Consider the following 121896-nt stretch of genomic DNA (forward strand, 5'->3'; position numbering starts at 1 on the left):
ACACACACAAACTCACTATCCTTGAGTCAGCATGGATTCACCAAGGGCAAGTCATGCCTGACTAATCTAATTGCCTTCTATGATGAGATAACTGGCTCTGTGGATGAGGAGAAAGTGGTGGATGTGTTGTTCCTTGACTTTAGCAAAGCTTTTGACATGGTCTCCCACAGTATTCTTGCCAGCAAGTGAAAGAAGTATGGGCTGGATGAATGGACTATAAGGTGGATAGAAAGTTGGCTAGATTGTCGGGCTCAACGGGTGGTGATCAATGGCTCCATGTCTAGTTGGCAGCCAGTATCAAGTGGAGTGCCCCAAGGGTCAGTCCTGGGGCTGGTTTTGTTCAATATCTTCATAAATGATCTGGAGGATGGTGTGGATTGCACTCTCAGCAAGTTTGCAGATGACACTAAACTGGGAGGAGTGGTAGATACGCTGGAGGGTAGGGATAGGATACAGAGGGCCATAGACAAATTACAGGATTGGGCCAAAAGAAATCTGATGAGGTTCAACAAGGACAAGTGCAGAGTCCTGCACTTAGGATGGAAGAACCCCATGGACCGCTACAGACTAGGGACCGAATGGCTCGGCAGCAGTTCTGCAGAAAACGAGCTAGGGGTTACAGTGGATGAGAAGCTGGATATGAGTCAACAGTGTGCCCTTGTTGCCAAGAAGGCCAATGGTATTTTGGGATGTGTACGTAGGGGCATTGCCAGCAGATTGAGGGACATGATTGTTCCCCTCTATTTGACATTGGCGAGGCCTCATCTGGAGTAGTGTGTCCAGTTTTGGGTCCCACACTACAAGAAGGATGTGGAAAAATTGGTAAACGTCCAGCGGAGGGCAACAAAAATGATTAGGGGACTGGAACACATGACTTATGAGGAGAGGCTGAGGGAACTGGGATTGTTTAGTCTGCAGAAGAGAAGAATGAGGGGGGGTTTGATAGCTGCTTTCAACTACCTGAAAGGGGGTTCCAAAGAGGATGGATCTAGACTGTTCTCAATGGTAGCTCATGACAGAACAAGGAGTAATGGTCTCAAGTTGCAGTGTGGGAGGTTTAGGTTGGATATTAGGAAAAAACTTTTTCACTAGGAGGGTGGTGAAATACTGGAATGCATTACCTAGGGAAGTGGTGGAATCTCCTTCCTTAGATATTTTTAAGGTCAGGCTTGACAAAGCCCTGGCTGGGATGATTTAGTTGGGGATTGCTCCTGCTTTGAGCAGGGGGCTGGACTAGATGACCTCCTGAGGGCCCTTCCAACCCTGATATTCTATTATTCTATTATTGTTGTTTCAAATTCATGCATTCTTTATTAATTCATCACAGAAATGGGGGGATAACTGCCAAGGTAAGCCGGGAGGGGTGGGGGAGGAGGGAAGCACCGGGTGGTGTAGGGGAAGAGGGGAGGAGGGAAGGACAAGGCCACACTGCACTTCAAAACTTATTGAATGCCAGCCTTCTGTTGCTTGGGCAGTCCTCTGGGGTGGACTCATTGGGTACTTGGTGCTTGGGCATCTGGGTGAGGAGGCTATGGAACTTGGGGAGGAGGGTGGTTGGTTACACGGGGCTGCCATGGCGGTCTGTGCTCCTGCTGCCTTTCCTGCATCTCAACCATACACCGAAGCATATGAGTTTGATCTTCCAGTAGCCTCAGCATTGCATCCTGCCTCGTCTCATCATGCTGATGCCAGCTCTCCTCTCACTCATCCCTCCTGTCCTCGCGTTCATTTTGTGCTTTCCTGAACTCTGACATTGTCTCCCTCAACGCATTGTGCTGGGCTCTTTCAGCATGGGAGGCCTGTATGAGCTCAGAGAACATTTCATCACGAGTGCGTTTTTTTTGGCTTCTAATCTTTGACAGCCTCTGGGATGGAGATGATACGTGCAGCGATGAAACATTTGCAGCTGCGGGAGAGAAAAAAGGGAGATTAGTCTTTAAAAAGAAACATTTTAGAGAACAATGGGTAGACTCTTTCATGGTGAACCAAGCTGTTAACATTACATAGCACATGTGCTCTCTTTACAAGGTCACATTTTGCCTTTTATATTGAGGACCTGCTGGTATGGTGTGAGAGATCACACACGCAGGGCCGGCGGGCAACAGAGTTCGGCTTGCAGGCAGACATGGTAAGCCAGTCTTTTGGCTTCATTAACCTTCCTAACATGTGGGAATGGTTTCAAACAGCAGTGCCCTCATTTCCCATACCAAACACCTGTTGGGTTGGCCCTTTAAAAGGAGGGGCTGCAGTTTTCAGGTTAACATGCAGCACAAACCCAACTAATATCACTCTCCTGATGTCACTCTCCTGAGGATAACAGAGAGATAAAGAACGGATGTTGCTTGAATACCAGCAAACACTGGGACCATACGCTGCCATGCTTTGTTATGCAATGATTCCAGACTGTGTGCTGCTGGCCTGCCATGGTAAAGTGTCTTACCATGAAGGACGGAATAAGGCTGCCCTCCCCAGAAACCTTTTGCAAAGGCTTTGGGAGTACATCCAGGAGAGCTTCGTTGACATGTCCCTGGAGGATTTCCGCTCCATCCCCAGTCACATTTACAGACTTTTCCAGTAGCTGTACTGGCCGCGAATGCATCCCAAGTCTTCAGGGCAAATTAATCATTAAACACGCTTGCTTTTAAACCGTGTATTATATTTACAAAGGTGCATTCACCAGAGGTCCCTTCTCCGCCTTCTAGGTCTGGGAGCCCGCCTTCGGTGGGTTGGGAGGGTACTAGATCCAGGGTGAGAAACAGTTCTTGGCTATCAGAGAAAAAGGTTTCTCCGCTTGCTTGCTGTGCTTCAACCTCCTCCTCATCATCATCTTCCTCATCCCCAAAATCCGCATCCCTGTTGGGTGAGAGTCCATTGATGGAGTCCATGCACAGGGCTGGGGCAGTGGTAAGGGCACCCCCTTGAATGGTACACAGCTCATCATAGAAGCAGCATGTCTGGGGCTCTGACCCAGAGCGGCCATTTGCCTCTCTAGTTTTTTGGTAGGCTTGCCTGAGCTTCTTAAGTTTCACGCGACACTGCTGCGGGTCCCTGTTATAGCCTCTGTTCTTCATGCCCTTGGAGATTTTTTCAAATATTTTGGCATTTTGTCTTTTGGAACGGAGTTCTGATAGCACGGATTCATCTTCCCATACAGCGATCAGATCCAGTACCTCCCGTTCAGTCCATGCTGGAGCTCTTTTGCGATTCTGGGACTGCATGGTCACCTGTGCTGAAGAGCTCTGCATGATCACCTGTGCTGATCAGCTCGCCACGCTCACCAAACAGGAAATGAAATTCAAAAGATCGCGGGGCTTTTCCTGTTTACCTGGCCAGTGCATCTGAGTTGAGAGCGTTGTCCAGAGCGGTCACAGTGGAGCACTCTGGGATAGCTCCCAGAGGCCAATACCGTCAAATTGCATCCACACTATCCCAAATTGAACCCAGCAAGATCAATTTCAGTGCTAATCCACTAGTCGGGGAGGAGTACAGAAACCGGTTTTAAGAGCCCTTAAAGTCGGAAAAAATGGCTTTGTAGTGTGGATGGGTACAAGGCTAAACCGATCTAACATTGCTAAATCCAACCTAAACTTGTAGTGTAGACCAGGGCTAAGACAGGAGCAGTGACAAGGGCGTTTTTCAACTCTGAAAATGCTACATCACACTGTGCTGACCACTGAAATAGTTTCCCTTTGTCACCCCACCTATGCAGAGGTTTTGCAATACTGATAAACCCACAAATGAACCTTCTGTAACAGGAGCAGAGCCCTATTAAACTTAGCCCATCTGGGAGTGTCTGGGGAGTTTGCCAACTCCATGCAGCCTTGATTTCCGTTTTGTCATGGACATTTCCCCCCTCGCTAATTGTGTGCCCAAGCAGATTATCTCTTTTTTTGAAACAAGGCACATCTTTTTGGGTTGAGTTTCAGATTGGCAGCCTTAACTGGAACACAGACCACTTGGAAATGTACCGATTCCAGGTCACATTATTTTAGTGTGCACCAGAATATGATCTAGGTATAACAAAGAGGCTGAGAGGGTCATGCGTTACCTAGGGAGGTGGTAGAATCTCCTTCCTTAGAGGTTTTTAAGGTCAGGCTTGACAAAGCCCTGGCTGGGATGATTTAACTGGGAATTGGTCCTGCTTCGAGCAGGGGGTTGGACTAGATGACCTTCTGGGGTCCCTTCCAACCCTGATATTCTATGATTCTATGCCTTGTAATACCCTCTCCATTAGCCTCTCAAAGGTGGCCAGTGCATTACACCAGTGGTCCTCAACCTTTCCAGACTACTGTACCCCTTTCAGGAGTCTGATTTGTCTTGTGTACCCCCAAGTTACATCTCACTTAAGAACTACTTGCTTACAAAATCAGACATAAAAATACAAAAGTGTCACAGCACACTATTACTGACAAATTGCTGACTCTCTTTTTTATCACATAATTATAAAATAAATACATTGGAATATCAATATTGTACGGACATTTCAGAGTATGGTGTATAGAGCAGTATAAACCAGTCATTGTCTGTACGAAATTTTAGTTTGTACTGACTTTGCTAGTGCTTTTTATGTAGCCTGTTGTAAAACTAGGTAAATATCTAGATGAGTTGATGTACCCTCAAAAGACCTCTGTGTACCCCCAGGGGTACATGAATCCCTCCTTGAGAACCACTGCCTTACATGAGCCAAAAGCCATCACTTTAAATTGCCACAGGCCTTGTCCTGCTGAGAAAGCAGTTTTATCCCTCTGATTTGGATCCATTTCCAGTTGCCAATACCCACTTTTAAGTGCCAGTGTGGAAAGCCAGATTGAACCTGCTACAGCACCCAGGGTATCACCTATTTGTGGTAATGAACACAAATCTTTTAAAGTGACTTCATTTAGTTTTCTATAGTCCACATGGAGTTTGGTGATGCCATCTTTTTTGGATCTCCCATGCCCCAACCCCCAGCTCCTCACCCCCCGCACCCAAACTCCCTCCTAGAGCCCACGCCCTGCACCCCCTCCCACTCCCTAACCCCCAGCTCCACACACACATACCCACCCACCCACCCTGGACCCAAATTCCCGCCCTCTTAATTAACTGGCATTTTTCACTTACTGGCACTCCCCCATTTCTCCCAACAGGCTGGATAAAACAGCTTTTACTATAATTATAAAATAAATCTACTGGGATATAAATATTGTACTTACATTTCAATGTATATACTCTGAATATATACTCATACGGCAGTATAGACAAGTCATTGCATGGAATTTTAGTTTGTACTGACTTCACTAGTGCTTTTTATGTAGCCTGTTGTAAAACTAGGCTAATATCTAGATGAGCTGATGTACCCCCTGGAAGATCTGTGTACCCCCAGGGGTACGTGTACCCCGGGTTGAGAACCACAGCTCTACAGTGTGTGTAGCTGTTTGCATAGGCACTTCCCAGCCAACTTGTCTCCTGTCCAGTGGAATGCAGAAAGTAGACCAGATGAGTCGCTGAGACATTGTGCTCCCCCCCTCACAGAAGCACATGGGAGCTTCTGGGGCCAGATTTGTTTTGAACAGTGCCCCTTCCACTGAAGCTCTCTGGTCTGGGAATCTGGTGGGAGCAGCCTTTTCTTAGAGTCCCTGCAGCTGCACCTGTTTAACTGAGATAGGAGTCCGGAGAAAACAGCTTCCCCCAGCTCCCATTTCCAGGGCAGAGACAAGCCAACAGGGAACAAAGACATCAGTGCACTTTAATTTGACAGGTCTGAGATCGGGAAGGAAGTCCCATGCATGGATTTTGAGACCAGAGTGCCTATTTTAAGGGTAAAAGGGACAAAAAGGATGGTCAAGCAGTTAGGGCACTAGTACAATACTGGTTCAATTCCCTCCTCTGTCATAGGTTTCCCATGTGGCCTTGGGCAAGTCTCTTACTCTCAGTTCTCCATCTGTCTATCACAGGGACGCCAGCTCTTCCCTGACACACACAAGGGAGCTGTGTGACACATTCAAGATTCTGAGCTGCTCCGATGCTGTGATAATGGGGGGCATATACCTCTCTTCGATAGACTGGGATCGCCTAGGCCATCCGTAGCATTTCACCCAGTAATTCCTGCATCATGCTGGTTCTTCTTGTGTCCCTCTCTAGGTCTCTCCCTACAGTGAGGAAATGCATAAAACACATTCTACCATTGCTGCCCTGATTCAGCTCCCCTGGTGTGAGCAGTAGCATAATCCACCTGGATGGGTCATGCATTATAGCTCCCAGAAGTGCTCACACGGACACAGCTGACCCAGTGGTACCAATGGGGGAAATGGTTGTAAAATGTCGCCAGCGTAGATAAAGTCACTGAGGTTTGTGGTTAGTTCTATTTCTGTCACATTTTGGCTCTTTTTCTCTTGATTTGTGAACCAATTTCTGGCCATTGCAGGTCCTTGCACATTGGTGCACTTTGGTCCCTCCTGTTCTCTGCCTGTGGCACACAATAGGCAAATCTCCTGAGGGCTGTGATACTTTGGTTTAGTTCAGGTTGCTGAGCATGTTGTCAGGGTGGCTGGGTGTTAATTACTGGGCTATGATATACATGTCAAACCAGATGATCTGGTGGTCCCTTCTGGCCTTAAATTCTATGTAACCCTTTCATTGACAGCATCTGTGAACCTGTGCGGAAAGAGCCAGCTAAAGTGCCTGGGTGGCAGAAGTAAAAACAATGGGCATGGAAGAGACTGAAAGTTGTTACCATCTGATGGGCTAGTCACTATTCCTCCCCTTCCCCCTTCAGACAAATTAGTGGGTCTGATTTATACAAGTGTAAATCCAGAGTAGCTCCATTTACCTTAAAGAAGTTACTCTGGATTTACATCAGCATAACTCAGAACAGAATCTGCCCTAATGTCACACAAGAAGAAAGGAAAAATAAAGGGAGAGAAAAGTGTGCAAGGCTTCATTCCAGTGACTGGAAGGGACCTCAAGAGGTCATCTCTTCCAGTCCCCTGCACTCATGTTCCCTCTAAGCTGTGCGCATGCGCGCGCACAGATCCTAAACCCCCCCGACACGGCGAAACCCTGCGCGCACAACAATTTGCACAGAAGAAATTTTTTGCGCACGTGGCCTGTCAAAAATTAGAGGGAACATCGCTCATGGTTTGTGCAACCCGCTCTTAAAAATCTCCAACGATGGAGATTCCACAACCTCCCTCGGCAATTTCTTCCAGTGCTGAACCACCCTGACAGGTAGGAAGTTTTTCCTAATGTCCAACCTAAACCGCCCTGGCTGCAATTTAAGCCCATTGCTTCTTGTCCTGTCCTCAGAGGTTAACAAGAACAATTTTCCTCCCTCCTCCTTGTAACAACCTTTTATGTACTTGAAAACTGTTATGTCCCCTCTCAGTCTTCTCTTCTCCAGCCTAAACAAAGCCAATTTTCTTTCAATCTTCCCTCATAGGTCATGTTTTCTAGACCTTTAATCATTTTTGTTGCTCTTCTCTAGACTTTCTCCAATTTGTCCACATCCGTCCTGAATTGTGGCGCCCAGAACTGGACACAATACTCCACTTGAGGCCTAATCAGCGCAGAGTAGAGCGGAAGAATGACTTCTCATGTCTTGCTTACAACACTCCTGCTAACACATCCCGGAACGATGTATATTATAGCAAGGAGAGCTTGTCTGAGGGCTTTGGCTATCAATGGATTTGTGGCTGCAAGAAACTTGTAAATAAAGCCCCCTACAAAGTTTTCTTCCAGTCCGTCTCCCACATTTGAAAATGTGTGTGTGCAAGAGCCTTGATGTATGTGCATGCCTGCCTTCTGTGAATGCATGTGTCCATGTGTGTGCGTGGCTGTGTGTGCCCATTCACATGTCCATACACGTGTGTGGTTATGCAGATTCCTGCAGCTGCACAACAATGAAATTAATCCCTGGAATGTGCAAAGCCCCTTTCAAAGTGCATGGGTGCCAGTGTGCCATTTTTAAATGTGTGCTGGAACCACTGTGATGGGTGGAGCTGCTGGTTTGAAGCTGTGGGGCGGGTGATTAAATTCTCTCTGACAAAAAGTGACAGTATGTTAATTATCTCTTCACCCACTCCACCCCCAAATAGAGGACCATTTGCTGTTAATTAGCATTAATTAGTGCTAGTTAATATTTGCAAAGTGCTGGGAAGATGAAGAGCACCAATGTACTGAGGCTTTGTACATCTAATGGCACTGTTCAATGGGAGCAGAAGATGCTCAGTGCCTTTGAAAATCAGATTGCTGGTATCACAAAGTGGGACCCGAAAACGGGAAGCATCGAAGATGAGCAGCCACTTTTGAGACTGTCGATTTGCAGGCAGCGTTGCCAGCTACCGCACTACTATCATGACTCTTGCAGTATTTGGTGTTTCTCTTAAAAGCCTCAGCTCCTGGAGTCATGGAATTAGGTGAGAATCTCAGCTTTCATTTTTTTAAAGAATAAGCTGGAAACCATGACCCTACAAAGGCTAATGCACTCTCTGGATGAGTAAAGAAGTGATCATCGGGAGGCACGGGGCAGCGATATTACCTCTGTATTTGGCACTGCTGATGTGACCACTACTGGAGTTTGTGCCCAGTTCTGGCATCCACAATTCAAGAAGGATATAGAAAAAATGGAGAGGAGTCAGAGAATAGTCAAGAGAATGATTAAAAGATTGCAAAAAAATCAGTGCTTAATTTGTGCTAGGGCTGTGCCCCGGCACCTCTAGGCTTGGCAGTTCACAGCCCCAGCACCTCTGGGCTTGCCACGTCAGTTATGAAAGTAAAAAGATTGCTTGAGCCCCGCCTCATTGCTGGAGCCCCACCACCTTATTCATTACAAATTAAGCACTGAAAAAAATGCCTTATAATAATTGACTCAAAGAACTCAATCCATTTAGATTATCAAAGAGACTGTAAAGGAGTGTGTTATGGGTTCCCCCTGGGATGCCACCTGGAACTGGCGTACCACTGAGCCCTCTGACTTACCAGCCTGGGTTTCCTTTTACATTGTGTTGCTGTGACAAGATGTAGACAACTCCCAGTCTTACACTCCCACCCGCATTCGCGCAGGAAGGGACACACCCAGCTGCAGTTGCATGCAGGCTGATGAGCAACTGCATGCACCAAAAATATAGAGGCCACAGCCAAAATAACCCCCAGTTCTCCAGCCTAGGACCCCAGAGGACCTAGGACCTTTCTGCCCTGATGAAACCCCAACCAGTATGAATTTATTATCCAGTTCACCTCTCCCTCAATGTGGAGAGGAATATGCAACAAACTTGTGTTAACCAAGCCGAGATTTTCCCCAGACACTTCACTTAATGGCACGCTGGTTTAGATAAAGCAAAAAACAAGTTTATTAAATACAAAAGGTAGATTTTAAGTCATAGCAAACAGATCAAAGCAGATTATCTAGCAAATAAAAAAATACCACAAACTAAGCCTAAAATACTAGAAAGATTGGGTATGAATTAGCAATCGCTCGCCCTGGCTGACAATACAAGCAGTCCACCAGGTTTCTATACACAGGCTAAAAATCCCTTTAGCCTGGGACCAGCACTTCTCCCAGTTCAGTCTTTATTCCTCAAGTGTTTCCAGTAGTTCTCCCTCGTGTGGGGAGTGAGGCCCTTAGATGATGGCACACCCCACCTTACATAGTTTTAACATATGACAAGAACCCTTTCTTTCAAAAACAGTTCCCATCCAGTTTGTGAAAAAATACAGGTATCAAAATGGGGTTCAGTGTCATGTGATCTGGTCACATGCCCTTGCTGAGTCATAGCACCCATTACTTACAGGCTGTCTGGAGCATTCTCAGAAAGGCTCACCAGGTGGGAGATAAGCTTCTCCTAAGGCCTATTGTTTTTCTTAATGGCCCATTACCCTGAACAGGCCCTTCACAATCAGCTGTCTAGACTGGAAGCTTTTTGCCTAGTGGGTGCTACCCAGGTGTAACCACATTTGAAATACAGATACGTAGTCAGTATTCAGTTGGGGTTGATTTAGTTGGGGTTGGTTCTGCTTTGAGCAGCGGGTTGGACTAGATGACCTCCTGAGGTCCCTTCCAACCCTAATCTTCTATGATTCATAACTTCAGATACAAAAATGATACATGCACACAAATAAGAATCATATTTAGCAAATCTTAACTTTGCCACAGACACCTGACAAGACATATCTTGTACAAAACACATCATAATTATGTCATAATTATATCATAATCATATAACTAGGAATAATATGAGGGTGCAATGTCACAGGGTGACTTGATCTCAGCCTACAAGTACCTATATGGGGAATAGACATTTGATAATAAGGAGTTCTTCAACCTAGCAGACAAAAGTATAACAAGAGCCAATGGCTGGAAGTTGAACAACTGGAGAAATTGTTACATTCATTTTATAAAACAAGAGGAGTTGGTGATAATGCAAAAATTAAGGGACGCGGTTCAGTTAATATGAAAAAAATGGTGAGAAAAGAAAGTTTGTCTTGACTTGCCTTAAAATTCATAACAAAGCACCACAGGTATCTAATTAAAATCCCTCACCCAATTTAGGAAACCGGGATACCAAGCTGAAGGGGCAAAGCTTGGAGGCACAAGGATCAGTTTTGGTTTAGATCTTGGCAGTTAAACAACAATAATGGGAGTTTGGCTTTTGAATGTGTAATAAGAGTTGCAAAATGCACAGGAACAGCGAACGCTGGCTCAAACACAACCATTACTAGACCAGACAAGACTATTGTAAGGGAATAGGTAATCTAAAACTGAACCACCTAATTGGACAATGACTGGGGAACAAGCACCTATCAAAAAATGGGGAAAACTGGCTTTGAAAATTGAGCAAGAGTCTGGATGGCCAAGATCATGGATGAGCTAATTATGAGTTTGGATTTAATTATGGCTAATAAGCGTGTAATCAGTGCGAGGAAAGGTGTCTTACAAATTCAGTCTGTGGAAATTCCCTTTAAAGATGTGGCCCAGGAGAAACAAATGATTTGTAGGCAACTGGTTTGCAATAAGCAAGTTATTCTACCTCTATGTCTGATTAAAATATGACCATATAGATCATTGTTGCAACCACTGTTATATATTTGCAACAAATCTTGTACCAAGGTTATCAAGTAAGGTGTCTATGAAAAGGTTAAGATTTGCTGAATATGATTGTGCTATTGGTATGCATGTATCATTTTTGTATTTGAAGTTATGAGTATAGAGCCAATACTGGATTTCAAATGTTTGCTCTTGGGGTAACACCCACAAGGCATTATCCAGCACATCTTGGAGGAACTATTCAAATTAAGTGGCTCATCAAGGAACATTTAACTCACAATGGAAGATACCCACCTACAATGAATGGACTTTCCTGTGTAGGATGTGCTGTTTGGGGTATAGGTAATGACTTCCACTATGACTAGGTGAAATCATACATGGATATGTGACTTGCCCATGTGACTCCAAACCCCATCTGGTCACCTGTGATCTTCCACTAGCTGTGCTGAGGGCTTTGTTTGAAACTATGGGTTTCCCTCCATATGGCAGAAGCTATAGAAGGCACTGGAAACACCTCCACCTCTATTCTGCTCCTGCCTCTTTCCTGCTCCAGCCTCTGGACTATGGACTTACACTAACTGGAGCATTCTAACCGAGGGACTGAGGTCCTTCCAATGACTGGAAGCAACCAGAGACTTGACTTAAGCTAGCATTTTATTCCATAACTGCTACAAACCTGAACCAAGAACTTTGCAATTATTGTATGTATTTAATTTTTAACCAATTTTAACTCTCATCTTTCTTTTTTTAAAAAAACCTTTAGATTTTAGATACTAAAGAATTGGCAACAGTGTGTTTTTGGTTAAGATCTGAGTTATATATTGACTTGGGTGTGTGGCTAGTCCTCTGGGATCAGAAGAATCTTTTGTTTGATGAGGAACCACTCATCTTTAAATTCAGTGTTTTTGGTGGTGATACAAGGACTAGAATATCAAAGGAAATTGCTTACCTGACTTCTTGTTAGCTAGTGTGGTGAAACAGAAGTTTACTTTTGTTGCTGGTTTGCTATATCTCATGGGAGAACAACAACTAGTTTGGGGAGTGTCTGCCCAAATTCAGGACAAACTGCTGAGAAATAGCTATTCTCAGTTGTGACCAACAAAGGCATAGTTACAATGGGTTTGAAAATTGACCCTCTGGAATTTGAGCAAGAGTCTGGATGGCCAAGATCATGGATAAGCTAACTGTGAGTTTGGCTTTCATTATCGCTAATAACCATGTAATCAATGCCAGGAAAGGTGTTTTACAAAATCAGTCTGCAGAAATTCCCTTTAAAGATGTGGCCCAGGAGAAACAAATGATTTGTAGGTGCCAAGGTTCCTTCCCCACTCTGAACTCTAGGGTACAGATGTGGGGACGTGCATGAAAACCTCCTAAGCTTACTTCTACCGGCTTAGGTTAAAACTTCCCCAAGGTACAAATTAATTTTACCCTTTGCCTTTGGATTTCCACTGCCACCACCAAACTTTATCTGGGTTTACTGGGAAACATAGTTTGGACACATCTTTCCCCCCCAAAATCCTCCCAACCCTTGCACCCCAGTTCCTGGGGAAGGGTTGGTAAAAATCCTCACTAATTTGCATAGGTGACCACAGACCCAAACCCTTGGATCTTAGGACAGTGCCAGATCCAGGGGGTGCTCACTTTGGGCAGCTCCCCACAAGCAGCGACCTGTCCCGGCTGCTCCTAGGTGGAGGCATAGCAGGTGGCTCCATGCGCTGCCCCCGCCCTAAGTGCTAGCTCTGCAGCTTCCATTGGCTGGGAACCGCAGCATTCAAAAATAAAAAAATCTAAAAGTTTAGAGCCTGCAAGTCCACTCAGTCTTACTTCTTGTTCAGCCAATTGCTCAGACAAGTTTGTTTACATTTGCGGGACATAATGCTGCTCGCTTCTTATTTACAATGTCACCTGAAAGTGAGAACAGGCATTCACATAGCATTGTTGTAGCCGGCATCGCAAGATATTTACGTGCCAGATGCACTAAAGATTCATATTTCCCTTCATGCTTCAACCATCATTTCAGGGGACATGCATCCATGCTGATGATGGGTTCTGCTTGCTAAGAATCCAAAGCATTGTGAACCAATGCATGTTCATTTTCATCATCTGAATCAGATGCCACAAGCAGAAGCTTGATTTTCTTTTTTGGTGGTTTGGGTTCTGTACTTTCTGCATTGGAGTGTTCCCCTTTTAAGACTTCTGAAAGCATGCTCCACACCTCATCCCTCTCAGATTTTGGAAGACACTTCAGATTCTTAAACCTTGGGTCAAGTGCGGTAGGTAACTTTAGAAATGTCACATTGGTACCTTCTTTGCTTTTTGTCAAATCTGCAGTGAAAGTGTTCTTAAAATGAACAACATGCTAGGTCATCATCCAAGACTGCTATAACATGAAATATATGGCAGAATGTGTGTAAAATAGAGCAGGGGACATACAATTCTCCCAAGGAGTTTAGCCACAAATTTAATTAGTGCATTATTTTTTAATGAGCGTCATCAGCATGGAATGGTGTCAGAAGCGTGAAGAGGCATACAAATGTTTAGCATATCTGGCATGTAAATACTTTGCAATGCTGGCTATAAAAGTGCCATGCAAACGCCTGTTCTCGCCTTCTGGTGACATTGTAAATAAGAAGAGGGCAGCATTACCTACCTTAAATATAAACAAACTTGTTTGTCTTAGTGATTGGCTGAACAAGAAGTAGGACTGAGTGGACTTGAAGGCTCTGAAGATTTATATTTTGTTTTTGAGTGCAGTTATATAACAAAAAAAATCTACATTTGTAAGTTGCACTTTCACAACAAAGATCGCACTATGTACTTGTATGGGGTGAATTGAAATACTATTTCTTTTGTTAATTTTTACAGTGCAAATATTTGTAATAAAAATATACAATTTGATTTCAATTACAACACAGAATTACTATATAAAAAGAAACATCCAAAATATTTAATAAACTTCAATTGGTATTCTATTGTTTAACAGTGTGATTAAAACTGCGATTAATTTTTTAAGCGTGATTAATTTGAGTTAATCACATGAGTTAACTGTGATTGACAGACCTAGTTCATGAATGTCTAAAGCCAGCATTTTTGTCACTATTCATTTTGCCTTGTTCCAGCCCCTCTGGAGGGATCCCATTGAATCCTGCGGCTATGCTAGGTAGTGTTGGCCAGCGTGAGCTCAAAGTGAGTTAGTAGGGCTGGGGTGGCACTTAGCATCAGCAAAGCAGAGGGATCTTGCAAGTTTTAGTCCCACTTCCCCGCCCCACAAAACAAACACAAGAAAATGGAGAAATTAAATGTGAAAGTGACATTAATGCATTTTTAAGGTTGACAGACACTTAGAGGTATAGCAAACCCTGAACAGACAGGCAGAGATCTTAAGGTTTAATACTGCTGCCCATCACCAGGTACCTTCCATGTAAAATCAACAGCAATAGCGAAGTCCCTAGAGGACATATGGAGTCTCTGACATCTCTCCCTTCTCCCATTCCAAACCAAGCACTGAAAAGGCAGGAAATGCCTAAAGCTAAGGTTTCTACCATAACATTAACTCAGCCATGTCACACATTAGCAGCATTTTCTATTACTGTTTTCCTTGTTAAATATAAACCTTAATGCCTTACTGCTTCTTATTTAATCTGTGCCATCAAATATTCAGGATGTGCAACAGGACTGAGATAAAAGCACAAGACATGATTTGCAAAGCTCCCACTGCTCAGACTGCAATCAATGGAGATTCGGCACAACTGAAAATCAGGCAGTTTAATTTTTCAGTATCCTACCAATTGAGCACTTGATTTCTAACCCTTACTATTACATCAACACTAACATTTTTGCATTGCATTGTTTGTTGATTGCCCAGAGCTCAGTGCTGTAGGTTTATGTAACAAATGATACACTTAGACAGGAAGAAATGTAATAGTTCTGTGGAAATCATCCTTCTGAATATTCTGACTTGTGCAATTAAAGTCTAATCCTTAAGGTTTCATTAATACATTTTTAAATGATTTTTTTTCGCACATGTAAAATTAAAATCATAGGATTTTACAAACTGATTGTTGCGCTGGAGAACTACTCCTAGTCCACTGCTGAAGGCAGACCAGGTATGTGTAGCATTAAGAATAGAACTTGCAACTTTCCTCAAAAAGCAAATACAGATTTCTGCTACTTGAGCCAAAGGAGCAGCTCTGTCTAAAAGTATTTTATTTTCCTCACAGGCCTCTGGCCACTAAAATAATGCAAACCCTTGATCAGTTCTGATCCCTCACATACTGTCACATGCATATATAACTTGCCTCTTGGGTTGTCAGCAGCACTTGAACCTGGGAACTTGGTTGCTAAATGTATGCACCTCTTCCTCTTGAGATGAACAAGTAGCTGGCAGCTGTAGTAGGTTGTTATCCTCAGCTGTGAATCAACCACTTGAGAGGCACAAAGCCCCCCATATTGTGCCAGGGTGGGTTACACTTGTGCTTGGCTAGTATAATGAATAGAGCTCAGCAAATAACAGATTTTTCAAATTGGTGGTCAAACCAAAAAAAAATTAGTTTTGGGTTCAGCTAAACAAAAATTGTTCAGTTTTTCTTGACAAATGAAAATCTGAAAAGAAAATGATCTGGGGTCAAACAATATGATTGGGGGGGTTATTTTGTGTTTGGGGGGATTTTAAGCATTTTTAGTGTTTTTTTTTTAATGAAATTTAAGTAAATTCCAAAATGAAACATCTTTCCAAAATGAAAAAATCAAAACATTTCATTTCAGAAATGCTGAAGTGAAACATGTAGACAGTTTCAGTCAAAAATAAATTTAATTTTTTTTCTGAACTATTAGCCAAGTTGGACCTGAATTCACAAATAGTTTCGATCATTCGATCAACCTGAACCTGCATATGTTGGCGAAATCACTCTTTGCACAAAGAATTTCACCCAACTCTAATATGAAGTTCTGCTTTTGCTCTGCTCTGGCTGTTATCTCCCATATTCCTCCTTTTAGTCACAGCTGATGAGACCCTGGCAGCCCCTCAACACCAACTGGCAGAGGGCCCCACTATATTGTCACTCACATCAGGCTTGATGCACTCGTTGCCACAACTGTTATCATAATATACCCCTCAGAGGTGTTATGTAAGGTATCATATGTAAATTGGTGACACACTGATCCCAAAAATCATTATGTGATGTATGTACAGACTGTGTAAAAAAGGTTATACGTATGTGCTGAAAATATGTGCTTGAAACATGTTTGGAAGGCAGAGCATAAAACCAGATTGCCCTAGCAAAGGAAAAGAAATTTTTATCTGTCTGACTGGCTTGGTTACAGGGCCGAGAACACTAAGAACATAAGACTGGCCATACTGGGTCAGACCAATGGTTCATGTAGCCCAGTATCCTGTCTTTTGGCAGTGGCTAGTGCCAGGTGCTTCAGAGAGAATAAACGGGGAAATTGAGTGATCCATCCCCTTTTGTCCAGCCCCAGCTTCTGGGTGTAGGTCAGCAGTTTAGGGACACCCAGAGCATCTCGACTAATAGCCATTCATGGATCTATCCTCCATGAACGTAGCTAATTCTTTTTTAACCCAGTTATACTTTTGGCCTTCACAACATCCTCTGGCAATGAGTTCCACAGGTTGATTGTGGTCTATGTGAAAGTACATTTACATATAAGGTAAACAAAGCCATCAAACTAAATGAGCAAGGGAGAAGACCATTTAACAATCATACTGGGAGGACAGAATCTGCACCCAGGACCAGTGTTCCTGGTTCTCAAGGCAGAGATGATGAACTTTAGTAATATAAAGTAAGCAAAAAGGACATTTTAGTTATCCATCATTGAGCCCATGAAAGCTGGCTTCTCTTGGCCTGTAAGGCAAGAGATGTTGGTAACTTAATGTAAGTAAGAAACCTGCTTATGCAAAGATGGGAAGATGGTACAATTAAGTTTTAGTCACTAGAAAGCATGTTCTGTTGTGTTTGTAACCAGACCTGTCTCTTTTATTCTTGCTTTGTGTCACTGAGATCTCTGTGCTTTGGTAAAAACATTATTCTTGTTTTATTACAAGTGCTTAATTACAAGTGTTTAATTCCCGGTGGAGGGTGAGTCCACAGCCAGTCTAACAGGCTGGTGTGTACACTGTCATAGGGCTGGGGACAATAAAAATGATGTTTTAAAAAGTAGATCAGGTACAAAGGAAATCCTAGCAATCATACAGGACTGTTACCAGGTAGAAAAGGTAAAACTGTCAATAACAAGGCATAAGAGGCAGAAGCGTTCAATAAATATTTCTAAGCTGTACTTGGAAAGAAACTAGATGATGTATTCATAGTTTACAGTGATAATGACATAAGTTCTATTCTAACAATAACTAGTTAGGATGTTAAACAGCCACTGCTAAAGTTAAACATTTTAAAATCAGCAGTGCCAGAGAACTTGCACTCAGAACTGGCTAAGGAGTATTCCTTGAGCCATTGATGTTGATATTTAACAAATCTGGGGAAGGTCCAGAGGATTAGAAAAAAGCTAATGTTGTGTCAATATTTAAGAAGGGTAAATAGGATGGCCCAATCACTATAGGCCAGTTAGCATGACATTGATCCACAGCAAAATCATGGAAAGGCTGATATGGGACATAATCAGTAAAGAATTTAAGGATGGAAGCATAATTAATACCAATCAACATGGTTTTATGGAAATAGTAACAAGTTTGACAAGATCTGTTTTCTTTTGTTTTTTTCAGATTACAAGTTTGGTCGACAAAGAAATCCTCTGACATAATATATTTAGACTTCTGTAAGACTTAACTTTGTCCCACATTCTGATGAAAAAATTAGCAAAACCAATGCAGCACAGATTAAATTGATTGATTAGAAATGGGCTAAATGATAGATCTCAAAAATACCTGTAAATGGAAAATGGACGTGTTGTTCCTTGACTTTAGCAAAGCTTTTGACACTGTCTCCCACAGTATTCTTGCCAGCAAGTTAAAGAAGTATGGGCTGGATGAATGGATGATAAGGTGGATAAGGTGGCCAGCACTGTTTGTGATTTGGGGTGTGTGATAAATGAAGGGTAGGGGGGTAGCTCCCTTTTATGGACCCAGCCAGCCAGTTAGCTATAAAATCTCTCTTAGTAGCTGTTCTCTAATTGCTCTACCTGTAAAGGGTTAAAAGTCTCACTGCTATGGATAGGTAAAAGGAAGTGAGTGGGCACCTAGCCAAAAGAGCCAATGGGAAGGCTAGAACTTTTATTGAAACAAGACTCCCTTTTTGTCTGTCTGTGGTTGTTCTCCCGAAGAGAGGAAACAGGGTAGCAACTATGCTGTAAAAAACTACTCATTTAAAACCCCAGATATGTAAGTAGATCAGGAAATGTCTAGGAAGACGCAATTAGGTTTATCTCTTTTTATTTTTTTGGCTTGTGGACTTCTCTGTGCTAACCGCAGGGGCTTTTGTTTTGCTTGCAACCTTTAAACTGAACCTCCAGAAAGTTATTCTTGGTGCTTAATCCTTGTAGATTCTCTTTTTTTAAATCTAGCAATAGCCTGAGTTTCCAGATGTATTTTCTTTTTGTTTTAATAACTTTTACCTTTTTAAAGAACAGGATTGGATTTTTCTGTCCTAAGAGGTTTGTGCATATGTTGTTTAATTAGCTGGTAGCAACAGCTGATTTCCTTTGTTTTTTCTTTCTCAGCTCTTTGCTGGAGGAGGGGTGAAAAGGCTTGAGGGTATCCCACAGGAAGGAATTCCCAAGTGCGCCTTCCTGGGTTCTCAAGGGGGTTTTGCACTTGGGTGGTGGCAGCATCTACCCATCCAAGGTCAGAGAAAAGCTGTAACCTTGGGAGTTTACTATAAACCAGGGGTGGCCAGTATTAATTTTTTGAATCCTTGCAGGCTCCCACCTTCTGCACTCGAAGTGCCAGAGTGGGGATTTAGCTTTTAACAGACTCCAATCAGGTGACTCCCAAGCCTTACTTAGGCGGTGGGTGTGACACTCTGTGCCTTCGGGGAACACGTTACACCCCCATGTTCATCCTTTTAATATGATTGTGTGGTATCCAATGCAAAGTTTGTCATGTTGGGTGTTTTCAGAAGGCTCATGATGCACTGAGCATTGTTGTTATAGTGAAGTTATAGGTTGTAATTTCATATATATGGTCATGAGGCTGAAACTGTGTCCTCATGGTGTAAACCAACCCAGCCAAAACTCTCCAGGAGCAGAGGGGCAGTTCACACTTCATCAAGGCAGGTATGTGACAAACCCAGCCCAGCCTCACAGGAAAAATGGACACTGGCCTAGAAAGCAAGAAAGGGTCTGGTGGACTCTCGAGTGAGTCATCCCCCTTCCCTTGGTCAGTTTGGGACTACGATGAGGTAATGGTCACCTGACTTTGAAGGTGGGGGGCGGGAAAGCTAAGAGGGAAGAAAGAATATGATACAAAAGAGACATTTGCCATGTCCACTCTCTCCCATTTCCATCTACAGACACCACCACCAAGCAGCTGACACGCTGATCAAAGGGGACAGCCTGGCTGAAGGGCAACCAGCCAGCCTGTGGTGAGAGGCATCTAAGTTTGTAAGGGCACTGAAAGCGTTAAGATCAACTTAGAATGCATTTTGCTTTCTTTCATTTGACCGAATCTGACTTGTTGTGCTTAGATTTTAAGTGATTATAAGTCAATCTTTTGTAGTTAATAAATTTATTTTACCTGAAGCAGTGCATTTGGTTTGAAGCATGTCAGAGACTCCCCTTGGGATAACAAGCCTGGGGGATATCAATTTCTTTGTTAAACTGATGAACTCATAAGCTTGCAGCGTCCAGTGGGCATAACTGGACACTGCAAGAGGGAGGTTCCTAGGGTTGTGTCTGAGACCAGAGATATTGGCTAGTGTCATTTGGTTGCACAATCCAAGGAGCAGCTTACACGCCAGAGGCTGTGTGTGAACAGCCCAGGAGTGGGGGTTCTCACACCAGAGCATGGTAAGGCTGGCTCTGAGAGTCGAGGATTGGAGTGATCTAGCAGATCACCAGTACAGATAACACCATGGGAACGTCACAGTGGGATTGGAGTGAAGGAAACGCTGATTGTAGCACTGCTTTGCCAAAAGCCGCATCATCTCTGGTGTGCCAGACAACGGCGCAGTGAGAGGTGAAGGTATGCACTGAGGACCAAGTTGCTGCCCTGCAGATTTCTTGGATCGAGACCTGGGCCAAGAATGCTGCTGACGAGGCCTGGGGCCTCAGAGTGTGCTGTAAGAGCCAGGGCTGGTACTTTGGGCAGCTCATAGCACATGCAGATGCATGACGTGATCTAGGAGGCTATTCTTTGAGGTGAGACCGGGACCCCTGCCACCACTATGAACAGCTGGTTCGACTTCCTGAATGGCTTAGTGCACTCGATGTAGAAAGCTAGTGCTCACTGAACATTGAGAGAGTGCAGCTGCAGCTCCTGGTTACTGGCATGAGGCTTAGGGTAAAAGACGGGTTGGAAAATGTCCTGGCTGGTGTGGAAATGCGACACCACCTTAAGGAGAAAGGCCGGGTGCAGCCTGAGTTGCACCTTATCCCTGTGGAAAACTGTGTAAGGCGGTTCCAAGGTGAGGGCCTTTAGCTCAGACACCATCCTCGCTGAAGTAATGGCGACCCAGAAAGCTGTCTTCCGTGACAGATACAGAAGGGAGAAAGTCGCCAGTGGCTCAAGTCGCCAGGGGGCCCCATGAGCCTGGAGAGGACCAGGTTAAGGTCCCACTCAGGGACAGGCTGCCTGATCTGGGGATATAGGCAGTCCAGACCTTTGAGGAAGCGACCAAGCATAGGGTTAGTGAAGACAGATCAACCTGAAACTCCTGGATGGAAGATCGAGATAGCAGCAAGGTGCCACCCTTATGGAGGATGCCACCAGGCCTTGCTGTTTCAGACAAAGGAGGTACTCTAAGATGAGAGGTACCAGCGCCTGGAGCAGGGGGGTGACGCTGGTCACACCAACTCGAGAATCTCTTCCACTTTGCCAGATACGTGGCTCTAGTAGAGGGCTTCCTGCTGCCGAGGAGGGCCTCCCTTACTTGTTCTGAGCACAGAAGTTGCATGGGGTTCACCCATGAAGCTTCCAGGCCATGAGGTGGAGGGACCACAGGTTGGGGTGACAGAGTAAGGTCCTGAGAGGCAATGTGACGGGTGTGTCCACCAACAGCTCCAGTAGCGGGGTGTACCAGTGTTGCCAAAGCCACGTTGGGGCCACCAGAATTATCTCTGCCCCTTCCCTGCAGGCCTTGAGCAGGACCTTGTGCACAAGAGGGAACAGGGGAAAGGCATAGAGCAGGTGACTTCTCCAGGGTAGCAGGAATGCATCTATGAGAGAGCCTGGGCTGTGACCCTGGAAAGAGCAGAACATTGGGCACTTCCTGTTGTGGTGGGTGGCAAACAGGTCAACCTGGGGAAACCCCCACCTTTGGGAAATGAGAGGTATGACATCTGGCCGGATGGACCACTCGTGAGTGTGGAAGGACCTGCTTAGACGGTTTGCCAGTGTGTTCTGAACTCCTGGTAGAAAGGATGCTTCCAGGTTAATGGAGTGGGCTATGCAGAACTCCCACAGCCGAAGGGCCTCCTGGCATAGGGGAAGAGGAATGGGCTCCACCCTGCTTGTTGATATAAAACATGGTGGTGGTGTTGTCTGTTAGAACTGCCATGCACTGGCCTTGCAGTCGGGTGTGGAAGGCCTGTCAAGCAAGGCACACTGCCCTCAGCTCCCTGATGTTGATATGGAGGGAGAGCTCATCTGTGACCTGTGTCTGGAAGTCTCCCAGATACGCCCCCCATCCCACAGCGGATGCGTCTGTAACCAGGGACAGGGAAGGCTGAGGGTTGTGGAAGGGGACTCTTTCACACACCGCTTGAGGGTTGAGCCATCAGTGGAGGGATGTGAGGACCTGCCATGGCACCGTGACCACTGAATTCAAGCTGTCGCACCCTGGGTGGTAGACCGAGGTGAGCCATGCCTGCAGCGGTCTGAGCCGCAGCCTGGCATGTTGGGTCACATAAGTGCAAGTGTGGCTCAAGAGACTCAGGCCCCTCCTTGCTGTTGTGGTTGGGAATTACTGTAGGCTTTGAATTATGTCCATGATGGCTCAGAATCAGGTCTCTGTCAGAAGAGCTCATGCCTAAACTGAGTCTAACACTGCCCCCATGAATTCTATTTTTTGGGTTGGTTCCAAGATCGACTTCCCCAAGTTGAGGAGGAGACTCCGTCGCTCGAACGTGCACCTGACCAAATGGATTTGGGACTGCACCTGCCCCCTGATGCAGCCCCTGAGCAGCCAGTCGTCGAGGTAGGGGTATACCTGCACCGGTCTCTGATGGAGAAAAGCAGCCATGACTGACATGTACTCGGTGAACACTTGAGGGTCTGTTGAGAAGCTGAATGGTAGGACCGTGAATTGGTAATGCTTGTGGTTGAACACGAAAGCGTAGGAAGCGCTGGTGTGCGGGACAAATCGCTATGTGGAAGTACACGTCCTTCATGTTGAGGGCGGCGAACCAGTCTCCCAGACCCAGGGAGGGGATAATGCTCCCAGGGAGACCTCTTCTCTTTAAGACCTCACATAGTTCCAAGCTTCTTCCAGTCAGAGCTGCTATGTTCCAATGGCCGTATCTCAGCTTAGTCCATTCACTAGCTCCTTCAACTGTCGTGGTCCTTGCCCTGTTACAACTGTCAGATAAGGCTTTTGTGCATCACTTGCAGGGAATCAGTTCACACGAGCATATCTATTGGGCGAGCTTTACGGATCAGCTGTACAGGCCTGATTCCAATTTCAAACCAAGGGTGTTTCTCTTCTCCAATGTGAGCTGCTTACTGAGGCTACCAAACCCCATCTGGCAGTTTGTATTTGCCTTGATATCCCCCTCATAGGGCCTCAGTAGCATTTTAGAGAGGTAACTGTGCCATCAGCTACCCTCACACCCTGCTGAGAGATGCTCTTCAGCTGCTTATTGGATATTTGCAGCTATCTTGCATCTGCAAGACATTCCCCATCTACCACCCAGGGATGTGCCTGTTGAGAGTTGGTCACTCCTTCTCAGGCTTATGTCAACTTGAAAAAAATCGGTAGCATTCTATTCCAGTTCTGCCCACAATCCCAAGCTTCATCCACCAGCACTGAGGAGCCAGGTGTTTTTTGCTAAAAAGCTCGGGGATAAAATAATTAATAGTGCTGACATTTATATTGTCACCATAAGGCTTCAGAGTCAACACACACCTCATATGAGCATAGAAAGGACTGCAATGGGTGCTACAGAGAAATTTAAAATCGATTAGATTAGGTAGGGAAATGAGCAGTTTACACCTCTTAGAGCTATTGACTGTCCATCTAGCTGCAGATTCTGATAGTGCTGCCCTGGGGCTCCTTCATCAGGTTTTCTTCGCATAGGTGCAATGTTTGCATGGGAGGCAGCACATCCAGCTAAAGAACTGGCTTGGGAATCAGGAACCAGGGCTAGGTTACTGACCTGCCGTGTGATCTTGGAGGAGTCATTTTCCCTCTGCTTCCCCTCCCACGCTGGGTCTGTCTTGTCTGGCAGTGAGGCCTGAGTCTTGTTTGGGGCCCATCTGTTCTAGTGCCATATAAATATTAATCAAATAGAGGTTTTGGTTCTGTCTAATATTCTATGATTCTATGTCTTGGTCTACACTAGGACTTTAGGTCAAATTTAGCAGCGTTAAATCGATGTAAACCCATCCACAGGATGAAGCCCTTTTTTTCCGACTTAAAGGGCTCTTAAAATCGATTTCCTTACTCCACCCCTGACAAGTGGATTAGCGCTTAAATCGGCCTTGCCGGGTCGAATTTGGGGTACTGTGGACACAATTCGACGGTATTGGCCTCCGGGAGCTATCCCAGAGTGCTCCACTGTGACCGCTCTGGACAGCGCTCAACTCAGACGCACTGGCCAGGTAGACAGGAAAAGAACCGCAAACCTTTGAATCTCATTTCCTGTTTGGTGTTTAATGTGCTTTAATGTGCTCCTAATTGCCAAAGTGAGCTGAGCGGCCTCCATGCTTGCCTTGGTATGGCGTCTGCACAGAAAAAAGGCGCAGAATGATTGTCTGCTGCTGCTTTCATAGAGGGAGGGAACGGGGGCCTGACGATATGTACCCAGAACCACCCGCGACAATGTTTTAGCCCCATCAGGCATTGGGCTGTCACCCCAGAATTCCAATGGGCAGCGGAGACTGCGGGAACTGTGGGATAGCTACCCACAGTGCAACACTCCAGAAGTCGACGCTTGCCTCGGTTCTGTGGAAGCACTCCGCCGAGTTAATGCACTTAGAGCATTTTCTGTGGGGACAAACACACTCGAATATATAAAAATGATTTCTAAAAAACCGACTTGGGATGATTTAACTGGGAATTGGTCCTGCTTCGAGCAGGGGGTTGGACTAGATGACCTTCTGGGGTCCCTTCCAACCCTGATATTCTATGATTCTATGATTCTATAAATTCGACCTAATTTTATAGTGTAGACATACCCTATGACTTGGCTGCAGGAAAGGCAATATAGCCTGTGGGCTATGGGCAGAGGGGTCTGTGACCACCAGCACCTGCCCCGAGAGAGTGAGAAAATCTTGTCTGTACCAGCAGCTCCCTGAAGCCCCCAGCCTCTGGCAGCACCAGCCCTACCTTCCAGGCCTACACAGGTCTCGCTCTCTCTGTGCAGGCCGTGACAGATGCACAGCAGCCCCGACTGCCCCACAGCGTCCAACCCCTTAGCCGCAGACGCTCCCAGAACCACCAGGCCGCTGTTCCCAAAGAAGCGGAACACCCAGCTTGTGAGATTCAGCTCAGGTCCAGCACTTTGCTTAACGCTGTGACCCAGGCTTTCAGAGCCCAGAGTAGGGGCAACTCAAGGGTCTCACCACAAGCAGTGCCAGGAATAAATCATGGGAACACAGCGCTTCCGGCTGATGAAAGATAAAAGCCGTGCTTACTTGCATTATCTAAAACCATCAGTTTATTAGATTTAAGCACACTTAAACATAAGCAATTGGTTTAGAACATCCCAAATCATTACCTAGAATTTGAGATGGTGTTGAGTAGTTCACAGCAGTTCACAGTAGCTCTGCGATGGCCGGTCACTTCCCTGCTGGGGAGTATGGGGTCAGAAAAGTCTCTCAGGATCACTTCAGAAAACTGCTCCAAGTACACTCTATTGTCTAGTCCAGGGGTGGCCAACCTGAGCCTGAGAAGGAGCCAGAAGTTACCAATGTACATGGCCAAAGAGCCACAGTAATACATCAGCAGCCCTCGCATCAGCTCCCTCCCCACTCACTCCCAGCACCTCCCACCCACCGGCAGCACTCCCCACACCTCCCGATCAGCTGTTTCGTGGCATGCAGGAGGCTCTGGGGAACGGCAGGCCCAGGGGAGGGGGCAGGAAGTGTGGAGTGAGGGCAGGGCCTGTGGCAGAGCCAGGTGTTGAGCAGTGAGCACCTGCCAGCACATTGGAAAGTTGGCGCTGGTAGCTCCAGCCCCAGAGCCAGTGCCTAGTCAAGGAGCCGCATATTAACTTCTGAAGAGCTGCATGGGGCTCCGGAGCCACTGGTTGGCCACCCCGTCTAGTCTTTTTATAACTAACTTTTACAAAACATACAGCTCATAGTGACTCCTACTGGGTCATCACCTCTTCTCACTTCAATAAACTACTTATCAACAAACATTCCTAACAGTCTTAGTCATAAGAAGCTTCTAAATCAAAGGAGCTCGAACTCAACCTCTCTATCCACTTATTTTCTTTTAGTCTCAATTTATTGACTCTTTTCTCCCTTCCTCCAATTCGGATTAGCAGAAACTGCAAACCTGCAGCTAGCATTTGATCTTGCCTCAGAAGCCCTGTTTGTTCAAGTTAACCCTTAACTAGGTGGTGTTCTATTTTATTAATTTATGGCAGCTGAATACACACAATGTGGTTGCAATTAGCTTGATGAAAATCTGGGCTAACAACACCCCTCCATTCTGGGGCAACAAACACCACAGTACTGAGACATATTTGTTGTGAAAATAAGGATATGTTAATTACCACAGAACAGACATTCAGGTAACAGTGAGTAAGAATATTGGAAACAAATGGTTCCATATGAAAGAAAATCATAACTCGTTAGTTACGTTTAGTCTAGAAAGTGTGTTATCCTCTTGTCTAAAGAGTGTTCTCAGCCAAGCCTGGTTGAGATCCCACTTTCAGGAGGCAAATTTGCTGTCCATTTACTGCCTAGGTGAGGGATGCCAGGGTGTCATCTTTATCCCCCAAAATAGTAGAGCAAACCTGTGATGTGCACCTCATCTCCACCACCACCATTTGCTTCTTCTTGTTACTTTTCTCTCTTTGAAGTTTTTCTACAATCTTTCATTAGCATTAGGTTCAGACTGGTGAGAGGAGACACCCTGTGAAACACACAATACTTAATTTAAATGTAAACAGCCAGATAGATAAGCATCTCTTGTCTGAGACAAATTTTTTTTTTCCCACTTTGCAGGTGACCAGGCCCAAGGTACAGACTTTAAGAACACAATTTTCAGTGTATATATGTAACTCCTCACACAACATTTGTATGTGTGTTTTGCAATGATACTGATGACCAGTGGGATACCAGCTTTCACCTGAGATCTCACAGGACACCCTTTGGCAAACTAGAATGTACATGCCAGACTCAGAAGTTCCCTGTAACCCCCAGCACCCATCTGTGCCCATTGCCAGTTGGCACTAAGAGGCTCTTAAGTCACAGGTCCACTGGTGGGAGTGAAAGAGCATCCTCCACACAGGCCATGGCACTGGCAAAGATGTACTTTAATGGAATAGTTCATTCCAATAGGCATGAACATGGAGTGAAGCAGCAATAGAATTAACATCGCTGGACCCACTGGACACGTAATCTATCGCACTCCAGCTCATCAGTGGTGACTCTTAAAACTGCTGGTCACATGTTCCCCCAAAAGAGTCTCTCCGGCTGACTTTCCTTTTTACTGAATGTTGGCATCTCACTATATCCTAATTTATCTATCCACCTGTCCCCTCTCCTTGCAGTCTGTTAGCTAATGCAATCTTTCTATATTCAGTATTGTGTCCAATCTGTCTCTCTCTCAACAAGGTCTTCCTATCTGATTTACCATATTCCAGAGTCTTTCACTCTGTCTCTGTAGTATCTGACCCAAAGTTTTAATGTGCCTATCACCCAGGTGTGTGGGCACTAGCCAAGATAAATGCTGAGACACTCAGCCTAAGGGACTGCAGTCCATGCTGCTCATCGTAATTCATCATCAGTATGTGAAGACCTGGGAGCCAAGGCTCTGATCTAAGGCCTAAATAGCCTGGACACACATCATGCTCCTTTGCTGCTGGCAGGCAGCGAGGAGGATCCCCGAACAAGGGGAGACCAGGAAATAAGGCCCATTGGCAAACAGTCCAACCTCCTCAGATTGACACCTCTGGCTGACAGTGGCCCAGCCACTTCCAGCCCATTCTCCTTGGCAGGGACTCTGCCACTGCATGCCTTTAAATGGCAAGATGTCTGAGGGCTCCACAATGTCTGAGGCCAGCTGCTCTGCCTGGCTCTGCTCTGCGAGAGGGAAAACTCAACTCCTAGTTCCAGCAGTGTCTCAGGCAACCGTCCTCCTCTCTGACGGGGCACTCAGCCTTGCCGGGAGAGGGGCAGTAGGACAGACCATAGGCAGGTTTCAGACACACCTCAGGGACCATGGGGCCACAAACTCTCAGTCACTCAACAACCCTGAAAATCATACACCTTGTGATTAAGCGAAGAGGAGCAGATACAATCTGAGGTGCATCCCCAGGACACCACCACAGCCACTGGCAGGCAGCGTTAGGAACATCGAAGACACCATCTGGGATTGGAGTGGTGGGTCTCTGACGCTGGCCAGTGCTGGCTGCTTCACAGGAAGGTGCAAGAAGGCCAGTAATGGAGTTTTACTGAACAGCATCGTGGAGGAGAGGGTTCTGCCTGACTCTCAGATGGATGCTGGGTTTATCTAACAGGAAAAGAAGCATGGCCCAGTGGTGAGGACACGAGCTTAGGACCTGGGAGAGGCAGCTTCTTGTGTGACTGTAGGCAAGTCACTTACTCTGTGCCTCAGTTTCCTGTCTGTAGAATAGATATTAGACTAGGTTTGATGGGGTCACATGACCAAAGCCCACAGGTAAGTCAAAAACATGGAGACCTGGGTGAAGGGTCAGAATCTGGGGGGAGCATGGGCTGTTATAACAGAAATAAGGGAGAGACAAGACAGAACTGAGAGTGGGGGGAAATTAAATCAGTATCAGAGATCTGTATACTAATGCGAGAAGTATGTGGAATAAACAGGAAGAACTCGAAATGCTAGTAAATAAACACAACTATGACATAGTTGGTATCACGGAGACTTGGTGGGATAATACTCATGACTGGAATATTGGTAGAGAAGGGTACAACTTGCTCAGGAAGGACAGGCAGGGGAAAAAGGGAGGAAGTGTTGCCTTATATATTAAAAATGTATACACTTGGACTGAGCTTGAGATAGAAATAAGAGACAGACTTGCTGAAAGCCTCTGGGTCAGGATAAAAGGGGTTTAAAAGGGTGGGGGGTGATGTCCTAGTCGGGGTCTACTACAGACCAGCTAAGCAGGAACAAGAAGTGGATGAGACTTTTTTTAAACAACTAACAAAATCATCCAAAGCACAGGACTTGGTGGTGATAGGGGACTTCGACTCCCCTGACATTTGTTGGGAAAATAACCCAGCAGGACACAGATTATCCAACAAATTCTTGGAATGTATCAGAGACAATTTTCTATTTCAGAAGGTGGAGAAAGCTACTAGGGGGGAGGCTGGTTCATGATTCTAAGGAAGGGTAGGAGGGAGAACAGCACATTAAAGACAATGGGTTTCAAGAGGCAGACTTTAGCAAACTCAGGGAGTTGGTAGGTAAAATCCCCTGGGAAGCAAATCTAAGGGGAAAAACAATTGAAGGCAGTTTTTCAAAGAGACATTATTAAGGGTACAAGAGCCAATTATCCCTCTGTGTATGAAAGATAGGAAGTATGACAAGAGACCACCCAAACTTAACTAGGAGATCTTCAATGATCTAAAACTCAAAAAAGAGTCCTACAAAAGGTGGAAACTTGGTCAAATTCCAAAGGATGAATATAAACAAACAACACAAGTATGTAGGGACAAAATTAGAAAGGTCAAGACACAAAATGAGATTAAACTAGCTAGGGACATAAAAGGGTAACAAGAAAACATTCTACAAATACATTAGAAGCAACAGGAAAACCAAGGACATAGAATATCAGGGTTGGAAGGGACCTCAGGAGCTTATCTAGTCCAATCCCCTGCTCAAAGTAGGACCAACCGCAACTAAATTATCCCAGACAGGGCTTTGTTAAGCCTGACCTTAAAAATCTCTAAGGAAAGAGATTCCACCACCTCCCTAGATAATCCATTCCAGTGCTTCACCACCCTCCTAGTGAAAAAGTTTTTCCTAATATCCAACCTAAACCTCTCCCACTGCAATTTGAGACCATTACTCCTTGTTCTGTTCTCAGTGGTAGCTGATGACAATCTAGATCCATCCTCTTTGGAACCGCCTTTCAAGTAGTTGAAAGCAGCTATCAAATCCCCCCTCATTCTTCTCTTCCGCAGACTAAACAATCCCAGTTCCCTCAGCCTCTCCTCATAAATCATGTGCTCCAGCCCCCTAATTATAAGTGCCCTGCACTTAGGATAGAATAATCCCATGCACTGCTACAGACTAGGGACCGAATGGCTAGGCAGCAGTTCTGCAGAAAAGGACCTAGGGGTACAGTGGATGAGAATCTGGGTATGAGTCAGTGTGCCCTTGTTGCCAAGAAGGCTAACAGCATTTTGGGCTGTATAAGTAGGAGCATTGCCAGCAGATCAAGGGACGTGATCATTCCCCTCTATTCTACATTGGTGAGGCCTCATCTGGAGTACTGTGTCCAGTTTTGGGCTCCACACTACTAGAAGGATGTGGGAAAAATTGGAAAGAGTCCAGCGAAGGACAACAAAAAAGATCATGGGGCTGGAGCACATGACAGAGTAGGCCCATTACTCAATGAGGGGGGAAGACAATAACAGAAAATGTGGAAATGGCAGTGGTGCTTAATGACTTCTTTGTTTCATTTTTCACCGGGAAGGTTGGTGGCGATTGGACATCTAACATAATGAATGCTAGTGAAAATGAGGTAGGATCAGAGTCTAAAATAGGGAAAGAACAAGTCAAAAATTACTTAGACAAGTCTCGAAATCACCAGGGCCTAATGAAAATGTATCCTAGAATACTCAAGGAGCTGACTGAGATATCTCAGCCATGAGTGATTATCTTTGAAAAGTCATGGAAGACGGGAGTGTGACGGGTTCGGTCACAGAGACACCCCCACTTGGGACTGTCACCTGATGTGCTGACAGGTTTCAGAGTAACAGCCGTGTTAGTCTGTATTCACAAAAAGAAAAGGAGTACTTGTGGCACCTTAGAGACTAACCAATTTATTTGAGCATGAGCTTTCGTGAGCTACAGCTCACTTCATCAGATGATGCTGATGTGCTGAATTTGCCTCCGAGTCCATTTTCCCTGTCAGCTTGAGGCTCCACAACCCTGCCTTGTTGAGTCAGACATGCTAGCCAGCTGCAAACACAGACCTAGGTCCGGTCCATGCCCCCAAAGCTGCAGATTTTAACCAAAAGCTGCTCAGCAGGTCCCCCTATCTTCAGCACCCAGTTCCCAATGGGATCCAAACCTCAAATAAATTTGTTTTACTCTGTATAAAGCTTATACAGGGTAAACTCATAAATTGTCCACTTTCTATAACACAGAGATATGCACAGCTGTTTGCTCCCCCAGGTATCAATCACTTACTCTGGGTTAATTAATAAACAAAAGTGATTTTATTAAGTATAAAAAGTAGGATTTAAGTGGTTGCAAGTAATAACAGACAGAACAAATAAGTTACCAAGCAAAATAAAACAAAAATACGCCAGTCTAAGCCTAATATATTAAGAAACTGAGTGCAAGTAAATCTCACCCTCATAGATGTTCCAATAAGCTTCTTTCACAGACTAGACTCCTTCCTAGTCTGAGCCCAATCCTTTCCCCTGATACAGACCTTGTTAGTTCCAGCAGGCATCTTAGGTGGAAAGCAGAGGATTCCATATGACTGGGACCCTTTGCTCTGTTCCACCCCCTTTTATAGTTTGGCAGAAGGCGGGAATCCTTTGTCTCTTTCTGGGTTCCCACACCTCCTTCTAAATGGAAAAGCACCAGGTTAAAGATGGATTCCAGTTCAGGTGACATGATCACATGTCCTGTGAGCCCCCTCCATTCCTCGAGGACTGGCCCACATGTATACAGTGGAGACTTGCAGGTAAACAGAGACATCTACAGTCAATTGTCCCAGACAATTTTCAGAGCAGCAGCCGTGTTAGTCTGTATTCACAAAAAGAAAAGTAGTACTTGTGGCACCTTAGAGACTAACCAATTTATTTGAGCATAAGCTTTCGTGAGCTACAGCTGAATGCATCCAAATGAAGTGAGCTGTAGCTCACGAAAGCTTATGCTCAAATAAATTGGTTAGTCTCTAAGGTGCCACAAGTACGCCTTTTCTTTTTGTCCCAGACAATGGGAGTCATCAAGATTCTAAGCCACCATTAATGGCCCACACTTTGCATAATTACAATAGGAACTCAGAGTTATACTTCTGATTTCTAGTTTTAGATGATAAATGATACATACATACAAATAAGATGAACACACCCAGTAGATCAGAAGCTTTGTAAGGATACCTTATAAGAGAATTTTTGCATAAAGCATGTTCCAGTTACATCATATCCACACTTATAAACAAACATATGTAGTGCAATGTCAAAGGGAGACATTCCAGAAGACTGGAAAAGGGCAAATCTAGTGCCATCTATAAAAAGGGAAATAAGGACAACCCGGGGAATTACAGACTAGTCATCTTAACTTCTGTACACAGTAAAATAATGGAGCAAATTAAGAAATCAATTGGCAAACATCTAGAAGATAATGAGGTGATCAGTAACAGTCAGCATGGATTTGTCAAGAACAAATCGTATCAAACCAACCTGATAGCTTTCTTTGACAGGATAACAAGCCTTGTGGATCAGTGGGAAGCAGTAGATATGGTATATTTTCACTTTAGTAAGGCTTTTGATACTGTCTCGCATGACCTTCTCATAAACAAATGAGGGAAATACAACCTAGATGGAGTAACTATAAGGTGGGTGCATAACTGGTTGGAAACTATGCACTGTGCATAACTACCCAGAGAGTAGTTATCAGTGGTTCACAGTCATGCTGGAAGGGCATAACGAATGGGGTTCTGCAGGAATCAGTTCTGGGTCCAGCTCTGTTCAATGTCTTCATCAATGATTTAGATAATGGCATAGAGAGAGTACACTTATGAAGTTTGTGGATGATACCAAGCTGGGAGGGGTTGCACGTGCTTTGGAGGATAGGATTAAAATTCAAAATGTTCTGGACAAACTGGAGAAATAGTCTGAAGTAAATAGGATGAAATTCATTAAGGACAAATGAAAAGTACTCCATGTAGGAAGGAACAATCAGTTGCACACATACAAAATGGACAATGACTGCCTAGGAAAGAGTACTACAGAAAGGGATCTGGGGGTCATAGTGGATCACAAGCTAAATATGAGTCAGTGTAACACTGTTGCAAAAAAAAAAGCAAACATCATTCTGGGATGTGTTAGCAGGAGTGTTGTAAGCAAGACACGAGAAGTAATTCTTAGTCATAGAATATCAGGGTTGGAAGGGACCTCAAGAGGTCATCTAGTCCAACCTCGGGCTCAAAGCAGGACTAATCCCCAACTAAATCATCCTAGCCATGGCTTTGTCAAGCCTGACCTTAAAAACTTCTAAGGAAGGAGATTCCACCACCTCCCTAGGTAACACATTCCAGTGTTTCACCACCCTCCTAGTAAAAAAGATTTTCTTAACATCCAACCTAAGCCTCCACACTGCAACTTGAGACCATTACTCCTTGTTCTGTCATCAGTTACCACTGAGAACAGTCTAGATCCATCCTCTTTGGAACCCCCTTTCAGGTAGTTGAAAGCAACTATCAAATCCCCCCTCATTTTTCTCTTCTGCAGACTAAACAATCCTAGTTCCCTCAGCCTCTCCTCAGAACTCATGTGTTCCAGTCCCCTAATCCGGTCTACTCTGCGCTGATTAGGCCTCAAGTGGAGTATTGTGTCCAGTTCTGGATGCCACATTTCACGAAAGATGTGGACATATTGGAGAAAGACTAGAGAAGAGCAACAAAAATGATTAAAGGTCTAGAAAACATGACCAATGAGGGAAGATTGAAAAAATTGGGTTTGTTTAGCCTGGAGAAGAGAAGACTGAGAGGGGACATGATTACAGTTGTCAAGTATGTAAAAGGCTGTTACAAGGAGGAGGGAGAAAAATTGTTCTTCTTAACTTCTGAGGATAGGACAACAAGCAATGGGCTTAAATTACAGCAAGGATGGTTTAGGTTGGACATTAGGAAAAACTTAAGTGTCAGGGTGGTTAAACACTGGGTCCACGGGGCAGGGGCCTGATCAAAAGGTCCGGAGGGCCTGGGGTGGGGAGTGGGCAGGGCACACCCTCTCTTAGGACCCGGTCGAGGTAAACCTGAGCAGCAGGTGGCAAGGTGGCCCTCACCTCCTGAAGTACACGCCGGGGAGTACGAGGCCTGGAGAGCCCCATGCGCTGATCGAACATTAGGGGATCCAGCCAGTCTCCCCGGTCGTAGTCCAGGAAGTCTCCAACTCTGGTGACTTCTGCCAGGACCAACCTCTGGCACACCAAGGGGGACTCTGCCACCTGCACACGGAGCTGGGGGTTGTGTAGCAGGGGCTCCGCAAGGAGATCTGCCCCCCATGGTGGCTGCCATGGACCTGGTCGCTGTGAACAGTTTCCAGGTCTGGAGGAGGTCCAGTTTCCAGGTCCGGAGGTAGAAGACCGGCAGCCCAGAGAGGTCTCGCAGAAGACCTCTCGGATAGAGATAAAGGAGCTGCTGGTCATAGCAGAGCCCTCAGAAGCGGTGCAGGAAGACATGTGCCAGTATGCTCCACGCCGGACTACCTGCACCAAAAAGGAGCCTCTGCAGGGCCTGGAGGCGGAAGATATGGACCTGAGTGTGCAGACACTTCAGGCCCTGCCCTCCCTCCTCCAGGGGTAGATGGAGAACCCCTGCAGGGACCCAGTGCAGTCAGGACCAAAAGAACTCCAGAATCGATGTCTGGAGGTTGGCCAGGAAACCCGGGGCCAGGACTTTCCCTGAGACGGTTGAGCCGGTACCAGAGCATGGACAGGACTAGTTGATTAAGCACACCAGCGCTCTCCCTCAAAGGGAGAGGCACCGGAGTAGTCCTGTCCATTTCTGGAGCCGCTCTACGACCCTGCCCTCTAAATCGTGTGGAGGAGGCTGCTGAATAGATGGCCTGGCAAGCCTCCACCCGCGCCAAGTCAGCTGGGTCCTGGACCATGAGGAGCAAGTCGTCGGCATATGCCAACAGGACCAGCCGCAGCTCCGGCTCCCGCAGCACCAACCCCATCAACCTCCTATGGAGGAGACAGAGGAAAGACTCAATTGCCAGAGCATACAGTTGGCCTGAGAGGGGGCACCCCTGCCGTACTCCTCACCCGAAGCTGACTGGTTCGGTCAGGGTCTAGTTGAGCCTGACCAGACACTCTGCGGAGGCGTACAGCACCCAGAAAAAACCCACAAACTGGGGTCCAAAGCCAAATGCTCGCAGAGTGCTCAGGAGATACCCATGGTCCACCCTGTCGAATGCCTTCTCCTGATCCAAGGACAGGAGGGTGAACAACAGACCATCCTTACACCAGAGTTCCAAGAGGTCCCGGACCTGAGGCCCGGGGCGGTGTAGGTCTGGTCTGCGTGGACCATGTCCACCAGCACGGACCCTAGCCACAGCAAGATGGCTTTTGCTATGACTTTGTAGTCCGTGCTGAGGAGCAATAGGGGACGCCAATTTCATAAATCGCAGAGGTCCCCCTTCTTTGGCAATAAGGTGAGCACGGCTTGCCTGCACGAAAGAGAGAGGACCCTGCTCTGCAAAGACTCAGCCCAGACGGTGACTAGGTCTAGGCTGAGGACGTCCAGAACACGTGGTAGAACTCCACGGTCAGCCCGTCCATGCCCGGAGATTTATTGGTGGGCATGCGACGGAGGGCTTCTGAGAACTTGGCCCGAGTGAGAGGCAGCTCTAGCTGGTCTCGGTCACCCGCGCTGACCATAGGAAACTCCTCCCAGAGCACTCTGCAAGTGTTAGGATCAGTCGGATCTGGGGAGAAAAGGCTTGCGTAGAAGGTTCTCGCCCTCCCGCACATCTCCACCAGATCCATGAGAGGGGTTCCGTCCTCTGCCAGAAGGCAGGTTATGTGCTTCTTGGCCCCCCTCCTTTTCTCCAGGGCATAGAAGAAGCGGCAGCCATGATCCATCTCCCGAAGGAGACTGATGCAGGATTGAACAAAGGCGCCCCGGGCCCGATGATCTTTGAGGGCCTGGAGCTCCTCCCGCTTCTCCCGGTGTGCTCCGCAGAGGGGCGGATCCTCAGGGCTGGTGGCCAGACACCTCTCCAGCTTTAAGACCTCCTGTTCCAACTGCTCTATCGCTGCATCCCTCCGTCGGCTGGTGCCCCGGGTGTAGTCACGGCAGAAGAGCCGGGCGCGCACCTTCCCCAGGTCCCACCACCGCCGTGCCAAGGGAAAGGCATGTCACTGCCCTCGCCAGGCCAGCCACAACTCCCGGAAGGATGCCCCATCCTCCAACAAGCTGTTGTTGAAATGCCAATAAGCCGGCCCCGGCCTCTCTGAGCAGAGAGAGGCAATCATGGTGGCTAAATGATGGTCAGAGAATGGGGACAGCCGGATGCTGGAGGAGTGGGCTTGTGAAAGGTGGAAGCGTGCTAAATAAATGCAGTCCAACTGGGAGTGGCGCGACTGATGGGCTTCCACCCGGACAAAGGTGAACGTCAAGATGTTGTCCGGGTGGTCACGCCAGACATCCACCAGGGAGTGATGGTCGACTATCTCCCGGAGGATGTCTGCGGCAGCCGGGCACTGCTTGGTCCCCGAGTGGTCCCGCTCCTCGAGGATCATATTAAAATCCCCGCCCAGGACCAGGCACTTGTGAGGATCCAAACTGCCGAGGAAGGCGGATGCCTGCTGAAAGAAATGCAGCCGCTCCGGGACCGATGTTGGGGCATAGACATTGACAAGATTGACCATGAGCCCCTCCAAACGGACCCAAAGGTACAGCAGGCGGCCCGGCACAGCCTCGGCGACCCCCAGCACCTCGGGCTGTAGGTCGGGGGAGAACAGGGTCGCCACTCCAGCCGTACGAACTGTGAGATGGCTAAAGTAGACACTGTCCCCCCATTCCAGCCACCAGCTGTCTTTGGCAGCTGGATCTGTATGGGTCTCCTGCAGGAAAACCACAGAGTACCCCCTGCCCCAAAGGAAGGAGAGCACCTGACACCTGCGGAGACCCATCCTACAGCCCCAGGTGTTCAATGTTTCGATGATGAGTGGTACCATGAGGAGGGCTGGGCGGGGGTGGGGGGAGATCCTCGCCAGCAGGGACACTCGTGGCCCCCATTGGGCCACGCAACAATCCATGACCTACCCTGTAGGTGAGTAAGGAGTCATGGAAGAAGTGGACCCGCTGGTAGGCCCGAGCGGCCTGCTTCCCAGTCCTTTTACCCTCCCCCATGAGGGCCTTCGCGGCCCGGAGGATTTGATGGAAGTCCCCCCATTGCTGGAGAGTGAGCTGCACCTTGTTACAGGAGCCACGGACGTCTTCAAGGAACTCCCGCAGCTCCTCTTGCAGCTTATAGGGGGCCAGGGTCACTAGCACCCGACTTTCCTCCAGGGGGACCACGGACACAGCCCCATGGCCCACTGAGATGGGCAGGCAAGGGGCGGACCCCCGACGTGGCGCCTGATGGGCTGGTGCCACATGGCCCCCCTCAAACCCCGGCTCAACTGGGGGCGGCAGAGGGAAGATAGCAGCCCCTGGTGAGTCAGGACAGGGAAATACAGAGGCTGCTCCCTGGGGGTTATCATCTGGGAGTGATGAGATGACAGCCCCAGGGGTGGCAATGGCATCACAGGAGGTGGAGGGGATAGGGATGGGGTTGGAATCAGGGGCAGGGCAGGGATCTAGAGTAGGAGCAGGGCAGGGGTCGGGAGCAGAATCAGGGAGAGGGGCAGAGGCAGGATCCTGGGCCCCAGTAGCCAGGCCACTGGGAAATGGCCCCTCTTGGTCACGCTCAGGAATCTGGGGGGTGGGAAGGGGGCCCTCTGTGATGCCGGGCTCTGGCTCCATAGCCGGGGTAGTAGCCATGGCATCGAAAGGTGGACAGCCTTCAGTAGGGACCCCGCCCGGGAAGGTCGGTTGCCCCACGCCCATGAGGGACAGGCCGTGGGGCTCAGGTACCAGCCGCACGGCACCGGCAGTCGCCTCAGTGGGCTCGGCGGCCGACAGCAGGGTGCCACCCGCGGCCGGGCAGATGGAGGAGCCCAGGGAACCCTCAGAGGCAGGAGCAGAAGCAGCGGTTCGGGGGAGGGAGCATGGAGAAGGGGGGGCCGGGGTGAGGTCTCTCAGATCCAGGCCTGCTGGCAGAGGGTCGTCCTCCCCCTGGGTGACCAGGGTCAGACCCAGGGCCTCAATCTTCTCGTAGACGGAAGGGAGCTCTCCTTCCACCACCCCAGAGTTCTCCCCGCGAGTGCCCGAAGCGACGCTCGCCTTGGGGCTCACAGGGGTCCAGATGTGAACGGGGCAGGAGGGGCTCCATCGGGGGGTCTTGGAGGGAAGGGACTCCAGTGGAGGTGTGGTACTGCCCTCCTGTGCTGCCACGTCTTCCTCAGCCGGTACCGGGGGATGGAACGCACCCGTGGGCAAGGCAGAAGGCTCGGCATCGGTGCCCCTCTTTCTGGTCTTCCGGGGGCTTCCGCATTGGTGGAAAGGAGCGGAGCTCGAGCCTTCTGCTTGCCCCGCTTCCCCTGGACTAGGGCCCAGCCCTCCATGGCATCATCTGGGGGCTGGCTAACAGAGGTTGGGTTCGGGGGCAGGTGCGATGGCTCAGGGACCGTGGGAGGCAGCGGTGGGGTGGCATGAGGGAGGGAAGATTCCCCCTGGGGCAGGGGCTCTCCCACGCTCGGCAGTATCCCTGCCGCATGCTCCTCTAGGGGCCCCGCCGGATTGCAGGCAGCAGAGGCGGGGCTCTCCCGCTCGTCTGGGCACACTGGGGGAAGCAACGTCTGGGCCCGAGCGGGAGCACTGGTGGACTGAGGAGGAGGAGAGGTGGCTCTGGGCGCCGGGCAGCTAGGGGCGCCAGCTATGACGGGGCCAGTGCCCTGCCAGGACTCTGAGGTCCCGGATGCCCCTCCTTGCCGGGCCAAGGGGCAGTCCCTCCGGACGTGCCCCATCGCCGGCAGAGGTAGCACCGGGCCTCCCCCGTGGAGTAGTGCACCCGGTAATGGGCCCCCTGGTAGGGGACCAAGAAGGACCCCTCGAGCGCCTCTCCCTCACGCGCCGCCAGCGGCAGTTGAAGCTGCACTTGCCGGCGGAACGAGAGGACATGACGGAGGGGGGGGTCTTTGCAGCCCAACGGGAGAGGGCCGATAATGGAGATGGGTTTCCCCAGGGTGGAGAGGGCGGGTAACAGGGCGGCATTGGGAAGAAAGGGAGGGACGGAGGTCAGGACCAGGAGGGCGCCCAGGTCCTCTAGTGGCTCCAGGGGGACGAACACGCCCCCCACTGCTAGGCCCTTCTCCACTGCCTCCTGGGCGGCGGCCTCCGCTGCTAAGAAGAAGACGACCTTGCCATACATTTTGGAGGCCACCACAATGGCCGTGGGCCCCACCACCCTCGCCAACGCCCGCACGTAGGTCTCCACGTGGGGCGAGACGGGCACCAGGAGGCAACGGACGCCGTGCTTGCTGGTCATGATGGGGAAGGGTCCCTGGCCGCTATAGATGGTAGCGGAGGCGGTGGGCGGGAGAGATGACGGAGCGGCAGGCGGGGGGGCTGCTGCCACCTGGGCGTAGGCCCTGGGGGCCGGGGGAGGGACACCCGCAGAGCTGGTGGAGGGAACAGCGGGTCATGGGGGTAGTCCCTGCCATGGAGGGCCTGGTCTTTTTAGCGGGGCCCTTCCCCTTCTTCTTACCCTGGCCCTTCCTGCCGGCTGGGGGGGCTCCCCCAAAATCTGAGGGGGGGAGGGACGTGGCAGCAGGAAGGTCACCCCGGTGCCCACCGCGGCGGGCGCCCCAGCGGGAGCAGTGGCAGGTTGTTTGGCAGCGGCGGTTGAGGTAGAGGCTTGGGGGGGGGGTGATAGAGGGGCAGGCGGGGGAGGGGCAGCCGGGGCTGCTGGAGGGGCCCCACCCGCCCTGTCCCCTGCCATAATGAGTGGGGAGGGAGAGGAAAACACCAGAGAGAGGAGGGGAAAGGAGAGGCAGGTCAACCACTCCTCCCCGATAGGCTGCAGGGAGAGGAGGAGGGCGTCAAAAGGGGTGGGCTGGACAGGGGGGCTATCAAGGGCTTCTGGGGGGCAGTCACCGACTCAGGATAGAAATCCGGCTCCTCTAGCTGCACTAGGGGAGGGGGGTCATGACAACATTAGGGGGGTGCAGTGAGATAGGGGCAAACTGAAACAGCGGAAGGGCATAAGCGTATGGGAGGGGGCATGGGCGCACTAAGTTAGGGGCCAATGAGGGCAGGGGTACCACGCGGGGAGGGGGAGAACCAGGCTGGAGGTAGGACAGGGAACCAAGGGGCCAGCTTCAGAGGCAGGGGCGGGGCAAACAGACTGAAGCTAGCGAGGTGCTAGGGTAAAAGGGGTGGCAAAAGGCTGCAAAGGGCAAATGGGGCAGGTAGCAAGGGACAAAGCCAGGGGCTTGCTGAAGGGGGTCAGTCTGGGGGGGGGGGTGGCACATGCGCCCACGTGCGCTTGCAAAGAGTCAGTGCGGGCTGGCTGCTGCTTCAGGCCCAAAAAGGTGGTGAAAGGGGGCGGCAGGCCAAGCAAGCAGCAGAGTCCCAGAGGCAGGAGCTTGAGGCAGATGGTAAGTGTCCACTGGGGGTGGTGGAGGGGCAGCGCCGACGGTGGTGGTGGGGGGGGGGGGGGACACACAGATGGACTGGAGGGCAGGCTCCACACCACACCCCCTATGTCCCCACAAACACAGTCAAAACCCCCACCACAAGAGCACAGTTCAAAAGTTACTCAGCCTTAAGGCCCCCTCCACAGTGGTCTGCAGAGTCCCTGTGCGCTCCCCCAGGAGTGGATGGTCCTCTTCTTCTCCTCCCCGGGGCTCCAGCAGCTCCCAGGCAGCAAAGGCAGCAGCAGCTCCCGGGCAGCAGCCTGGTGGCCAGGCAGGTAGAAAGGACCCCTCAGAGGTGGTGGTGATGGTGGTGTCCACAGCAGCAACGGCCAGGGCTGGGGTCCCTCACTCCCCTCCTCCGGGGAGCGGGCCAGCAGGCCCCACTCCAAGGGGCTGTAGCTGGAGCAGCAGCAACCAAGGGTGGGGACGGGGGTTCCAGCGGCCGGCCAGCATCCAGGTAGCAGAGAAGGGGGGGGTGTCTGGAGCAGCGGCAGCAGCAGCAAGGGCCCAAGGCCCAGCCACAGGAGCAGCCATCTCCCTCCTCCCTCCAGGCCAGTAGGTTCAGCAGAGGAGCCAAAGATGGATCTACTGACCACTGGCTGAACAGGATTCCTTTCTCTGACTGACCAGAGCAGGGGCTCCTCCAGCCTAATGAGAACACCTGACTCCAATTAACCTGCAAAGAGTCAGGTGAGGCCATTAAGCTAATGTGACCACCTGACTCTAATTAAGGCCCCTCTGAGAATATAAAAGAGCTCACTCCAGTCAGGTAAAGAGGAGTCAGAGAAGAGAAAGTGTGACTGAAGGACTGGTTAATGAAGACACCCTCAAGTCATTAGGAAGGGAGAAAAAAAGAGAGCTGTGGGGAAGTAGCCCAGGGAAATGTAGCAACTCTGGCAGTGAAAGGTTGGCTACTAACAGTTGCTACCATTAGGGTCTCTGGGCCAGAACCCAGAGTAGAGGGTGGGCCTGGGTTCTCCCCAACCCACCACTACAGAAACATCTCCTGGGAGGGGAAAACAGGTCCCTGTCAGGACAGGAGGCTAAACTGTTTTGGCATGAGGCTGTAGGAGTAACGGAGACTGGGGGAATTCTCTTACCAACCTCCATTGCTGGCTACTGATGAACAAGGCTCATCCCTAGCCCGAGAGAGAAGGGCTATATGGAGGGTTGCAGTTAGCCTCTGAAATTAGCATAAACTGCCTGGAAGCATGGGACCCACAGGGACAAGGTTGGAGCTCTGCCACACCACATAAAGGTCCAGTCCTTTTATGAATCCTACTAAACCATGATATATTGTGGCAGTGAGTTCCATGGGCTGTGTGCTGTAGGCAAAAGTTACTTCCTTTGCTCAGTTTTAAAGCTTGGATTCCCTAATGTCAATGCAAAAGCATACAGCAGCATGCTTCAGGGGGTTAATATACACTGACTTCTGGAGTGTTGAGGCTCAAAGTGTGCATAGTGACCAGCAAAATGTGCTCCCATGCTTCTCAAATGGTGAGTTTAATTTTAATATATATTCCCCAAACAGTGTGACTATATATGGATATTTCAGATTTGTGTATCCTACCTCTTTGGAGCCCCCTTTAAAACTATCCTTTTTAAAAACATGTGATTTAACTAAAAAGTAATTGTTTGAAGGCCCCAACACCTTTCACCCACCTATCTGCTGCACTCCAGCTCTTCCTGGCTAGCAGGTGGATGAGGGCTTTTGGTTTATCCTATTAACTCTTGCACTTAATGGACTGGATCTGCCAAAGACTGTATGGTGATAGCAGGTTGGGAGCCTAGAAACAAGATGGAAAATAACAGAATATTTGAAAGGGAAATGATATATGAATATTACTGTGGCTCCTGGAATAGGATGGTAGATGTTTCAGATGTTCACACCCAGTGGTCCAGATTGTCCTCCCAACCCCCAGAATCTGTGCATGAAAGGGAACCTCTGGCTGCCTGCACAGCACTATGCAGAGGATGGGGCACAAGGTGGAGACTAGGTAGGCTGGGGAGCAGAGCCAGAGAGGATGCACACCATATCCCTCAGCCCTATGACCATTCCCTGGGGCTGCATTTCTTCTGGGACAAGCTTCCTACTGAGAGGGACAGAGGAGCTGAAGCTGCATGGAAAAGTGCCTGGTAGCATGGTTCCAGGAGAGCTGTAGAGGTGCATGGTTGCTGCACAGGTGGCCCTAGCCTCCCATAGATCTCCATGGTTATGCTGATCCCTGGGGACCTATATGGTCCCTGTGGCCTTTCAGTGGGAGAGGGCAGGGCAATCCCCTGCCCTTACCCCTGTGGGACGGCATGATCTGCCTTTGTGCTAGGGACTCCAGGTCTAGGAAAAGCACTTGCACGATCCGCACGGAGCCTGCAGGTACTGCTAGGCTGGGAGAGAGCTGGATAGTTCGGGGTGTGGGGGAGAGATGGGGAAATGCTGGCTTTCTCTCTGAGCCTGAAGAAATGAAGAATGGTTATGAAAAGCTTGCTCTCTCCTCTCTCATTGTATTCAACAGGCACAACCAAGGGGCTGCTTGTAAAAGGGTGGAAAAAAGAGCTTTTTTTTTTTTTGCTTTATGATGGATACAGAAGGCCTCAAAAGTGTTTGTTTATTTTGTAAAGATTTTTTCCTTATGCTTATTTTTTCCCTAAGAAATAGCAAGCTCATCAACTCTCATCATCCCTGTTATCCTGCAGGTCCCCTTGGAGGGCCAGAGAACTAAAGTGGGAGCTTTCGTGGCACTTCATTGAAGGTGTGGGGATGCACAATCTTTAACAAAAGATATCTTTCCTCTCAACTGTGTGCCAGGTATTTGAGTTGAACGTTGGTTAACAGAAACCCAGGGTCTGAACAGAAATCCCTTCCACTCCCAAATGCCCAGGTTATACTGCCTTGCTACTTGCAATGTCCTAATCCTAGTGATTCTACAGTTCTCCTTAGTTTTCTCAGAGAAAACAGGCAGATAAGACCTGAACTGTAAAACTCAATCACATTTTGAAATGTTTTCCCTTCCCTGTTGCTGTGTGAAACCTGCACGGACAACATGGGAAACTAAGTCCCTGCAATTACTTGTTAAGCATATGCTCAAGTAAGTGTGTAAGCGATTGCAGGATGGGGCCATACACATGGGATATCACTCACATGACTAAAGGTAAGCAGGACTGTAAATGCAGGGTCAGAGTCTAACTGACTCTGTGGGGCAGACAGTGAAAACTAACTACACACGAAGCGCTGTCAAATGCACCAAATAAATGCATTGGAAAAAATAGAGAAGTTACAGAAATCTTTGACACTGATGCTAACAAAAGTGTATGCATATCCTGTACTCCTCATGGGAGTAGTCCGACTGACCTCAATGGAACTGCTCACCTGAGTAAACTTGGGCAGATGCCTAGGATTTTGCAGGATCAGGGCATTAAGTGTAATTTGTAATAAGAGTAGGTAAAAGTATGATCTGAAAAGCACTTGCATGATCCCTGCTGAGCCTGCGGCTACTGCTAGACTGGGAAAGAGCTGGATGGGTGGGGGTAAAAGTGTGATTTCTCAATTGTGTGTTTCTTTAAAAAACAACTTCTTACTATATTCTGGTTAAGGGTAGGGACCCAGTCAGAGACAGACACATCCTGCAGGTGAATGCCTGGCTGCCCAAATCTTGGTGGGATAACTCACATGACTGGAATACTGGTATAGAAGGAAAAGGAGTACTTGTGGCACCTTGGCGACTAACCAATTTATTTGAGCATAAGCTTTTGTGAGCTACAGCTCACTTCATCGGATGCATACTGTAGCTCACGAAAGCTTATGCTCAAATAAATTGGTTGGCCTCTAAGGTGCCACAAGTACTCCTTTTCTTTTTGCAAATACAGACTAACACGGCTGCTACTCTGAAACCTGGTATAGAAGGGTACAGCTTGTTTAGGAAGGACTAGGCAAGGGGTTGGAGGAGGTTTTGCCTTCTATATTAGAGATATAGACACTCCCACTGAGATAGAAGTGGGAGACAGATCTGTTGAAAGTTTGTGGGTAAGGATAAAAGAATAGAAATGAGGGTGAGGTCATGGTAGGGGTCTACTATAGACCACCGAAGCAGGAAGAAAGGGTGGATGAGGCTCTTTTTAGGCAACTAACACAATCCTCCAATGCAAAAGACTTGGTGGAGACGGGGGAATTCAACTCTCCTGACATCTGTTGGGAAAATAATACAGCAGGGCACAGATGATCCAACAAGCTCTTGGAATGCATTGGAGACAACTTTTTATTACAGATGGTGGAAAAAGTGACTAGGTGAGAAGTTCTAATTGTCAGAATCAAATCTAGGGGGAATGCTTGAGAATTTGAAGGTGGAAGGCAGCTTGGGTGAAAGTGCTCATGACATAATTCATGATTCTAAAGAATGGCAGGAGAGAAAACAGTAGAACAGAGACACTGGACTTTGAGAAGGCAAACTTCAGCAAACTGAGAGAATTGGTAGGTAAGATCCCATGGGAAGCAAGTCTAAGGGAAAAGATTTCAGGAGAGTTGGCCATTTTTGTAAAGAGATGTTATGGGCACAAGAGCAAACTACCCCAATCATAGAACTGGAAGGGACCTCGAGAGATCATCTAGTCCAGTCCCCTGCACTCAAAGCAGGACTAATTATCAAGACCATTCCTGACAGGTGTCTGTTTAACCTGCTATTAAAAGTCTCCAATGATGGAGATTCCACAACCTCCCTAGGCAATTTATTCCAGTGCTTAACCACCCTGACAGGTTGGAAGTTTTTCCTAATGTCCAACCCAAACCTCACTTGCTGCAATTTAAGCCCATTGCTTCTTGTCCTGTCCTCAGAGGTTAAGAAAACAATTTTTCTTCCTCCTTGTAACAACCTTTTACGTACTTGAAAACTTATGTCCCCTCTCAGTCTTCTCTCTTCCAGATTAAACAAACCCATTTTTTTTTTCAATCTTCCCTCATAGGTCATGTTTTCTAGACCTTTAATATTTTTTGTTGCTCTTCTCTGGACCCTTTACAATTTGTCCACATCTTTCCCGAATTGTGGTGCCCAGAACTGGACACAATACTCCAGCTGAGGCCTAATCAGTGCAGAGTAGAGCAGAAGAATTACTTCTCATGTCTTGCTTACAACGCTCCTGCTAATACATCCCAGAATGATGTTCGGGTGGTGTTTTTTTTGTTGTCAACAGTGTTTCACTGTTGACTCATATTTAGCTTGTGCTCCACTATGACCCCCAGATCTTTCTGCAGTACTCCTTCCTAGGCAGTCATTGTCCATTTTGTATGTGTGCAACTGATTGTTCCTTCCTATGTGGAGTACTTTTCATTTGTCCTTATTGAATTTCATCCTATTTATTTCAGACCATTTCTCCAGATCATTTTGAATTTTAATTCTATCCTCCGAAGCACATGCAACCCCTCCCAGCTTGGTATCGTCCGCAAACTTTATAAGTGTACTCTCTCTATGCCATTATCTAAATCATTGATGAAGATATTGAAAAGAACCAGACCCAGAACCGGTCCTTCCAGGACCCCACTCGTTATGACCTTCCAGCATGACTGTGAACCACTGATAACTGCTCTCTGGGAATGATTTTCCAACCAGTTATGCACCCACCTTATAGTTGCTCCATCTAGGTTGTATTTCCCTAGTTTGTTTGAGAGGGTCATGCGAGACAGTATCAAAAACTTTACTAAAGTCAAGATATACCACGTCTACTGCTTTCCCCCGTCCACAGGGCTTGCTACCCTGTCAAAAAATCCATCAGAAAGATAGGTAGTATGGCAAGAGATCACCCTGGCTTGACCAGGAGATCTCCAAAGACCTGAAAATCAAAAAAAAGTCATGAAAAAAGGGGAACCTACGTCAAATCACAATGGATGAATATTAAAAACCAACACAAGGGTGTAGGGACAAAATCAGAATGGTGCAGAAGGAGGTAGAGACACGCAATGTGGGGTTATCCAGCCCACAGTGCTATTAGATTACCTCCAAGGTTCCTGTGGGGGCCAGCTCAGCGCAGTCACTCGCATCCCACTGATCCTTTGGCAGCTCCCAACTCAGAGGAGCTAATCATCACACCAGGAGGGTCTCCGGCTGCCTCTACTTACCTGCTTGCATCCCTCCTCCTTTCGTGGGCTCTGGGGAGAGGGGATCTTGCCCCCCAGCCAGCATCACCATCAAGCACATCGGTGGGGTGGACCCCCCAGGGTTGTGCTACAGCCCTTGGATCGCATTTGTCCCTAGGAGGTTAGACATGATGCTCACTTCTCGTAAGAAGATGCCCTTAGGATGCCCACTGTGCTACGTTTGGATATGGAGCTTCAATCATTGAGTTCCTGCACTGGACTTCAGCCATAAGTTGTGACAACTAAATGGCTGTCTTACAGGTCCAAACTTTGCCCTTAGGGAGGGGGAGAACCCAGCTCTCTGACTGCCCCAACCCCTAGGCTTTGCCGCAAGGAAGGCAAAAAGCCCCAGCCAGTCTGGGGATATGGGGAAAAATTCCTTCCCAGCCCCAAAGTGGTGATGAGCACAGCCTGCTAGATAAGGGACGGAGGGTGGAAAGGCAGCTGGAAACCAGCAAACAGGAGGTGGCCCTGTGCACAGGCTTCTCTCATGGCGCCAACTCTCATGCCAAATCCTGCAAGACCTCAAGCCTATGCTGAAAGTCCTGTGGTGGCTGGAAATCTCATGGGACCTGGCCCATCCTGTCCTTTAGCCCTCACCCATCACAGGAGCCACCAAAACACCCCTCATGCACACTAGGCTCAGGGTCCTCTTAAACCAGCTAGGGCCATAAAAGGTAACAAGAAAACATTTTACAAACACAGGAGAAGCAAGAGGAAGGCCAAGGCCACAGAGGGACAAGAGGCAATGGGTTCAAACTACAGCAGAGCAGATTTTGATTAAATTTCAGGAAAATCTTCCTAACTGTAGGAACAGTCGGCCAATGGAACAGATGCCTCGGGAGGTTGTGGAAGCTCCTTTGCTGGACAGCCATCTGTCTTGGATGGTTTAGACATAACAAATCCTGCATCTTGGTGGGGGGTCAGACTATGGTCTCTTATGGCCCTTATGGTCTCTTCTTACCCTTTGGGTCTATGATTCTACGATTCAAGGACAGGGCAGGCCCATTACTGAATGAGGAGAGAAAGACAATAACAGAAAATGCAGCAATGGACAAAGTGTTAAATGACTTTTTGGCTTCCGTTCTCACCCAAAAGGGTAGCAGTGACCGGACAGTTCACATAGTGAATGGGGTAGGATCAGAGGGAAAGAACAAGTGAAGAATTACTTAGGTTATGTCTTCTCTGGAGACTCTGCACCTTTGCCACTGCAGTGCTTCAGTGTAGACACTCACTACAGTTACGGGAGGGGTTCTCCCATTGCTGCAGTTAATTCGGCTCCTCATGAGACAGTAGAGAGGTCAGTGGAAGAATTATTCTATCAACCTAGCACTGTCTACACCAGTGGTTGGATCAGCTCAATTACATCACTCTGGGGTGTTGATTTTTCACACATTTTTCTGGGATGATTTAACTGGGAATTGGTCCTGCTTTGAGCAGGGGGTTGGACTAGATGACCTTCTGGGGTCCCTTCCAACCCTGATATTCTATGATTCTATGATATAGTTGGGTCAAACTAAGGGCATGGCTTCACTTGGGAGTTAGGGCGCCCTGGGCTGCTTTGATGCGCTCTAACTCACGATGAGTCCACACTGGCAAGGCACGTAGAGCGCTCTGACTCCGTGGCTACAGCGGTCCTGGTACTTCACCTCGGTGAGTGGAATAACGTTTGGTGTGCCCCCTGCTGGAGCACCATGGCACCAGTGTGGATGCCCTGGTCTGTTAGTGCGCTCTGATCGGCCTCCAGAAGTGTCCCACAATGCCTCTGCTAGCCACTCTGGTCATTGCTTTGAACTCTACTGCCCTGCCCTCAGGTGACCACCCATCAGACCCGCCCTTTAAATTCTCTGGGAATTTTGAAAATCCCCTTCCTGTTTGCTCAGCCAGGCGTGGAGTGCTCTCAGCACATCTTTCCAGGTGACCATGCCTCCACGCGCCAGCCGATCCCCAGTTTGGAGCAATGGCGAGGTGTTGGACCTCATCAGTGTTTGGGGGGAGGAAACTGTCCAGTCCCAGCTGTGCTCCAGCCATAGGAATTACGTTACCTTAGGGCAGATATCAAGGGACATGCTGGAAAGGAGCCATGAGCGGGACGCACTGCAGTGCAGGATTAAAGTGAAGGAGCTGCGGAATGCCTACCGCAAAGCCCGCGAGGCAAACAGCTGCTCTGGTGCTGCCCCCACGACCTGCCCTTTCTACAAAGAGCTGGACTCTTTCCCTTGTGCCCCCATGTCACCTCCAACCCACTTTCCCCAACATCCGGGTTCTTATCGCCACCAGCTGCCTCCAACACCTGTAGCTTCACCACCCAGGCCTGAAAACTACGACCCTTACCCACTGCACTCAACCCCCATCACCAGGCATTTTAGCCATCCTGAAGTGTAGCACTCATTGCATGGCACTCCAGACAGAAAGGCTGAGTATGATAACGGGACATACGCAAACCTGTGATTGTACTGTTCCCCCACCCCCTTGCCCTTTCTGTTTCCCAAGCAGCTGTGTTTCTTTTCAATAAATGGATGTTTTTGCTTTGAAAACATTCTTTATTATTGCCTAACGTAAAAGATACCTTAGCCCAGGAAAGCAACAGGCACTGCAAGTCAGTGTATCATACGTAGCAAACACAGATTCCTACTAACATTGGAACCGCTGCACTTCGCTCCCATGCAGGGCACCAGACATTACTGGTGTCTTTCAGCCTCAGATTGCTCCCTCAAGGCATCCCTAATCCTTTCAGCCCCGCGCTGGGCCCCTCTAATAGCCCTGCTCTCTGGCTGTTCAAATTCAGCCTCCAGGTGTTGAACCTCTGAGTTCCATGCCTGAGTGAATCTTTCACCCTTCCCTTCACAAATGTTATGGAGATGCAGCACGTGGATATAACCGCAGGGATGCTATTATCAGCCAGGTCCAGCTTCCCATGCAGAGAGCGCCAGCAGCCCTTTAAACAGCCAAAAGCACACTCCACAGTAATTCTGCACCGGCTCAGCCTGTTGTTGAACCGCTTCTTACTGCTGTCAAGGCTCCCTGTGTAGGGTTTCATGAGCCATGGCATTAAAGGGTAAGCAGGGTCTCTAAGGATCACAATGGGCATTTCGACTTCCCCTACGGTGATCTTCTGGTCTGGGAAAAAAGTCCTGGCTTGCAGATTCCTGAACAGGTCAGTGTTCCGAAAGATGCGTGCGTCATGCACCTTTCCGGGCCAACCTGTGTTTATGTCAATGAAACGCCCACGGTGATCCACAAGCGCCTGGAGAACTATAGAGAAATAGCCCTTCGGATTAACGTACTCTGAGGTTAGGCGGGCTGGTGCCAGAATTGGAATATCTATCGCCCCTCCGCAGTTAGGGAAAGCCATTTGTGCAAAACCAGCCACAATGTCATGCACGTTACCCGGAGTCATGGTTCTTCTGAGCAGGATGCGATTAATGGCCCTGCAAACTTGCATCAACACAATTCCAACGGTCAACTTCCTCACTCCAAACTGCTTAGCGACTGATTGGTAGCTGTCTGGAGTTGCCAGCTTCCAGATTGCAATAACCACCCGCTTCTCCACCATCACGGCAGCTCTCAATCTTGTGTCCTTGTGCCGTAGGGTGAGGGCGAGCTCCTCACACAGTCCCATGAAAGTGGCTTTTCTCATCTGAAAGTTCTGCAGCCACTGCTCGTCATCCCAGATTTGCATGACGATGTGATCCCACCACTCAGTGCTTGTTTCCCGAGCCCAAAAGCACCATTCCATGGTGGTGAGCATGTCCATGAATGCCACAAGCAATCTCGTGTCATATGCGTTACTCGAGTCAATATCATTGTCGAAGTCCTCACTGTCACTTTGGATCTTAAGGAGTAACTCGACTGCCAAACTTGATGTGCTGGCGGCATATTCAGCATATATCGTCAGCATATTCCCCAGCAGTTCGGGCTCCATTCCCACAGACCGAAAGGGAAGACAGAGCGCGCAGTACAAAAAACGTTGAAAGATGGTGCCAAATATGGATGGAAGCACAGGAATTGCTGGGATGCGAACTGATGCATCACGGGCGCTGGGACAGGACCCAGAATGTCCCGCACTCCCCGCCCTCTTCCCACAAGCCACAGCGCCTGAATGGGAAGAGGTGCTCTGTGGGATAGCTGCCCACAATGCACTGCTCCCAGTGCCGCTAATGTGGCCACGCCAGTGCGCTTGCAGCTGTCAGTGTGGACAGGCTGCAGCACTTTCCCTGCTGCGCTCTCCGAGGGCTGGTTTAACTCAAAGCGCTCTACATCTGCAAGTGTAGCCATGCCCAAACCATGCCATGTCTAGTGTAGACCTGGCCTTAGACGAGTTAGATGTCTTCAAGTTGGAAGAGCATGACAAAATATATCCTAGAATACTTAAGAAACTGGCTGGGCTGAAGAGATCTCTGAGCCACTAGCAATCATCTCTGAGAACTCAAGGAGTACAGGAGAGATTCCAGAAGACTGGAAAAGAACAAATATAGTACCTACCTATAAAAAGGGGGAATAAGGACAACCCAGGGAATTACAGACCTTAGCTTAATTTTGGTACCCAGAAGGGTAATGGAGCAAATAATCAAACAATCCCTTTGTAACCACCTAGAACAGAGGTGGTCAAACTACGGCCTGCAGGCCACATCTGGCCCACGGGACCCTCCTGCCCAGCCCCTGAGCTCCTGGCTGGGGAGGCTAGCCCCTGGCCCCTCCCCCACTGCTTTCCACCTCCCCCGCAGTCTTAGCGCGCCGCTGTTGCAAAGTTACCTGGTGCTCTGGGCGGCGCGGTAAGGGGGCAGAGCGCAGGGGGGCTGGATAGCGGGCAGGGGAGTTCGAGGGTGTGGTCAGGGGTCGGGGCGGTCAGAGGGCGGGGAACAGGGGAGTTGGATGGGGCAGGGGTCCCGGAGGGGGGGCAGTCAGGAATGAGGGGGGGTGGATGGGGAGGCAGGGGGCAGTCAGGGGTGGTGAGTCCGGGGGTGGTCTGGGAGCAGGGAGTGGTGGATGGGGCAGGAGTCCTGGGGGAGCCATCGGGGACAAGAAGTGGGGGGGTTGGATAGGAGGCAGGGGCTGGGCCACCCCTGGCTGTTTGGGGAGACACAGCGTCCCCTAACCAGCCCTCCATACAATTTTGGAAATCCGATGTGGCCCTCAGGCCAAAAAGTTTGCCCGCCCCTGACCTAGAAGATAATAAGGTGATAAGAGTCCACATGGATTTGTCAAGAACAAATGATGTCAAACCAACTTAATATCCTTCTTTGAGGTGGTAACAAGCCTTGTGATGGGGGGAAGCAGTAGATGTGATTTATCTCAACTTTAGTACAGCTTTTGATACTGTCTCATATAACCTTTGGAGAAGCAAACTAGGGAAATATAGCCCAGATGAACCTACTATAAGGTGGGTGCACAACTGGTTGGAAAATTGTACTCAGAGAGTAGTTATCACTGGCTCACAATCAAGCTGGAAGGGCATAATGAGTGGGGCCCCACAGGGATCTGTCCTGGGTCTGGTTCTATGCAATATCTTTATATATGATTTGAATAATGGCACAGAGGATATACTTGTAAAGTTTGTGGATACCAAGCTGGGTGGGGTTGTAAGCATAGGCGCTGACTCCGTGAAAAATTGGTGAGTGCACCCACCGGCAGCCAAGCTTCCCCCCCCCACCTCCTCCTCTGAGCGTATTCCCACTTTCCTCCCAGCACTTGCTGCCGCAAAACAGCTGTTTTGTGGCTTTACAAGCTCTGGGAGGGATGGGGGAGGAGCGGGAACGCGGCGCACTCAGGGGAGGAGGTGGGGCTGGGGTGGGGATTTGGGGAACGGGTTGGAATAGGGGTGGTGCAGGGGTGGGAAGGGGTGGGGGAGGGCCGGGGGCAGGGCCGGGAGCAGAGGGGGGTCGAGCACCCTCCCACGCCAGTAGGAGTCGGCGCCTATGGTTGTAAGCACTTTAGAGGACAGGATTAGAATTCAAAGTGATCCTGACAAACTGGAGAAATGGTCTGAAAAAAATAGGATAAATAAAAATCCAATAAGGACAGATGCAAAGTACTCCACTAAGGAAGGAATAATCAGTTGCACAAATACAAAATGGACAATGGCTGCCTAGGAAGGAGTACTGCAGGAAAGGACCGGAGGTTACAGTGGGTTACAAACTAAATATGAGTCAACAAAAGTAAAGGACAATGTACTACTGTTGCAAAAAAAAAACAAAACAAACATCAAACATCATTCCGGGATGTATTAGCAGGAGGGTTGTAAGCAAGACATGAGAAATAATGCCTTCACTCAGGACGGATAACGCCTCAACTGGAGTACTGTGTTCAGTCTGGGGCACCACCGTTTGGGAAAGGTGTGGACAAACTGGAGAAAGTCCAGAGGAGAGCAACAAAAATGATTAAAGGTGCAGAGAAAACATGACCTATGAGGAAAGATTGAAAAACTGGGTTTGTTTAGTTTGGAGAAGAGAAGACTAACAGGGGGACATGATACCAGTCTTCAAATACCTAAAAGGTTGTTATAAAGAGGAGGGTGATAAATTGTTCTCCTTATCCACTGAAGATAGGAGAAGTAGTAATGGGCTTAAATTGCAGCAAGGGAGATATAGGTTAGACGTTAGAGAAAATTTCCTAGCAGTAAGGATAGTTAATCGCTGGAACAAATTACTTAGGTTGTGGAAGCTCCGTTACTGGGGTTTTTTAGGAACAGATTAGACAAACACCTGTCAGGGATGATCTAGATAATGCCTAGTCCTGCCTCAGTGCCGGGGACTGGTCTAGATGACCTAGCACGGTCCCTTCCAGTCCTACATTCCTATGATTCTAGGATTTACAGTCTAACAGGGTCTTCTTTAGCCTTACACTGAGATTCTGGCAGGTTTGTTCTTAGAAAGGTAGTACTTGATCCCTGAACTCCTCACTTGCCTGAGGAAGGGATTGCTGGACTGGAGTGCTGGGTGAGGAACTGGAGTAGTAGAAATGTGATGGAAAATATCCATTGCATAGTGATCAATAGCCATATTTTAAAGGCGATTTAAAAATCTTTTGACAAAATAAAATGCCCCATGGATTAGAACATTCTGTAGCAAGTGGCAGCTGAGCGGATACTCAGAATGGGGTTCTAATAATATTTTGTGCTTATCCAGCACTTTTTAATTATTTCTGGATGCCCAACTCCATGCTCAGCCCACTATCCCACAGCTGGAGCTGTGAGCATGCTGAGAACCTGAGACAGACACTGAAAATGCTCCAACAAGCAAACGGAAACCTACCTTTCTCTCTGCCACAGTGAAGTGCATATAATTACTTTGGTCAGAGTCGTTCCCAAAGGAATTCTTTAAACCTTATAAAATAAATTAACGCCACCCTGCCTGCTCCATGTCCATCCATCCCCAAAGAATGTCCCTCTGATACTACCCCATGTGGACAGTAAGCAGTTCACCCATGAACAGTAACAAAGCAGCCTACAGAGGAAAGAACCCATTTGGAAGCATGTGGCTGCAGATGGGCACAGAATTTTGCTCCTTTGAAGATAATTTGCTGTGATTCTTAACTTTCTGGCTTAGCACCTGCTTCTGTAGCAACTAGCACATTTTTTGCACTAGACAAATATTAAATAACAAAGCCAATACAATGCTCATAATAACAGTGCACAGATATTGCAGTGATGGAAATGGAGAGAGAGAGAGAAACTGATTCAGTCTGTGGCCCCAATCCTATAAGGAACTGCACTTGGGGAGGCGGGGGGGCTGTGCTCATGTGAAGCATAAATTAAAGTGGATGGGGCTTTGCTTGCCAGGAGTGACTCTGCAGAACCAGGACCCAACTCTCTATCCAACTTCCCAAGCAGGTTCTAATGAAGAACTGTGCAGGAAAAATTACTTTTAAAATTTATGCAAATTACTTTGACTATATCTTTCCAAACAGTAAGAGAAGCTGGGACAGTGCCAGGAAGGGCATCTTTCATCAGGACTAAAATGGGCAGCATTTTCTCATTTTTCAAATAGAGCTGGGGAATAGGGGGCAGGACACCTGGGTTCTATTCCCAACATTGCCACTGACTCCCTGTGGAGAAAACGCTTCAGTGCCTCATTTTCCCCATCTGAAAAATGGGGATAAGAATGATTATTTCAGGTACTAGCAGTGGACCAGGCCCCCATTCTGCTAGGTGCTGTAGGACACCTCACAAAGAGTGTCTCAGAGTAGCAGCCGTGTTAGTCGTATTCGCAAAAAGAACAGGGCTGTGTTCACAAAGAGTGTGTTCACTTCCCCACTTTGGTGAAGCACTTTAAGCGCTGCGGAAAAGAGGGGCTATTGTCATGCAAAGTGAACTGTTCTCATGGTGCATCAGGAGAGGACATGGAGAACCGTGTACAATCCTGGCTTCCCAAGACTCTGGGTGAGGTGACAGATCCGCGCTCCGGTGTGGTCGGCTTTGGCTCTAGGGCCAGGAAGGGAAACACTGGGCAACTTTTTTTGGGGGGGGGGGGCGGAATAATCAAGGAGAGTCAAGAGACTGGGAGGGGGAGCCAAGCCCGGCCTCCACAGCCCTGCAAACTCTGCCGGGGCACTGCCCGGCTGCAGCCCCCCGTCTGCCCCGCTCCTCTCGCACGCAGCGGCCGCTTCCCCCCCCCCCACCTCCCCGATTTTCTTTTCCAAAGGCTCCCTCCCCCATCTCTTACTAGCATATTGTGTCTGCCCATTTTTGGGAGCTCTCTGCCAGACTCCGGAAGGAGGGATGGGGGGGGAAGAGGAGGCTCCCAGACACCAGCAAAGAGGGAGGAGGAGAAGAACCCCCCGAAACCTCCCTCCCAAAGGGGGTCCGTGCACTTCCGACCGCCTCGGCTGGCGCTGCGCGGCTTTGGTGCTTGCAGAACCCAGAAGTGAACGGCAGGCGACCCGGAAGGTTTGAACTGAGCCTTTCAGACACGGCAAAGCCAGAAAGACCATCCCAAGCGCGGCTGGGGGGCGGGGGGCGGGCGGGGGTTCTTTTTTTATGTCTATTTGCCAAAAACCAAAACAAAATCCAAAAAACCTGCAGTTAAGGCAAACCAAGGTCTGTATGCAACAACCCTCCCCCCAGGAGAGCCGTGGTGGCGGGGGTGGGGGCTCCCCGCTAAGAAAGGAGCATGGAGGGGGAGCCGCAAAGGGGGGGGGGATTTTTTTAAGATGGGGTCGCAAGAAAAAGTTGCATGCAGTTTTCTGTCGCTCTTGGTCTCCTTTGCAAACTGCAATCGCATGTCAGTCTCCGGCGAGCGCTGCTGGGCTCGGGCTCCGGCTGCTGGAGTCCGGCGAGAGGAGGGCTTGAGGGGCTTTTCCCCCTCTCTCTCCCTTTTTTTTTAAATCTGATGCATGCATTTGATCCCGATGAGTGTCGGCTGCGTGGGGGGCTCTGTCTTTTCAGTGCGCCCCCCCCCGCACTAAAGCCTGGGCGGGTTGAGGAGGAGGAGGAGGAAGAGAGGAAGCTAAAGGGGGGAGCTCATTTTCTTCCTTGCAGACGGATCGCTGGCTGGATTGCAATTCGCCAAGGGAGCATGATTGTTGGTATAGGAAGTGTCTGCTTTTTTTTTTTTTTTTTTTTTTTTTTTTAAAGCCGGGTTATTCAAAAAACCCCTTTGGTGCAATTCTCCGGTAAACAATGATTCATGGGGCTTAATGCAAATAGACGGATTGCAAATGGAGCTTTCCCTTTGCACTTTGGAGCTGCCTGATTGTTTTTGAGTGGCCAAGCCTCAGATTTCTGTCTTTTTTTGCAGATCTGCAGAATATGGCGTCCCTGTCCTGTTTTAAAAATAAGCCAGGCTGCCATTTTTGTTTTTCTTTTGTCTGAAAATTTTAATAAAACTGTCTGAGAATGTGGGAGAGGCAGCTGAAAGGCAAAAGGGGCACCTAAAGGGGTGTTTTTTTCTTTGCTTTGCGTTTTTGTGTTGTTGCAAAGATCTTCGCTTGCACGGGGGGGGGATACAATGTAATTGGATTTTTAAAAAAGGAAACAGTCAAACATTTCTGTGGAAGGGGGTTAAGATTTAAAGTTAACTTATGCAAAAGTTTTTTAAAACAGCCTTTTAAAAACAAAAACGCAGTGAAAAACCCTGCTCTGTATTTTCTCTTTCTCCCTTTGGATTATTTAATGGAAAAGTTAATTGAATCTGAATGTAGCTATTTTTTTAAAAAACAGATTGTTGTGAATGTTGCGTGTTGGTTAAAAGGGATTCAGTTTTTGGGGGGTGGTAATGAAAAAGTGTTTGTCTTTTTAATTTCGATGGAAAGCAATATTCTAAGCGGAATGTTTAGCCAGGAATATTTTGCAGTTGCACTTTAGCAGGAATGTAGTGTTTTCAGAGTGTGGAATCTGCAGTTTTAGAAACTGACACAATTTTTCGTGCCGTTGTCTAGAGAGGTCTGTGCATATGTGAACATGTGTTTAGCGTGTGCTGTGTGCATCGCGTGTAGATGCACTTACTATAATACATGCGTAATTTTACGTGCATGTTGGATTGTACATACAGTCTGTTCTAGGGTATTTAAAAGGGAGTCAGACTAAGAGAAGTATTCGAGGATATACATTATTTATTTTTAGACAAGCTGCTCATTCAGAAGTATTGTACCAAGTGTAGTCAAGAGCACACATCCTTCTTATAGGGTATTGTAATCTTGCACTTTTATTTGCTGCCCGTCTGGGAAGAGTGAAGGACAATTTCTCAGCTGCCTGTTTGAGCTGTTCTGTTACTATTGCTCTGGCGACTGATAGCAGATGGGTCAGCTTAAACTAAAGTCACATTTTGGGGAAGAGGCAAAAGTTTTTTAAATCCTGATTTAGAAGATTGGAGGGGGGTGGATGAAATCTGGCCCCAGCCCTACGGCTGGTTCTGCTTTTGTCCAAATATTCCTAAATAGTTTAGTCCGGTCCTGTTCGTGGGATAACTCCTCTGACTTCTGTGGAGCTACGACAGGGAGAAATTTGGCCCTTCGTTTATTTTCTCTAAAGAGAATGCGGCATTCCCATGGATGTGTTAGTTTGAAGGCAGTATCTGTAGTCCCCAGGTGTGTCTTTCTGGGCTCATTTTGGGGGTGTTTTCTGTGTTTTGGGGATGTGTGTATTGGGGTGTGTGTGAAGTTGTCCTCCTTGTCCCCTATAGAACAACACCTTGCGCGCAACATCTGTGCTCTGCTATCTCTGGAGATGGACAGATGTCAGGGGAAGCACCGACAGTACATACAGAGGTGGGCGCACTGAGTTATGCTCAATGACAGATTTCTGTGTGTCTTAGTAACCCACCAAAGTGCATGAAGCTGTTCAAAAGTAGGGCTGTGACAAATCAGACCCCATGTCCGTGCTGGAGATCTTCCCAAGCCGCCCACATGTGGACCTTGGTGAATGTCCATTGAGGGCTTCCTGCTGATTGCTGGATCCAGCCCCTCTAGGAATCCTTTTCATTGTAAGTCTGTGGATTGTTCAAATCTTGATCCCAAAACAGTCTGAAAAAACTATTTGGAATGAAACAAAACACCTTCCTCAACAGCAGAAGTACATCAAACTGCAAGTTAGCCATCAGCACATCTAAACATTACCCACAAGTGCATGTGTGTATAATGTCTGTCTGTCTGTCACAGAGCTGGGAATCGGTGGATGTAGGTTCTAGTCCCAGTTCTGCTACCAACTTCCTGTGGAACCTGGGCAAGTCATTTAACTTCTCTGGACCTCAGTTTCCCCATGTGTAAGACTGGTACAGTGATACTTGTCTCTTTGTAAAGCGCCTCGAGCTCTCTGGATGAAAAGGGCCTCTACAAGTGCTAAGTGTTGGTGGTGTTATCTACGCACTGTGCAGCGATGGAAAACTACCGTGCTGCATCTACACACCCTGTTGCTAGATAACATGGCATTGTAACTTCACCCACTGTCCTGATTTCTGCTGTGTCAGCAGTGAGCATTGGGAATTCGATGCGTCCAAAAGACGCTTTCCTAATTAGCACAAAAACTCTGCGTGCAGGGAAGTTTTTGTGGTGATCCAAATTGCTAACGAGGCCTGGTGCCCAGAGCTAGACGCTAACGTGGTGTGGACTTCTTAGATGGCTTTGTTGTTGTAATGTTCAGGGCTTAGGCAGGAGTTCTGCCTTCTCAGGAGTGTGATAGAAATGCCTGTGTGTGTGTGTGTGTTAACTTTCCGGGGAGCACCCGAGGGGAGAGAACAGGGCTGAACTGGAGGGTTTGCTTTGGCAGAGAGGGCGCTGTAATGAAGATTTCCCTTTGGCCTGTGCACTCTGATTCCACTAAGCTTTTATACTTCCTTGTTGATGTGGGCTGTGGTGTTATTTATTCCTGTTACAGTAGCACAGAAATAGTAACACCTTGAGTGTGCTACACCCTTGCTCTGCCATTCTGCGCCAGTAGTGTTTCACACCCATGTTGTATTATAAATAAATAAATATATAAATCCTAACTCACCGGGGAGCAGCTTTGCTGATAGTAGTAGTGGTGGAAACACTAGTGTAGACAGGGCTCAGGTGTTCTTAGCGGCGTATTGTCTGACCGTGACAGTATGGTGATAGCCAACCTTACCCTGTTCGTACCAGTGCTTCTGCTGTTGCCAGTGGAGATACACCAGTAGTAAATGGTGCTGCAGCCAGAGGGAGTCGGTGTGAGGGCTGGGATTAGGACCCAGTAGTTCTTGGATCCCTGCTTTGTGATCTGCCATTCTGGAGTGGAAATGCGCAGCATTCCAGTAACATCTCTCCTGGGATAAGTCACTTTCATTCTATAAATCTTGCCCGGTGTGGACTGGGCCTCCACAGTGCCATGCACCGAACTTGTTCGGGGACATGCAAGTCTGACTTTGGGGTCTAGAGCAGAGGCGCCAGACCTCAGGAGCTGGGCAAATGCTCTGAGCTTTGTGGCTTTGCTTTTATTTTAGTCTGATACTCTTGATGGGGCCTGTTGGTGTCTCAGGTTCCCCTCAGTGGCTGCGGAGTCTTGTGGCTATTGCAGGTCACCCCTGCCAGCCTTGCTCTGTCTGCTGGTAGAAAGGGTCTAGTTAGGCCTTTGCTTTCTCCTAACTATTCACCACCGGTTGGATGCCTCCTGCTGCCAACCCCAATGCTTTGACACTGGCGAATTCAACCCAGAGTGTAATGTGGCGGGTAAATGGATTTTAAACACAAAACCTTGCCATTCAGTTCTCTTGCGCTCTGAGTCTCTGCATTAGAAACCCCACAGCTGCGCCAGCTCTGAGGATGGGTTTCAGAGTAGCAGCCGTGTTGGTCTGTATTTGCAAAAAGAAAAGGAGGACTTGTGGCACCTTAGAGACTAACAAATATATTTGAGCATGAGCTTTCGTGAGCTACAGCTCACTTCATCGGATAAATTGGTTAGTCTCTAAGGTGTCACAAGTACTCCTTTTCTTTTAGCTCTGAGGATCGTAGCCCTGAACTGTGCTGTTTGCCTGTGTGCCTCCATAGCTCTGCTAACTAACCAGCTTCAACCTCTGGCTGCAGATTTTCCCCATCTTTCAAACGCGTCTGAAGCAAATGCAGGAATCGTGCTGCATGCATTTTCCCGGGCCTTGATTTTCCTAATAAACAGTGTGGGCAGAGACCTGGCCATTTCACCCTGTGCTGGATAGTCACATTTTCCCAGTGCTGGTGCTGACCCAATTTTTCATATACACGTTGTAAGGGAGGCCATTTGCCTCAATTGTACCTTATTGTCTCATGTCCCCTTTGCTCCTTGGTATGTGTGTTTGTTTTCTCTCCTTACAAACTGTGAGGGCAGAAGAACTGGGGCAGACAGGGTGGGAGGGGGTCTGGTCACTCCCACATTGTAAGATTCACAAGTCTTTCTGGAGATCACTGGGAGCCAGTCTTCTGCACGGCATGCGTTCCATGTGGTTGGTGGTGGAGGCATTCCTGTATTACAGGAAGCCAGATTCAGGATCAGGGCCCTGTTGTGCTAGGCTCCCTCAGCCAAAGCGGGAAGGATTGGTTCGTGCCCAAGAGGGCGCTCTTAGTTTCTGTGATTTGCGAGGTGTGCACAGGGAGAGGGCAACTCTTCTAAAGCTCTGGAAATAGAGGTGTCCTTGCTGGTGCGAACCAGGGTTAACACAACCATCAGCGATGGGGGTAGCGTGGGCCATGCTGTCCAAGCTCTGCCAGCGTCCTTCAGTCCTGATCTGCAGCGTCCACAGCTGTCCCAGCCTGGGCGCCTCACACCACCCCGAGAACGTGGGCCTCTGCCTGCCAGAGGGGAGCTGGAGCGTGGCCTGGCGGTGAGGGGGCCAGCCGGAGGCTTGAGAGACAGGAGTTTGAGTCCTGGCACTGCCTCAGACTCCCTGGGTGGTCTTGAGCCTCTGTGTCTACGTTCCCCTCTGTTCAGTGGGGCGGGTGATATTAGCCTGGCCCTGCCTCACATGGGGTGTGAGACCAAATCCACTAATGCTTGTGAGGTGCTCAGGGACTGCAGTGATGGGGGCCGTGGGAGTGCCCAAGACCGACAAAATCACTGCCTTGTCCTAGTCCTGATGGGCCACCTACAGCAGGTGAGTTTTCTCGCTAGCCTGTGTTTGTGCTGTGGCTGTTAGGGTTGTGTCAGCCTCCAGTCTGGTCTGTGACCCTCCCAAGAGCTGCCTTGTGTGTGGTTGTTTTTAAAAACTCTCCCCAGAGGTGCTGGAGAGGTCTGGCAAGGGCTTGAGGAGCCAGTATGCTGGCAGCAGACTCACGTACATGCTCAAGGCGGCACAAGGAGATGGCTCCGGCTTTGGGGCTTTCCTGATCGTGTGGTAGGTGCACTGGTGGTGGTGGCCTCCAGAAGTAGGGGAGGAGTGGGTGCGTGGGTGACAGGGCCCATTACCCCTTGTAGGGGAGCTGCTGAAGACCTCTACATTGCCAGGGGACTGGGAGTGCACCCAGCTGTCAGGGAGGAGGTGGGCGCATGAGAGGGGAAGGGAGTTTGTTTTGGGGCTTTTATCGGTTTTGATCAGGAGAGGAAATCGGAATGAAAACACCTTCAGAGGGCAGAAACACAAAGCTTAATTCTTCTGGTGCAGGATCCCCACGACTGCTTCTTCCGAAAAGTAAGATCTTGAGGCTGGGTTTTTAGACTTGTTCTCCCGGGTTTTCTGGCTGGGATTCTGTTTTTGGTTTTGGGGTTGTTTTTTTTGCTTTCGTGGCTGTTATTCTTTCTGTTGTCTCTGCCTTGGTATAAATTCCTTCTGCACGGGAGAAGTAGAGTTGGTGTGTATGTAGGAAGAGGACCTCTCGTGTGATTTCACAGCCATTGCCGTAGAGAGCCACATGGTGTCTCCTCATCAGCTGCTTTCAGGAGGCCACGAGTTCCCATTGCAGAAAGGGCTTCCCAGTGCCAAGGCCACCATAGCTGAAGGCTAATTTGGGAAGGCCAGTTCACTCCCAAGGTGAACCATTCCTCCCTGTGCCTGTTCGCAAGGATCGTACAGCCTTGTTGAATGCTGGCTGCCAAAATCGTGGCGCTCTGGGAAAAATTAAAACTCTGATACAAATCCATTTCAGGAGAGTAAGCCAATTCTCCCTCCACTCCCGATCCCACTCACTTCTGCCTGGGGCTGAGCTCCGAATGGGGGGAGGAGAGTGATATTCAGCCCATTCTTCCTGGGGTTCCCCCAGTGCTTTACATGGAGTGAAGAGCTGAAGCCCCACAATGAGGTAAGGTCACAATCGTTATCCCCATTTTACCAGTGGCGAAAATGAGGCACAGAGCAGGACAGTGACTTGCCAATGGTTGCGCAGTGAGTCAGTGGGAGAGCTGGGAATGGAACCTAGGACTCCTGATATCTAGTCCTCTGTCGTAACCACTGGATCAGTCTCTTCTCGGATAGGGTGAGAACTTGCGGAGGGTGTGAGTGGTGTGGGGAGAGAGAAGGGACTGAGCTGATGGATGGAGCGCAGAGAAAAGGCTGCAAGAAATGTGTTGGCAGTGCTGGGGGGGGCCACCTGCTTTGGGGTATTGGTAGGCATGGCTCTGGCTGGGGTCTGGTCACGGGAGCCCAGTGCTGCTGTGGAGAGGGCTGGGGCGGTAGCCTGCTTGTGACCACTTGTTTGTGGTATTCCTATTGACTTCCGGGGCTTTTCCTCACCCTGCTGTGCCCACAGCAGGGAACAAACAGGAGCATCTTTGGGAGCTGATGGGTGGTGCTTTGGAACTGGTGCTTTGGGCATGTGGCATTTGAATGAGCATGATCTGCTGTCAGTGAGTTAGCCCAGTTCCGAATCCCAGAGAGAAGCTGGATCAGTGCTTGTTCAGGCCGGGCATCTCAACGTCTCCACGGAAATGGCACTACAGATCCCATTCCTCCATCCCTACGGTTTTACATCCTCCCTTCTTTCCCTGGACTGGCTGTGGCCTGGGGTTGCTGCTCACTAGCAATTCAGTCGGTGGCTCACCCCTTTCTCAGTGCTCTGGTGTGGACTCCGGAGCGCTGTGCCACAGGAAATCACATTGGCTTCTCTGTGTCCGTGCTGATGAGCTCCTGCATGGTGCTCAGGGATGCTCTGTTGACACAGCCTGCCATGCAAAAGACAGCCCCAAGTTCTGACTCCTTCTGGCTGTTAAAGATCCCATGGCACTTTCCCCAGGAGCGGTGTGTTTAGTCCAGGTGTCCTGGCCAGACTGCAGCTGGGGATAGTTTCTCCCTGCCTCCCTAGATCCCCCTGCAGTTTAAAACAGATACAGGCTCTTCCTTCCTTGCCCCCAACTGTTGCGTAGGGCTACTGGGTGCTGTTAATCAGCTGCCACATTCCACCCCAGAGGTGGCTGGATGGGTCAGTGGTACTGGTGTCTCAGCCTCTACTGCTGTGATGACTCCACTAGCCAGGAGCATACGCAGCCATGTGCTGCCTTGCAGTTTCCATGAAAAGAATCTCTTGTTTCTTTTTATTTCAGCAAAGACGAGACACAGGGGGCTGCAAAAGTAGAGGAGTCCCCGATAGAAGTGTAGCTTGTGTTAACGGCAGTGGTAGGAATTGGTGAAGGCTAGTGTGCTTCTGGGACTGGGGCTTTTGCCCGCCTGCGCCAGGAGGGATCGTCCACCTCCGCCAGCCTGGAGCATCATCTACACGTCTCCCCAGGCAGCTGCGGCCACCTGGCTTCTGAGGCCAGCCTGTGAGTACTGAAACGCGAGTGCACATAACGTCTTCCCTTTGTGGGGCCATGACAGGTCCCTCTGCTGCAGCTGCCTTCTGAACCCCTTACCAGGGCTCCATCCCCTCCCCTCCCCTCCCCTCCCCTGGGGCTGTGTAGATCCCCTTGTGCCAGCTGCTTTCCACACTCTCTTGCCTTGGGGCTTTTATTCACACCACTGCCCTGGGGTTGCAACAGGTCCCCTCTGCTGCAGCTGCCTTATCTGAACTCCCCTCCCACCCTGGATCCATGACTTCCACCCAGACCTCATAGCCTGGGGCCACCACGGGTCCTCTCTTATGCCCTGCCTGCAAACCATGCTCCTAACTCCGGGCCCTATCAGTGCTGTTTTCCACGCCCCTTTTCCCCCTGCTACCCAGAATGCTTCCAAACTCCCTGTGGCTACCCTAGGTTACCTCTCCCCAGCTGTTGCTCTGTCCTGAGGGGCTGGTTTTCTGCAATGCTCTGTCTGTTATCTACCTCCCAGTCACTGAGTGAAGACCTGGGAGCAGATCTGTGTCCTTGCCCCCGTGGGTGTCTGGGTGAGGCATAGGGAGGCGAGATCTCCCATGCCCACCTGTGCCAGGCCTGGGGCAAGTATCCATGCTATCTGGACTTCGGGGCTTGAATGCTTCTTTATCCAGCGATTCCTACTGGCCCCCTGCTTTAGGAGCATCCTGCCCCCAGTTTGCCCTCTGTGCTCAGCAGAAAAGATCAGCCTCTGTCTCTAAGGAGCACTGCTGTCCCCTTGTGATGGGGCCGCTCCTTCCACGGGCTAGAGCGTGCAGTCTCCAGCCGCAGCATGAGCTTTGCTCTCTGCAGGGGCAGCCACATCCCCCCACACTGCAGCTTGCTTCCCTTCCCCAGGCCTGGCTCTCAGGAGCCCCTTCTCCTGCGTCCTGAGGGCTGCCACGCCCATGGCTCCAGTCTGGGAGCATCTCACAGGAGTGAGGACTCCAGGGCCCCTCCCCCTGTGTGTAGGGAGGGGCAGGAGCTGAGCTCATAGATGAGCCACTCAGGAGCCGTGGGTGAGGGACAGCTCAGGTGTCCCTGGAACCCAGGAATCCCCCGTGGGCAGTTCCCAATGTGGCTCTCTTCTATCCTGGCTGTGGCTTCCATGAGGCTAGTGCCCTGCACTGCTCCCACTCTGGAGGATCCTGGGGCAGCTGACAGCCAGCAACCCCAGAAAAAGAACTGCTTGGCACCAGCTTCGGCCTTTCCAGCAGCAGGGCTGTTTCCTTCCGTGCCCGGCTCGTCCAGCCCGCTCAGCAGATGCAGGCTGCGGGCGGGAGGATGGCTCGGGGTTGGGACTCCACTTGGGAGCGAGGAGGCGAGACCCAGGGCCCTACAGGGTGCAGTGAGGTCTCAGCAATGCTGTGTCTGCCTTGAGAATAGGCAGGGTGAGGAGCTGATCCCGTCGTGGGTGGAAGCTCGCACGCCTGTCCATGCCTCGCTATGCATACCTAAGTGTGTGCATGCCTGTGTCTGCTTTGTGTGCGTGCGTGACCCTGCCTGACTCTGAGCGCGTCCCTGTGAGCGTGCGTCTCTCTGCCTGTCTCTGCGTGCCTAATGGCCTGGGCCTAGCCCTGCGTGCGTGTCTCCCTGCCTCCCGCTCCCCTATGCGTGTTGTAGACAGAGGGTGCGTGGCACCGGGCGCTGGCCGTTCCAGGCATTTGGGGCTCTCTTGTGGAAAGACGCCGCCTTGGCCCATCTCTCCTGACTGCCAGTGGCAGGGGGGGCTTTTCAGAGCAGTCGGGTGGCTGGGGTGCCCTGCCTGAGTGATGCCGCCAGGGGCGGTGCTGGGTGTGGGCGAGAGAGGCTGAGGGGGTGCTGTGAGCTGCAGCATCTCCCGCCGGCCTGGGGGAGGTATCTCCCGCAGTGCTTCCCACCCTTTATCATTTCCATTTTAATGGCTTTTTTTTGCTGTGTGTCAGCTTCCATTTTTCATATTTAGCTGGAAATATAGAGAGGGAATTCATATATCTTCCGTCTGTTTTATTTACTTCTAGACCCCCCCCCACATACACACATATACATCTCCCTTCCCACCCCCCCACCCCCAAATCTAAGCTGAGCCTCAATCTTTTCAGCCTGTGGCGAGAGGGAGGGCAATCCCATCTGTTCTAAATGAAATACTGTAAAATAGAGCGGGGACAGAAATCAATTGCTTGACATTGTTGTTCTGTTTTGATGATTCTTCTTGGCAGGTTTGTAGATCTCCAAACATTACCGATTTGGCCATCGTAGCAGCAGCATTATTAAAGAGACCCCCCTTCTGGGGTCAGGCCCATACAGCAACCCTTCTGGAAGGTCTTTCTCTGTTTGCAAAGGCTGTGTCTTCCTTTCTGTGGATTTTTTTTTAAGCTGCATTTTAATCTTAAAAAGAAAAAAAGCTTCCAGCAACCCCAATGTTTACAACTAACCCTACAATAATAAAAGCCAGTCTATGCAGCCTGGAGCTCACTGGTTACCCCACGATAACATACTGGTGTGCTCATTACCAGCTGTCTTGAGAGATCCTGCAAAGCCAAGCCAGTTTTTTGCAGCTTGACTCCTCCGAGCCACCCTACAGAAATAGATCAGTGGAGGTGGGGAAGCAGGTATTGGTGATGGAGACAAGTTTCCATGTTAGGCTTGTGTGGCAGGGATTGTATGGCGGTGGGAGTATGGGAGTATGCAATTCAGAGCCGCTCCTGTAGTGTAAGCCTTTCCATTCTGACGAGTTGATGCTGTCCTCAGACATTCACTCTCTGCCCAAAGGTGATTTTTATTGTGGTTGAAAGTTTGGGCAAAAATGGTTCAGCTGTTCCTGAGTCATGGAAAAATTATACAATTTCAGCCTTATTTTTAAGAGGCTGTAACGATGTTTATTTCTGAACAGTGTTGGCACATCAGCAGGTTGGGATTGAAAAATGAAATTCGACTGGGGGAGAGTTCCTAGGTCTGACTCGGCCTTTCAGAGGTGTGATGAAAATCCATTTTGATTTAGTTCAATTGTAAAGCATTGAAAATACACATGACATGTGAGTGGCAATTTTTTTAGTTGTCTTCTCTTGGCCCTGTGCATTGCAAAGCGGAGTGAACGCTCTTGGAAGGTGCGGATGGAATAAGGCAGCACCATGTGAACGTGTGCTGAATGAAATGCAGCTCGTATTTGTATTACGGTGCCACCTAGAGGCAGCAATTGAGATCAAACGCTGTTGTGCTAGGTGCTGCATAAAGGACATGGAGGTCTTGGCTCCCATGAGTTTATGGTCCATACAGGCAAAGGAGAGAGGAAGGAGTATTATTCCCATTGTGTACATGGGGAGTGAAGGCACAAAGCCCTGATTCCGCAAAGAATTTAAACTCGTGTTTAAAGTGAAGCCAAAGAGATTGAAGGCTTGATCCTGTGCTCATTGAACTCCCTGGGAAAGCTCCCATTGACTTCAATGGATCAGGATCTAAGTGACTTTGCCAAGGTCATTCAGTCTGTGGCAGAGCCAGAAATTGTGCCCAGGTGTTTGGAGTCCTAGGTTAGTACTTTAAGCAAGATCGTCCTCTTTTTGAATTGTGCCACGATTCATGTAAATGTCTTTAGAGGGTGAATGCACATCTTGTGCTAAGCAGAATCACCTGCTGCTCACTCACAAATCCTTCCACACTGTAGACTTCTTTGGGTGGGTGGGATTGGGGCAAGAGGGTCCTTTGGGGGCTGAGATTTAGGAAATTGACTGAATGAAAATCTATTCAGGGGATGTTAAGGTTGTAAAGTGAGGGCTCAGCAGTCAGGAAATGTCATTGTAAAGGTTGTCCCTGCTCCTGTAACTCTGCCCATCATGGTACAGGCTTTAATTGCATAACCACATGCTGGTAATTCCTCAGGAGCCCTGCACAGGGAATAAGACAGGACATGTAGGGAATAAAGCACAGGGGGGCTAGTGGTTCTGTGCCTTATTTTGGGGCTAATTCTGTGTGACAATATGGAGTCAAGTTAGTGAAGCTAAATGCTGGTATAACTGGGAGTGCATTGGGGCCCTCCGCAGACAGGGTGAGCGATGTGTTTGGGGTCTGGCGAGGTATTCATCAACTATGCCATTCAGTGCTCTCCTTCCCTGCTGACCACCAAACGGTGATGTCGTCTTTCTGCCTGAATTACGGCATAGACCATTTCAGCTCCTGATACGCCTTTCTGAAAAGTCATGCCCAGGGATTGAAAAACGTCCGCCAATGAACCCAAAGGCTGAGGGTATGTCTGCACTGCAGTTGGGGATGTGAATGCAGCATGTATAGGCATACCCAAACCAGCCTTCATCTAGCTCGCGGGAGTCCCAATAGCAGTGAATCTGTGACAGCATGGACTTCAGGGTGGGACCCTGGGTACCTTCCCAGGCAGCCAGCCTCTGCTGCCGTGGCTTCGCTGCTGTCAGTACCCAGGCTAGCTAGATCAGGTCTGTCTGCATGTGCTGCAATGACCCCTCTGACTGCTGAGTCTGTTAGCCATGGTGAAAAGTACCTGTGAGGCCATGACCCTGCAACCTAAGGGCAGGTCTTCACTGTCCCCCCGCCATGGGCGGGTAGTGATTGATCGATCGGGGATCGATTTATCGCGTCTCGTCTAGACGCGATAAATCGATCCCCGAACACGCTCCCCCTCGACTCCGGAACTCCAGCTTGCGAGAGGCGGCAGCGGTTGACTCGCCGCCGTCCTCACAGCTGAACCTAGTCGACCTACGCTGAACTTCGCGTAGCTGAAGTTGCGTCTCTTAGGTCGCCCCCGCCCATAGTGTAGACCAGGGCTAAAGGAACAAGGGTCTATCCCACAACTTTCCTTGTATGAGCTGTCCCATCGAAGTAAATGGGGCTAACTCACGTAATTAGTTGCTCTGGTGCACAGGTGTTTGCAGAATCGGGCCTTGGGATGGCTGTGCATTGAGCTGTAAGAGTGGCCATCAGCTCCCTGTTTAATAATTCCTGTTACAAAGCATAACTCCTGGGAGGGCAGGCTGAACAGTTGGCCGATGTGTTCCCAATACAGGGGATGAGCGATGTCATTGATGAGCTGCAGAGCTGATGGAATCCCTATTTTGCCAAGTAGATTATTTGCTAATAACAGTGCAATTAGCTGAGTAATATACGAGAGCGCTGCTGGGCCATCCCCCTGTCCTTTGTCCCTTGCACCTTTGTTCCTCTTCTGGCTTCACTCCATTCTCTCCTGTGGAGTATCTTCCAGTGGTGCCCTCAGGGTCTCTCTGCTTTTCCATCTCTCTCCCGCTGCTCCCTTATGGGCCAGTTTCTTAGAGCCCTGACCAGGTGTGCCCGGAGCAGCAAGGCACTGGCTCCTATCGTGTGGCCACTGGGTACTCTCTGCTTGCCCATTGTATATTACGCTGGCTGCCCGTGCCCCCAGGGGGACAATGTGGAAACTGGAGATTGCCAGAGGTATAGGGAAATTGTAACTGGGCTACCTCTCCTTCGGCTATGTCTCCTGCCTGGAGCCCAGGAGCGGGGTTGGCATAGGAAAGGCTGTGCAGCCTTCGTGAAACTCAGGATCTGCTCCCTTGTTTCCCCCTCTGCCTTTTCCCTTCTCTACATTGTACATGTTCCTGCCTCCCTTAGCAGTAATTTTACTTGCTTGTGTTATGGTTGCGTCTAGCGGCCCAGTTGGGATCAGGTCTCATTGTGCTGGATGCTGAACAGAGACAGGGTACACTGGAGTTACCAGTCTGGGTCAAACCAGGGGTCCACCTAGCCCAGGAGCCTGGCTCTGAGAGTGGCCAGCACCAGCTGCTTCAGAGGGAAGACACACTGCAGTAGCAGCTATGGACCAACCTACCCCCAGAGGAAGCTTCCTCCTGACCCCCAGTAGCTCATGCCCCAAGGAAGGAGCGTTTGTATCCCTTCCAAAGCATCTTTTAGTATTTATGGTTTTAACTCTGATTGTTCTTTTATCCCTATAAATGTCTAATCCCTTTCTGAATCCTTCTAAGCAACTGACCTTGACAATATCTTGTAGCAGTGAGTTCCATGGGCTAATTGTGTTTGCAAATATAGGACATGGTCCCAGCCCCACAGCGCTCAAGTTACGACAAGTCAAACAAGTGGGCTAAACAATAGTGAAGCAGAGTGATTATGGTCACTTAACCCCTGCTAGGGAGCAAGGTAAGATCCAGTTCATTTTTTTTAAAAGTCTCTTTTTTTTTCCTTCCACGCCCACTGTTTCTCTGCTGTTCTTCTCCTGTCTGATTTATCCTGCCTGTCTCTCCCTCCCACTCTCATGCCCACTTATGCAGAGGGCTGGGAAATTTTACCAGACACCCAGTAGCCACAGGATTAACCTGCCACCCTCCTGTTCCAGGCCCTTTTAGCTGTTGTGAGGATAGGGTGGTGGCTTAGGGCAGGTAGTATAGTGTCCACCTGTCTCTAGTACTCCTTGCACTTCCCAAGCAGGGTGAAATTGACCTGATTTTTGTCAGTTTCACAGCTGCCCAAGCTGCCTGCCCAGTTCTGAATAGCAGCATGGAAACTGCAGCTTTGGTTAGCTTGCGCTGAGCTGTAACTTGGCAGAGTTCTGAGCAACTGTAGAGGCCCTGGTGCGATCTGTCCAGGGCCATCCTTAGGGGCCCTAGGCCCTCAGGCTGTCCTTGGGGCCCTATGCAGTATTATTAAACTGATGCCCTATGTACCACGGAAGGTGGTCCCCAGTCGGCAGCACTGACCCCAGCATGTCAAGTGGGCACAGCCACCGCCCCGCCTGCGGACTCCCAGAATCCCCCCCCCCATTGCTGACACACATCAGCGGTGGCTCAAGGTAGGCTTCACGCTGTCACATGGGGGCTGCATCTTGCCAGAGCCCATGGGCCTCCTGCAGCCCCTAGCCACTCCTGGCTCACCACAAGCATTTTGACAGGAAATACCAAGCAGTAAGAACAATAATAATACAAGTGAGTGTGTGTGTGTGTGACAGAGTATGTGTATGTGTGTGTAAGAAAGAGCCAGTGCGTGTGATAGAGACAGAGTGAGAGACTGTGTGTGTGTGACTGTGGGACAATCCGTGTTGGGGGATTGTGGGAGGCAGAATGTATGTGTGTGTGAGAGAGACAGTGTGTGTTAGGGAAGTGTGAGAGACAGCGCACTGTCACTTTAAGCCCCCCCTTCTCCCTCCCCCACTCGGCCCAGCTCTTTCCACCGCCACTCACAGGGAAGTTTTTCTCCTCCTGTCCTGGCCCTGGGCTGTCCCCACCAGAGACCAAGTGGGGCAGGCAGGGTTCAGGGAGGGCCTCTGCTTTGGCAGCAGTGGGCCGTGCTGCCGTGCCGCTCTGGGCTCCCCGGGGCTGGGGCAGCAGAGCCAGAGGCTGGAGCCCTCAGCTGGCTGGCTGAGGAGCGAGTGAAGGGGGCGTTGGGGTGGGGAAGAAAGAAGCCCGCCAACCCAGTGCGGGGGGAGGGGCTGGAGAACAGAGGAGTCCAGCCACAGCGAGCGAGGGGAATGGTGCCCCAAATTTTCCGGTGCCCTATGCAGCTGCATATGCCTGAGGATGGCCCTGTGTCTGTGTCATAAATATCAAGGGAAGGGTAAACACCTTTAAAATCCCTCCTGGCCAGAGGAAAAACCCTTTCACCGGTTAAGAAGCTAGGATAACCTCGCTGGCACCTGTCCAAAATGACCAATGAGGAGACAAGATACTTTCAAAGCTGGAGGGGGGGAGAAACAAAGGTTTTCTCTGTCTGTGTGTTGTTTTTGCCAGGAACAGAAAAGGAATGGAGTCTTAGAACTTAGTAAGTAATCTAGCTAGGTATGCATTAGATTTTATTTTGTTTAAATGGCTGATAAAATAAGCTGTGCTGAATGGAATATATATTCCTGTTTTTGTGACTTTTTGTAACTTAGGGTTTTGCCTAGAGGGATTCTCTGTGTTTTGAATCGGATTACCCTGTAAGGTATTTACCATCCTGATTTTACAGAGGTGATTCTTTTACTTCAATTAAAATTCTTCTTTTAAGAACCTGATTGCTTTTTTATTGTTTTTAAGATCCAAGGGTTTGGGTCTGTGCTCACCTATGCAAATGAGTGAGGATTTTTATCAAGCCTTCCCCAGGAAAGGGGGTGTAGGGTTTGGGAGGATTTTGCGGGGGAAAGACGTTTCCAAGCGGGCTTTTTCCCTGTTATATATTTGTTAGACGCTTGGTGGTGGCAGCAATAAAGTTCAAGGGCAAAAGGTAAAATAGTTTGTACCTTGGGGAAGTTTTAACCTAAGCTGGTAAAAATAAGCTTAGGGGGTTTTTCATGCAGGTCCCCACATCTGTACCCTAAAGTTCAGAGTGGGGAAGGAACCTTGACAGTCTGTCTGCAGACTCAGGCAGACATGGCTGGATTGGTTGTATTTGGTTCAAAGTTGGCAGATTTTCTTCATAACCACAAAGAGTAATTTTGGTAATGGAATCTGAAGTTCTGCAGCAGTTTATCATATTGCCTGGGAAAATTTCTGACTCAGTATGTCTAAGCATCTGAAAACACTGTGTGTGTGTTGGGGGGTGTTTGTCTTAGTAATTTTTAGCTGTTGCCTGGCCAACAAGCAAACATTATAGTTATGAGTAGGCCTGGTTCTGTGATCCTGGTCTGAAAGCCGTTCCTGTTGCATTGTTGAGAATCACTTGATAAGCTCAGGCCCAGTGGTGCAAATACACTGGTGTTAGCTCAAAGTAGCGCCATTGAAATCAGAGCCAGGATCTGGCCCAGAAAGACTGATTCCCCCTTGTGGGGCCCGATACCTGCCGCCCCCGGTGGCCATGTGGGGAAGCTGAGCAGACCCTGCAGACATGCATTCAGCACTGTGTGAAGCAGCGCACAGGGCTTGGTACGGGCTCTGCACTTGGGATTGCAGGGCTGGGCCCACACATGTTGCCAGGTTTGCAGATGTTCTTAGTGTTAGGAAAAGTGCCTCTGAAGCCCTGAGCAACCACAGCTGCTACTGCCTTCTGCGGTAGAAGCTCAGGACTGTTGATATTTCAGCAGTAGCAGGGCTGGACCCTTGGGCTCCAGTGTGTCATAGAATATCAGGGTTGGAAGGGACTTCAGGAGGTCATCTGGTCCAACCCCTTGCCCAAAGGGGGACCAATCCCCAATTTTTACCCCAGATCCCTAAATGGCCCCCTCAAGGATTGAACTCACAATCCTGGGTTTAGTAGGCCAATGCTCAAACCACTGAGCTATCCCTCCCTCACTCTGTGGGTGCTCAGCAGTTCCAGGACCGAGTGCATAAAGCAAAAGGAAGGGCATAATCTGGGGCAGAGTGTTTACAGCTGCAGCGTTCCCCCGGGGTGTGTAGGGATGGTGAGGTCCTGTGGGGCCAGGTAGCTGGACTGTGGTCTAGCCCTGAGTGGCTGGGATGTGAGAGTGCCTGGAACTGCTCTTTCCTGGAGGAGTCAGGTTTGGCTCTTTGGTGGATCTTTGCTGGCTGGTTCAGGTGGGGCTGGAGGTGGGATGTCAGGTGAGGTGAGACCCTCTAGCTCCATGATGGCGCAAGCACCAATGATGGAGGAGGCTGATTTAAGGCAGCCCAAAGGGGATGTAACAGGGGTAAGATGGGAACCAAGCAAAGGGACATGGGGCCGGGGGGCTACTGGGAAAAGCTTCCCAACCATCTGCCCAAGAGAGGGGATGCGAGTCCCATCCCTTGAGTAATTTCAAGCTGATCTGGAGAGAGCCTTAAGAGTAGGCTGTAGGGGCGACTCTGCTCTACCCCCTTCCCCCTGAAGGAGAAGGGATCCCAGCAGTGGGTTTCATCTTCAGCCACTCTGTGGGGTGTGTCTTTAGCAGGGTTTGGCTGCTGCGGTGTTGGTACGGCAGCACTGGGCATTTGTTTTCCCCTCTGGATTCCAATCCCTGCTTCTGCCAGGGTGGAGAGAGATTAGCCTGCTGCCGTGCAAGGGGTACACAGGTGTATTGGGGGCCCCCAGGAGTGACCAGTGGGTGGAGTGCAACCTAGAGAGAAGTGGTGGGCAACAAGAGAGAGATTTCCCAACCCAGGAGATGTGAGCCAGGTGAAGGGCAGTGACCGACGGACTCAGTCCCTGCCCCAATGAGCTGGAGAGGAAAACTGAAGGGGGCTCTGGCCAGCTGACATACATAAAGAAGCCCAAAGCTTCTCCCTTTGCACTGCCCCTAAAGGACTAGTACAGCAGGCCCTAGAAAACTCCCAGGCCTTGTTGGGTGGAGCTGGGATAGCCCTTGGCACATCATCTACAAATCAATATTGTGTGAGGTCAGAGATGGTGGGACGTGCCAGCACTAGAGACTGCAGCCCTCTGTCCACACGCTTCCCTGGCATCCAGCCCATGTACCTCAACCTGAATGGATCACGAGGCAGTTTGGTTCTTGTATGTTTCACTCGTGGGGGATTTTGCACAGCACAGCTGCAGTCTGAGTAGCAGCCCTAGTAAATCTCTCATCTTTTTGATTGACTCGGGGGACACCCAAAGCTTTCATAAAAATCAGATTTGTGGAACTGGTGGGCGGTGCAGTGACTTGCTGCTGAGCTGATGGCTAGGAGGGTGGTTCCTGAAATGGGCTTTCCCTTGGTTCTGAGTTGTAGGATCCAGGGAAGGGATAGTCTAGTAACCCTGACGGCTGCCAGGGACAGGACAAGCAGGCCCTGTGATAGCTCCCCCACAGAAAGCTTAGCCAATGCATCTCCATCCTGATCTGCAGCACCCCTGCTATTCCAGTCCCACACACACAAGGCTCCCCTGGCGTGCCTCAGTTCTAACGGGCAGGACCCCCCTAGTTGTGCTGCTTTGAGCCCCACATGGTGAGACACTGGCCCTCAAGCCTGCCCTGCAGGCCCCCAGCTACAGAGGTCCTGGGCCTTTGCAGCACACAGGTGACTCGTTTCATGGCATTGTATACAGCTGTAGGATTCGAGGATGCAGACAGATGTTCCATACTGACCTTCTGAGACCCACCAAATTCATTTCCTGGGTGATTGCCTCACAGGGGTTTAATAGTCACCCTGTCCTCCTCAGCTGCCCCTAGCCTGGTTTGTGAGTGTCGGGGAGCGGGGACCTTGCTTGCTGGCTGGCAGCTGCTGGGTTTGCTGGGATGCCTGTGGCCCAAGCAGCACCAGGCAGTGAAATGAGGTGCTCAGCAGGCTACTGGCTCTGTGTGCTGGGTCCTGGGGAAGAATGCAGGATGTGAAGCAGACAGGCTGCTACCCTTGGCAGGTAGGAGCCAGTTGGCATGGTTTGAAAGGAGGCCAGAGAGTGCAGGGAACTCACAGCCCAAGACACACCCCAAGCTGAGGGGGCTTGGAGCAGTGGGGAGGGGGAAGTAGAGTGGAGGGAGGGGTGCATGGCAGTGGAGGGAGGAGGTCCACAGTGGGGGGGAAGGAGTGCAGGGCAATGGGGGGAGGAGCACAATGGGGGGGTGCAGGGCAGCATAGGGAGGAGCACCGTGGTGGGAGAGGGTGCTGGGCGGGGAGAGGAGCACAGTGGGGAGAGGGGGTGCAGGGCAGTGCAGAGAGGAGCACAATGGGCGGGGGAGCAGAGTGTGGGGAGGGGCTGCAGGGTGTGGGGAGAAGCACATGGTGCAGAGCAGTGCAAAGGGGAGAAGAGCGGGGGGGCATGGTGAGAACCGGGGGGACAGGATGTGGGGCAACACCCAAGGTGAAGGGAGCTTGAGAAGCTTTTCCCATCCTGCTTGGAACGTGACTCCTTTTCCCTGGGGAACTGGGGCCCTAGCTGACACTCGCCAGGCAGGTGGTGGGTAGGGAGCAGCTGGTTCTGGCATTGGCTCTGGGCACGGCTCGCTGCACTGCACAGGGACTAAGGGGTGAGGCCTGCCCAAGCCCTGGAGACTGAACTCCCCCTTCCCGGGTTTCCTGCAGGCCCTGCCCAGGGCACTGGGCCACGGAGGGAGTGGGGACTGTGTCTCCTCACTTCCCGGGTTGGTTTTGCTTGGTGGATGAAGAGCACCAGGCCTGGGCTGAGCTAGGTCCCAGCAGGGCAGGGCCTGTGAGCTCCAGGCTCCGCGCTAGGCCTAGCCTCGTGGCAGACTCTCCAGGGCTGGGCCTGGATGCCTATCAGAGGACGGGGCAGGGGACTCACTCGCTGTTTCTCTCCTGGGGCAATGCTTTCTGCCAACGCTGTGGGGCTGGTGCCAGGCCCAAGCCCAGATATCCTGGCCCAGAGGGGAAAGGAGGGATCTGCCCAGCGACCACTTTTCATTTTCAGGGTGAACTTTCCTTGCACTGGGATTTCTGTGTCCTGGGACTCCGCAGGGGACTTTTAGGCTGTGGCTCAAAATCTGGCTTTGTCCCTCATGGACCTGCCAGGGCTGGAGAGCTCTCAGGAGGGATTTGCCATTAAACTCCATTGTAACTTGCTGGTCTAGGAGCAGGACTCATGCCAGGAATAAAACTGTGGGGGAAGGACGGATTGCCTTGTGGTTACAGCACTCGTCTGGCGCTCGGGACCCCTGAGCCCAGTTCCTGGATCAGCCACAAGTTTCCTTTGTGACCTTGGACAAGTCACTTAATCCACTTTGTGCCTTCTCTCCAGATGTAAAACCATGATAACCAAAACCATGATCTGTGGCCTGCGTTGTGCAGGAGGTCAGACTAGATGATCATAATGGTCCCTTCTGACCTAAATATCTATGAATCTATAACTCTTCCCTGCCTCCCAGCGGGGCAGTGAAGAGAACATTTGTTTGTGCCTTGGAGTCACCCAACACTATGGGGCTGAGAACATTGGAACTATCGAGGGAGAGGAGCTTTCCAGTGGGACAGAGGAGATGGTTACAGTGTAGCTGGACACCCATAACTGGGTTAAAACCAGAACCAGCCCAACGTGTTAGCCCAGTTACAGTGAAGTGGATAGGGTCCGTCTATACTAATTTTGTGTGTTGTAACCAGATCCCTCTGCTTTGGCTATAGTTGTCATGCAGACAGGATCCTAGGGGATGCCCTCTCCCTGCCCTGAGCTGGTGGCATTTCAGATTCTCAAACCTGCAAGAATGATGTAAACGTTCAGGGTAAAATCCTGGTTCCATTGAAGCGTGTGGCAAAACTCCCATTAAATTCAGTGGGCCAGGATTTCACTCTTCAGGTAGTTTTTAGTGTGCGTGTTTCTGTGCCCCCTCTCAGTGGGGGAGTTAGTGAAAACGGATGGGTCTCCGTCACTTTTGTTTCAGTGTCAGTGTTTAGTTGATTTTGCTTTGTGGCTTTCCTGTGCTAGCAGCCTGCAGCAATGCTTGGGTTGCAAGTGCTGCAGGGGGAGATTTCTTTGCGTCCATTGGAATTTCTGTTCCATTTTGCAGAGCTATTTCTCTAGGTCTTGGATTCCTTAGCAGCTTGTTCTTACCAAGCTTAAATTATGGGGCTAAACTTGACCTGACAGTTGACCTTTAAATAGGGCTGGTGTGTGCGCCCCAAGAGGCGGTTGGCGGTTTTGCTGTGTGGGATAGTTTGGCCAATGCAAAGATGTGTGTTTTATGCAATGAAAATGCTAAAGATGCCTTTGCATGTTTCCCGGTGATCCTTGCATCAGCCATGCAGGAGCCTTGCGATTTTGCCAGCCCACGTCTGTAGCACAGCTCAGGAGCATGATTAAAACCCCACATGACCAATCTGTGTCTTCAGTCGTGCTGGAGAGGAATGGGTGTAACCATGTTCACAGCATGGTAGAAATAACAGGGCAGAGCAGCCGTGAAGCTGGGCTGGGTAGCAGGAGAGGGGAGAGGGCTGGCTTTGGGTGAGGGGCAGTGCAGGGCTTCTTTGTGCCACAAGGAAAGGCGTGTGGCTCGTCACCTGCTCCTCAGGGGAGAGGAGCTGCTGTCCAACCCTGTTAACCTGGGCTGGTTCCAAGAACCTTTTCTAATCATAGCCCTGACTTCCTGTTTTCCAGAACCTGCGGCCTGGGCTGAGGAGGGACCCAGGGACATTTCAGCTTCCCGTGCTATAGGCCTTCCACTTACTAGGCTTCAGTGGGGAGCTCCAGCGGCTGGAGGGGGGCGATTAGATCTGGAGGTTGGTGATGTCCCCCTCTCCCTGGCCCAACCTGGGGGACATTTTCACTCTTTGCTTGTGCGAGAAACCATCATTAAATCAGATAGTTATGTTCCCCCAGATTTCCCATCTGTGACCCCCTAAAAACAGTGCCCTGCATCTCACTCGGGCTTTGTGCTGCTTCTGTTCTCTGCTTCTCTTCCTCACCTGAGGCAGTCTTGTCATGTTGATTCAGTGCATCCATCCATCTGTTCTCCCCCTTCCCTGTATGTGCCACATTTACTCTCTTGCTCATTCTCCATGCGATGTTTGGGCAGCAGGCGGCACCCGTGGGTGTTGGAGTGCCCATGTGGTCGCTCTCTGTTGCTGGAGGAAGTCGGCAAAGCCACAGCCGGATGAGCTGTGCAGCATCTGGGGGGGTAGGGCACAGAGGCTGTCACTCCAGCTTTGGCTCCCTGCAGTTGGTGAACAAGCCTGTCTTGGCCACCAGCGTGGTAGTGGATGGGATCCCAGTCCCTCGGGGAAAAGCAGCTCGTGCCCTGCAGGCTGGATCCTGGTCCCGGGGAATGCCTGTTGGTTTGTGGGGAGCAGGCTGGATCCCTGCTAACCTGACCACTTGCAGCAGCCTGTAGGCCTGGGCTGGGGAAGGCACACCCCAGTTTAATTGTCTGCCTTCTGCCCTCGCCCAAGCATGGCCAGCCGGGGAGACTGCGTCCTTCTCTTGAGAGTCTCCTTTTTATGTTTCTTTGCTTTGGGGGCCGGGGTGCTGGAACAAGGGGGCCAAGGGGCCATGGCTTTTCCACTTTTCACCACGGGCCTGGCCCCCTGCTCTTCCTCTTCCCCCCGAGGTCCTGCCCCCCAGCCAGACTGGAAGCTGGAGCCTGGCCCAGGGAGCCCAGACACCTGTGGAGAGCTGCGGGGAGCGGGGCATGGAGGGGGCAGGGCCATGCCCCCCCTTTTAGGAAGTGCTCATGTCCCAAGGCTTTCCTATCAAGGCTGAGTTGGTGCGGCACTTCAGAACTCCCTCATGCTCCTGAATGGGATCTGCTCTAGTTAAATGCCCTGCCAGGGATCTGCTTCTGATTACAAAATACAGGGGTCCCCCTTTGAGGGGGATGAGGGACAAGGGAGCCGCATCGTTTTGGAGCCTGGAGAGGCAGAAGGGGGCTCCCCCAGTTAGGAAGGGGTGGAGTCAGGCTGGATATGGCCCATTCTCAGGCCTGAATTTCAGGGGTTACTTCTTTCTCTCTTGGCCGGGTTTGTGTTGGGCTTTTCAGCTTCCCCAGCTCATGTGTCGGGCTTGGGGAGTCCTTGGCAGAGGAGAAGCAGGAGGGGAAATCGGAGAGCTGGCTTCTCTCCCTAGCACTGGCACTGAGATCCGACGGCGGGGAGCACGGTGTAAGAATAGAGCAGCCAAGAGACGTGCATAGGAACAAATCTCTTCCCAACGATAAATAGGGACTCTGGGACCGTAGGCGGTGACTCAGCAGATCTGCAGCCCCCGCTGCTGCCCTGGGCCTTGAGTCAGGTTGATGTGGAGGAGCTGAGAGTAAGTGCGGTACAGGCTAGGACACAGATATTGCACACCTGTGGGGACTCCGCACCTCCCAGGATTTGGCTCTTCTTGGATATTTATTTTCACAATTACTTTGGAGGGAGAAGTTGTTTTCATACTAGTTTTTTTTTTTTTTTTGTAACTTCTGTTTTGAAATGCTGTTGTATTGTCCATAGTTGTTGTTCTGTATATATAATATTTCATCCTGACTAGGAATCAGGGCTCCTGGGTTCCTAACTTCGCTACTGACTCACTGTGTGAATGACTCACTGCCCTGCGCCTCAGTTTCCCCATCTCAAATGAGGAGAGTAATACTAAATAAAGGCCAGGAACTTAACAAGATTCAAACAAGAGATTGGGTATTTATATGGATGACAAGAACATCTTGAGTTGTCATAATTAACAACAACAACAACAATAATTGTGGAAGAGATATTAACCCTTATGCTTTAGGGGTTAAGCCAACCTCTAATATTAGAGATCAGGATGAGAGTTACGTGGGGGCAGATTATCCCACGTCTGCTCCTCTGGGGTTCTTACACCTTCCTGTGAAGCATCTGGAAGTGGACACTGTCACAGACAGGATACTGGGCTAGATGGACCCCAGGTTGGATCCATTCAGGCAGTTCCTATGGGCCTATCCTCGCCTTCTAAGGGTTTATTGGGAAACTTAATTCAATCCTTGGAAGAAAGGTGCACAGGGAGGAGCAAGGTACCAGGCAGCCTGCAGAGCTGCCATGCCCTTTCACTAGCCCAGGAGCAAAATCTACTTGGACATCCTTGATGATAATGGGGAAAACCCCGCGTAGGAAAATCCCAGAGAGGGAGTGGACTTCTTCTTGGCCGCACTGAGACTGTGTAGATGTGTTCCCGGTGCTGTGGTGTATGGGCGGCACCAGTGCATTGCCGTGGAGACGCGAGTCCCCCGGGCTGCAGGAAATGCGAGCCAGCCACTCTGGTCAGTAGCGGTAGAGGTGCATTGTTGTAATAGCAGATGAGTGTAAATACCTTTCCTGGCAGCACGGTGCTGTAGGAATGAAATCCGAATAGCCCCACCAACCAGTTCCTCTCCCCCTTCCCGCTCCCAGTGCCTGCTCTGTCACGAGGAGCCGCATTTCCCAGCTCTCAGGGCTGCTGGCGTGAGGTTCAGCAGTGCCCTCAGCTGATCTGCTAATCAGTAAAAGGATCTCCGCAGCCTTCCCCATCATCCGCCAGGATCTCTCACAGACTGGATGCGTGAGTCGCGCAGCAGACGGGTGGGAGCTGGGGAGTGATTAATGGGACTGGAGGGGGCTGTGTTGAGAGCCACGGTTGCTCTGATGGCTGGGATTTGGAGTGAGGATGCAGGAGCCATCGGGGAAAATGAATGCTTATTACTGAGCCATTCCTGGAAAATCATTGTGTTCCTCAGCTGCCCCCGGAGTTCAGCGCAGAGCCAAGCTGCTGCGCCAGGCCATCCCAGGCATTTGGTGCCCTAACAGAACAGGGATAGCTGACATGCAGCTCCGAGACGGAGATCCTGGGAGCTGTACAGTGCAGCCTGCAGCCTCCTTGTCTGTGATCCGGAAGGGTGGTCTGTGGGCAGTCATGCATGCTGGGATCCAGTCTCTCTGGTGTGCACTTTTGTGCTATGGATGAGGGCAGCTGGAAATCTGTTCTGTGCCAGCTGGGTGCAGCATACTGAGTCTGGGAAAGATGCAGAGTTGGTCCCCAGCTGGACAAAAATAGGGCACCTTGCTTCCTTGGGATTGACCTCTTGGAAAGTGTTTTAAATCCAGGCTTCCTTAGCATTTGAACACCCTTTGATGTCACAAGAGGTGTCTCCTTTGCAGCTCTCCCGGCTCGGAGCCAGGAGCACCTGTACTCTAATTCTGCCTCTGCCACTGGCTCAGTGTGTGGCCTTGGGCCAGTCACTTCTGTTTGCATTGCCAAGCACCCAAAAGCCCATTATGCAGTGTGGGTACAAAAGCAGATGAAGACACAGTCCCTGCCCTGAAGGGCACATAATCTAATTTAAACCAGGACTCCTAATAGACAGTAGGAGGGAAGCACAGAGGACAGTGATAAGGGTCCCATGGATGAGTTCTGCCCATTCCTTAATGGGGCTGAATCATTTGAAAGCACTTAGAATCATAGAATCATAGAATCATAGAATATCAGGGTTGGAAGGGACCCCAGAAGGTCATCTAGTCCAACCCCCTGCTCGAAGCAGGACCAATTCCCAGTTAAATCATCCCAGCCAGGGCTTTGTCAAGCCTGACCTTAAAAACCTCTAAGGAAGGAGATTCTACCACCTCCCTAGGTAACGCATTCCAGTGTTTCACCACCCTCTTAGTGAAAAAGTTTTTCCTAATATCCAATCTAAACCTCCCCCACTGCAACTTGAGACCATTACTCCTCGTTCTGTCATCTGCTACCATTGAGAACAGTCTAGAGCCATCCTCTTTGGAACCCCCTTTCAGGTAGTTGAAAGCAGCTATCAAATCCCCCCTCATTCTTCTCTTCTGCAGGCTAAACAATCCCAGCTCCCTCAGCCTCTCCTCATAACTCATGTGTTCCAGACCCCTAATCATTTTTGTTGCCCTTCGCTGGACTCTCTCCAATTTATCCACATCCTTCTTGAAGTGTGGGGCCCAAAACTGCACACAGTACTCCAGATGAGGCCTCACCAATGTCGAATAGAGGGGAACGATCACGTCCCTCGATCTGCTCGCTATGCCCCTACTTATACATCCCAAAATGCCATTGGCCTTCTTGGCAACAAGGGCACACTGCTGACTCATATCCAGCTTCTCGTCCACTGTCACCCCTAGGTCCTTTTCTGCAGAACTGCTGCCTAGCCATTCGGTCCCTAGTCTGTAGCTGTGCATTGGGTTCTTCCGTCCTAAGTGCAGGACCCTGCACTTATCCTTATTGAACCTCATCAGATTCCTTTTGGCCCAATCTTCCAATTGGTCTAGGTCCTTCTGTATCCTATCCCTCCCCTCCAGCGTATCTACCACTCCTCCCAGTTTAGTATCATCCGCAAATTTGCTGAGAGTGCAATCCACACCATCCTCCAGATCATTTATGAAGATATTGAATAAAACCGGCCCCAGGACCGACCCTTGGGGCACTCCACTTGATACCGGCTGCCAACTAGACATGGAGCCATTGATCACTACCCGTTGAGCCCGACAATTTAGCCAGCTTTCTACCCACCTTATAGTGCATTCATCCAGCCCATACTTCCTTAACTTGCTGACAAGAATACTATGGGAGACCGTGTCAAAAGCTTTGCTAAAGTCAAGAAACAATACATCCACTGCTTTCCCTTCATCCACAGAACCAGTAATCTCATCATAAAAGGCGATTAGATTAGTCAGGCATGACCTTCCCTTGGTGAATCCATGCTGGCTGTTCCTGATCACTTTCCTCTCATGCAAGTGCTTCAGGATTGATTCTTTGAGGACCTGCTCCATGATTTTTCCAGGGACTGAGGTGAGGCTGACTGGCCTGTAGTTCCCAGGATCTTCCTTCTTCCCTTTTTTAAAGATTGGCACTACATTAGCCTTTTTCCAGTCATCCGGGACTTCCCCGGTTCGCCACGAGTTTTCAAAGATAATGGCCAGTGGCTCTGCAATCACAGCCGCCAATTCCTTCAGCACTCTCGGATGCAACTCGTCCGGCCCCATGGACTTGTGCACGTCCAGCTTTTCTAAATAGTCCCTAACCGCCTCTATCTCCACAGAGGGCTGGCCATCTCTTCCGCATTTTGTGATGCCCAGCGCAGCAGTCTGGGAGCTGACCTTGTTAGTGAAAACAGAGGCAAAAAAAGCATTGAGTACATTAGCTTTTTCCACATCCTCTGTCACTAGGTTGCCTCCCTCATTCAGTAAGGGGCCCACACATTCCTTGGCTTTCTTCTTGTTGCCAACATACCTGAAGAAACCCTTCTTGTTACTCTTGACATCTCTGGCTAGCTGCAGCTCCAGGTGCGATTTGGCCCTCCTGATAACATTCCTACATGCCCGAGCAATATTTTTATACTCTTCCCTGGTCATATGTCCAACCTTCCACTTCTTGTAAGCTTCTTTTTTATGTTTAAGATCCGCTAGGATTTCACCATTAAGCCAAGTTGGTCGCCTGCCATATTTACTATTCTTTCGACTCATCGGGATGGTTTGTCCCTGTAACCTCAACAGGGATTCCTTGAAATACAGCCAGCTCTCCTGGACTCCTTTCCCCTTCAAGTTAGTCCCCCAGGGGATCCTGGCCATCCGTTCCCTGAGGGAGTCGAAGTCTGCTTTCCTGAAGTCCAGGGTCCGTATCCTGCTGCTTACCTTTGTTCCCTGCGTCAGGATCCTGAACTCAACCAACTCATGGTCACTGCCTCCCAGATTCCCATCCACTTTTGCTTCCCCCACTAATTCTACCCGGTTTGTGAGCAGCAGGTCAAGAAAAGCACCCCCCCTAGTTGGCTCCTCTAGCACTTGCGCCAGGAAATTGTCCCCTACGCTTTCCAACAACTTCCTGGATTGTCTATGCACCGCTGTATTGCTCTCCCAGCAGATATCAGGAAAATTAAAGTCACCCATGAGAATCAGGGCATGCGATCTAGTAGCTTCCGTGAGCTGCCGGAAGAAAGCCTCATCCACCTCATCCCCCTGGTCCGGTGGTCGATAGCAGACTCCCACCACTACATCACTCTTGTTGCACACACTTCTAAACTTAATCCAGAGACACTCAGGTTTTTCTGCAGTTTCGTACCGGAGCTCTGAGCAGTCATACTGCTCCCTTACATACAGTGCTACTCCCCCACCTTTTCTGCCCTGCCTGTCCTTCCTGAACAGTTTATAACCATCCATGACAGTACTCCAGTCATATGAGTTATCCCACCAAGTCTCTGTTATTCCGATCACGTCATAGTTCCTTGACATCACCAGGACCTCCAGTTCTCCCTGCTTGTTTCCAAGGCTTTGTGCATTTGTATATAAGCACTTGAGATAACCTGTTGATCGCCCCTCATTGCCAGTATGAGGCCGGAGCCCTCCCCTCACAGACATTCCTGCCTGTGCTTCCTCCCGGTATCCCGCTTTCCCACTTACCTCAGGGCTTTGGTCTCCTTCCCCCGGTGAACCTAGTTTAAAGCCCTCCTCACTAGGTTAGCCAGCCTGCTGGCAAAGATGCTCTTCCCTCTCTTCGTAAGATGGAGCCCGTCTCTACCCAGCACTCCTCCTTCATGGAACACCATCCCATGGTCAAAGAAACCAAAGCCTTCTCTCCGACACCATCTGCGTAGCCATTCGTTGACTTCCACGATTCGATGCTCCCTACCTAGGCCTTTTCCTTCCACGGGGAGGATGGACGAGAACACCACTTGCGCCTCCAACTCCTTTATTCTTCTTCCTAGAGCCACATAGTCCGCAGTGATCCGCTCAAGGTCATTCTTGGCAGTATCATTGGTGCCCACGTGGAGAAGCAGGAAGGGGTAGCGATCCGAGGGCTTGATGAGTCTCGACAGTCTCTCCGTCACATCACGAATCTTAGCCCCTGGCAAGCAGCAGACTTCTCGGTTTTCCCGGTCAGGGCGGCAGATAGATGACTCAGTCCCCCGGAGGAGAGAGTCCCTGACCACCACCACCCGCCTTCTCCTCTTGGGGGTGGTGGTCGTGGAACCCCCAACCTCAGGACAGCGCATCTCATGCCTTCCAACCAGCGGAGTCTCCTTCTGCTTTCTCGCCCCAGACATATCATCTGGTCCACTCTCCGCAACGATACCTGTGGAGAGAACATGAAAGCGGTTAGTTACCTGTGTCTGTGTTACTGGAACCCGGACATTCCGCTTACCTCTTCTGGAGGTCACATGTTGCCAAGCTTCTTCACTGGTGTCTTGGCTCCTCTGTGCAACCTGCACTTTCTCTCCTTCTCTTGCTAAGTCGCTAATTTCAGCTCTGCCCAGCTGCCCTGCAAGCTGGCCAGTGTTACTGAGAGATTGTAGGTATCTGTGCACAAGTGGGTTTTGGGGAGGGTAACAGTCGTATGGATCAGGGGTGGCACTTCTGGCATCAGGGTGGTGTGTGAAAAAACAGATGGTGGGAGAAGCTGAGAGATGGCACTCAAGGCTGTCATCGCTTGGGGAGTGAAGGGGGCAGATAAAAGAGCAGAGTTAGGCAGGGCCTTGATATGATGGCAAGAAACCTGAATCTTCTGCACAGTGGAAGAGTTCACAGAAGGGGTGACATGGGGGGTGTGATGGGCAAAGAGGGTTATTTTAGCAGTAGCATTTTTTATGGACTGGAGATAAGGACAGGTGTCCATGAGGCCTCAGACTATCATAGAATCCTAGAATACCAGGGTTGGAAGGGACCTCAGAAGGTCATCTAGTCCCACCCCCTGCTCAAAGCAGGACCAATCCCCAACTAAATCAACCCAGCCAGGGTTTTGTCAAGCCTGACCTTAATAATATCTAAGGAAGGAGATTCCACCACCTCCCTAGGTAACGCATTCCAGTGTTTCACCACCCTCCTAGTGAAAAAGTTTTTCCTAATATCCAACCTAAACCTCCCCCACTGCAACTTGAGACCATTACTCCTTGTCCTGTCCTCTTCTACCACTGAGAATAGTCTAGAACCATCCTCTCTGGAACCCCCCTTCAGGTAGGTGAAAGCAGCTATCAAATCCCCCCCCCCCCATTTCTCTTCCACAGACTAAATAATCCCAGTTCCCTCATCCTCTCCTTATAAGTCATGTGTTCCAGTCCCCTAATCATTTTTGTTGCCCTCTGCTGGACTCTCTCCAATTTGTCCACATCCTTCCTGTAGTATGGGGCTCGAAACTGGACACAGTACTCCAGATGAGGCCTCACCAATGCTGAATAGAGGGGAATGATCACGTGCCTCGATCTGCTGACAATGCTCCTACTTATATAGCCCAAAATGCCATTAGCCTTTCTGGCAACAAGGCCACACTGTTGACTCATATCCAGCTTCTCGTCCACTGTCACCCCTAGGTCCTTTTCTGCAGAACTGCTGCCGAGCCATTCGGTCCTGAGTCTGTAGCGGTACATGGGATTCTTCCGTTCTTAGTGCAGGACTCTGCACTTGTCCTTGTTGAACCTCATCAGATTTCTTTTGGCCCAATCCTCCAATTTGAGTTTGGCTGTCTGGGTGGGAAAGCATGGAGATGCTGAGGAGCAGTAAACAGCAGGACTTGGACACGGCTTGGGGGGAAGATGGGGGAAGATGTCACTCAGGCCTGTAGTCAGGGAAGATGATGGGGTTTGAACAGTAATGGAGAGAGTGGAGTGAGGCCTGGCTGAAAGGCATTTTAAGTTGAACCTGACAGCAAGACATCCCGGAGATGTCAAAGAGCCAGAGACTGGATGGAGGGAGATGAGTCAGGAATGGGAAGGCAGCTGTTGAGTCGTCAGTGTAAAGATGGTAAATGAAACCATGTGAATGGATTAGAAAGATCACTCAGAAAGAGGGGGCAGACATCCTGATTAGCTGGAGTGACCCACTGTCATTTCTACCGGGGATGGTCTCTTAGCAACATTTTTAACATCCATAATGGGTCTTGGGAGTCCAATTTGCAATAAATAGCCATAGTGGGATTGGAGTGCCCAAGTCACAAGCTAATGGCCCTAGTGTCTGGGGTGGGGTCGGGGGATATGATTTCCACCCAAGGGGCAAATGTTGGGGAAAAATCCAGCCTGTCAGCTGGATAGTTGCCCAATGTCAACTATGATTTTTTTCCACCCCCTACTGGAGAGGCAGTATGGCCTAGTGGCTAATGCCCAGGATTGTGACTTAAGAGACCTGGGTTCTGGTCCTGGCTCTGCCACTGATTTACTGGGTGACCTGGGCAAGTCAGTTCCCCTCTTTGTGCGCCAGTGTCCCCACCTGAATGGTGGTGATGGGCACGCTGACTGCCTTTGGAAAGCGCTCTGAGATGTGCAGGTGAAAAGCTGTTCACTAGATAGTTTTTTTTTTTTTTTCAAACCCAGTTTCTGAGAGTGCCCCCTTTAATAGTGAGGCTTCAGCGAGGCACTACCTGAGAGTCTGGATAATTTGCAAGTGATAACCCTGGTGATACCGGTACCTGGTGTGCTCCTGTGGTTGCTGATACAGAGCCTCTTGTATCCTCTGTTCATTGAGGAATCCAGTTATCACCTTTTTCTCCTGTGTCAGCAGGTATCTTGCACATCTCGGGTATTTCAGGCAAATCTCCCTTTCTCTGGCCCAGACAGACAGTCTGTTTCCACAGCTTGTAATTGTGTCTCTGCTGTAGGGTAACAGTTTTTGCTGCCTTCCTGCTGTTCCCAGGTAGACTGCATGTCCAGACGGCAGTGTGGACAGTGGCTTTGTGTGTGTGTCTTAGGCAAATTTCTGTCTCTCTTGCTTTCCTTCCAGTGCGTATTTGTCTAGTCTGTTCTTTTTGTAGCTTTGAGCAACTGCAGTCTTATGAGAGGCAAAACCTTGTCTGGCTGATAGCAGGTGTGCTGGTAAAACAGATCCTTTTCTCTGGATATTTCTGAGTTCCAGCAGGGCTGGACGCAGACCTCTGTCTCGGTTAGTTTCTTTGAGGGAGATTTTCACTGTCTGGATAACTCTCTTGGCTGTCCCGTTACCCTGGGATACACTGGCAAGGAGGTGATGGCAGGTCAGGGCAAATTCCTGAGATTCTGCGCCTGAGAGTGGGTCAGTAATTAGAGGCGTTGGTAATTTCAGGTCTTGCTGATTGTGATGGGATCTGGGTAAGCACTAAGTGCTGCTTGTGTCCGATAGTTTGACGTCTCCGTGAATTTGCTAGTAATGAATAAATGGGTACTTTGCCAACCTGAAATAAATCTCTCCCCAGCTTTTGCTTCAGTCTCTTTGGCGCTTTTTGATGTTGTGTTGCCTCGTTTTGGTTTTGCTCTTGGGAAATGATTACATGCATTACAGCAAGCAGGCATGTCTCTTATTTGAGCAATTGTTTCAGGCAAGAACAAAATCTCTCTTGGCCTTCGCTTGCGTTTCTCGATACCTTGATGATGGCAATGTGTTTTTTGTTGTTTTTTTTTACTGAGCATCTTTTCTCAGAGCTTCTGGAACAGTCAAGTTTTTTTCGTTGCCTTCCCTAACTGGCCAGTGTGGTTTCAGTTTCAGGTCTCATGCTGCTGGCCTTTCCTTGTCAAACTGATGATTCACGCTCATTCTGTTTCAATGTGAGATTTTTGCTAATTTTTTAAATACTAATAGTCAGATGCCTCCGTACTTGACTTTCACGTTCATCAGTCTTGGCATCAGGTGATGTTGATCTATTTACTTCCCTAGTAAGGGAATCCAATTCTTGACTGATTTATATTCCACATGGAGGTCACGTCTTTGATTGTAGTTAGTGCAAAAGAAACTTTGTGATGGCTTGTGATCAATTCTACAGTATTGTTTCCTTTCTCATGCAGCTAATCTAATCCATCCTGTCTGCGCATGACTTTCAAACAGTCAGTCGCAATACTCAACGTCTCCTTTTCAATCTGGACAGTTTCCTTCTCCTTTGTTTAGGGTTCTCAGTGTAAATGCAAGTGGCTACTGTTCTGGTATAAGGGGCTTGCATTCGGTCTGTCAGAAGTGGCAGCTGCAACTGGCTTAATTAAACGCTCTTTTAAAACTAGCAGATTACTAATCAGTGATGCAGGCCTTGATCCTGGAAAGGGTTATGTATACGTTTATCTTTTACCCATGTGAATTGTCCTATTGACTTCAGTGGGACTGGTCATGTGCTTAATAAGGTTAAGCCCATGTTTAAGAGCTTCACAGAAGTGGGGCTTTAAACTGCTATTTATGTCAAGTCATTATGTTGTTTTCACTTTTCTGAGCTTCCTCTAAAATGGTTTTTATTAGCCAATGATAGATTTGGAATGAATTTTTCCAAATAATTTATCATCCCCATAAATTTTTGCCTCCACTTGACATTGAGAGATGAGGCATTTCAGTTTATCTGGATCAGCCATTGAGGTAAATTTCAGTTGGACTTTGGTTTTTGGGTTTTGAAAGGGTTTTTGAGTTTTGGTGTGTCTCCCTCGCTGTCTGCCAAACTTGCCCAAGTCTTTCATTGCCCAGACTAAATTAAAACATTATTCACTTTATAACTTGAGCACCTTGTAATCCTTGAAAAGTCTGTGCCGTAACACTTTGAAATACTACAGGAGCAGAACTAATACCTACGGGGCGAATTCACTGCAACTTCTAATATCCAAATGACATATTACAAGTCACTAGCTTAGTGCTTGATTCATCTGACTCCTCTTGCCAAAATGCATATCATGCATCTAATACTGAGAATGTTGCGTTTTTTTCTTGAGAAAGTTTAGCTGCTGCTCCTTGAACAGTTTTCAGTGGATTACGTTTCCATTTATGTCTTTATTTAAATCATACGGCTCAGAGCATATCTGCACTTATGTTTGGCTTTTCAGTTACAGCCCTAGAATGAACCCGAGATGTAGGTTATTTGGATTTTGTACAGCCCCAAGCTTTTGCATTTTACAAAGCTCAATTTTTATCTTTTCATTCAGGGCAAATGGATTTTATTTTATTTATTTTATTTATTTATTTATTTTGTCCTGGATGGATCACCAGTGTTGCTGATTCCTCTGTCCTATCATGTCATGTTCAACCCATATGTGATATCGTGGCATTTGCAGCAAACAGCCTTGAAACGGAGGCTAGAAAATTAGGTTCGTTAACTACATCAGGCGGGGAAGTGAAAAATCCACACCCTGAGCAGCTTAGTTAAGCCAACCTAAGTCCCCATGAGGACAGCAATAGGTCAATGGAAGAATTCTTCCTCTAGGGGAGGTGGATTCCCTATGCCGATGGGAGAATCCCTCCTGTCGGTGTAGGTATGTCTACACTGAAGAACTACAGAGGCACCGCTGTAGCATTTTAAGTGTAGACAAGCCCTGAGTTTATGGTTTTTAATCCTACCCCAGCTGGAATATCAGTATTAACTGCTTGGAAAGTTATGAAGTGATCCCAGTTCTTAGAACAAGCTGCCATTGTTCTGTGTCCTTGGATTTAGGTCCGGGATAGGACATCAGCTTTCCTTTAGGTCGCTAGGCAGGATTCTTAGCTACTCTCCTATGTAGTTTACTTGCAATAACACTGCATTTTACTCCAGCAACCAGTTTAAAGGCTGCTGCTCTTTCCTCCCACTTGCTGAAGCCATCCCTTGAGGATGGGGCTTAGAGAATTATTTGTGGGTGGAGCTAAAATGTGACTCTCTGGGAGTGTCAGTGGGTGACTTGGTGACATGCAATGCCCAATTTCCAGGGATGCTCCTGATTCTGGCATGCTCTCCCAGGCACCGAGTAATGGGTGTGTGCCACGGGGCCAGGGCTGCCGATTCTCTTACATTCATAGTAAATGAGGCACTCCCATGCGGCCCTGCTGAGACTGGGCCCTTTGTGCTAGGCACTGCATGGACACACAGGAAGATACCAGGCAAGCCTCTCGGGCAGTCCTGCTTTTGCAGAGTCCAGTACTTGCACAGAATTGGACCTGAGGCGTCAGACAGGGGACGCCATTTTAAAGAGCGTGCCTCTCCACCCCAGCTGGCGTGACCTTGCACACATGGTCACGCTGGCAGGAGTGGAGCAGTGAAAAATGCCCCTCCCCTCCATGTGGCCTGTGTGTGAGGTCCCACTGCACAGGAGGTGGGTGCCATTTTTAAGAGTTTGCTGCCCTACCCCCACATAGCGTGACCTCGCACGCACTGTGCTTCCGTGGTCATCTGGGTAGGGTCTTGGCAGGGGCAGGCTTACACCATTCCCAGAGGTACCGGAGTCTCTGGGTGAATGGCCACCTTATAGGAGACAGACCCTGCCCCAAAGAGCTTGCAGTCCAGTGCAAAGCATGATGGTGAGTTTGGGATGTAAGAGCTGGAACAGATCCTCCCCAAACAGCCATTGGCTGGGCCCAGCCTGGGTTCGCACTGGTGACCTACAGGCCCAGGGTTCTTAGAGCCCTGAGGGATCCAGTGCCCGTAAGCACCCACGTTACACCTTGGGGAATGAGGCTGCTTGGTGGGAAGATGAATGTATTAAATCAGGTTCTGCCCTTTTGTGGCCCTGTCACAGGCAGGGTCTGCTCCGCTCTGGGCACAGGAAACATCTCCCACCTCTCTGCTCTGTCTCCAGCTGGTTCTGAAAGGGACAGCTCCCACTTATAACAAACAAATGCAATAGTGAAACACCTTTTAATAGACCATCCAAATTCACTGCTGAAAGCAGTGCTTTGCCATATAAAATTCTTCCCACAGCTAAGCCAGCTTCCCAGGTAAATATATTTTTTCTCCTCCATAGTGGGTCATCAACAGGGTTTAAACCCACACTCTACAGATCCACAGCACAGACCTGTTTCCCATTAGCTCTAGAAGTAACTGCTTGGGAAGGTGTGTTATTCCCCTTGCGTGGACCGGCCCATACATGCTGGTGGGTTACAGGTGTGTGAGCTGGCAATGGCTCACCTGGGCAGCAGGATTCCTGGCTCTGGGAGCAGACGGCAGTTGAGTGATTCCAGACAGCAGAGCCAAATGTCACAACACTCCCCAGCTGGGTTACTTGTGGGACTGAGCTTAGGACCTCTGAGTGCAAACATGGGAGCTGTACCACTGAAGCTAGCAGCGATGTAGTATCGGAGTCACAAACATCTACGTGGACAAGTGGCTAGAGAGTAACACGAAGCTGCCCTTTGTTACTGTGGGTTTCAGAAGCCTCTAATTTGCCATGTTCCTTCTAACAGTCTATGGGTCTGTCTTCGCTGCAATTATCCCATATGATTGGCACTTGGGTTGGCGTAGCCCAGGTGTGAGCAGCTGCGCTGCAAAACCCTACCTGGCTTACCATGTCCTCACGGATGCTGCACTCCCTGTGTGTGTCACTAGGATGTCAGGGGAACATCCACATGGTGGTTTGTACTGCAGCAACCTGAGCCGTTCTGTGATTCTTTCCCTGTGAGTTGTGGGAGAACTTCTCTGTCCTGGCATGTGAGGGGCATGGTGGGAAGGCATTGGAGGACTGGCAGCACCTCTGTGGCATCCTCATCACAAAGTGGGTAGGTTACCAGTGTTAGCGGAACCTGGGTTCTAAACCTTCCCCCAAGCTGGGCCAGCTAGCCTGGGGTGAAAGCAATGCCACACTCAGGCCAGAGGGATTTGGGTGGGGTGGGGCGGGGCAGGCAAGCATCTTGGTAAGAAGCCAGGATAAGGCTTGGTCTGCACTACAGAGTTAGGTCAATATATATGTCAACCTAACTATGTCAGTGTCTACACTACAGCCGTGCTCCTGCCGATGTAAGTGCTTTACTACACCGACATAGTATCAGAGGGGTAGCCGTGTTAGTCTGGATCTGTAAAAGCAGCAAAGAATCCTGTGCCGTGCATCCGACGAAGTGGGTATTCACCCACGAAAGCTTATGCTCCAGTACATCTCTGAACCTTGCTCAGGGTTTAGCTGATCGCCGTATTTGGGGACGGGAAGGAATTTTCCTCCAGGGCAGATTGGAAGAGGCCCTGGAGGTTTTTCGCCTTCCTCTGTAGCATGGGGCACGGGTCACTTGCTGGAGGATTCTCTGTTCCTTGAAGTCTTTAAACTATGATTTGAGGACTTCAATAGCACAGATATAGGTGTGAGGTTTTTTACAGGAGTGGTGGGTGAAATTCTGTGGCCTGCGTTGTGCAGGAGGTCAGACTAGATGATCATGATGGTCCCTTCTGACCTAAATATCTATGAATCTATGAATCTCTTAGTCTATAAGGTGCCACCGGACTCTTTGCTGCTCCTACCCCAACATAGTAACTCCTCTTCCACGAGAGGCGAAGGGCTTATGTTGGTGTAGTTAGGGTGAGACACTGTGTTCCCTACATGAGCTGTTGGCTGACTTGTCAATTGCACAGCTCCACAACGCCCCACCGCTCCAAGCCGGGGGTGGGGGGCAAGAAGCTCGGAGGCAGCTGGACTCCTGGCATGGAGCCTTGGTGCTCAGCACCTCACGCTGCCCCTCTTCAGTCAGTGGAACCACCAACAGAAGAAGGGTAGTGTGGATATCACCTAACGTAGGTCAACTTAAAATTGTAGTGTAGACATGCCCTAACTCTGCAGAGCAGACAGATCCTACGTGGCAAAGTGGAGGAGACTTGGCTGTGTTACAGAAGAGCCCTGATTCTGTTCCTAGCTCTGCCTGAAGTAGGCAGGTTCTTACACCAGGTCTTAACAGTTCACTTGCATGATCTACACATGAGTTAATGCTGCTCAAGTTAACGGAGCTCAAGGGAGAGAGGCCACGCTGTGAAGTCGCACACAGCTTGCCCAGAGTGATTGGATTAGCAGCAGTGCGGTTGTGCTAACTCCCGTGATAGCCCAGACCCTGATGGGCCAGCCAACTGGAGTTAAAAGTGCTTTCATACTCACGAAGGGGTTTTGTGTGTGTACGGGGCAGTGGGGCAGAAGGGGAGTGAGAACAAGCCCTCGAGCTCAGTTATCTGTTGCCATGTCTACGCCACAGGGCCCATGTCAGCATGACCCCTGCAATGTCAACAGAAGGAGCTTTTCTGCCCGGAAGTAACTCTACCTCCCCGAAGGATGTGTCAACAGAAGCACTTTCTCCTGTTGGCTTAGCTGCACTGGGGGCTCTGCCAGCATGTGTCACCTAGGGCTGTGACTAGCCAATGTAGCTCTGCAAGCACAGCTTTTTAGTGTCAGCCTGGCCTGTAAAATGGGTGAATGATGTTATGAGAGCTGGGTTCAGAATAAGGGTGAAGAAAGGGCACGGAACTTGCAACAGCAGGCAGCGGAGGAGCTGGGGCTAGAACTCATGGTCTCTGAGCTTGTATTTTAGTGGCCCTTCCCATGTCTCCTGGGCATGGCACGTAGGAGTTTCACTCACTGTACTTTGCTTCCCTGAAATCTTGTGAAAGCCAAGATTTCTCACGTCCTCACAGGAATCATAGAATATCAGGGTTGGAAGGGACCTCAGGAGGTCATCTAGTCCAACCTCCTGCTCAAACCAGGACCAATCCCCAACTAAATCATCCCAGCCAGGGCTTTGTCAAGCTGGGCCTTAAAAACCTCTAAGGATGGAGATTCCACCACCTCCCTAGGTAACCCATTCCAGTGTTTCACCACCCTGCTAGTGAAATAGTTTTTCCTGATATCCAACCTAGATCTCCCCTACTGCAACTTGAGACCACTGCTTCTTTTTCTGTCATCTGCCACCACTGAGAACAGCCTAGCTCCATCCTCTTTGGTACCCCTCTTCAGGTAATTGAAAGCTGCTATCAAATCCCCCCTCATTCTTCTCTTCCACAGACTAAACAATCCCAGTTCCCTCAGCCTCTCCTCATAAATCATGTGCCACAGTCCCCTGATCATTTTAATTGCCCTCTGCTGGACTGTCTCCAATTTGTCCACATCCCTTCTGCAGTGGGGGGACCAAAACTGGACGCAATACTCCAGATGTGGCCTCCCCAGTGCCAAATAGAGGGGAATAATCACTTTCCTCGATCTACTGGCAATGCTCCTACTAATGCAGCCCAATATGCCATTAGTCTTCTTGATAGCAAGGGCACACTGTTGACTCATATCCAGCTTCTCATCCACTGTAATGCCCAGGTCCTTTTCTGCGAAATGGCCGCTTAGCCAGTCAGTCCCCAGCCTGTAGCGGTGCATTGGATTCTGCACTTGTCCTTGTTGAACCTCATCAGATTTCTTTTGGCCCAATCCTCCAATTTGTCTAGGTCACTCTGGACCCTATCCCTACCCTCCAGCGTATCCCCCCATCTTAGTGTCATCCATGAACTTGTTGAGGGTGCAATTCATCCCATCATCCAGATCATTAATGAAGATGTTGAACAAAACCGGCCCCAGGACCGACCCTTGGGGCACTCCGCTTGATACCAGCTGCCAACTAGACATGGGGCCATTGATCACTACCTGCTGAGCCCGACGATCTAGCCAGCTTTCTATCCACCTTATAGTCCATTCATCCAGCCCACACTTCTTTAACTTGCTGGCAAGAATACTGTGGGAGACTGTATCAAAAGCTTTGCTAAAGTCACGATATAGCACATCCACAGCTTTCCCTGTATCCACAGAGCCAGTTATCTCAACAAATATGTATAGCAGGGGCCATGATCCTATTGTTAATGTTGCCAACAATCATGCAAACATCTCATCAGACAGCCCAGATTTTATTTATTTACTCGTGTCATTTTTTGATCCACCTTCAGTTGCCTCAAGGTGTCCAGGTGCCGCTTGGGCCCACAGCCGTCTCCATGCGGGTATCAGGTCACTCCCATGGCTGCCTCCTTGCGGGGAGGAACTTACGACTGAGAAGGGGGGAGAGAGAAATAGCTCAGGGCAGACAGGCAGTGGGTGGTGTGTTATGATCCTGAAAAATTATAACTCAGTTAATTTCTGATCTGCAAGTAAATGAAGAAATGCATATTCATCAACTATGCAAATTAGACAGTGGCATTTGCATTAATTCTCCAGCTTTGTGGCCCTTCAGCCTTACAAGGGTATGGACGTGAAGAACCACGTTTTCAAGTAGCTTCTGATTTTTGGGTGCCTGCCTTGATTTCTGGTCCCAGCTTGAGACACTTATGGCCGGACTTGCAAGTGCGCTGAGCACCCACATCTTCAGATGTTGTCAATGAGAGCTGTAAGTGCTAGAAATCCGGCTCAGGGTGTCTCATGTCAGGCAATGCCGAGTCAAGGCACCTAAAAGCAGAGGTCACGTGCGAACAGAGCTGTCAGTGAGGTTTTGAGGCAGAATGTGCAAGGGTGAGCGTAGATAGCGTTCGGGGCTGGGCCTGTGAAATCCTCCCTTCCTGTATCCCCAGAGGGACTCCCTGGTAAGGAGGGAGAGCTGCTAAGAGATCTCTTGCTTGACGACTCAGCTGAGCATCGCCTGGAGAGAGATGGCCATGGTGACCCTGCACAGGTGTTTGTGGGTGTAAAACCCAAGGAGGGAGAAGGAATGATTGTTCCGGCTGGTGGTTGTGGGTAGGATGTAGGCCCACCTGTCTGGCTCCTCATTCCCTGCTGGGGGGATCAGTGTAGTGCAGAGATGGGGTGCAGGATTAAAGAAAAACACATGCCGTGGCCACCCTTGTGCTCTCTCAGTTGCAATGACCAGAGGTGAGTTAGGGGCCCGAATGTTGCTGTTGAGGAATGGGATGCAAGTAACCTCAGGGCTAGGCTAGCTGTGTTAGCCATGGGTAGACAGCGGGACAGAGAAGAAGTGCAGGGCCAGCCCCATGGAAATCCATCCTGCTGAGGGAGTGGGAAGAACGTTAGGGGTCTGTGCTGTGAGGAGAGGGATCGTGTTCATCCTAAATGGGCATGTCGGAGCTATTCGGCTGCACCATCGTCTCCCTGGGGACATTCTGGGAACCTGTTTGCTGGGGGCTCTGCCATTCCATTGCACAAAGCCCAGGGAGCCGATTGCAGGGGACTCTTCTCTCTCTCCCTCCCCCCCCCCCCACCGTGCTGGATTAGATGGGCCCTAACTAGTCTCTGCTTCTCTACTGAGAGGAGCTGATGAGATCTGGTGGGGCAGTGGGTTCCTGCTGAACCATGAAGGGGTATGAGGTGGTGTGGGCTGTTATTGATTCGTTGTCTTCCAGGTCTGTTGTGATCCTCCATCATCCCACACTCTCTGTGCAGGGATGGTCTGGGGAAGGCACCCTCCATCTTGGTTACCCCCTGAGAGCCACAGGGCTTTCCTGCATGGGGCTTAGGGGTGCCGTCCTCATCCCACTCTGACCCCTTGGGGACTCCTCCCACCTGGCCCTGCTTTGCCTTCGACCCTCAAATGTTGTGTTGTTGCCACTATCTTTCCAGCCAAAAGGATCCTAGAGCAGCTGCTCCTTAGCACCCTCCTGCTCCATCAGGATCTGGGTTTGATTGCCAGGCCTGGGGGTGCTGCAGCTCACCCCAGCCAGGCAGAGTCCCTTGTCTCCCAGGCCCTTGAGCTGGAGGTGGATGGCTCCAGTGAAGGGACCAGAGGGTGGTCTCTAGGGAGTGAAGGGGGAATCCTTATGGCTGTGGGAGCCCTGCCGCCCGAGATGGCGACTACACTGAACCCCAGGGCCATGCTGGTGGGGGAGAGGGGCACCCTTCTGCCTCACAGGCCCTTTCATAAAAGACCAACACAACCGGGCCATCGCCCTTCCTGGGGCAGGAGGGGCAGCCTTCTGCTGCTGTCAGCTGGCACCTGGGGGCAGGAACCCCACATTGTCACCTGCTGCCTACAGGGGACAGAGGGGCTGCCCTGGAGCAGAGGCCCCGACACTGATTTCATGCACTGAGCCTGACGAGATGGGCCGGGGCGTGGGCCTGGTGTGCGGAGCGGGAGAGGATAAACCATGCACAGATGTGTTGAATAAACCCACTGCGTGTGCCCCTGCCCCATGGAGTCAGTCCCAGGCCCGTAGCGGTGTCCGGGAGCAGGCTCTGGATAAAACTCATGTCATGTCAAAGTTCCAGCTCTGGCACCATCTGTCCTGCATGGGGAGGAGGCTGGGCCTGGCAGGGAGTGGGTGGGTGCGTGACCTAGCCAGGCCTTGCTGTGTGGCACCTACTGAGCTGTGGAGGGGGTAACGGAGCCCAGCAGCAAGTGCCACACTGTGACCCTCTCTCTGTTTGCCTCCTTGCAGAATGGCGGAGCCTCGCTTTAACAACCCCTACTTCTGGCCGCCCCCTCCCACCATGCCCAGCCAGGTAAGACCCCCTCCCTACCCTGCAGCAAGAGAAGCGAGGAGGGGCAGCTTTTTGCAGTCGTGGGTGAGGTCCAGCTGCAGAGCAGCACGATCCCAGGTAGTGGCTGTTGGGGGCTGTGGCAGGGCCAGCCGAGACCCCGGGAAGAGCAGTGGGCAGGGCCACGGCCGGGAGGGACTGACCCCTGGGGAGAGATTAAGGTTGCTAAAGTCCTGTGGCAAGTGGCGATGAGAGACCATGTTTCAGGACCCACGGAGCTGTTGGGCTGGGGAGCCAGGGAAGGAAGCCCCTTTGCGAGACTCAGGGGTAGACGAGAAGGGACAATCCGGCCCTGAGCTCCGGGGGGGTGTGTGCGCGCGAGAGAGTGCATTAGATGAGCTATTGCCTCTGCTCCGTCTGCAGCGTCTATGGCAGGTACCCCAGCTGTGGCTGGCTGGGCGAGGGGCAGCCTTTGGCAGGCATCCCAGCGCAGAACAGTGTGCCAGCTAGCTTGGTGGGTGGGTGGAAGCTCAGGGCCACATGCTGGCATAGGATCTGCCAGTGCTGGGGGCCCCACTGCATGTTGGGACGCATGCAGCTCCAGCAAGAGTCTGGCCCTCTTTCCCCCAAGCAGTCACAGAGGTGGGGCCGCGGGTGGGAGCACCCTTCCCCTCTCCACATGTGGATTTGCAGAGGAGGGGCCATGCCCCAGAACAGTGGCACAGTTGGGGGGTGGGAGCTAGTGTCCCCTCGCCTGTGCTGTGCCGGGGCTGGCAGCTTCCCCGTGAGGCCAGTACCTGCCATGCTCCCGTGCCTCTGGCAGTGACGTGTGCATCTTGCTTTCCTCGTCCCAGCTGGACAACTTGGTTCTGATCAATAAAATCAAGGAGCAGCTGATGGCAGAGAAGATCCGGCCCCCTCACCTGCCCCCAACCTCGGTGTCCTCCCAGCAGCCCCTGCTGGTGCCCCCCTCGCCTGCGGAGAGCAGCCAGTCCATCATGTCCCTCCCCAAACTGCAGCAGGTCCCAGGGCTGCACCCACAGGCCGTCCCCCAGCCTGACGTGGCCCTGCATGCCCGGCCGGCCACCAGCACGGTCACAGGTAACCACAGCCAAGCAGCACCGTGGGGAGCAGCGTGGGGGGGGAGGGAAGGGAAGGGGCTTCCGAGCAGGGTTAGAGGGGTAGGGATGTGCATCTCTGCCCAGGCAGGAAGGGACAGGACTCCAGAGGAGCGGGGCCCCCTGTGTTTGAGGGAACCCAGATTACCCGGCAGGATCCCTAGGCAGAGGCTGGCTCTGCCCCCCAACTCTTAGGCCATGCTTACCCCCTTGGCAGGACGCTCTGTTTCACCCACTGCCCTTTCTGCCGACGGGGTACGGAACCTCTCAGTGCTGTGTTTCTGCCACATGGAACCCCCGTGTGCTATGTTGCAGCTGCAGGGGGTCCCCTCCTGCCTCCATTATCAGGGGCTGGGAGTTTTGGGGGGGCATTGGGTCAGCCCCCCCCCCCCATGGCTTGGGTCCCCTAAGTGGGATCAGCTGTATCGGGGAAGCCACGCCTGTCCGGGGAACTCCCTGAGATGGGGGCTTAGTATCCGAAAGCTGGCTGCCCCCTGGGGGAGAAGGGCGAGCTCCATCCCTGCTGAGCTGCGTGCCAGTGACCCCCCACCCTCCCCCTTTACCTCTCAGGCCTGGGGCTGGCCTCCCGTGCCCCCGCGGTCAGCACCTCGGAATCCAGCACTGGTACCAGCACCCCCTCCACCCCAACCTCCACCAGCCAGAGCAGACTCATCGCTTCCTCGCCCACCCTCATCTCAGGGATCACCAGCCCCCCACTCCTGGACTCCATCAAGACAATCCAGGGCCACAGCCTGCTGGGGGCGCCCAAGTCAGAGCGAGGGCGGAAGAAGATCAAGGCGGAGAACCCGTCGGGGCCACCCGTCCTCGTGGTGCCCTACCCCATCCTGGCCTCAGGCGAGACCGCTAAAGAGGGCAAAACCTACAGGTTGGAACATACACAGCAAAGTGCCACTTCTTCAGCCCCAGGAGCCCTGGGCAGGCAGGCAGCCCCCACACCAGCTTGGCTCTGCTGGCTGCTCCCTTCCCTCTGCTGAAGGAGGGGCACCTGGCATAGGAACAGCCCCTTTCTGTTCGGGTGCCACCCTATGGCCTTCGTTTGGCCAGGCCTCTACTGAGGTGTGGCCCCACCCTCCATGCACCACCCTCTGTGCCAGAGTGGGGCATGAGCACAGGACTGGCACCCAGGACTCCTGTGTCCTAGTCCCATCCTTAGGAGGGGGGTGGGAATCAGGGTGACTGGGTTCCTTCTCTTCCTGGTTCTGACACTGATTCCCTGGGTGACCTTGGGCAAGTCGCTTCCCTTTTCTGTGCCTCAGTGTCCCCATCCGTGGAATGTGGCGCTCACAGTTGCCTGTCTTGTGGGGGACAGTTGTGTGGACTGAAAGGTCAGATGGTCCCCTTGGCTACTGACCCAGTGCTGGTGAGCGGAAGTTGTGCTCCCCCTCCAGCTGTCCTCAGTCTCTGCATTGTTAGCTTCTGCAGCCATGATGCTGCTGTGGGACCCATCAGAGACTGGCTGCCCTGCCCCACCACACTGGCTTCCCATGGACTTTCCCCTTGCTCCGCGCAGCCTACAGAACAGTGTGTGCCCATCACCAGGGAATGGGACAAGTCTTGGGTAGGAAGCCAGGCCTGTTCGGTGGATCTGGCCCATGGCAGCCAGGCCGGAGTTACTCCCGGGGCAGGCCGGGGCTGCAATGGCCTCATGTCCCGCACTGTTCTCAGACCCCGGTCCTTGTAGCACTGCAGGGCACGCCGTCCTAGAGCTGGCAGCATGTCTCCAAGGTGCAGGGCCTGGCGGGGGGGCGTGCTGCTTGCCATTCCTTTGCTGATGCCCCTGGGCCCCTCTCGCTGTCCCTTCCCAGGTGTAAAGTCTGCCCCCTTACCTTCTTCACCAAGTCGGAGATGCAGATCCACTCCAAGTCACACACAGAGGCCAAACCCCACAAGTGCCCGCACTGCTCCAAATCCTTCGCCAACGCCTCCTACCTGGCCCAGCACCTGCGCATCCACCTGGGCGTGAAGCCGTATCACTGCTCCTACTGTGAGAAATCCTTCCGCCAGCTCTCCCATCTCCAGCAGCACACCAGGTGAGGGGTGGGGCTGCCCAGGGAACGGGGCCCAGCTGACTGGGGAGCGTTGCAATGGCCAATGCCTGGCTGGCTCTGAGCAGATGCCACCTGCTTGCCCCGTGGCATCCCAGAGCAAACAGGCCTCTGACAGCTGGACCAAGCCTGTAACTCCTGTCTGGCTGAACTGCTTTGGCCCACAGCCTTTGTCCCAGAGCAGCTGGGAAGCTGTAGCCTCACCAGTTCCCCTGTCCCCCCGATGGTCCCACAGTGCAGTGCTTTGTATGGGGAGATTACCCCTAGCCACCTTCACCCATCAACAGCGCCGGGCACTATGGGTAGGGGAGGGACCAAATTCATGGTCCTTTTTGGTCAATTTCACGGTCATTGGATTTTAAAAATCGTAAATTTCAAGATTTCAGCTATTTAAACCTGAAATTTCAGGGTGTTCTACTTGTAAGGGGCCTGACCCAAAAAGGAGTTGTGGGGGGTCACAAGGTTATTGTAGGGGGGGTTCATATGGTTACCTTTACTTCTGCACTGGTGCTGCCTTCAGAGCTGGGCAACTGGAGAGTGGTGGCTGTTGGCCGGGAGCCCAGTCTGAAGGCAGAGCCAGCAGCAGCACAGAAGAAAAGGTGACGTGGTTTGGTATTGGTGGGGCGCTGCCTTCAGAGCTGGGCACGTGGCCAACAGCCACCCACTCTCTGGCTACCACTTCTGAAGGTAGCACAGAAGTAAGGGTGGCAATACCGTGACCCCTCTAAAATAACTGTGCAACCCCCCCTGCAGCTCGCTTTTGGGTAGGGTTACCAGCTTTGGTTGGATGAATTCCTGGAGGTTTCATCACACGATATTATTTTTAATTCTTGGAGAGTCCAGGACAATCCTGGAAGGTTGGCAACCCTGCTTTTGTGTCAGGACCTCCAATTTGAGAAACTCTGGTCTCCCCTGTGAAATCTGTAGAGTAGAGGGTGAAAGCACCCAATAGACCAGATTTCACAGGGGGAGACCAGGTTTCACAAGCCATGACACATTTTTTCATGGCTGTGAATTTGGTAGGGCCCTAACTATGGGATAGCAGCCTCAGGAGTCCCAGAATGCACTGGGATAAGCACAGCCTGGGTATGCCACTGCTGTCCTGTCAGGAGCCTGCTGCTGGTAGCCCCCCACTTAATCTGTACCACTGAGGTGTGTCCAGCCTTGAGCTCCCCGAGAGCCATGTAAAAATTCACCAGAACCTATGAGACCTGGCTCAGTGGTGATAGGTCTGCACCCCTTGCACCAGTGTTTGCATGCAGAGGGTGTGTGGCACGTGCCCCTGGTGTCTCATGCCAGGTGCCAGATTTTGCCTGTGAACAGGTGCCCAGCCATCCTGTTGCATGGAGCTGTGGAATCTAGAATCATAGAAGTTTAGGGTTGGAAGAGACCTCAGGAGGTCATCAAGTCCAACCCCCTGCTCAAAGCAGGACCAACCCCAACTAAATCATCTCAGCCAGGGCTTTGTCAAGCCGGGCCTTAAAAACCTCTTAAGGATGGAGATTCCACCACCTCCCTAGGTAACCCACCCCAGTGCTTCACCACCCTCCTAGTGAAATAGTTTTTCCTAATATCCAACCTAGACCTCCCCTACTGCAACTTGAGACCACTGCTTCTTGTTCTGTCATCTGCCACCACTGAGAACAGCCGAGCTTCATCCTCTTTGGAACCCCCCTTCAGGTAGTTGAAGGCTGCTATCTAGCCCAGGCTTTCCGATTGGGCCTGACTGGGAGAGCGTTTCTCTGGCCACCTCAGGACCCCTAGAATGATACAGGGTTTGACTCCTATTCCCACCCTTGGCTTCCTTTCCCTTTGCCCCTGGGTTCCTGCACTGCCCCCTAGCGTCAAACATGAAGGAGCAGGCTGGCCCCTCTACTCTGGGCGCCTGAATGGAATGAAGCCAGAGGGACAATTGCCTCCTGTGAGCCCTTGGGACAGGCCAGCCATCCTCTGCCTGCCTCCTTGGACTGGCCCTATAAACCTCCCTCCCTCTTTCCCTTAAGGGTGCCACCTGTCCAGCTTTGCCCAGGATCGTCCCTCTTTTGAGGTAGCTGTACTGGGAGATCTGTCAGGGTGCTCAGTACCTGGCCAGTCTAATGGGCCCAGGAGCATCCCGGTTGTCCTGGGTTTTTGTACTCAGAGGTGGCAGCTCTGCCCTCCCTCCGGGCTGAACAAGTCAGACGCCATGATCTTGCTGATCAGGAAATAACTAAACTGCCAGGTGGTGCCAGCGCTTTGGCAGCGCCTGTCTTCACCACGGAGTTAGCGTGGGACTCCTCTCGAGAGAGCCCGGCTCCAGTGGGCACGGCCAGGCTGTGTCAGAGCTCTCCCGCTGCCAGGCCTGCGCTGGCCCTGCCCGCGCTGGTGTGAGGTGCTAGGACTTCTGGGGGCACAGCCCCGGGCGTTCACGTTGAGGGGGCTGGGCGGCTCTGCCGGTATTTCCCAGGGGATTGAGGAAGAACTGATCTGCCCCCCGGGAACGGGGGAGCATGGTGGGAAGGCTGTGGCAGAGTGGCACTAGTCTGTGGCCCCACAGCAGGGGAGGTGACAAGTGGTGCACGTCTCGGGCCAGCCAGCTCGAGCTAAAAGCACCACTGGACCCGAGTGAGGGAGTCGGTGCGAACGGGACATTCGGGTTCTAACTCCAGGGGAGGCAAGGGGAGGCTTGGCCCAAGCTGGCGTTGGCTAGACAGCATGCTGGGGGCCCACTGCCCTGCAGCTGGGGTGGTCCGGCTCCACCCCATTGCGGGTGGGGGGTGGCTCCTGCTTTTGTGTTTGTGGCTCTCGCAGGGCTGGAATCCAGCATGCTAACAGACGCAGCCCTTTTTGGGGACAGAGCCACCTTGCTCACTGAGTGGGGCAGGAGAGAAGGGGGCTGTCCAGGTACCCTCTGTGTGCTGGGGCCTTAGAGGGCTGGTGCGTCCCCACGGTAGAGTAGGGCAGGGGGGTTGATCCCATTCTAGGCAGGGCCTGGGTTGACATGCCTGTTGCTGTGTTGCAGAATTCACACTGGCGACAGACCCTACAAGTGCCCACACCCTGGCTGTGAAAAGGCTTTCACGCAGCTCTCCAACCTCCAGGTCAGTGCCCTGGCTGGGTGCCCGGCATGTGCCCAGCCCAGTGGGGTCAGCCCAGGGGGGGCCGAGCCCTTGGAGTGGGGAGACACAAGTGGTTGCAGGATGGGGATGGAGTGGGGCAGAGAGCTCTTGATTGGGGTGGGGAACAGAAACTAAGAGGCTGATGGGGGAAGGGGAAGAGGAGTAAAGCCCTGGCTTAGGTCATGGAGCTGGGTAGTTGAAGTGAAGGGGGAGACATCTCTTCCAACCCAATGGATGTGATTCCAGGGAGCAGCTTCAGTGCCTGGGGACCTAGGACAGGGGGAGGTGGCGCCAATGCCCTGAGCCAGGCAGGGGGCTGTGGGGATCGATAGTCGTTGGCCCCTGTCCCACAGGGGTGTCTGGTCTGCCATTGGTGTGGATCCTGGGAGCAGAGCAGGCTGCTCTACGTGGTCCCCCAGCCGCTGGGCATGGGGGGGCGGGCACGGCCCAAGAGCTGCCATGGATTGTGCTACGTAACGCTGCCCGTGCCCCCTCCCCGCCCTCACAGTCACACCAGCGACAGCACAACAAGGATAAGCCCTACAAGTGTCCGAACTGCTACCGGGCGTACTCAGACTCGGCATCGCTGCAGATCCACCTCTCCGCACACGCTATCAAACACGCCAAGGCCTACTGCTGCAGCATGTGTGGGAGGGCCTACACCTCGGTGAGTGTGGCAGGAGGCGTGGGGAGCCAAGCACCAGCCAAGGCAGGGATGGGGCCTGCGATGCCGCAGGCAGGGTGTGTTCCAGAGACGGCTCATGCCCCCAGCCTGCGCCAATTCAGCCATGCGGGATGAGAAAGGGAGGGTCTCTCTGCCCACAGCCAGGTGCTCATTGGGTGAGGAGCTCCTTAGCGCAGCAGTCATCCCAGCACTGGGAGGGAGGCTCTTACGGTGCTGCAGGGATCAGGCTTCAGCCACTCGCAAACCAGCTGGTAAGAGAAAATTGTTTTCTATTGGCTAGAGCCTGAAGCCTGGGCTTCTTCCCGCCAGGTGGAGGCAGATCCCTTGGGAGAGCCAATCAGCTTGTCACCTCTGAGTTGTCCTGTAGCTCTCCCAGGCAGGTGAATGAGGATGGATTCCGGGTGGAGGCATGGGGTGGGGGCTCCCTTCTGGGCACAGAGGGTGCCGGGGACGGGTCAGTTCCATCCCCACTGGAGGCAGGCAGTGGGCCCAACCCTCCTAGCTGCAGCGCTTACCCTGCTCCCGGCTCTCTTTCCCCGCAGGAGACGTATTTGATGAAGCACATGTCCAAACACACCGTGGTGGAACACCTAGTGAGCCAGCACTCGCCTCAAAGGACGGAGTCACCCAGCATCCCAGTGCGGATCTCGCTCATCTAATCTGGGGCTTCCTTGCCCACCCCTACCCTGCGCAGCTCTCCTCCCCCCAGTTCCGGATCGCCAGGGGGCAGCTTGGAGACGATCACACGGACCACCACCCCCCAGCACCGCCACCGAGTGCCCGCGCCTGCCGAGTCACGGGGAGCGACTGTGAAGACCCTCATCTTTTGGGAGAAATTAATGAATGAATTAATGTTTGGAAAACACCCCTCGGCCCTGGCCCCACCCCCAGCACCCTGCCGGGAGAGCCAGGGACTCGTCCACAGTTTTGGTGACATCCAAAGACTATTTCAGAGCACTTTGAATCTCTGTTTGGTTCCTTCATTTTCTTTCTTTTTTCCCTTCTTTCTGCCCCATCCTCCGTACTCCTTTCTGCTCTCTTTTGGATACAAGTAGAGAGAGAGAGAGATAGAGAGAGAGATATAGATATATATATATTGGCCAAGAAGTTGGTGCTGCTAAAACCGAAAACCCAAACTGGACAGAGAAGCGCTGGATGGCGTGGCAGGCAGGATCTAGGGCCTGGCGCTCGGGCTCCTTCAGCCTCAGGATGAGACTCTGGGACGTACCCAGCCTGGCGCTTGGTATCTGCTGCCCCTCCGGGACTCTCCATTGGGAGCCAGCGTGAGGCCGGCTGAGGAGGGAATGGGTTAACCTGCTGGCTGGAGAGGTGGGATCTGCTGGTGCTGGAGCAGCAGCCGCAAGAGGGAGACCTTTGTTCCACAGACGTCGCTGTTCCCCACTGGGGCTCGTCCCTCTGCCACTTTGTCCAACCTCGTTGGGACATTTTGGTTGTTTCCTTTTGTTTGTTTCATTTGTCCCGGCTGGAGCTGCGCAGGACTGGCTGTCCCTGCGGCCACGCCGTGGTCCGTGCACATTTCCCTGGCGGCACGAGGCATCGCTGCTGGGGCTGTGCCCAGCGGGGGTAAGTGTGGTGGCTGCCGGAGGAGGCGCTCAGCCTACGACAGGGACACAGCTGGGGCTGGCCAAGTTCATGGAGAGCAGGGCTGGTCATGCCTCTGTGGAATCCAGAGATGCAGCCCATGAAGACCACGGGTCCCAGCATGCCGTGCTCTAGCGTGAGCTAAGCAGTATCCCGCCAGATCGGGAAAGCACATTGCCTGCTGGGAGCTGTAGTCTATAGGATTGGGGCAGGAGTCAGGCAGACTGTGGCCAGTTCTGATATAGGCCCAGCTGTGGGGCTCCCCTTTCCAGACTCCAGCTCTGCTAAGCCAGCCATGGTGTATGGGACTGGAGGAGCACTTTGGTCATGGTGCTGAGGATCTGGGGGGGGCGGGGGGGGGGTGTTGGGAGCCTCAGCTGCCCACGATCTGCTACCTCCCCCCGAGTCCACCTGGTGCTTACTAGGGATTGTCCTGAGCTATGAAGGGGCGTTTGCTACAGAAGAGCGAGTGTGAGAGATGGGTGCAGGGGGCTCGCTGCAGGTTATGCTCTTTGGCATGGATTTTACTTTTCAATCTCTCTTCCCCACTGTGGGCATCTAGGGCTGCTGCTCCGGAAGCCGGGGCACCACACAGCCTGCCAGGGTTTCCAGAGTAGCGGCAGCCTGGGGTCTCCTCTCTCACCATCACCTCCTGGATCCTGTGTTTACTTATCAAGGGGCTGGGCCCCAGGCAGAGTGTTGCATGTGGGAGAGGGGAGTCCGCCCCATGGGAAAGCTCCCTCCAGACCCCCAGCTACCATCCCCTGCGCAGTGCAGTACAGCGGGCTCCTACACGCCAGCTCTGGCCCTCCCAGCTAAGGGTTCCCTTAACTCTGCTCCTCCCTCCAGGTTCCCAGCAGGGCACTGGCAAGCGCTTTCTGCACCTTCACAGGATTCACATAGAAACCTCGTCTGGTGCCGGTCCCTGCCTCTCGCTGGGTCCCTGAACCCTGCGGCGAGGCTAGTGCTGGCCCTGTGCCCTGGGGCTTTGGAGCAGTCTGTGGCGCCTGCCGTGTCTGCAGGATGGTAATGAGCCCACCTGCAGAGCACCTGTTGGCTGGCACAGTAACAGCTGGGAGACAGCTGCCTGGGGCAGGGACTCCCACGCCAGCCTGCAGATGCGCCTGGGGGCTGGCCTGGTGCTCACTGGAACAGCTGCTGGCGGGGCACAGCTCCCATTCGCCCTGTGCACACGAGGGCCTGTGACTGGCTCCATTTCTGACCCGGCTGCACCTGTCAGCACAAGTCACTTGTTCTGAACTTGGCTGACCCTACCTGGGCGCAGCCGGCACCGTGGTTTGGGCTTTGGTTTGTGCTGTGTGAAACAGGGCCGGTTAGAATTAGATTTGAGGGTCACTTGCAAATGGCTGTATTGAGCACGGTAGGGCTCTGCAGGACTTGGGGAGATGAGCAGGAGAGTGCAGGGGACAGCCTGTGTTGCCCCTGCTCCCTGTTGCTGGCATCGGAGGTGAGCTGGGACATTAGCACCGCTTGGATCTGAAATTCTGATCTGTTGGGGTCTGATTCTGCTGCCATGACAAAGCTCTTCCAGAGGTTAGTGGGGCAGGATCAGACCGTGAGCCCTCCTGGGATGCAGGTAACAAACCAGCTCCCTCCCGAGCAAACTAAAGCACTAAAGGGGAAGAGGAAAGCCTGTGTGCCCAGGGGGCTATGCCCAGTAGCAGGGACTGGCAGTGCCTGAGGGGGTTGGCTCGCTCTGTCCTGGGACCGTGTGCCTGGTCAGACGAGCGATGGGAGAAACGCAGAGAGGTCTGTATTCCCGGAGCGGCGTTCCTTCCCCACCTCCCCTGGCACCTCCTGGAAATGAGCCCCCCAGCAGTGCAGTCCCATGGCAGGGACCTTGGAGCAAGCTTAGGAGGGAGAAATCCAGCAACGTGAGACATGAGGCCCTTCCCTTCCCTGGGGTCACCCCACTGGGTACAGTAGAGGTACCGCAGGCATGGATCCTACTGCCTTCCATGTGATTCCCTCGGGACAGCTGGGGCACCAGCTTGATCTCTGGCCTTTGGGGGCACTGAGCTGTTTTGGGAGCTGCAGACCCTGCTCTCTGGCCAGATGGACTGGAGGGGGATTCCCCTAGCCGAGGGTGCTGTGGATCTGCCTCTCTGCCCTGCAGAACCCCACGTACCTGTCACCAAGAAGCAAATGCAGCAGGAAGAATTATTCACCATGTGTAAATACCTCCAATGCAGCAGCTTTGGAGGGGCCTGGCCCAGCCAGAGTCAATGACGGCAGCGTTTCTTGGGCGGGAGCTCAGAGCTAGCTCAGCTCAGCAGGGCCACGGTAGGGTCTAGGTAGGAGCTGGGACTGATGGAGAGCTCACCACTGCTCCAGCTGGAAGCACTGGCTGGCTGCTCACACACTAACCCAGCTTCTCCCAGCAGGAGGCGCTGTGCATTGCCAGAGAGACCATCCTCCCAAGCAGGAGGTGATACAGCCGCCTGTGGCCACTGAAGCCTTTCACTGCCAGAACAGAAACCCTCCCAACCATGAGAGATTTAAAAAAGCAGAGTGGATCTATCCCATCCCTCTCCCCTCCCAGCAGCAAACCATAGATCCCTTCCTGTTGGGTGAAACCAATTCAATATAGTATTAAAGCAGCAAGTAGATGGACTTGCCCAGCTCCTTGCCAGCCTCCCTGTTTGGAAAGCCATGCCCATGCCTGTGGATGGATGGATGGATGGATGGATACATGGAGTTGTGTGTGTGTGTGTGTGTGTATATACACACATAACACCTATGTATAGAGAAGGAAGAATGCCCCACGTCCCTCAGCCCTCCAAAAAAGACTAGACAAAAACTCATATATATTATGTACTCTTTGGTTCCGTTTTGGATATTAACTGTGTTATTTTTATACACTTTTTAAGCCTTAACTATATCATTGTTTTACCAGGTTGTTTGTTTATTGCCTACTCTGTTTATTAATTTGATTCTCTTTTTACCCTGCCCTCTGCCCTGACCTTTGTTTCTGAATTGATGTTGTACGATATTCAATATTGTAACCTTTTTGTCAGCATGTTAATACTGTGTAAATATGCCTCTTATACATACTGTTAACACATCTTTTTTTTTTCTTTTTTTTTCTATATGAAAATCCAGGCCACGTGTCTCTAGATCTAGTTATAACCTTATTAAAAAAGAAAAAGGAAAAAAAAAAAAGGATTCTCCCTCCCCCTTCTCTCTGTCTCGCATTGTGGTTAACAGAAAGACATGAGGAGGCTGCGGCTTCCATATCGAAAGTTTGCATTATGTTTAAAAGAAAAAAAGTTTAAAAAAATTCAAAGCAATTTTTCTCTTTGTATTTCTGTTGTGAAACAAAATAAACTGTACATGCAAACTTCTGAAGGCCTGGCAGCTGTGAGGCTGGTTTGTTCTGAGATAGTCAGGGTGGTAACTGGGTGGAGACCCAGTTGGGGCCAGAGTACAGCAGTGGAAATCAGAGCTCCTGGGTTCTCTCCTCTGTGCTGTATGACCCTGGCAGAGTCATTTTGCCTCCAAATCAATTTCCCCATGTGTAAAATGGAGATGATGAAACTGGGCCGCTCCTGAACGGTGCTTTGAGATGCATGGATGAGACTGGAAGGGGAAGTGTGATTTGACCGTCTTGGGCACTGTGTGCAGGGTGCTGTACAGGGTTGGGGGTGTAAATTACACAAGGCACAAGAGGCTCCCATTGGGATGAGCAGAGAATGCAGACTGAGTCCTATTTTTTACCCCCTTGCATGGATGTGAATAATGACACAAGGTGTGAAGCAGAGGGAATCAGCCCACAGCCATCCATCATCCCTGCTCCCCTCCTGTCCTGGCTTGCAGTACTAGAACTTGTTGTCTCTCAGCAGCTCACCTGGCAGAGAGAACCCACTGAGCAGGCTCAGGGGAAGGTGTGCACTCTTCAGAGGCATCTGTAGGGCTTAGTTACTTCGAGGGGGCTCTCAGACAGTGAGTGCGTAGAATCGCAGAACTGTCAGGCTGGAAGAGACCTTGAGAAGTCACCTAGTCGAGCCCCCTGCACTGAGGCAGGCCCAAGTAAACCTAGACTATCCCTGACAGGTGTTTGGCCAACCTGGTCTGATAAGCCTCCAATGATGGGTATTCCACAATCTCTCTGGGAAGCCTGTTCCAGAGCTTAACTACAGTTAGAGCTGGCAAGTTTTTCCTAATATCTAACCTAAATCTCCCATGCTACAGCTTAAACCCATTATTTACCCCTTCCCATAACACAAGAAACAGGGGTCACTCAATGAAATGAACAGGCAGCAGGTTTAAAACAAGCAAAAGGAAGTATTTCATCACCCAACGCACAGTCAACCTGTGGAACTCCTTGCCAGGGGATGTTGTTGTGAAGGCCAAAAGCATAACCGGGTTCAAACAAGAATTAGATAAATTCATGGAGGATAGGACCATCAATGGCTATTGGCCAAGATGGTCAGGGTTGCAACCCCATGCTCTGGGTGTCCCTAAACCTCTGACTGCCAGAAGCTGGGCTGGATCACTTGGTAATTGCCCTTTTCTGTACATTTCTTCTAATGCTTCTATCACCAGCCACTGTCAGAAGACCAGATACTAAGCTACATGAATACTAAGATGTTGCCAAGAAGGTCAATGGCATTTTGGGATGTATATGTAGGGGCATTGCCAGCAGATCGAGGGACGTGATCGTTCCCCTCTATTCGACATTGGTGAGGCCTCATCTGGAGTACTGTGTCCAGTTTTGGGCCCCACACTACAAGAAGGATGTGGAAAAATTGGAAAGAGTCCAGCGGAGGGCAGCAAAAAGGATTAGGGGACTGGAACACATGACTTCTGAGGAGAGGCTGAGGGAACTGGGATTGTTTAGTCTGCGGAAGAGAAGAATGAGCAGGGATTTGATAGCTGCTTTCAACTACCTGAAAGAGGGTTGCAAAGAGGATGGATCTAGACTGTTCTCAGTGGTAGCTGATGACAGAACAAGGAGTAATGGTCTCAAGTTGCAGTGGGGGAGGTTTAGGCTGGATATTAGGAAAAACTTTTTCACTAGGAGGGTGGTGAAGCACTGGAATGAGTTACCTAGGGAGGTGGTGGAATCTCCTTCCTTAGAAGTTTTTAAGGTCAGGCTTGACAAAGCCCTGGCTGGGTTGATTTAGTTGGGGATTGGCCCTGCTTTGAGCAGGGGGTTGGAGTAGATGACCTCCTGAGGTCCCTTCCAACCCTGATATTCTATGATTCTAGCTGTAGCTCACAAAAGCTTATGCTTAAATAAATGGGTTAGTCTCTAAGATACCACTAGTACTCCTTTTCTTTTTGCGAATACAGACTAACACGGCTGCTACTCTGAAAAATGATCATTGGTGTGACCCAGTAATAACATTCTTATATACTTCTTGTCCTACTGTCGGTGGACATGGAGAACAATTGATCACCATCCTCTTGATGATAACATATGATAATAGCATGTGACTGGATTACTAGCAAAGTTACTATAGACAATAAAGGGGAACTGATGCAGTTCGGGATAAGTAAAGAACCCATCTGAGATCTTCTGACCAGTTTGAATGAAGTCAAGTCAGTGAGCCTGATGCTATTCGTCCCAGGGTACTGAAGGAATTGGCTGAAGAAATCTCTGAGCCATTGGCAATAATATTTGCAAACTCATGGATGACAGAAGAGGCCCCAGAGGACTGGAGAAGGGCTAACATAGTGCCCATCTTTAAAAAGGAGGAACTGGGGAACTATAGACCAGTCAGCTTGATCTCGATACCTGCAAAGCTACTAGAGCAATGTCTAAAACATTCAATTTGCAAATACCTGGAGAATGAAGGGGTGAGCACTAGCAGCCAGCATGGATTTACCAAGAACAAACCCTGCCAAACCAGCTTGAATCCTTCGACAGGGTAACTAATTTGGCAGATGGAGGAATGTGGTGGACATAATATACCTGGATTTCAGCAAGGCTTCCTACACAGTCCCACATGACGTTCTGATAAATAACCTGGAGAAATTCAAGCTCAACAAAACTAACTTTAAGTGGATAAATAATTGGCTAAACAACTACGAACAGAGTCACTATTAATGGAATGATGTTGGATTGGAGGGAGGTTTCAAGTGGGGTTCCACGGGGATCTTTTCTGGGTCCAGTGGTATTTAACAACTTTATTAATGACCTGGATGTAGGTATACAGAGCACACCAATCAAGTTTGCAGATGACACAAAGCTAGAGGGAGTTGCCAACACTTTGGAGGACAGAGCTAAAATTCAGAGGGATCTGGATAAATTGGAGAACTGGGCTATAGACCGCAAAATGAAATTCACTGAAGACAAATGTAAGGTGCTACACTTAGGGAACAAAAACCGAATGCATAAATACAGAATGGGGGATAACTGGCTTGGCAGCAGCACTGCTGAAAAAGATCTGGGCGTTATGGTGGATCACAACCTCAACGTGAGTCAGCAATGTGATGCTGTTGCAAAAAACCCAAATGCAGTTTTAGGTTGCATTAACAGAGGCATAGCATGCAAGTCACAGGAGGTGATAGTTCCACTCTACTCAGTGCTGGTTAGGCCTCAGCTGGAGCACTGTGTCCAATTTTGGTCAGCAATGTATAGAAAGGATGTAGAGAAACTGGAAAGGATGAAGGGGCGAGCGACAAAGATGATCAAAGGGACAGAATGCAAGCCATATGAGCAAAGGCTGAAGGAACTGAGTATGATTAGTTTGGAAAAGAGCAGATTAAGGGGAGACATGATAGCAGCCTTCAGATACTTGAAAGGCTGCCACAAAAAAGATGGGGGAAAGTTGTTCTCGCCACAGAGTGCAGGACAAGAGGCAGTGGGTACAAACTACAGCATGGCAGATTTCGATTAAACTTCCTAACTGTAAGAACGGCAGAACAATGGAACAGACACCTAGGAAGGTTGTGGAATCTCCTTCCCTGGAGATGGTTTAGACACAACAAATCATCCATCTTGGGAGGGGGTTAAACTAGATGACCCTTGCAGTCCCTTCTAACCCTATCAAGTGGAGTGCCCCAAGGGTCAGTCCTCGGGCCGGTTTTGTTCATATCTTCATAAATGATCTGGAGGATGGTGTGGATTGCACCCTCAGCAAGTCTGCAGATGACACTAAACCGGGAGGAGAGGTAGATACGCTGGAGGGTAGGATAGGATACAGAGGGACCTAGCCAAATTGGAGGATAGGATACAGAGGGACCTAGCCAAATTGGAGGATTGGGCCAAAAGAAATCTGATGAGGTTCAACAAGGACAAGTGCAGAATCCTGCACTTAGGATGGAAGAATCCCACGCACTGCTACAGACTAGGGACCGAATGGCTCGGCAGCAGTTCTGCAGAAAAGGACCTAGGGGTTACAGTGGACGAGAAGCTGGATATGAGTCAGCAGTGTGCCCTTGTTGCCAAGAAGGCCAATGGTATTTTGGGATGTATAAGTAGGGGCATTGCCAGCAGATCGAGGGATGTGATCGTTCCCCTCTATTTGACATTGGTGAGGCCTCATCTGGAGTACTGTGTCCAGTATTGGGCCCCACACTACAAGAAGGATGTGGAAAAATTGGAAAGAGTTCAGCGGAGGGCAACAAAAAGGATTAGGGGACTGGAACACATGACTTATGAGGAGAGGCTGAGGGAACTGGAATTGTTTACTCTGCGGAAGAGAAGAATGAGGGGGGATTTGGTACCTGCTTTCAACTACCTGAAAGGGGGTTCCAAAGAGAATGGCTCTAGACTGTTCTCAGTGGTAGCAGATGACAGAACAAGGAGTAATGGTCTCAAGTTGCAGTGGGGGAGGTTTAGGTTGGATATTAGGAAAAACTCTTTCACTAGGAGGGTGGTGAAACACTGGAATGCGTTACCTAGGGAGGTGGTGGAATCTCCATCCTTAGAGGTTTTTAAGGTCAGGCTTAACAAAGCCATGGCTGGGATGATTTAGTTGGGGATTGGTCCTGCTTTGAGCAGGGGGTTGGACTAGATGACCTCCTGAGGTCCCTTCCAACCTTGATATTATATTCTATGACCCCTGTCTCAGCCTGGACTCAGCCCTTGCCTTTCCCCAGTTTAGATTCTTTGTTTTTTGACTCCATGCATCTGAAGAAGTGGTGTTTTACCCACGAAAGCTTATGCCCAAATAAATCTGTTAGGCCTGGTCTACACTACAAGTTTATGTCGAATTAAGAGCGTTAAATCGAATTAACCCTGCACCTGTCCACACAACAAAGCCATTTTTTCCGACATAAAGGGCTCTTAAAATTGATTTCTGTACTCCTCCCCAAAGAGGGGATTAGCGCTGAAATAGACATCGCCGTTTCAAATTAGGGTTACTGTGGATGCAATTCGACGGTATTGGCCTCTGGGAGCTATCCCACAGTGCACCATTGTGACCGCTCTGGTCAGTACTCTGAACTCAGATGCATGGGCCAGGTGTACAGAAAAAGCTCCAGGAACTTTTGAATCTTATTTTCTGTTTGGCCAGGCAAGCTCATCAGCACAGGTGACCATGCAGAGCTCATCAGCGCAGAGCTCATCAGGACCGAACGGGAGGTAGTGGATCTGATCGCTGTATGGGGAGAGGAATCCATGCTATCAGAACTACGTTCCAAAAGACAAAATACCAAAACATTTCAAAAAATCTCCGAGGCCATGAGGGACAGAGGCTACAGCAGGGACACAACACAGTGCCGCGTGAAACTTAAGGAGCGTACCAGAAAACCAAAGAATCAAACAGACGCTCCGGGACAGAGCCCCAGACATGCCGCTTCTACGCTGAGCTACATGCAATTCTAGGGGGGGCCGCCACCACTATCCCACCCCTGTCCATAGACTCTGATGATGGGGTACTCTCCATCATGCCTGAGGATTTTACAGATGGGGAAGATGAGGAAGAGGAGGACGAGCTTGAGTAGAGCATACAGCACACCGTTCTCCCCGACAGCCAGGATCTTTTTCTTACCGTGACTGAAATACCCTCCCAACCCAAAAAAGCCGGAGAAGGGACCTCTGGTGAGTGTACCTTTTTAAATATAATACACATTATAAAAGCAAGTGTTTTTTAATGATTAATTTGCCCTGAGGACTTGGGATGCATTTGTGGCCAGTACAGCTACTGGGAAAGTCTGTTAACGTGTCTGGGGATGGAGCGGAAATCCTCCAGGGACATCTCCATAAAGCTCTCCTGGAGGTACTCTAAGATCCTTTGCAGAAGGTTTCTGGGGAGAGCAGCCTTATTCCATCCTCCATGGTAGGACACTTTACCATGCCATGCTAGTAGCAAATAATCTGGTACCATTGTATGACAAAGCCTGGCAATGTATGGTCCCGGTGTTTGCTGGCATTCAAGCAACATCCGTTCTTTATCTCTCTGTTATCCTCAGGAGAGTGATGTTGTTCATGGTAACCTGGTTGAAATAGGGGAATTTAATTAAGGGGAGATTCAGAGGTGGTCGTTCCTACTTGGCTGTTTGCCTGTGGCTGAAAAGAAATCCTCCCTGCAGTTAGCCAACCTGTGGGCGGGGGGGCATTGGCGCTGAGCTGTTCGCTTTTGGCTAGCAGGGATCTTCCCTGATACCAGCCACACGGTGATGGGAGGGGTAAAGCAATCATCCCAGAGAATTGGATGGGGGGAGGGGTTAGTTTTGTTTCTGCTGCTGCACTTTAACACAAAAACCGCAGCACTAAGTGGCCAACTCAACGTGCTTTGCTTGGTATGGGAAAGGAGGGCGCTGCTGTTATGAAGGTTGCAGAAGCCGAAAGACTGTGGCTTATCATGGCCACCTGTAAGCCGTTGCCTGTTGCCCAGCAATGCGAGTGTGATCTCTAACACCAAAGCCGCAGGCACTCAAAATAAGATGCAAAATGCGACCTTGTACCAAAAACACATGTGCTATGTAATGTGAATAGTGTTGTTCACCATGAAAGAGTATAGCCATTGTTCTGTAAAATGTATCTTTTTAAATACTTCACTCCCTTTTCTTCCTCCCACAGCTGTAAATGTTTCAAGTCTCCCTCCTCCGTTCCAGAGGCTATCTCAGATAAAGCGGCGAAAAAAACACACATGCAATGAAAAGTTCTCTGAGCTCATGCAGTCATCTGGCACTGACAGAGCTCAGCAGAATGTGTGGAGGGACACAGTAGCACAGTACAAGAAAGCGGCCAATGAACGTGAGGACAGGAGGGACGATCGAGACGAGAGGTGGCAGCAGGAAGATCAGAGGAGGCATGAGGCAACTGCAGGATCAAATGCTCCGGTGTCTGTGGACGTTCATGAATGGCAGCAAGATCACAGACTGCCGCTGCAGCCCCTGCTTAACCACCCTCCCTCCTCCCCAAGTTCCATAGCCTCCTCACCCAGACGCCCAAGAACACGGGGTGAGAGGCTCCAGGCACCCAACCACTCCACACACGTGGACAGCCCAAGCAACAGAAGGCTGTCATTCAAGAAGTTTTGAAGTGGCCTTTTCCTCCCTCCTACCCTCCTCCCACACCATACCCAGGTTATCTTTTGATTTATCTCCCTATTTTTATAATCAATTAATGAAGAATACATTTTAAATGATAGTGACTTTATTTCCTTTGCAAGCAAGCTGTGATCGAAGCGGGGAGGGCAGGTGGCTTACAGGGAATTAGAGTCAATCAAGGGGGTGGGTTTTCATCAAGGAGAAACAAACAGTAGTGTCACACGGTACCCTGGCCAGTCATGAAACTTGTTTTCAAAGCTTCTCTGATGCACAGCACTTCCTGCTGTGCTCTTCTAATAGCCCTGGTATCTGGCCTGGCAAAATCAGTGGCCAGGCGATTTTCCTCAACTTCCCACCCCGCCATAAACGTCTCCCCCTTGCTCTCACAGAGATTGTGGAGCGCACAGCAAGCAGTAATAACAGTGGGAATATTGGTTTCGCTGAGGTCTGAGAGAGTCAGTAAACTGCGCCAGCAACCCTTTAAACGTCCAAATGCACATTCTACCACCATTCTGCACTTGCTCAGCCTATAGTTGAACAGCTCCTTACTGCTATCCAGGGTGCCTGTGTACGGCTTCATGTGCCAGGATAGGCTGGGTCCCCAAGGATAACTGTAAGCATTTCAACATCCCCAACAGTTATTTTATGGTCTGGGAAGTAATTCCCTTTCTGCAGCGGTTTAAACAGACCAGTGTTCCTGAAGATGTGAGCGTCATGAACCTTTCCCAGCCATCCCACGTTGATGTTGGTGAAACGTCCCTTGTGATCCACCAGGCTTGCAGCACCATTGAAAAGTACCCCTTGCAGTTTATGTACTGGCTGCCCTGGTGGTCCGGTGCCAAGATAGGGATATGCGTTCCAGCTATAGCCCCACCACAGGGAATCCCATTGCAGCAAAGCCATCCACTGTGACCTGCACATTTACCAGAGTCACTACCCTTGATAGCAGCAGCTCAGTAATAGCGTTGGCTACTTGCATCACAGCAACCCCCACAGTAGATTTGCCCACTCCAAATTGATTACCGACTGACTGGTAGCTGTCTGGAGTTGCAAGCTTCCACAGGGCTATTGCCACTCGCTTGTGAACTGTGAGGGCTGCTCTCATTTTGGTATTCTGGCACTTCAGGGCAAGGGAAAGAAAGTCACAAAGTTCCATGAAAGTGCCCTTACGCATGCGAAAGTTTTGCAGCCACTGGGAATCATCCCAGACCTGCAACACTATGCAGTCCCACCAGTCTGTGCTTGTTTCCCGGGCCCAGAATCAGTGTTCCATGGCATGAGCCTGCCCCAGTAACACCATGATCTCCAAATTGCTGGGGACCGCGGTTTTAGAGAAATCTGTCCATGTCCTCATCACTCCGTCACCACGCTGCAGTCGCCCCTTCACCTGGTTTTTCAGGTTCTGGTTCTGCATAAACTGCATGATAATGTGTGAGGTGTTTACAATGGTCATAACTACTGCTGTGAGCTGAATGAGCTCCATGCTTGCCGTGCTATGGCATCTGCTCGGGCAATCCAGGGAAAAGGGTGCGAAACGATTGTCTGCTGTTGCTATCATGGAGGGAGGGTTGACTGATGACATATACCCATAACCACCCGCAACAAATTTTTGGCCCCATCAGGCATTGGGAGCTCAGCCCAGAATTCAAATGGGCAGGAGGGACTGCAGGAATTGTGGGATAGCTACCCACAGTGTACCGCTTGGAATGTTGACACTTGCGATGATACTGTGGACGCACACCACCGAATTAATGTGCTTAGTGGATGCATACGCTCGACTTTATACAATCTGTTCCCAAAAATCGACTTCTGTAAAATCGGAGTAATTTTGCATTGTAGACATACCCTTAGTCTTTAAGCTGCCACCTTAAAAACACCTCCTTGTTGTTTTTGTTTCTTCAGGTGTTTTCAGCAGTCTCCCTTCTTGGGCGGGGAGGCAGAGGAGAAGAGCCATGATTAACTTACTTCCCAGCCTTAAATAGAATTTATATAAGGCAGAAGCCCTTAGTTTCAAGTGGAAAAATACCAGCAGAGTCTAAGGTGGTACTCCGTACCAGGCGACATCATCAGATGACCTTGCAGTGTTAGAGCAACCATGAGACAAGGTTTACTTGTAAGGTCCACAGGAAGGAACTCCAGGAAGATGAGAGATCAGCGTCTTCAAAAACCTATTTTCATTCCTAATGGCTCTTCCAGGCTGATTGCATAGTGTCTGGTGGGCATTTCCCAGGTGTAACCACAGTTGTAATTATTACATAGTCAATATTCCTAACTTCAGATACAGAAATGATACATGTATACAAATAGGATAATCATATTCAGTAAAACATAACCTTTCCAATGATACCTTACATGACCCACCTTGCATAAAACATATCTTAGTTATGCCATATTTATATCATAATATTTCTATGAAGAATATGGGGTATAGCGTCACACCTCTCCCCTTCAATTACTGCTGGAGGGTTGGTTACTGACCAATGCAAAGGCAGTGTGCCTAAAGTTCTCTGTTAGTCTTTAAGGTGCCACCGGCCTCCTCGTTGTCTTTAGTTCTTGGTTATCTAATTTCTCAGTGTTACCAAAAATTGTACTGTCAACTACAGATGTTTTTGCGAAGTTCTGGGTACCTTTTTCCAAGTTGACTGAAAGCCTTTTAGAGTACAGCATTGTTAATACAAAGTATATATTAATATCCTGTAGAATGTAGATGTCTTGGCATTTAGCCACAAAGGTCATGAGGTGGTGTGCCTCCGTTTTCCCTTCCACACAGCAGTCTAGATTGGTTATGCTTTCTCTACCTTGCCAAGGTCTAAGCCTGTTTACAGGTACTAGCTGAGAAGTAGTATTCTTACAAGACTTCTTTGTTACCACTCTTAGTCTGTACCAAAGTTTCTTCCAAAAATCATGCATGTTACATATTTTTGAAGTATTTACCATCAGTACCAAATTCTTTGTCTTAACAGCCCTACATTCAGCTTGATGGCATGTCTGTGTCTGTCTGTCTATCACATGATGACTCAGGAGCACCATCTCTGATCAATTCCAAAACTGCAGAAATTGGTCTAGGAGTCAACAAGCAGAACCCTATTGATTTTGGTGAAAAATGGGAAAAGGGAAATGGGGGACACATGGAGCCCCAGACACCTCTGTAATAGGTCAAAATCCACTTGATAGGCCTTCGACACCTCTCAGTAACACACACCTCATTCCATCTTCTGCTTATCCTCCCAGCAGAGTCCGACCTGTTGACACCCTGAATGACATCTCCCAGACAAGAAGAAAAGAAATAATCGTGTGTGGCACGAGGGGATGGAGCTTAATGGGGCAGGCACAGAGAGCCCCTGGCATGGAGGGGAGGAGGAATCGGGGGCACACAAAGCCCCTGGAATGAAGGGGAGGAAGTCTAGGAGTCCCTGAACTAGAAGGGCAGTGGATGGTGACACACAGGAGACTTGTGGAGGGAATGGAGGGATTCCAGGAGCCCTGCCGTCGGGAGGTGAGTTGGGCCGACAGAAGCTATGAAGCGAGCGACACCCTAGTTGACATTCCCCAAGTCCCCATGCTGGGTTCCAGCCACGTGCCCCCTGGGGGCTCTTGCTGGCAGAGTCACTGATCTGTCGGGTGCACCAAACTGCGCTGCTTCTCGGCCCACAGCAGCCTAGAGATGCGGATGTCTCCACATGGCCCGATGGCCTCATCCCAGCAGTACTCCGGAGACAAGATCTTGGTTGGCTTGTGCAGCTGGAAGTACTTATTGAGGTGGCTCTCGTCATGCCAGCGGGGCCTCCACGCCATTCCTCTTGTTCTGGAAGCAGCTTTCCGTCAGGTTCTTCACTGTGGGCATGACCCCTGAACACTGCTGCGCAGTAGTGGCAGTCCCCTGCACCTGGGCCCAGAAAGGCAGCTGGTCTGAGGTTTCGGTCAGAGGTGAAGTAGAAGCAGGTCCACTGGTCGAAATAGGAATGGAGCAGGGCAACGGACTCGGCCAGCGCTCCCAGCCTGAAGGCTCCAACAAAGAACTGGTCGATATACAGGCAGAAAACTTACTGGGCCTCCCTGCAGATAGCAGGGTCCAGGCCCTGGGTGAACCAATGTATCGTCATCATGGAGACATCCTGCCAGCGCTTCTGGTTCTCCACCATCAGGGTCCGCAGGTGCCGCTCCGTGACCAGGTGGAGCCGCGGCACCGCACCCACCCTGTCTGTGAAGATGTAGTAGATCATCCTCCAGCCCACCATTAAGTGTTCCTCAGCCGTCACCAGGAAATGCTCCAGACACTTAACCAGGTACCTGCACAAGAGGTGGCAGAGGGTTAGGGGGCCAGGCTGGCCCCAGGTGCCTGGGACTGCCCAGGGAAGAAGGATGGTCCCATGGTTCAGGACCAGGCAGGGATCAGACCACTGGGCCATCTCATCTGGTGTCCACCTTCTGCCCTACCAGCTGAAACCCTCATCCTTCTAGCCTGGTTCTTCCATTGCCACTTGCCAAATGGGTCAGGCCAGACTATTGGGCCCAGATCCTAAAGGTTCTTTTGGCTCCTATTTTACATTGGAATCCCTTTGACGCTCTGGGCCTTCGTCCATCCAGCCCAATATCCTGTCTCAACCTGATGCTTCAGAGTAAGAGAGAACCCTCTGTGACATATTCCAGGAGTGCAACCTGGAACTGTAGGACCACTGTGCCTCCTTAACTCTCCTCCCTGGCTGTCTCTTACAATGCCATGCTATTGACAAGCAGCAAATCCCTCCATGTGCTGTGATCACTCAGCCAACAGCATAGACTCATAGAAGATTAGGGTTGGAAGAGACCTCCGGAAGTCATCTAGTCCAAACCCCTGCTCAAAGCAGGACCACACCAACTAAATCATCCCAGCCAGGGCTTTGTCAAGCCAGGCTTTAAAAACCTCTTAAGGATGGAGATTACACCACCTCCCTAGGGAACCCATTCCAGTGCTTCACCACCCTCCTAGCCCTGGTCTACACTAGGAGTTGAGGTCGAATTTAGCAGCGTTAAATCAATTTAACACTGCACCCGTCCACATGATAAAGCCCTTTTTTTCGACTTAAAGGTCTCTTAAAATCAATTTCCTTACTCCACCCCCGACAAGGGGATTA

General features: G+C 50.3%; 2 protein-coding genes across 10 annotated transcripts; one reads left to right on the forward strand and one right to left on the reverse strand.

Annotated features, from left to right (window-relative positions):
• Positions 1–55056: 55056 nt before the first annotated feature.
• ZNF362 (zinc finger protein 362) lies at positions 55057–109680 on the forward strand. 9 transcript variants are annotated; one of them, XR_012155520.2, is made up of 10 exons: positions 55507–55885; positions 57481–57565; positions 97707–97866; positions 98601–98847; positions 99435–99750; positions 100691–100915; positions 103932–104010; positions 104537–104695; positions 105256–106297; positions 109439–109680. XR_012155520.2 is itself a non-coding variant. In XM_073316297.2 (10 exons), the coding sequence occupies exons 4-10, from the start codon at positions 97708–97710 to the stop codon at positions 105370–105372; spliced, it is 1206 nt and encodes a 401-aa protein (XP_073172398.1). In that variant the 5' UTR covers positions 55511–55885; positions 57481–57565; positions 63252–63470; position 97707; the 3' UTR covers positions 105373–109680. The 9 variants fall into 9 exon arrangements, 8 of the variants coding, with proteins under 8 accessions (XP_073172394.1, XP_073172393.1, XP_073172399.1 ...); XM_073316297.2 differs by adding an exon at positions 63252–63470 and having other exon boundaries at positions 55511–55885; positions 97707–97770; positions 105256–109680; XM_073316293.2 differs by lacking the exon at positions 55507–55885 and adding an exon at positions 55057–55247 and having other exon boundaries at positions 105256–109680.
• Positions 109681–120388: 10708 nt separating this feature from the next.
• On the reverse strand, positions 120389–121191 carry LOC140900206 (alpha-1,3-galactosyltransferase 2-like). The gene is given in 3 exon segments (XM_073317064.1): positions 120389–120559; positions 120561–120729; positions 120830–121191. Coding segments are annotated over 3 exon segments (702 nt in total).
• Positions 121192–121896: the final 705 nt, after the last annotated feature.

This window comes from Lepidochelys kempii, chromosome 18, assembly GCF_965140285.1.
Source record: "Lepidochelys kempii isolate rLepKem1 chromosome 18, rLepKem1.hap1, whole genome shotgun sequence".
NCBI classification, from domain to species: Eukaryota; Metazoa; Chordata; order Testudines; family Cheloniidae; genus Lepidochelys; species Lepidochelys kempii.

What these genes read in the sequence shown, in the direction of transcription:
- ZNF362 (XM_073316290.2), top strand. Translation starts at nt 55,534, where the DNA reads ATGCAGTTTTCTGTCGCTCTTGGTCTCCTTTGCAAACTGCAATCGCAT. An exon ending in CCAAGGGAGCATGATTGTTG is followed by an intron (nt 55,886 to 57,480) that starts GTATAGGAAGTG and finishes TGTCCCCTATAG; the next exon opens with AACAACACCTTGCGCGCAAC. An exon ending in CGCAGCTCTCCAACCTCCAG is followed by an intron (nt 104,011 to 104,536) that starts GTCAGTGCCCTG and finishes CCGCCCTCACAG; the next exon opens with TCACACCAGCGACAGCACAA.